This window comes from Osmerus mordax, chromosome 1 (genome assembly GCF_038355195.1).
Source record: "Osmerus mordax isolate fOsmMor3 chromosome 1, fOsmMor3.pri, whole genome shotgun sequence".
In the NCBI taxonomy this organism is placed as follows: Eukaryota; Metazoa; Chordata; class Actinopteri; order Osmeriformes; family Osmeridae; genus Osmerus; species Osmerus mordax.
Window position 1 is genome coordinate 12420154 of NC_090050.1, and position 140890 is coordinate 12561043.

Genomic DNA, 140890 nt, shown 5'->3' on the forward strand with positions numbered 1-140890 from the left:
TTTTCTTTGGTCTGCACATCTCTCTGCGGTGCTACAAGACTGTTTGTTTTAGACACACAACACTAGAAATACACTTCCCTGACATGTGAGTCAGCCGGGGAGCTCTGTCTGTCTCACGTACATGAGAACACTGCCCGACTCAGGCATGAGCCATTAAGTATCTCGGGTCCTCAATAATGTGCGGGACGTTTGTGTGAGTCTGCCTGGATGGACAGGTGGTCAGGGGTTCCATTTTGCTAGGCACAAGCAATCAAGCACAGATGAGTACTCTGAATCATTTCAAATGGTATTCTGTGCCAAGTCTGGTCTGAATAGGCAGACGTGAATCCCAAATCAGGTCAGCTACCAAGTTAGTTGAGTATTGATATCCATCCACATTATAGTACGATGATGGAAATATATCATTAACATGCTATTAGCATTCAGGAAGTGCATTCCAACATCCCACAGATATGGATCTCTCTCAGCTAAATCTGTTTTCCTCCCTCAAGCCAATTGGCTAGTTGATAGTTGAGTAGTTGAACAACAGCTATCCCTGTTGGTTGCAGACTGGACCGCAAAAATGTTCCAACATTACCATCTAGTGGTGTTGATGTATATACCGTGAGGCAATCTATCTTTAATAAATGGTCTGTTTGCCTGCTTATGCATCTATCAATCCAAAATGAACTTATATGAACATGAATATTGGTATAGTATAAAATCCATGATCCATCTACTAATGGATCTACTAATGCAGTGCTAGATAGCTACACTAACTGTCAACCTGCCTGTTTTATCTGACCGGATCTTTTGTATGGTGTAGAGCCCATCGATGATGATGACCCTAGAGTGAACTAGCTTTAATGATGACTAACTTGTATTTTTACATAACCATTCATGTTGATGAAAATCAGTAGAATAATCGCATTGATCTAACATGATTCTGACTCAAAAGTGCTCACAGTTAGTTTATAACACCCAGCCTTCCTCGGACCACACAAGCCAGGAATAAGAACACCACCCGGTAGTCTTTACAAACGTCTTTGTTTTTTATTATTCAATAGTGTCACAACCAACCAACCAAAAAAAGGGCTGCCATGCCGTTGCTTCCACAACCTTTACAAAAATATAAAATTATCCCCCACCCAGAGATGACCCAGAGGCTCCTAACAAGAGCTGGGGACAGTGATCCCCCGTTGTTTAGTTCAAATCAAAACAGGAAGTATGGTCATGACAGGACGAGCAGGGGTCATGACCTCTCGGCTTTAAACAGTCATCTGGGTGGTTCACTATAAGAAGAGGTCAAATCATATCCTGCTTCAACTTAAAACATACCAAATTATATGAGGAAAGAAGATTATATGTGTCAGAGTTGCAACAAAAACACTATCAAAAGACCAAGTCCCTGTTTGGATTCTCTAGACATGCAACCTCCCATCCTCACAGAAATCACTGACCATATGTGTAACAGATGGGTATAAGGGGTGTAGCGAGACACCATGCTTACGCCCATCGTATTGTGTTCCATCAGACATTAGCATAAGGAAGTGAGGAAGGCTGGATCTTTAGAGAATTGAAACAGGGCTGAACTCGTGTTGTTCCTCAGTGAGAGTGAAAGAGATGGTTGTAGTACAGGGAGTCCTAAGCCTGCAGCCGAGGGAGGAGCTAGCCAACCCTGAGGGGAGGAGCTAGCCAACCCTGAGGGGAGGAGCTAGCCAACCCTGAGGGGAGGAGCTAGCCAACCCTGAGGGGAGGAGCTAGCCAACCCTGAGGGGAGGAGCTACCAGGACAACACCATCTCCTCGGACAAACAGCATGGGGATGTTCCTCTTCGTGGACTGGGGAACAAAAACAAACAAACATCAACCACTCCCCTCTTTAAACTCTGTTGGCTGCCTTGTACTACTCTGTATGTGTTAGTGTGACTAAGTGTATACATGTACAGAGTTCTCTCAGTGTTCGTGTGAGTAAGAGTGTGTTTCCATGTGGAAGTGTGGGTGTGTTAGCCTGACATTGCTAGACCCATCTGCCAGAGCAACTAAACCATGAGCTCGCAGATTGGTCAGTCCCCAGGCTATGGGTGTGTGTTTGTGTTAAAATAAAGGGGTGCGCTCTGGTACCTTGTACAACTCCTCATACGTTTCTTCGTCTATCTCCACTGTGGTCACTGTCTCCTCTACGTCTCCGAGTATCATGTTTAAGTGCTGGTCGTAAGCCTAAACAACAGCAACAACGTTACACACAGTAAGTAGGAAAAAACACACCACTAACAACCTATCTGTAGCTTTGCTCTAATACAACCAGGGCTCCCACTGTGTTATGTTTAAGAAATGGGTTTGGTAAGTAGGTGGAGTTGGACCAATTTCAAAGGCTCTGGGGTTGAGGATACAGGTCGTGTGTCGGAGTCTTACGTGGAGTCTGCCCCGTAATTCTCTGTCGTTTCTCATCTTGACGTAGATTCTCTCGTCCAGACTCAGACGGATCAGGTCCAGCGGCTCTTCGACCGTGTTGCTGCTCTGTTGCTGTGAGTTCAAACATACGGCGATGGAGACAGTGGCAAAAGACATGATTACACCGAAAATGAGAATAGGAGTGGGGTTGCAGTAGTGGGGTCAACAGAATGACCGGCTCATGACAAACACCGAGACCTAGCTGACATGAAAAACTATTCTAATCATTGTCAAACGGCTTTAGTATTTCGCAGTGATCTAACTCATCCGGATACATTGTGCTAGCGACCTACGCTGGGTAACCCATCTCAAGTCTCACGTTCAATGAATGCACTGTGAACGCTTCAAGGCTGTTTGGGCTAGTGCTTGCTTCAATTAGCTAGCTACTCGAGAAAATGAAAGACGACAAAAAAGACATGCATCTTTTTTCCATTCAGACAAACATCTACAACTTTCTGTAACTCCTACAATATCTACACAAGCTGTCAGATCCGTTATTACCAACCTGCTCAACTTCGTCCGCCATTTTCATAAAACGACCCAGAATGCATTGCGTGGGAAAATGTTGCCACTGTTCATGTGTTCCGGGCGGGTAGCCTCCACCAGAGCCATAGAAAAAGATTTTTCTATGGCTCTGGCCTCCACCTCCTGCGTTTAGAAATTAATATGAAATGTTATCTTTTTCATGGAATATTTGGAAAAATAACAACAACGATTAATTTTGTAGAAATTAATATTAAATAAAATCATTTTAAGGTATATTTAGAAAAATAACGACCACGATTGATTTTGTTGAAATTCATATTAAATTGAAACATTTAGCCTTTATTCTGAAAATAACGATTTATTTGTTTAATTTAAAAATAATACAATGTTAAATGACATAATTCGTTTTAATTTTGTTTTAGGCTACAGGTTTCAAATCTCTCGCAATTTTTTTTTTATCTCACATGCATGGCCTATAGATTATATTTCATAGCTACACATTTAATTTTAACAGCATTTTTGGTTATCAAAGATAATCGAGGCCAACATCCACAAATCTAGGCTTAAATATAAACTTTCCCCGGAGAGGACTACCCAAAATCGGGTGGCCGATTAGCAAAGATCAGTGTTTCATGCTATGATTTAGGCTACGTCTAGGCTACTTTAGCAGAGACCCATTGGTTAATTGATCAGAATGTTGTGCTGCGCGCATTTGTGCGCTTGTTTGCACACGTGACTGGACCGATGGTGCGCGTTTTCTCTCCCTGCGCCCCCGCCACCATGCGCAAGATGAGAATTATCCGGCTGCAGCAGAGACAAGTAGAGCCACAGGACTCCTGCTGACCACAGATCTAATTCACCGATCTCAACTTGTCTTTTTAACTCTTAGTTTATTTTGCTGGTGTGGTGACCGAGGTGAATGTGTTCTCCGGTGGTAGTTCCTGCGGTGCTGACCGCCTGCCTCTGCGGTCTGCTTTTACCGGTGGCTTGCACTCCTCAGCTGAATTACCGACCAATAATCGGTAAGCAAACCTGAACCCAACAGAATGAATGAGTCAAAAGTACATTATGTAATATTGCAAGAAAATATATATATATTGGGCTCAATGCTTCATCATAGGCTATGTCTTGTTCTAGACTTTTCTGTGCGTGTGTGCGTGCATTTGTGTCCATGTACACTTGTGTGCGTGCGCCTGAAAGACATCAATGATGAATTTGAATATTTCTTGCGAGGCCTGTCCCCAGTGTTTCTCAAACCCAGATCCGTGCACTGGCAACGGTCCGTAAATGCATACCTGTCGATCCGGAGCAAATAATTGGCTATAACGGCCCATTCTACACAAATTAGTAGAAAGCAGTTTGTATGCTAGTATGAGCCGAAGAGGATAACCTATACAGTAGTTAGCCATGATCAGCACATAACCAACAAGAACCCAGCTATGTAGCTCAAAATCAAAGAGCCTTAATACATATTCCAATGAGTCCATATATTTTGTATACATTGAAGTTAGAGAAGCTGTTTTATGGTATATGCCATCTGTGTATATACCATACCAACCACCATTCACTCAGTCTTCAATTGGTTAAACTCACTCCTCGGTATACGTAGGGCTCCCCACGTCTGTCTGCACAGCCAGCTGACCTGTTTCTGGGATCACATTGAGGGGGGAAGCCACGCTGATCAGTGAAGCAATGACACCTGTGGCATGTATTAACCTGTCAGTGTTGTCCAGGTGTGCTGGCCCAGGAGAACATCGTGGAAGACATCCACGCCCTGGGCTCCTCCTACATCGCTGCCTCCTATGTGAAGTACCTGGAGGGGGCGGGGGCCCGCGTGGTGCCCATCAGGTGACCTGCGCACCCCAGCTCACTGGACACACACATACTGGAAACATGTGTCATGCAGCTAACTCTATGCTCTATGTGGTTCTAGAGTTTAAATGATCTGCACTGAACAGTGGTAAAGAAATGTACTTCTACAGACATCAAAACAGGAACTCTTCTAGACAGGTTCCTGTTTTGTCTGTAGACATTTCTTTACCTTGTTATTACTACATAATGGGCTCAGAGACACTCAATGCTGTGGTAAGCTGGTGATGAAGAAAGTGTTTGTCCGTCTCTTCATAAACGGAGTGACTAAGTTCAGTTGAGTTCTGGATTTTAATACGTATTTATCAATCTGCAGATTGGGAGAGAAGTCTCAGTCTTCTGACCATAAATGACAACACAACACCAACCTTAGGTCTCAACCAGGTCTCTCCCCGCTCCGAAAGCCGGAGGACCATCTTTTATAGGGCACAAGAATGTAAACATAGATTGTGACAGTCAGGCAGGAATGACGTTACAACAGTCTCAGAGAAAAAGATTCACTGCTCCCAACACATAACAACTCTCACACTAGAGAGTTCATAGTTGGAGCTCTCCTTGTAGTCATGACAAGGACCGTTTAGCCAGTACTTTCTCCTGACCCCGAACATCTGTTAACCTGACACATAGACACAATATACTGTTATTAATAGCAAGCTTACATGATAAACGTACTAACTAGTATCCAATGACTAGTTCTATTGATTAGTGATTAATGTAAGCACACAGGAAATCCCAATTTCTTCCACACTGGCGACAAGGATGGAATATGTATGTTACCTGATGCTACCATGCCACTTTCTGTGTGTACTGTGTGCTTACATTCTCCGAGAGGAGCTCCGAAACCTCCACGCTTCACCCTATGCTTTGTAACTTACTCTACAACCTCTGTTCACTAGCCTACACACCAAGGTCTCAACACTGATGGGGAGTGGGGACAGAAAAGCATATGCTATCATGACACCTGTCCTGACGCAACTTATCGGTGGGGAGGTTTCAGTAGTCTAACACCTAACAGTCTAACAGTAGCACCCTACTCTTTGCTTGCCTGAAGAACTGTTGTCTCTGTTCTTACAGAATTAATCAAACGGAAGCAGAATATGTGAAGATATTCAACTCCATTAATGGGTGAGTATCAAGGATTTTTGAGTATGAAGTTGTTTTTTTTTCGTTTTGTATTTATTGATCGGTTGTGTGTGTGTGTGTGTGTGTGTGTGCAGTGTGCTGTTGCCAGGAGGAGATGTGGACCTTCAGACTTCGCAGTTCAGCCGTGTGTCCAAGATCCTGTACGACCTGGCTATCAAGGTAACTGTTTGTAGCCAAGTCTCACATCAATGGATTCCTCATCTTCTGAAAAGGTATCTCTGTAGCTACTGTTTCTGAAGGAATTTCCACTAGACTGACACAACTAAAGGTGATTTGAAATGGCATTATTTAATAACAAAAATACAGAGGAATTCTGTATTTTACTCTATTCCTCTGATTTGTTTGTCGATGTTGTTGCGGATCATCAGGCCAACGATGCAGGAGACTACTTCCCTATCTGGGGAACCTGCCAGGGCTTTCAGCAGATGACAGTCTTGGCCAGCAACAAGAACCTCCTCACCCTCACCGACACCAAGGCTGTGGCCCTGCCCCTCACCCTCACACCAGGTACCCTCACCCTCTCATCCCCTCTCCTCACCCCCACAGACACCAAGGCTGTGGCCCTCACCCTCTCGCCAAGGACCCTCCTTTCTACACCTGTCCTCCACCCCCTCTGTCTATACCCACCCGTCTCACCCCTCCTGCCCTGTCTGTCTGCCCGCCTGCCTTGTCCCCAGGGGCCCAGAGCAGTCGTCTGTTCAGGACCTTCCCCAGAGAGCTGCTGCAGGCCCTGGCGTCTGAGAACATCACCTCCAACTTCCACAGCTGGAGCCTCTCCCTGCAGGTACACAGAGGCGCTGTCCACATTAACATGCACCGAGTGTTGAAGTTTAGAGAAAAGTTAAAAGTTTCTCCCACATACACAACCAGCCTCTGTCTATGGGAAGCACGCTGGTCTAATCGAATGTAGTCGAATTCAATCCACTCTAATCAGTCTAATGTGATCCTGCTCTAATGCAATCTGCAGAACTACAGCAGGAACGCCAAGTTGAAACGCTTCTACAGGATCCTGTCCACCAACAACGACGGCAAGAAGGATTTCATCTCCACCATGGAGGGTAGGAGGGAGGGGGACACAGAGGGGAAGGGGTATCTGCATGTGTGTGTGAGTAGGGTGTGTGGGTATGTGTGTGTGTGTGTGTGTGTTTGGCAGTGACACACTGTAAAACCGGTACCAGTTCTGCACTGCTCTTCCCATCTAAACTAGACTACTAGTTTGTAGTCCCATTTAAACTAGATTATTTACCCTAACTGAGGCGAGCCCACCTGCCCATCCCCTCCGACCCCCAGCCCACAGGTACCCGTTCTACGCGGTCCAGTGGCACCCAGAGAAGGCTCCGTTTGAGTGGATCCAGAAAGCTGGCATGGTCCACACATCCTCCGCAGTCTCGGCCTCCTTCTACACCGCCAGCTTTTTCGTGTCTGAGGGTGAGCACTGAGCAACCTGTGGGGTCAACCTGTGGGGTCAGCCACAGGTCAACCTGTCTGTCTGTGGCTTTGAACCAATAAACTTACCCTCCAATTCCTTATTGAATGTTTTTTTTTTTATCAATATTTTTCCTCTCATCCTGAACCTCTTCTTCTCCACCCTTCTCTGTTCTCCTCCTCTCCTCGCGGTCTCCAGCCATGAAGAGCCAGCACCAGTTCCTCAGCCTCATGGAGGAGGAGAGAGCTCTCATCTACAACTACTCTCCTGTCTTCAGAGGAGTCCAAAGTGTCTTCATGCAGAACTATTACTTTGACTAGACCCGACACACAGCTCATCACTAGGCGTAACGCTGTCACAGTCATCGTCCACCTTTAGTGAACCTTTAGAAATGAACTGATGAATGAAGAGGAAGTGTTGGGGATGGTTTCCCTAGGTCGTGTCTGGTCCTTCTGAAAGGACAATTCCATGAAGATTGTAGTGCTGAAATGATTTGTGTCTTTGGGAAACTGTCATTTGTTTATTGCAAGTTTTGCGATTTGTGTTTTTGAAAAAGATTGTAATGCTTGAATGTAGTTCCTATTTAGTTCTGTAGTCCTTTTAAATCTCTGTGTCTCAAGGATGTTTGTAATTGTCATAATGGAAGTGTTCTGGCATTGGTCACTGACGCAGTGTTTAATCCATGGTCATTCCACTTCGAAGCATCAGTATTTCTTTCATTCTGTGGTTTAGGCTGTCGGTGGGTGAGGGTCGGTTGTGTGTGTTAGCAGGTTGTCCCAGCTTTTATGTCTGAGACACAGATCACACGTTATGTTTTCCAAACAGAACAAATAGGATGTTAATCATTTGCTAAGTCATCTGACCAGTGTATTGGCAATAAAGTTAGCATCCATATCCACAGACTTGACCCTCTGTTGAACCTGGATTGTTGTCCTTTGTCTCTATGTCTATGTTTGGGCTCAGACAGTAGATATTTCCATAACTTCAACTGATTTAAGTCCTACTGCGCACTAGGGAAATGGTCAGGGAAACAGTAGCTTGTGAATGACACTAGATGGGGCTGTTGTGACATTCATCAGAGCAGCATGTTTCTTGTGTCATTAGGACTCTCCAACTAGGTTTTTTTGCTGCAACCCCAGTTGTAACTAACCTGATTCAACACATTAACTAGCTAAGTATTAGAATCAGGCATGCTATATTACTCGGAGTGAAAACCTTAACGTCTAGGAGCAAGGTTGGAGAGTGCGGATGTGAACACAAATCGATATTTCCTCAGATGTAACTCCAAACTTTATTTGCAATATCTCACGGTTACATAGAAAACAGTAAGGGCAGATGAATAGATAAAGAATACAAACATGAAAGGACAAACCTCATGTATAAATTGAAACATAAATTACAATAAAACATCCTATTTATAAGAAGATGTATGCAGAGGTTTTACAGCAAGACACATTAATTTCCCTGTGACAGAATGAGACAGTGACGCATTCCCAGATGGAAATCAGAACTGAAGGTTGGACAAGACTACAGATATCCTGTACTCTCCTTGGAGCCCAGTAAGATGCCCTCTAGCACAGGTCTGCATGTGAGACTGCAGTAAAAGCACGTTCAGAATGACTGCTTTGACGTCACCTCAGAACCCGGATCTGTCAAGCTTCAAAGTTGGAGTTTGTACAGAGGACACCCCTGTGACTATGGGCTTGTGAAGGTGTATCAGCATACAAGAACAGAAGATTACAATACCTCCGTATTTTTCCAGAAAACGATTCACGAGACGACTCCTTGAATAATGTTGATACCTCACACAGCATTATAACCTCAAAATAAAACTCATTTCAAACAGTAGTAACAATAGCCAAGCTTGGTCCAAGACACATAGCAGGCAATGGTGACAATAGCATGCTTGTTAATACTGCCCCCTTAGTGTTAGGAGTTGGGAAGGCGCCGCCCTGGGTCTGTGTACACACCGTTTCATAGCTTTATACTACATGATAACAGGAACGCCAGGCAAAGCATTTCTCATATTTTCTAAACTTAGATATGTTCACATAAACATCGTTACAGTGTTGTTTTATCCTCGGGCCCACAGACCCGTAGAAGCAGCATGACTACATTCATATATACAGGCCACGTGTGGGAACCAAGCTGTAAGCGTCACATGCTCTCACCCTGCAGCAGGGCGGGCTGACATGGTGGGACTGTCTCCACTCACAACCCGGCATCTAGGCCCATGGATGCTTGGAGACACAAGGGCTGTACGGCACATCTTAAAACAAATATTTGCCTTGTTGGCCAAAACACTTTAAAGTAACCATGAGCCATTTGGTTTCCCTTCTTTTTTTCTTATTTTTTTTTTTACAAAGGAGTTTGAGAAGCTTTGATTCAGCAAACCAATCAGAACTTGAACTCTGGTGTGTGACAAGCCAATCACAGAGACCCTTTTGGGGGTCTTAGCAGTATCGTATGACACTTGTCTCACCAAGCATAGAGCGAGGAGGCAGAGAATGTGTAAAGGTGTCTATAGTGTTGGAACAGCTGGGTCAAACTATCCTGACTAAGCCAAAAAGAAGAGCGTTATGAACACACAGCATTCAACTCTGCAGAGACCTGGCCGAGCCAAGAGTTAGAATGAGGGAGAGAGAGAGAGCGAGGTAGAGAAAAAGTGGGAGAGAGGAAGAGGGAGACAGAGGGAGAGAGAAAGAGGAAGAGAGAGAAAGGCAGCCTTGAAGCTGCTCTGATTTAGCACTTCATCAAGCCCCCCCTCTCTGCTCCTATAGGCTCACGTGCTTGTTGCTCCTGCGGCGGGGCGGCCATGCTGACTCAGACAGGCATGCGCCCTGCCGAGTCATGAAACATCTACGTGGCTGGACGCCACCCAGGATGCAACTGACGTAACATGAATGAGCTAACAGCCGACCGCCGACAGGTCGAGCCCACCACAATCCTGCGCCCTTGTCCCTCATTCTCTCTTCTTTTTCTCTCTGTTGGCAAAGTCTTCCCTCTCTCTCCTTTTTTCTCTCTCTCTCTTTTCTCCCGCTCTCTCTCTACCGTCCTCTGTTCTCCTCCCCTTCAGAGATGTGTATCTTCCTCCATGTCATCCTCTTCCCCTTCTTTCTCCGACTGGTTGACCAACACCTGCCAGCGGTTACTCTCCTCCCCGCCCCCCGCCCCTCCTCCTGCCATCCCATTGGTGCTGGGTTTCTTCTCTTGCATCTCTGGTTGGCTGTCGTTCATCACGTCCAGGGTGGGGTTGTCATGGCAGCCGTTCTCCACAAAGTGTAGCTCCTCCCCTCGGGACTTGGGTGCAGAAAACCAGGATGTAGGGTTAGATTAGGACTGGGATTATAACTGAAATTTAGACTGGGATCAGACCTGAAAGACTATTTATGTACAGGGTTGTGGCTACACGCGTGTGCGCAAAAATGAAATGTGTTCACAGTTCATAGGATATGACCTGTCTGTCTGTCTATTGACTGTCTGTCTGTATCTCTGCCTGTCTGTCTGTGTCTGTCTGACTCTCCTGGCCTGGTTTTGACCCACCATGGTCTTGGTCTTGGGCAGCTGCCTCTGCCAGCAGATGTAGATGAGTCCGGTGGTGATGATGACCATGCACACCGACCCGATGATGACCAGAACCACGAACAGCTTGCCGTAGTCCGACCGTGTCTGGCTGGGCCGGGAGTGGCACGTACTCGCAGCAGAGTAGTTCTGGATGCCAACCTAGAACATACACACACACGTGCACACCCGCACACACACACACACAAGCAGGAAAAGTCTCAGTATGACAAACAGACAGTCTTAGCATGTGCGAGCAGTAGCTCCTAGAAGCAGGGTGTCTCACCTCAAGCAGCCCTTTCCTGATCTCTCCCAGCATAGACAGCACATCCTTGGTGGCAATCACACCTGCACAGACATGAGCACTCAGCAGGCCACCGCCACAACTACAGAGAGTGGCGGATGTGTGTGGGTGCGTTAATGCATGCGTGTGCCTGTATGTGTTAATGCGCGCGTGTGTGTGTACCGTGTTCGGTGGCCAGGGTCATGAGCAGCTGGTGGTCGTGTCTGGGGGTCTTGCTGAGAGAGACCAGCCAGGAGCCCTGGGGGCTGTTCATCCTCCTGGAGAACACCGTCTCCACCAGCTCCAGCATCCTGGGTCCACTCTCCTCACGGAACTCATCCTGACACACACACACGCATGAGCACGCACATACGCAGATACACACGCACACACACAGCAACATGCAACAACACACACAACATGCACACACACATCAACACGCACACATAGCGACAAGCACAAAGACAAATACATACACCCACAGAGGAACAAACACAAAGAAAAACTCAGTCAATAAGCAGTTGTTGCTGTGACAACCAAAATAGTCAAATAGATTCGAATCGGGTTTTGTACTGTTGCCATAGTGACATAATTGGTAGGAGAAGAGAGGAGATGAGAAGAAATGAAAGGAGAAGCGAAGAGAGGAGAGTAGTGGGAAGGAGAAGAAATGAAAGGAGACGCGAGGAGAGACTCACACAGTCCAGGTTCTCAGTGGTGTTGAGGATAACGTAGCCCCGCCCAGCTAGCTCGCTCCAGTCCACACACACCACCTGGAGAGGTGGAGGAACACAGGGGGAAGAGAAGGAGCAGGAAGGTCAGGGAAAAGAGGTAGAGGAGGAGATGGAGATGGAGTAGCAAGATGGATGGTGTGAAAGAAAACAAACACTGTCATATCAAGATAGCCAGAAGCACATCCATCAGCCACAAGCTTGAGTGGGACGGAGCCTGTCTGGGACTAACACAGGAGATCCCGGTCTTGTTCTAATGTGCCAGCACATTCAGTCCTACTATTACAGAATTCTAGAATTACAGTATATTAGCAGTATTAATTGTCTTTTAGTGTTAGAGTATTCTAGAATTACAATGGTCTAGTGTTAGAGAGTGTTATAATGTCACAGTATTGTAGTGCTATAGGATTTTTGAATTACAGTGGTCTTAGGTTATACTGTTTAACAGTATTCTAGCGTGTATTTTTGTAGTGTCACAGTGTCGTATTTTGAAGATATGGCCACAGCTGAGTTCTAGAGTGACAGGACAGTCTCTGTCTCCTAGCTACCTGCTGCTCCTCCACTGTGTCTGTCAGCCCCGCCTCCGAGAGCAGCTCTGTGGCTCCGCCTCTGACCTCAGACCCTCCACCCCGAGGGGGCGTGGCTTCATCCAGCCTATCCCAGGACACCTGGTTGAAGCCCACGGTCGATGCCAGAGAGGGGGAGGGGACCGTGGTCAGGGGGGTGTGGCCTCCTGCCTTCTCCCAGTCACTCTGTCTCCTGTCAGCGTCCTCCTCCGACTCCTCCCCTTCCTCCTCTTCGCCAACAAATCCGTGTGTGCGAGTGTGGCCGGGCTGAAGAGGCTCTCTGCTGGGTGGGGCTCCAACCTCAGGCACAGTAGGATTCTGGGTAAGAACATGGTCCAGGTATATTAGATCCGGCCTCCTCTCCTCCTCCTTCTTCTCCTCCTCCTCCTCCTCAGCCTGCTCCTCCTCTTCCTCCTCATCTCGCCCCTGGAGCAGCCACAGGCCAGTGAGGTCAGAAGGGGTCGAACTCGGCAAGCCAGCTACTGCAGCAGAGGTGGTTGGAGGGGTGGTGGTGGAGAGGTCATCCCCAGGATGAGGCACCAGGGGCAGGCCACTGGCCTGGCCCTCCTCCCGCTCCCACAGCTCCCTCTCCAGGGCCTCCAGGCCAGCCTCCAGCCCGCCCTCCAGGCCAGGATCCAGCTCAGGAAGCAGGGAGGTGAGGTTGGGCTGTCTGGCCTCCTGGATGTCTGGTGTGGAGGTCTGGAGTAAGTGAGGGTGGTACTCTGCTTGACAAACACAAACCCTTATTAGTTTGAAGTTGACCGGCAGTGAGGAGAGAACTAAGAAGGAATAGTCATATAACATTGTGTGTTTGTGTCTCTGTGTGTGTGTTTTCCCTCTGAGTCATCTACCCACCAACCAGGGCCTCTGATCCTGGCCGTGTGTCGTTCCCCTCGCCTGTCTCCTCCCACAGTCTGGCTGATGACAGACGCTTGTCCTCACTGTCCTCCGTGAAGAAGCCCGAGGCCTCCTGGGAGCTGTCCATCCCGTCCAGGCCCTGCTCCATCTCTCTCTTCACCACGTACGAGTCCGGGTGACTGAGGAGAAACCTCGCCCTCTCCTCCTCCTTTTCTCTCTGCATCCTCCGCTTCTCCTCCTCCCTCCTCTCCTCCTCCTCCCTCCTCTCCTCCTCCTCCCTCCTCTCCTCCTCCTCCCTCCTCTCCTCCTCCCTCCTCTCCTCCTCCTCCCTCCTCTCCTCCTCCTCCCTCCTCTCCTCCTCCCTCCTCTCTTCTTCAACTCTGTGCTGCAACACATCCAGGGTCAGCTCCTGTTCCACAGAGGTGTGGACTATATCCTGGAACTGGGACAACTGTTTGCTGTCTATGTCCTGGACCAAAGGGGGATGGGTACCGTCTATGTCCTGGACCAAGAGGGGATGGGTAGCGTCTATGTCCTGGACCACGGGGGGATGGGTACCGTCTATGTCCTGGACCAAGGGAGGATGGGTACCATCTATGTCCTTGACGTGAGTGTCCTCGGCATTGTCTACGTTCTTGTCCAGGGAGGCCTGGGTATGATTCACATCTTGAACCCCAAGTGAAAGGTCTACATGTTGGGATGGTTGGGAACGGTCTGTGTCCTGAACAGTGGGTGACTCAGTGCTGTCTACATCCTGGGAAGAGGGTGGAGGGCTGGAGTGAGAGGTTGGACGAAGGCTGGAGAGAAAGAAGGGGGGAGGGCTGGAGGGGGAGGAGTGGGTGGATGGGGGATATGTGGAGGAGGGTGAGGGGGGAGGGCTGGAGGTGGTGGTCGTCATCAAAACCAGCCCGTCAGCCACGCCGAGCCCAGACGCCAGTAGCAGGACAACGGAACCTGGGGACAGACAGGCACACGCACACATGCACACAGACACAGGTAACACACACACACACACACATACATACAGACAGTGACAGAATCAGATATGTGTTTAATGTGGGGGTTTGTGTGTGTGTGTGTGTGTGTGACTGAGTGTGTGTGTGTGCGTGACTGAGTGTGTGTGTGTGAGAGAGAGAGAGACAGAGAGAGAGAGAGAGAGACAGAGAGAGAGAGAGAGAGAGAGAGAGAGAGAGAGAGAGAGAGAGAGAGAGAGAGAGAGAGAGAGAGGGCGGAGACAGATGGGCATGTGTCGGCTAAGCACATCAGAGACTGACAGCAGATCTCTTTGTTAAGGATCCTGCTTGCCTAGTGTGTCTCCGAACCTCTTCACAGATGGCTCCAACCAGCTTACCATCCTAGCACACCCTGTCACCTCACTCATAGTCTCCCCAGCCTGCCAAACCAGGCCAGCTAGCTCCCTAACACCACCGGGTCAAACACTACTTAACCATCAGACCCATCCACATGGCACAGAGAAGTGTCACAAATCTGCTCAGCTTTGCCACAGTGACCCAGACCAACACAGGCCAAATAGTACTCCCTCAAACCTGTTCTCAACCTATTAACGCCCAGCCAAGCTCAGCTCTCTCATCCTTCACTATTCAGCCTTACACAAACCCAGCTCTCTTAGCTTACCCCTTCCTCTCCTCCTCTCCTTCCTGAGTATAGTTTCATCTCTGGGGAGCAGCTATCTAGCAGGCTGACTGTGCAGTACTGGGCCAGCCTGGCCAGGCAAGCAGCCAGCCAATAAATGTGGGCACACAGACTTATATATCTCACCTGCAGTGCTACTTGATCACTGAAACCTGGGAGAGAGGAGAGAGCGGAAGAGGAGAGCAGGGAGGAGAGAGAGAGAGATGGAAAAAAGCAGGGAACAAGAGAGAGAGAGGATGAGGAGGACAGGAAAAAGGAGGAGAGAGGGGAAGAAAGCAGGAGGAGTAGGAGAGAGAGGAGGAGGAGAGTAGGAAGGAGGAGGATAGAGAGGTGGGAGAGAGCATAGAGGAGGGGAGAGAGAGCAAGGAGTAGGGTGAGAGAGGTGAAGTAGATAGGTGTAAAGCTTTATGAGGTGAAAGGGTTGGGAGAGAGAAGAGCAGTCAAGCTGGGAGAGAGACGATACGTAGAGGTAGAAGGAGGAAACGGAGGAAGACAGAGTGGACAGGACGGTGGAGAGGAACGAGAGGAGGAGGACAGGAATGAGGACTGGGGAAAGAGCGAGGATGGAGGACATGGAGGAGGACAAAAATGTGCCAAGGAGACTGAGAATAACAGAGGAATGGTGGACAGAATGGGGCAAGTATAGGTCAAATGGGGTAGTTGAGGATTCAAGTCACCTCTATTGTCTCACAGAATCAGCTTATACCCTCCCCCAAATCCCTGGCCTGCCCCCCTTACTAGCCCCATGGCTGTTTTAATTAGCTCCATGTGTGAAGTTGACCACCACAGATCCCTAGATGCTAAGATGCTAAGTAGCATCTCAGCTGTTAGACAACTAGGTAACCATGACATAAGGAGGATGTACAAATCATACACAACACTGGCTACTGTAGCTCACCAACACAAATCCAAGCTCTGGATGCTATAAGATTCCAATTATGCAAATATCATAATAAGCGGGATGTGATTGGCCATGATTAATAGGCCACAATGAAAGGTTATGGGCTTTGCATGGTTATGGTAATTACAAATAGCATTCCGATTTAGTTTGATGCATTGTTGGATTTAGACTTTACCCATTGAAGGCGTATTTTATCTATTAGTTTCCCGTCCCAAAATGCAATAAACATACTGTAAAATGCCCATTATGCTTGTTCCGCGTTGTTTTTTTAAGTAATACGAGTGATTTCGTCTATCTGAGCTGTTTGACTATTCTACCGCAGCCAACAATTTATGTTGACTACGTGATGTTCCCACTGATTTGGTTACCTTTGGTCCAACAACGTTTCAACATTCCGCTTTTGCGGGGCGGCCCATTAGAGGTGCGATGCGATACACGCTAATAATAATAAGAGATACGAATTATAATAACATCTCACCAATCAGCAGGCGGTAGAGGCCCGGCATAGCGGCAGCGAGCATCGTCTCAGTTCAAATGTGAATTGTCAGACTAAAACGTATCGCTGCTAAGTTGGGTAAGAAGAAGATTCATCGCATGTTGTCCGTTCGGTAAAGAGTGCAAGGTGTGATCAGCGTCTGAACTTGGATGCACCGGCTGATGATTATCTGCATCCCCGCGCGATGCTCCGTTGCATCGAGTTGCAGGGCAAACCCGTTGTCACCGACAGATGCTGGCGGCGGGTCCGTGACAAACCACTCTGACTGATAAGAGTAAGTCTGAGACTGTTTGCGTGGACCCCCGGAATAAATAGTCTTCAATGAGTTACCGTGCTAAGGCAATACTAATAGCCAGCCAAAGTATGCGTCACTAGGGGCCTCAGAACATTCTTGGTGCTGATCTTTAAAGTTGGACAGATGCCTGTGGATGCGCAGTAGAATACGCTGCAATGGACGGAAGAGTCAGGGTCCTAAACTCAGTCGTCTCATCTCCATTTTTTTGTTGTTTCGAGGTATCGGCGTCCATTACGTATTTGCATGTCTGTTTTTGTTTTATTGGTTGAAGATATAAATGACTACAAAATAAGATGTACGAGGTCTCCCTAGAGACTTGACTATGTGTAATATGTTTCTGTGCATTAGCTCTTTAGTCTCTATGTTTGATATGGTTCAGTGCCATAGAGGTAGCAGGTAAGAATAAAAGGACAAATAGATCAAGTTGAACAAATTCCTTAGCAGACAGGAGATTCACTTTTGATTGTATTTACGAAAACACAGTGTCAGAATCCAACATACTACAGGTCAAAGTTAACAAATTTTTTTCTTTGTTTTACATGGAAAACATACGTGAACTTCATGGGTCACAAACACCTGATTTCATCAAACGACACAAAGTCTGTCGGTGTGTAAGCAAATTCCAAGACATTTGAGCACAAAAGATGGAACAAGAAACATTCTTAGTCTAATGGAATGGAAACAATTAGTCCCCCAAACCTAGACAGGTTATTCCCTGTGACAGTCTATGATTCCACCAGAGGAACATACATATACAGGTATTTACAGAGGCTGGCCTGGACATCGACCCATCCCTGACCATAGGGATGCGACACAGCAGAACAAATGACGCTGATCACGTGACCTTCTCGAACACCGAACACACAACAACGTAGAACGCAGCGCTCACACTGCCCAGAGCGGGCCTGCGTGTTCCAGAAGCTGTGGTTCTGTGTGTGTGAGACGAGGACAGAGAGGTTAGAACTGCTGGACGATGAGTTTCTTCTTGGAGTCCAGAGAGAACTTGTTGGTTTGAAAGACCTCGCTGTCGTAGAAGGTCGACAGGGTGTGGATGTTGATCTGTCTGGCCTGGGGGAGGGAGAGGGAGAGGGAGGAGGGGGCACTGTTAGTTTAGGATGTCCATGCAGCCTGTGTCTGTACATCACTGTGTGTGTGTGTGTGAGCTACCTTGTCCACCAGGTCTTTCTCGGGGATCTCGATGGTGTCTTGCTGGGCGCCGTAGCGGTTCCTCTGATAGGTCACCTGCTCGGCCACCAGCTGCTTCAGGATGAAGAGCAGCAGCTCGTTGTTGTCACGGCGGAATGCCAGGTAGCGGGCGAACGTCTGGGAGAGGAGGAGTCAGGATGGATGAAAATATAGTCTAGACCTTGTCTCGTAACCGTCTCGGTAGCACCCCCCTAGTTCACCCCCCCACTCCCCCCCATGCCTCCCTCACCCCCCCCCCCCCCCCCCTACCTTTCTCATGCTCCTCATGACGCTGAACTTCTGCGTGTCTATGAAGCTCTCCAGCATCACCCTGATGGCCATGTTGACGTCGTCCTCCAGGACGTAGTCCCGCAGGTGCATCCTGGCGTGGGCCTCCGCCATGCGGATCATCGACTCGATGTGGCGCACCGTTATGGGGATGCTGCCCGTCGCCTGGATCACACAAACACACACACACACACACACTTAGCTACATAGCAAACAAATACCTGGGCACAGCAGGTGTTAGCGGCCCAGACATGTGGAGGTTGTAGAAGGGTCCTGGTTAGTGCTGAGGGTTTAGAGGAGGGGTCAGAGGTCATACTGTAGACTCGCAGATGAAGGGCAAGCGTAGGGTAAGGGGTCAGGGTTCAATACTATGTATTTCCAGAGAAGTCAAAGCCAACATGTCAGGGTAGCCTTAAGGTTTGAATCCTAGACTCCCTGGTAGTAGAACATTGAGGGGAGGGATACACCACCAGACGTTAAAAGGCCACACCATCGCCTCTCAACAGAGCTCAGAGTGAGAGGAACAGACCCTCCAGGCTCGTAGGCCGAGGCTCGTACCATGGACTCCTTGCGGAGGTCGGAGTATATGCGCGCCACCTTGTCCTGGTCCATCTGGTTGAGTTTGGGACGCACGCGTTCCTTGGAGTACATGATGTACTTCTTGAGCAGGTCCTGGGGGATTGGCGGCGCGTCAGACGTGTTGGGCAGCACCACCTCCTCCAGCCCCGCCATGCCCCCCTCCCTGTTGCCGGGGTGGTGCTTGATGTGGCTGCTCACCACGAAGCGAGCCAGCATCTCATCCTGATGGAGGGGGAATACAGAGAAATGTGATGTTTTACTGCAGTGTACTACTGTGTTGTAGTTGTATTATGCCTGGAAGCTCATATGTGGTTATTTGCTAAATGATTAGAATGTAAATGTAAACATTGAATGGTTGTGGAAATGGATTTCCAAGTGTATTTGTGAAAAGACATGCTGAGAAATGAAAGCAGGTTGAATATAACAGTAATGAAAGTAGATTGAATATCACAGAGAAAGGGAAGTCGTTTTCACCTGCACCGGGTCCACGGTATCCCTGACAATGCACAGGATGTCAAAACGAGACACGATGGGCTCGGTCAGGTCCACGTTCTCAGAGAAGGTCAGAGACGGGTCGTACCGACCACCTGGACACACACACACACACAGGTGAACATTGGCAGCAAATACACACATACATCAACCAAAAACTTCGGACTTTGTTTTTCCTCTTCTCCTCCACACCCCCCCCTCAGTCCCCCCTGCCCCTCCCCCGGGGGGTACCTATGGGGTTGGAGGCGGCGATGATGGTGCAGCGAGCCTGCAGGGAGGTGACGATGCCGGCCTTGGAGATGGAGATGCTCTGCTGCTCCATGGCCTCGTGGATGCTGGTCCTGTCCTGATCGTTCATCTGGAACACACACACAGTAGGGTTAGGCTACACAGAAATAAGTCCAACACACACAGTTGTCAGGGGACACAACCCCCCTCTCCATTAAAACAGCTCCCTTCCATCTCCTCCTTTCTTCTCCTCTCCCCTTCCTCTCTTCCTCTCGTTCCCCCACCCCTCCATCCACCTTGTCGAACTCGTCGATGAGGCAGACTCCCCGGTCGGCCAGCACCAGCGCCCCGGCCTCCAGGGTCCACTCCCGGCTGACCGGGTGTCTTTGGACGTAGGCTGTCAGGCCCACGGCCGAGGCCCCCTGTCCCGTGGTGAACACCGAGCGGCTCGCCACCTTCTCCACGTACTTCAGGAACTGGGACTTGGCCGTGCCGGGGTCGCCGCACAGCAGCACGTTGATGTCCCCACGCACCTTGTGCTTCCCACCTGGGGGGGGGGGGGGGAGAGGGAGGAGTGAGGTAGGGTAGACGAGGTCGAGAGACAGAGGTAGGAAAGAGAGAGGGTTAGAGGGAGGTCGGAAATAAATGTAGGAGGGAAGCGGCGGAGAGGGATGGGTAGGAAAGAGAGGTGGGATGGAGGTAGAGAACAGGGGTAGGAGAGAGAGGGGTGGAGGGAAGGTAAAAAAGAGGGGTCACAAAGAGGCAAAGAGAGGTATGGTGAGAGTGAATGGGGAAGTTTAGCGTCAGAGCTCCACCCAGTGTTCAGCCAGTGCTCCTACAGCAGAGAGTGTGTCCATGAGGGCTCTACCTGGGTTCTTGGGTTCTCCTCCAAACAGAGCCAACGCCAGACCTCTCTTGATGTCCTCGTGGCCGTAGATGGAGGGACCAATGCTGGCAAAGATCTGACAGAGAGAGACAGAGAGTGATTACAGCTCTAGAGTCTATGTATTTGCCTGTCTGTTTTTGCATGTGTGTGACAGTGTCCATGTCTGTTTGTATGTGTGTGTGTGTCAGTGTGTTTGTCTCACCCTCTCCCCTATGTGTGTGTGTGTGTGTGTGTCAGTGTGTTTGTCTCACCCTCTCCCCTATGTGTGTGTGTGTGTCAGTGTGTTTGTCTCACCCTCTCCCCTATGTGTGTGTGTGTCAGTGTGTGTGTCTCACCCTTTCCCCTATGTGTGTGTGTGTGTGTCAGTGTGTTTGTCTCACCCTCTCCCCTATGTGTGTGTGTGTGTGTCAGTGTGTTTGTCTCACCCTCTCCCCTATGTGTGTGTGTGTCAGTGTGTTTGTCTCACCCTCTCCCCTATGTGTGTGTGTGTCAGTGTGTGTGTCTCACCCTTTCCCCTATGTGTGTGTGTGTGTGTCAGTGTGTTTGTCTCACCCTCTCCCCTATGTGTGTGTGTGTGTGTCAGTGTGTTTGTCTCACCCTCTCCCCTATGTGTGTGTGTGTCAGTGTGTGTGTCTCACCCTTTCCCCTATGTGTGTGTGTGTGTGTCAGTGTGTTTGTCTCACCCTCTCCCCTATGTGTGTGTGTGTGTGTCAGTGTGTTTGTCTCACCCTCTCCCCTATGTGTGTGTGTGTGTGTCAGTGTGTGTGTCTCACCCTCTCCCCTATGTGTGTGTGTGTGTCAGTGTGTTTGTCTCACCCTCTCCCCTATGTGTGTGTGTGTCAGTGTGTGTGTCTCACCCTGTCCCCTATGTGTGTGTGTGTGTGTCAGTGTGTGTGTCTCACCCTCTCCCCTATGTGTGTGTGTGTGTGTCAGTGTGTGTGTCTCACCCTCTCCCCTATGTGTGTGTGTGTGTGTCAGTGTGTGTGTCTCACCCTCTCCCCTATGTGTGTGTGTGTGTGTCAGTGTGTGTGTCTCACCCTCTCCCCTATGCGCTCGTCCTTGCTGAGCGTCACAATGGCCTTGATGTCCTCGTCTGTCAGCTCGGCCACCGCCCCCCCGTCGTCCTTGCGCGTGATGTGATTGGCCATGATGACGGTGGCGAACACGGGAAAGCCGTTGGCCATGTTCAGAGAACCGTCATAGTTGTTGGTGTAGATGCCTGTCAGCTCCTGGAACACAGGAAGTACAGAGTTGAGTGACAGGAAATAGGGCTCTGACGCGTGCCATTCAAAAGGAAGCAGAATGAAGGAACTGTTTCTACAGTAAATTGACTGTTTTCAGCGTGGACTGAAGTGGTGAAGTCAGAGATGTTCCGCTCACAATCTCATCGCCAGGTCTGCAACAGTCAACCAGGTCGGCCAATAGGATGGCATCTTTGGAGCGTGGGAGGCGGCCAGCCGCCACTTTGCCGGGGCTCTCCTGGATGGTGATTCGCTGGTAGTTCTGGTACACCGTCTGGGGGCGCAGAAAAGGTCACATGGTTCATGCATCATCATTTCCTCCTGTGTGTGTTCCTCTGATGAGTCTCTGTTCTTATAGTGTGTGTTTTGTGATATTCATGTGTGTGCACGCCTGCATACATTGCTCCTATCTCTTGTTACTCTTGTCTCTGTGTGTGTGTGTGTGTGTGTGTCCCAACTGTGTGTGTTACTCTCGTCTCTGTGTGTGTGTCTGTCCCTCCTCTCACCTGCTCCATGTTGATCTCGAACGGCCCGAACGACTGGCACTCAGGGCAGGAGCCTGGCTTCACCTCCTGGTTCTGGGACTGGAAGAAGGGCCCCAGGACAAAGTTACACTTGTTACAGTTGTACTTGACCATGCCCAGCTGGGGGAGGACCCCCGTGCCACTGGTCACCACCCCGCTGGTCCTGATCAGCTGGTTCAGATGGAGCTGCCTAGAGGAGGAAGGAGAGGAGAGGAGAGGGAGAGAGATGAGAGAGGGAGGGAGGAGGACGGTTAGAAGAATGATAGAGGATGATACTGCCGGGGTTCGTTTAGTATGTTTGGTGTGCATTTTGTGTTTCTATTCATGTTTGTATATACGTGAATATATGTGTGTGTGTGTCTGTATCTATTTGTTATTTGTCTTTGTGTGTGTGTGTGTGTGTGTGTGTGTGTGTGTGTGTGTGTGTGTGTGTGTGTGTGTGTGTGTGTGTACCTGAGCGAGCGCAGCTCCTCCACCAGGGGCAGGTTGCAGATGCGGACGTGGATCTCGTGGGCGATGCGGTCGTATTTGGGGTACATGGCGAGCACCACCTCCTTGGCCGCCTCGTCGAAGATCTTCAGCATCTCGGTGGGCGCCTCGGGCAGGAAGTAGGCCAGGACGTGCTCTCTGGCGGCCAGGTCCTCGTAGTTCACCACCAGACTCTCCTTGTTCTCTGGAACAACACACCGCTGGGTTAGCAGGGCAGCTAGTCAGCTGGATGGAACGCATTTAGCAGGTTCATTAACAGAAGTTAGTTAGTGTAGTTAGTTAGTACTGGTGAGCTGGATACAAAACTGATTTGTGAGTGAGCCGGTTAGTTAAAATAAGTTCATGAGCTGGTGGTCGTTTATGTGGCTCTTATTCCAAGGCTAACAGACACACACAAATTGGTCTCCACTCACACATGTATTCTGTTCTCTCTCTTTCTCACACACACACACACACACACCTTTGCACATATCGCTGATCTTCTCCTTGAAGACGTTGTGGCCGTTCTCGTCCACGTACGTGCGCAGGAAGTTCTTGAAGCGGTGGTAGATCTCCAGGCGGGGCGCTGCCATGGAAACCCACTCCCTGACGGAGTGGCCCTTCATGTCCTCCAGGTTCTCGATGCTCTCGATCATCTCCTCGTCCTCCAGGCCCTCGCCCGTCCCCTCCGCCGCCCGCTCGGCGAAGCGGCGCCGCCTGGCCGCCGGGCGCTCGTCATCCTCATCCTCGCTGTCTGTCAACCGTAAACAACAACAAAGGAGAGGATAAACAACAAAAAACCTCACTTCCTATTCAGTAGGGATGTTGTAGCCTGTCAGTTGTTTTCCAGTGGTAGGTAAGTGAAATTTCAGCCATGTCAATAGCTTGACAGTGGTAGATAATACGGAATTGTCAGTAGTTCTCCGTCGGTAGCTAACTGGAGTTCCTCACCGTACAGCAGACCCCTCCTCAGACGGCCTCCCTGCTCGCGGTCACGCCTCCTCATAGCCTCCTCGGCCGCCGCTCGTGCTCCGGGGGAGAGCTCTGACAGGTCCTCGTCGAGGTCTAGCCCCTCCTGCTCGTACTGGTCCAGCTCCGGGATGTTCCGGTAGTCCCTGGAGAGAAAGGGATGAGAAAGGAGAGAAGGAAGGAGGGATACAAGAACAAAGATGTACAGAAAGGAGACAGGGGAGAAGGGATGAAGCAGAAAGGGAGAGTGATGCATGAGAAACCAAAACATGGCTCATCAATTACACACAGAGCTGAGGGTCCATACCTCACTTTTGGACTAACAGGTACTGCTGTTTAGAACACAGGGATGTGATAATTCAACAAAGGACACTTGTTGAAGCTTTGAACCAGTCTCCTCAACTTTATGTTATTGCACGCACTGCCACTTCATCCTCACCTCTCCATCCCGTCTCCGATCAGCTCCTCTCCGTCTCCGTCCTCCTCATCCGGCAGGGTGTCACCCAGGATACCCTCCGACTCGTCCTCGAAGGGCGGCAGATCTCTGCCCGGGCTGGACGTCATGTCTCCCCGCCGGGAGCCGCGGGTCGGGCTGGTGGCCATGTGGAACGACTCCGATGAATCCTGGAGACAGTAACCGTGGAAGCTTAGAAGCAAACCACGATAAGACGGAAAAGAGCACCATAGTATGCTACATAGGACACAACGTTCAAGCAGTTCTTCAAAAACATGTGGTCACAAAACATAAGCTAACCGGCTCAAAAGATAGTCATCATGCTGGCTAGCTACAGTAGCTGCAGCAGCTTGCAACCGAGCGCTTTTGTTTTGTCCGCGACGTCACCTTTCAACAACAGTATTTACAGTTGAGTTCATCGATCGGTTGACTATAAAACACAATGCTAATACAATATTCGTTGTGAAGAGTGTGACAAGTTAAACTGGAAATGTACACTTTTATACAAAATGTAAACTCTGTGGATATCATTGGGCTTTGTGTGGCTGCAGTCAGATGAGATCAACATAAGGTTTTAGCCTGGAACACACATGACTTTTTTGCTTTGCATGTTGAATGAATCCTGATCATTGCACCGATTTCCAGAGAAAGCGTTAATTAAAATATCTGTATTTGTATTATATTTAGTATTTTGACTCACCGCCATAGTGATGTGTCTGAATGCGTCCGCTGATTCCACGCGTCTGGCGTTTCCTGTCTGGACTAACTTTTTCGCGCGAAAAGATGCCAAAGCGCGCGAAACGTCATTAATATGTAATGTTAAAGCAAAGGCTTATGCATTGTGATTGGTGCTACTGCGAAGAGGGTGGATACTGGTGGAGAACGTACACATTGATTTGATTACTTGGCGGCCCGGCCCACTAGCCGGCTTGCGCATACAGTTAACGAACGGCAGACTCCTGTGATACTCCGGCAGGTCCAGTAAAGCGAATCATCTTCCTGATGTTATGCTGCTGTTTTTTTTTGTCTTTCACTCATCTAACATACGGCTGGAAAAACCTTCTTTAAACAAAACCACGCATGTAACCTATTCAAAGAAAACAAAACAGCGTTTCATGTTTACATTTATTAGATTTAATTTCACTTCAGTGCAATGTTTAATTTCCCTGAATGTAAACTATTAAGGGTAGGACTGACCATTTATCAGTTAAGGATATGAAATCATGATTCAAGAAGGACCCCAACCCGACCTGGTCTTAATCGTCACATTACCTTTTCAATCTAGTCTAGATCATCAACACATTTAATTAACTACCTCTGAAGATCACATACAGTACAGGGACCGTAAGGGCGAACGCTGTGCATGTGAGGACAGTGTTATACAGCGAGGTCCTGCTGATCTGGGCCTCCAGCCTTTTCTCCACCACACCCAGGCCCTGGATGACACTCTCCGTGTCGCAGACCAGCAGCTGGGAGTCGTGGGGCTGGATGACCGGCTTCTCCACCACCACCACAGGGGGGAGGCTCTCCACTAGAGTCCTGACCCCCTCCACCTCTGCCCCCACCCTGCAGACGCCCTGCTGGAGCTCCCCCAGCCGAGCTCCTAGCTGCTCCAGCAGAGTCTGGCTCCTCTGGCTGCCCTGGACCAGTGCCTTGAGGGCCAGCTCTGAGGCACTGGGGGAGGCTGGTGAGGCTGGGGCTGGTACTGGTACTGGTATTGGTACTGGTATTGGTACTGGTGCTGGTATTGGTGCTGGTACCGGGGCTGGAGCAGGGGCCGAGGTGTGCTTGGTGTCTATGTTCTGGGCGTCCCTCTGCCTGTCCTGGCTCAGCGTGGTCCTCAGGCTGTCGATCAGGCCTCTCAGCTCGCCCTGCTGGCTGCGGTGCATCCCAGCCTGCACCCTGAGGGCCTCCTGGAGGCTGACCGGCCCCTTCTGGGCCTCCAGCAGCAAACTCTTCAGCTCCTGCAGGCGGACCCGGTTCACGTACGTCGACCCCATCACGCCTATCAGAGCCCCCAGGACCGAGCCAATCACAGACCAGTTCTTGGTGCGCTCGGCGCGCGTCCGCTCCTTCTCGTGGCTCTCGCGCACGCCGGCGGAGAAGAGGCCAAACTTCTCCCGCTCCATGCTCTCTGCGTTCTCGTACGCCGTTCGCAGTCGACGCTCCTCCTGTCCGACGAAGAGAGAGGGGTCGTTACAGCCAACATACTCTGTATGTGATACATTAGGTGTAGGGACAGCAATAATACACATTTTCAATGTGAAATGGACCGAGGGTTTGAAGATAAAACATCTTCACATGTCCCCCTGCTTAAGGGTCTCTACGGTAGTGCTTCTTTAATGTTCTCCTTCAGACAAAAACATCATCTGATCCTCTTTCTATGGAATTAATTTAGCCCCACAGTAAGAGACTCACTGCTGGCCAAGAGTGTGGTTAATATAGTAACACAGCATTCATTAGTGGATAAACCCCTGCCAGTGGCTCACGTGCAAGGCAGGCTTAAGCTAAGGCTAGCATTAGTAAGGATCCATAATACTTGGCATTGTAATAAGCTGTTAGCTGCAGTACTTTCAGAAATTGTAGTTTCTTATTTGTATTTGTTTTAAAGAAGGACATATGCCAAATAACATAATGCACTGTTAGAGTATCTTCAATAAGCTCTTTAATACAGTTAAAAGCTCTGTAGTGTAGTGGCCAGATCCGTGTGGTTTACCTGCAGCAGCTTGTGTTCCATGGTGGCTAGCTCCAGATAGTGGGCCTCCTCCCTGGAGACTCTGTCCAGCCTGTCCCTCACCTCCTTCAGCCTGACCAGCAGGGTGTCCAGGCTGCCATGGGCCTCCCTCACCATCCCCCTGGCCACCATGAACTCCTTCTCCGCCTGGAGACACACACACACGTTAATATGAATGTGAACACACACACATATGCTAAACTAAATAAATATGCTAAAGCGCGCACACACATGCAAATACACAAAAGCACACACAAGCAAGAAGTAGGAAGCAGATAGACACTGGAGTGAAGTCACATCCTATCCATGAGAAACACTGTCACCACTAGTCTGCCAGTCATTGTGACCTACCTCCGTGACCTGAGTCTGAGCCTGTTTGACTTCATTCAGGCCAACAAAGTCCTCGTAGCGCCCCCACCAGTAGTTGGTGGTGGCGGAGGCCGTGGTGATGGTCTTCTGGCCCCACTCCTTCCCCAGGCTTGTTAGGTTCTGGAGCACAGCCATGGTCCGTTCACGCACCACCGCAGCCTTGCCCCCATGGTCCCGTGGAGCCGGGGGGGGCTGGGTGCAGTAGGTTCTCCGGACCCCACAGACCCTTGTGGGGCCGTGGACATGGTAGAGGCCCGGACCGTGGATCCAGGGGCGAACCGGGCCCCTTAACCTCATTGGGCAGGTGTGTTTACTGTACAGGTTTCAGCACAACACATCCGAACGGAAAGGCACCTGTTTGGCACATCGAGGGGTTGTGTTAGCTTGACCTATACCACAGAAGATAAAGATTATTTGTTTTTACGAGTTGACAACAGTGTGTTCCAATCAAGCTTACAGTAAGAGAATGAAGCTCAGGCTCACATTAATGAATGAATTCATTAACATTAATTCTACATCTGTATGGCAGCCTTCCAGTGCCTGAAAGGCTACACAAGTACACCTTAACACTTAAGAAAATGTGTACTTACTGTAGGTACATATTTACCTATTTAATTACTCGAGTAAACGTTTTAAAGGATCTGACGTAAAATTTACTTCAGAATCAAAAGTAAAAGTGCTTTATTAGCTACGGATTTGCTATGAACTAATCAACCCTGGCACTAGTAGTAGCTGTGTGGAAATTAGCTAGACAGCGAAGATTTATACAAATGAAATATGCTTTAGGTAATTCCAAAGACCGTTTGTGTTACTACAGCTCAGGTCTAAAATAACCTACTCATGACTCTAAAGAGATAACTGGCTAACAACTGGCATCCGAGGTGATCCAAGGTTAGCCGGTTTGGCTCGCTCATGATGCTGGAGCTCCGCACACTACGTATTAGCGAGCAAGCTATGTGTCATTCATTCCAGGTTTACTATACTTGCACTCCACACACGTAATCCATCAAACCAAACAGTTTGAAAAGTAAAATGACATACCGGTGGTGTTCAAATTTGTCAACTATGGGATTAACATAGCGATGATGACATGACTCCCGGTCTAACTCGAAACTAGTTTTTTTGATCAGGCATATAGCCCGCATGTGCTTCCGGGCTGTGGAATAGGGTCCTCAATGTATTTCTTAAATGTGAGTTCTCAATCGTCCAGGAGATGGTGCCATTGGACTACATTACACTGTGCTGTGCGTTTAAGGAATGGAAATTGAATTACTTATTGAGTAATAATTAATTTCCCTGACAAATACATGTTTCGATATTATAAAGAACCTGGAAAATTTACAAACCCACAATTGTACAAAATGTTATTTTAAACTGAAAATACTTTCTGGGATTATATGAAGTATAGTATATATATATTTATTTATACATTTAAACAACACTATATCATAGACCGTATCCCTCACATAATGGCACAAATTAAGATTTTGGATTAAGTTGAGTAAAAAGTTGCCAAAAGACAAGAAAATTATCATTTTCTCAGAACATCCCATGGACAGATGGGTCAGTGTTTGGCTTGATGTGCTCAGGGTTTCCCATCCTAACTCTCCCCCCCCCTCTCTTTTCCCCCAAACCCCCCAGCTTGGAACATGTTGATTTCACACTTCTGTTCTGTAGAACTGGTGTTTCTGTGTGTGTGACAAACACATGATTTTCTACAAGGTGGGGTCAAGAGCTTCGGCCCTTCATTTTCTCTGAAGGTTTAGGTTTGTTATTGGAGCTGATCTGTGGGCAACTGCAAAGCCCTTTCTGACATCAATTGTAAAAAGGGCCATACAGAAAAGTTTGATTTAATTAGTATTATATATATGCAGGACCACATTGCGATAATGAAGCAGATGAACTTTGACTTTGTTCACTCGTTAAATATACATTGATGCCAAAACATTATGACCCCTCACAGATAAAGAGAATAATGTGTCTCATCTTCAAACAAGGTCACATTGTCACGGTCTGGGTAAATGACATGGAAAGCAAACAATAAGTTCTCGTGATCAACGTGTTGGTTACAGGAGAAATGTGCAGGAGTGAAGACCTGGGCAACTTGAACAAGAGCCACATTGTTGTGTCCAGACGACTATTTCTAGCTTCTCTGAAACGACAAGGCTTGTGGGATGCTCCCAGTCAGCAGTGTGACCCTGACCTCCAAATCCCTCCTATCTCAGTCTGACTGAGCATCTTTTATATTTAACATCCTCATCAGTTTAAAACTGTAGTGTCGGTTTCTCAATTTCAAAAATAAGAGTTAACCAAAACGTTTTCTTAACACACAATCCTCTTTGATAATGTCGCAGCCCGGTTACATGTGATGCCTGGTTCAACACAGTCGCACAGAGATAACTACCGGGCCTCGGTCATGCAGGCCGATCACAACTCCAAACACCTAAAGCCTCATCCTCCACATCCTGACCCGTAACAGACAGAGACATAAAGAGGGGATATTCACAACACCAAGCGTCATCATCACGCTGACCAGTTTTCTGTGAAGAATCAGAAAATGAATAGATGCTTCACACAGTTAGAGAGCAAGCAGAATGCATCTTACATGGTGAATCTGCTCTGCCTGGGCATGTGAACACAGACGTTGATTCCAGTCGTGGTTGCGTCTCTCGTGAGGGCCCCATGCTCTCAGAGACAGCAGGAAGAGTTGTTCCTGCCCTAATCGCCTGTGACAGCTCATTTAGAGACGCTCAGATGACCTGAGAAAGTACCAATGCACTTCTTAGAAATGACGTACTTTTTTGAAATACATTCACACATTTCAAAGTGTCACAGTGAAATTTCACCTTTTAGCATCAAACTGTAAAGATATGACACCTTTTGGACTTAGAACAAGAAATACTTTGGGAAATGTATCATGTGTAGTACAGCAACTGTCAGATAAACAAACAAGATAACTACAATACCAACAAAAACAATGACAACAGCCCCAACAACAAACAACCACATAGCACCTAACAAAATCACAGACCTGAGACACATTAGGCTATAGTGTAAGAAGAGCTTTACTTCTTGTAAAGCTAAACTTCTTGTTTGTAAACACCCTCCACTGTCTGAGGTGTTTAGGTTGTAGTGTTGTGATGGCTGTGGACGTGGGTAGGCTACACTCAAGTAGCGAATTGGCTAAAATGTCATTAGTGGTGGTTAAAAAGTGGGTTTGCTGCATGCACTTGAAAAAGGAAGAGTGTGTACTCTGTGGCGAGAGACCACACAGCTTGCTAGCAGGCCATATGGGGTGAGTGTGTGAGGTGATATGATTCAGTATGCATGTCAGATGAATGATAGCCCAGGCTACTGCTTTTAATCACATGCTAGATTAAAAGACAGACAAAAACACTAAATGAATATGCAGACAAAACGCATGCTCTTCTTCTCCTGTTGCTGTAAAGTGACGCTCTGTCGCTACTTCCTGACCTCTTGAAGTATACACTATGATGAGGGGAAGTTGAATTTGATTTGACTTTTTGATTAAAAAATGCATTAATTAATACAAAAACATTCAGGATATATTTTGTATGAACATTCAAGGGGATTTAGACAAAATTATCAGATATCAACCAAGAGAGATTCATCAAATAGGTTTTTTATGATTCCCACTTAAATTAGTCACAGAAATACTGTTTGAAATATGCATGCTCACATGCTTTCCAAATGAAATCTCATGCTCGCTCTGATCTTTGCTTTATTATTTAGTATTAATAAAAGTTTTACAAAGTATCTGTTAATGCAGACTTTGAGTTATTAATTAATGGGCTCCTAAGTATAATCAACATAATCCAGTTATACACAACAAACCCAATCTGTCTGAAGGTCAAGATATCTGACACATGAGAGGTCCTCATCTCATTACACTAGGAGGAGACCCAGGAGAGCTCTTACCTCTAACCTCTCTTACTTTGGGGGCATGCTTCTGTCTCCTTCCCCCTGAACAGGAACTGGCATGACGACATTCACCTAAAAGTTTTCTTGATGTTTTCAAGAGTTTGTGACGGAAATCATCAAAAGCAGACAAATTGGGTTGGGAGTTAAACATCCTGGCTGCAATTCATGATGTTTGCGGTGATCTACGAAATACAATACAATATTGGGCAATCGCAAATGCACAAACAAATACATGCACAGGCACACTGGGGGGGGGGGTGTTTGAAGTGGAGTGTTCGTTTAATTCGCGGTGGCGTTTGACAGGAAGATAACATGAAAAGGGCAATATTGGGCCGTAGCAGCAGTTAACAGGAGAGGATAGGTGAGCCCTGCCGTGGGGCGATAAGAGCATGTAAATGCCTGTTTACACCTTTACGGTGTGTTTGGGGGAGAAGAAAGCTCTATTTATCTATGGTACATAAATCATTGGCAGGGCTTAAGCATCTATTCTTTCTACCACATTATTCTGCCCAGCTCCTGTTGAGATACATACAAAAACAAAACCTCCCATGTATGCCATCTTCAACAACAAAAAACTAGCGTACTGAGTGTTAGCATATTGCGTCCGGAGTGCTCGTTTGACAGTTGTTGTTTGTTTGTGCGTTGTGTCCTCAGACTGGATGAGTAACAGGCCTGTCCTCTCCTGGGCATCTGTGGCCTTCGTCTCTTGAGTCACTTCTCAGTCAGGGAAGCTGCTGTGATGGCACAGAGGGATTTATGAAATAATGAGGTGTGGCAAGATGGCAGCCATCCACCTTGCCATGGAAACCCCCCCCCCTGCCTCCACCCACCCACACACACACAAGCGCACACCTGCTCCCACCTGTGATCTGAGCTCCAGCTGGGACTGCCTGTTGAGCTGATATCACCCTCCTCCCCCACTCTCCCTCATCTTCTCCCAGAAGTTAACAATGCAGACCTAACGGTGAGAAAATGTTCCGATGTCAGGATCCTTCCAGAACGCTTGGAACTAACATTGTCTTGTTGAAGACTTCCCTTATTCACTTACATAACACCCTTAGAATGTGTCCTCTTCGTCTAATGGTAAATGTAGACGAACAGGTTCCATTCCTGCTGTTGACCCATGCTAACAGATTACATGACTATGGACCACCTGACTACCATCACTCTATCAGAGCCTGTGTGTGCCCCCTCTGGATCTCATCCTTTAGAAGATAGGTATCTCAGACCACCAGTAACTACTGATTAATGAAATCACAAAGTAAAGTAAGCAGCTCTGCTGCCGTCTTACAACACATTTCATACGCTCTCCCTCTCCCCACATCCTGATAAAATAATTCCCATGAGGAAGCAATAACACATTTAGATAATTCCAAGCAGATGTGAACATGCTTCAGCAAGTTAACAAGATTCTAGCAGCTGGGCTGGGCCCAGTCTGTCTGATTGTGTTGCATCCGGAGCTGCCGTTGTGGCTGGTTAGGGTTTGTGTTGTTGTGGTTGGTTAGGGTTTGTGTCGTTGTGGCTGGTTAGGGTTTGTGTTGTTGTGGCTGGTTAGGGTTTGTGTTGTTGTGGCTGGTTAGGGTTTGTGTTGTTGTGGCTGGTTAGGGTTTGTGTTGTTGTGGCTGGTTAGGGTTTGTGTTGTTGTGGCTGGTTAGGGTTTGTGTTGTTGTGGCTGGTTAGGGTTTGTGTTGTTGTGGCTGGTTAGCAGGATGAGGGAGTGAAAAGGGACAGTCCCCTGAGTCTGGCACAGGGACAACCTGGCACAGGGACACCGAGGCTCTGCCGAGCCCAGCTTGGAGCTACTATCGAAACCAGTCTGAGTCCCATATGTCTGGGAGAGATGGAGACATCTCTATCTCTCCCATCAGTCAACTCTCATAATCGATAAAGAGAAAGGGCCCCTTTTTAATTGACAGCATAAAGAGAGTTGGACCCCTGTATCATCTACACAATGTAGAGATATTTATCCTTTATCATTACACAATAGATACAGGGCTCCTCTTTTATATAGAGTATATAGACATAGGGCCCCCTCTATAAAATAATCTGTATCCCTACAGAGATGGAACCCGCATGTTATCTTTATAATAGAGGTGCCCGTGCTCTGACAAGCTTTTCAAGCCTACAAAGGTCGCTTGCTGGACTAATGATATACTTTGTGAGTGTTTAACAGACGCCATCCCTTCTGGGTTTCTTTAAATGGAAGATATTTTATATTTATTCATCACCAGACTTTGATGTTTTATAAAACAATGTAATCGCTATTTTTACTGTCTTTTTTCAGTTGCAAGAAAATTGACCATTATTAAAGAAGGCAACTCGTGGCAAAGATACAATGTCGATCTTTAAAGGTGTTTTATGTTTGTCTCTGAACGGCTATGGCTACATACTGTGTATCCAGTGATGTAGGCAGAGATAGATGAAGTTGCCCGGCAGAAAAACAGCACAACCAAATTCACCTACAAGCAATAAGAAACTTGAGTAATTGGCATGTCACAGAGAGGCTGTATAGCAACGTGTTTGAAGAGCAAAACCAGATCAAGATAAGATTGGAGACAATATCAGGACATGGGAAGTGTTCTGTCTTCTGAAGTTGAAAGGGAAGCGCCAGATAGATACAGAGAGAACCTCAGCTCACAGTTTGAACGCAGCTTTTTTCGTTGCTTGGAGGAACCATGTCAATCAGACTTCATACTGTCACAAAGATCTCAGTCTTTTTATATATAATATATATATAGTCTCGACAAGCTCGTCTATATTTTCGGTGAACATTACGCCTGTTCTGTAAAAGCATTCTTGCAACTATTAATGTTATTTTAACTAACAAGAGATTTTCAAGGTGAAGCAGTCGCCCACTAGTGGTCATTTGCGTAGACTACCGCTTACCACTACCAGACACACCCAACATTCCTCTCTAAAACATTCCCTAAGTATGATGTATGGCCTGAGTTAAAATGATTGAAAAGTCAAGGTTGTGGGATTGAACAGGCCTAAAATATGTTTTTATACTTGAATGTGTCACAGAGTCAATGTTTATAATAGGGAAATTAGATAAATGCTTCGTGTTAAACTCGCATGTCAAGCTTGAAATTAGGATATTTCATTGTCACCGGATCTGCAGTAATATTAGCCTAAATCATTAAACGCATTCTGGTATAGCCCCAAAACATCTCGAGATTAAATTGTGGTAAATCTTGCAAGGTTTTTTTGGTAGCAAATAGGCCTACTGTTACTTTAGTTTTTAAAAGTGACTTGTTGAATCTTATTGTTCCGTGAAGAATTCCAAACGTATAGGCCTACATCTACTTGTTAAAAATAGCTAATAAACTGTACATGTTTGATTCCTGAACAATATAAAAGTTTGACTAAAGCCTACCTGTAAGGGTTTTATGAACCAATTGCATTTGTGTTTTGATACACATAGCCTATTGCTATTAAAAAGCATGAATATTAGCGACACTCAGGTCATGATGAAGTGTCCCTGTGGTCTTTGAGCAGATCAATACTGAACTAACTGACTAAACCGCTCTGGATAAGAGCGTCTGCTAAATGACTAAATGTAATGTAAGACCTACTGTGTTGCTGTGTGACAATGTCCGTTTGACTTGAGTTCGCCTCCTACTCACATGTGTCTACATCATGCGTAGCTACGTTAAACAGATTAGGTATTTGGGGAATTTATGTTTATGGCCATCTAATAGGCCATATAACATTAATAGCCTAACAACAGCAACAATGATAATAATAATAATAATAATAATAATAGTAATAATATTTTTTTATATCTTCAATAATTAAAACGGTTAAATAACAACAACTCATCTATAGTACTATAGATCATTTCAATGATCTTGAATAGGATTTTTGTCAGGCGGTTTTCCGACCAAAAATAAAGTGTTTTTTATTGTTTTGTTTTTGGAATAGCCATTGCACCATAGTCTAAAAGGTCATGGCGAGGTTTCTATCAAGAAAACGTTTTCTGGAAAAACGCCTTTGTTGTGGGTTTTCGCGTGATTGATGCTTGACTTAATCCAGTGCTCGGTGAGCCTTCCCAGGAGGGTGAGGCTGGCTCTTTGTGCTTTTCTGTCCCATGTGAAGCTAACTAAAGCTGGAGAGTGAGGGTCAGAGCTATTGGGCTGGGTACCAGGTTCTCCCCACCGGCGCATCTACATGTGAAATCGCCATTTCACCCCTCCACACTCCCTAATTGTTACTAAAATTATTTGTGAAATTGCCTTCCACCAGGAGTGTTTTACACGGCAATTGTCACACAATTTACTATGCACGGCGGGCCCACCGAGTCGACACACGCACTTCTGCCATTCACGATGCATCCTCTGTTTGGGCTACTGAAGAGTGTGATAGTTATAATGTTATTTCATAACAATTACCTTTAAGCTACTGCTCTCTTCAAAAGATCAACCATAGACGGCAATGGTGTTCTATTGGACAACCTGTTGGCTTCATCACGGGTCGTTCGTTGTAATTCTTATAATTACCCTACAAGCTTGCACGTTTTATTGAAAATGATCGGACGTTATGGACACGCAATTTTACGCAATTAGAAATGTTAACATCCAAGAAACAGTTCTGACAGCATATATATTTCAGTGTATGCTATTAAATTCCACCGTACACAACAAAATGAACTCCGTGAGACAGAACTAAATCAGGTAGACTAAGCATTGTTGGGTGATAGTGTGTAGCCTAATAAATCAATGGAATTTCATGGATTAAATATTATGACATTTTAAAACATTTCATGGCACCTGTGAATTTGAACTGGTTTGAATGACTGTTGCCAAAGGCATATGAGGTTGTACAGAACAACTCGTTTTGTGGGTTTCTCTATTCAGGAAATAGCTAATAAATTAAGTGAACTCAAGTCATGACTATTTGTTTCTCATGTTTATACTTCGGTTATTTTTATTTTTTTTAGAAACTCTCCCCCTCCGACATTTTCGTCCAGTTTATAATGTTCCCTTTCTATGAATGAAACGCGAATGAAAGCAGCCCATTCGTGTGGTCCAGCTTCATAGCCCGCTGTGCCGGATTTCATCAAGCTTGGTGAGGAACCTTCATGGGTAAAAGTCCATTCTCGAGCGCTCAATGGTTATTCGTGCTCACATTCTGTTGGAATGTGGGCTACAGGCGCGCGTAAGTGGACGTTTTAACCGTTAAATCTGTTAAAAGTTAGCTTAATTAGGCTACAGCAGCTATTGCTTCTAAAAAGTGTTACATAGCGCTAGGCCAATTCAAAGTGCATTTTGATATAAATACTGTGTGTCTGTTTGTAGTATGTGTCTTTATAGCCTGGGCCACATCTCCAAATTACGCACACAAATGCAAACTTGGGCTGCCCTGTAAATATGGGTATTTCCATAGAAGCCAATATCTGATATGAAACAATTCATTTAGAAACGATTCATTTTCAATTCTCAGTTTACTTATAGACGGAAAGCCGAGACACATTGAATTAAAAGTGGAATGTGAAATTTGCATCCTGCTGTTACCTGATTGGACGACACGGTCCGTGGCTACGCCATCATGAATAAAAGAATGCCAGTAGAGCCTATCGCAGTGCTCCAGTGTCTCCTCCCACAACGTACGCCAAAGTTGGCCACTTAAACTACTTCCAACCAGCAGGCAGACGTTATCAAAACTATAGCTGACCACTAAGTATATCACGGCAAAGAACTGAGAAAACCTTTGCCCACTTATACATTTAAGTGCAAGGTGTATCCCCCTCCCCTTGCACATTTCCCCCACACACATACACACACACAAACCTTATCCGAAGCGCTCTGATTTTACGCCGACAAGTAGTGAAGAATATCAACACCTTTTCCCCCTGGAGGGGTTGAAAATTGACACATTTATCTGTCTGGGACTACGAGGTTGTAGTTTGTCATCTTTGTGCCTTTGAGGACATTTTGTATCAGAACTGCATCCGTGTATCTGGACTTTGTCAGAGTGAGAACTTGGTTTCACCAGACATAGCCCATTCGTCGTTTCTTGGGTAGCTAGAATGGCTACTTTACCAGGAACGGTTCCTCGGATGATGCGCCCCGCGCCAGGCCAGAATTATCCCCGCACTGGCTTTCCACTGGAAGGTAGGCAATGCGATCTTTATTTTCCCTGTAGATTTTACCTGCAAACAAGCGATCATCCCTTTGGGAATGGTTATTTTGTCTGTAGCAAACTGTACAATTTTTTTGTAAATAATTGTAAATATTTTTTTAGCTAAACAACATGCACCCAAACATCGTGGCTTTACTGTGTGGTTAGTTGCTGGAGATGGTTACAATTGTATTCATATATTTTTGACGAATTAACTGCATGTTTTTTTCTTAGTTAAAAAGAAGGAATCATTGTCCTCTCTCTTAATCCAAATTCAGAATCATGAAGCTGTGCTGATGATAAGTCTCCTAAGACAAACGTGTAAGCACATGCGCGGAAGAAAGATGCATTTGTATTTGCATGTGTTTATGGAAGCAGTTGCTGCTGGTTTTAGAAAGTTCGTGCTCAAGTGTTTTACACGAAAATGCACAAAACCACGTAGCTCGCAAATGACTCAAGCTCCAGGATTTGTTGAAGTGTCCTGGCGCTGCAAATGGAAATAATATACACAGCAAAGAGACGGCTCAAAGGATCACATCAATATTTGTACAACATGACTAGGAATAATCAAGTTCGAAAGTGCCACACACTTTAGATCCTCTTGAATACTAAATTGGACAGTTGAAGTGCTGTGTTCCTCCACAGACACATCCTGCCTTGACAGGCGGGCTGAATGAGTTTGGCATGATTTTCATCTGCAAATGGACGGCTTAATAGCAGGCCTGCAGGTCTGGGTATATTGTGTATGTGATTTTAAGCATGGCACATTATGCAAGAGTTGTGGAAGAAACTTTGTTTGTGTGATTCATCAGTGGTCATCGTTAATGTTGACCTGCTGTTATTTATGCTTTATCAATTATTATGAATGAGCCGGAGTTGTATGACAATCAGGGCTATGCAGTAGGCTATAGCACAGCATAAGCACATAAATACATGTTTGTATCATTATATAGGTTGTATATACCTTATCTGTACACATATATATCAGCATGGTATCGTTTTTGGCAACTCTGGTGGCCCTTCATTGAAGACAGCAAACAGCTAACAAGCATCCTCTTAACTCTCATAGGAAATGTATATGTGAAACTCAAATCAGTTATAGCTTACGGCCTGCAACACGTGTTCTATCGAACAATAAAAGTATTGTTGAGATGTTTATTGTTTGTCATGGAACAGTGTCAACCCCTCTGGGCCAAGGGCGCGTGAACCAGCTTGGTGGAGTGTTCATCAACGGGAGACCGCTTCCAAACCATATTCGACACAAGATCGTGGAGATGGCCCACCACGGCATCCGGCCCTGCGTTATCTCGAGACAGCTGCGGGTTTCTCACGGTTGTGTCTCAAAAATCCTCTGTCGGTACCAGGAGACTGGTTCGATTCGTCCCGGTGCTATAGGAGGCAGCAAGCCCAGGGTGAGTAGACAAGGAAGAATGTTTCACTGCAAACGCAGGCTGTAGCCTAATGCGGCCTATAGCCTAGATGTTTTTTAGGCCCACCATTGACTACATGCATACATCATAATCCTATATTGTGTCACTGGGTTGTGGTAAGAATGCGGTTTCTTGCATGGTTTAAGTTAACTTAACTTTATGAATAGGCCTGCTTTTTAATTTAAGTGTTAATTCCCAAGGAATATTATGAAAATGGACACTAACGAGCAATATAATAAAATTTGACTAATATCATGTCTTGTAGTAAATTACCATGCAAGGTGTTTTGAACTGCCTTTCTTTTTTGTATTCAATCTACAAAAAAAGCAAGTAGCAACACCCGACGTTGAGAAGCGGATTGAGGAGTACAAGCGAGAGAACCCGGGAATGTTTAGCTGGGAGATCCGGGACAAGTTACTGAAGGACGGCGTGTGCGACAGAAGCACGGTTCCTTCAGGTGAGGCTTCATCTGGTAAGCAACCTTTCCTTATTATAAGTGACTAACCCCTCTATTTAAAGAGACAACGTGCAACAAATAGATAATTATGTTACCAAGATGATTATTTGCAGGTAGCCTACACCATGACTCTACATGGACAGGCACTCTCCTAAATAGTTCTTCGACGCTTGCCCAAAAGTACAGGAAATAGACATACAAAGAATTTCCTCACGCACTTTGGATATTCGATAGACTAATTTGGAGTTCTGTTTTGTCATCATCAGTGAGCTCCATCAGCCGAGTGTTGAGGGCCCGATTTGGCAAGAAAGATGATGAAGATGATTGTGATAAGAAGGATGAGGATGGAGAGAAGAAAACCAAACACAGCATAGATGGCATCCTTGGTGACAAAGGTAGGTCAACAACATATAAACACGGCATTAGTATGTGATGTTGTTATTGTGAAATTTGCTCTAATATTATTGCAATGAGTAGGCTATTATCCTGCTTCTACAATGACAATTATTTTAATTTTAATCCTATAGCCTATGATGACATGATTTTATAGCCGATATATTTTTATATAGGCTATATTAGTCATTATTGTCATGTTGCTTTTTCTGTTTTAGCATATAGTTTATACTGTCACAAGGTAATAGGTCATGGTAAATATTTATAAACCACGGCTACTTATTTAATGATCATGTAGGCACACTAAGATGCTGGTTTTTATGGATCTTGTATAGCCTATCGTTTTCAATTAGGCATCAAACGTTTTAAATGTTTGCTTGTCCATCTCTTGGGAAATTCTCACACATGCACGGTAAATTTAAAGAGCCTTGGGTGCATTTATTCCTGCTTTAAAATGCAGCCAGTATTTACTCAATCACTCAATTATTTATGTGAGCCCTGACGGAAGGTATTTAGCTCCAGAAAATTAATTTGTGTAGCAAATTCCTCTCGCTCTCATTTAACGACCACTCTAAACGACAGCTGACAGTTGACCCGTTTGACAATCAATGTCAGTTAGACAAACCGCCCGACAGATTTAAAGGAGACCAGTGTCTGCGTGACGGGAAACTTTAGCCAGGATCGAGTGTTTTGACTAATAGACGTTTAATCTCAGTAGGCCTACTTGTTTAATTTAAACACAAAAAACAAGTTGTCTATGGTTCACTTTATGAAAGGGAATCTATGATATTATTATAGGCCTATATTAAAATGTGAACTGGAGTGCACATTATTCTGACATAGCCTGCTGCGCGTTTCTGGTTATTTTGCTATATGCAACTATAGGTTATTTTAGAATTAAGAGTAGGCTACGTTAGTTAATTTAACGTGTTCAATAAGATTAATTTGTGCCACTTTACCACAGCCGTCAAGTGCACTCTATATGTCGTTGACAACACGGTAAGAGAAAAAAAATCTAAGAGCTTTGACAAACCTTTCCTGAATGAGACAAAGGTTGTCCTTTAAGATGATCAAACATGTGTGAATAGGGTTTAGATAAGAGTTCACAAAAGCTTTTTTTCTGTAAAAGACACTGCCAGCCCCCTTCAAACTTGAAGATGAACTTCAGTCCCAAAACCTCTCTTCTCTATTGAAGCTTTTCTAAAGTGAAGATTCCGAGGTACAAAGGCAAGTCCTAGAAAGCACGGCAGCGAAAAGGAGAATATAGGCTTGTCCATTCTCATTCAAAATCCCGCAAAGAGAGAGAGAGAGAGAGAAAAAAAACTTTGTACAAAGGGCAAGGGAAGATATAAAAGGAAATGAATTATTCAGTACACCCCGCTGTTAGATAGTTTTGTACTATTATAGAACAGTCTGTTGGAGCAGAATGAGTATTTGATGGTGCAAAACGGTTCTTTCTTTTTTCTAAAAGGCTTGTGTCCATTTAGAGGTCGAATTGTGTTTCTTAGCTGCATGCAAACACCAAATAACAAATGGAAATGGCCCATAGTTTACGCAAACAAATACTCACAATCCCTTATTCGTCTTCAATTCCAGCAATAAGAAACATTATTACACAGTTGTTTTGTATTATATAGCGAACGGTGCAATTACTTTCCATTGGCTATCGTTAAGGGAGCCGCTTATGTTCTGTACCGCGGTTCGAGCTCTACAGACATTTTTCGGTTGGCTATACGTAGGCTATGGGCAATAAGCTTTCAATTTCTTGAAACAAGATTCGTTCCCTCCGCAGTTTACCAGGCGGCTGCTGGCATTTCTAATAATGTTAATACTTATTAGAGTGATGAAAACGGTGACTGCTGAATAGGCGTCTGTGTTCAGGGAGGGTGTAATAGCTTACGGGCATGGTAAGAAATGTATTTATCCCCAATCAAGCCCTCACTCTCTGAGTTTGAGGCACAAACGTTATGTATAAGAGCTTTAAAGAAGATTAAGTAGAGCCTTTTATTTCTGTTTCACTTTCATCTCAGTACGGAGCTCACAGTGGCTCGCTCCAGGCGCAAATTCATGAGATTTTTGGTTCGCTTATGGTGCTTTTCAGACTTCATGAGTATTTATCTATTTGTTTATTTTTGTATTTTTATGTAGGCTACTATTTTAGGTTACAGTAGCCTAAACATAGGCTACATCCTCGGTAATCTGACGTAATTAAACACATATAAAGAAATGTTTAACTATACGCCAGTATGCTAAATATATTTGCAATATTGAAACGTCAAGGCAATATTGTCACGTCTATGGATCCCAGTTTTGAGTTTTTCTCAGTATCCTTAGATGGCGTGGTATCCTTTTTGAAGCTCATGGGTAGCAACCGCAGAATATTCTGTAAGGTCAGGAATTCCATATACTCTTTTGCAATAAGGACGCAAAATTGTCGGGTCACTGCTGCTCTGCTCAATGCGCCCCCTGTGACATGGAAACGCAGAGATCGCTCTGCCAAGTTTAATTAGGCGACAAACGGGACACAAGGTTGTGCCATGACAAAAAGTCACACGTATGCGCAAACCTGGAGATGCTTTGTAAGACTGGCTAGAGACAGAGAGAAAGAGAGAGAGAGAGAGAGAGCAAGGGAGGGAGGGAGATCGTCTTTAGGGACCATCTGCGGTGCTAAACCAACAAACTGTCACCTGTGCGCAAGGAGAGATGGGATGCGACAGGCGATGGACACTTCAACAAATTGGCGGATTACCTAAGGTTCTCCATCTAATCAAACAGAAGCCTGATAGGATTTCTTGGCGTTGGAAGGGATAATGAGGGGACGATGAAGAGGTGCATAGGTGAGCCAGGCCATCCGAGGCTTGAGGCTTGGATACTATGTGCATATTCAATTAAATGACCATTGACACTGCTCAAGATTTAGGCTAAAGCCTGTTTCCAACATGAAGAAATATTACTCAAACGATAATGTATAGGCTACGAAACATTATAGCCTATATTGAATGACGCACTCAGTTTAAAACGCACTCAATTTTGGGATAAAAGGTTAGGTTGGCGTAGGTCTATATAAAATCGTAACAAATGTCACGAAGTTGATCAAGGAAGATAATTATTTGTAGCCTATGTTATTCCACCCCCCCGCCCCCACACACACACACCATCACACACGCGCGCACGCACACCTTTCCCCTTCATAAACAAACACGCGCACTCACGATTTCCAAGTGTATGGAAATACTGTATAATGTAGCTATATTCCGGGTCTAAGGCTGCGCTGAAAGAGAAGGACAGGGGAATGAAGCGAGAGACCACTTCAAACAAATCCATCTGGAATAGTGTGTGAGAGAGATTTAGTGAAAGTATGGGGAAGTTATTTAGCTATTAATAACGTTTTTTCCTGAGGCATTGAGAGCAACTCCATCTGCACTTTCTCACAGCTATTGGGCTGGGTTGAAATTGAGGAAGACCCAAATGTTGTGCAGAGATAACATACCCATCATAGCCCAGACCCTGCGCTGTGCTTCACTGCATTAAACTCGGATTAACCTCCACTTTCCCCGCATCCCGCTCCAGACTCTCCGGTATTAACATTTATGTATTTCTCAGAGAGCTGAAAAGACTAGCAACACATTATCAATAGTAATATAAGCAATATGTTTTATTATTATTACTAATAATGTTTACATTAATATTTAATATAACAACAATAATAATAGGTACTACTGCTAGCCTACTATTTAACAAATGAGGCTATTTTAGTGTTGTTGTTTTTTAAGTGCACTACAACAATTTAATGCTAAATGAATTCAAACCAAAATAAATTCAGAGTAAATCCTAAATGAATTGCATTAATGCAATAATGTAATAAAAAAGTAGGCAATATATAGCCTAGAAAGAATATTATATGATAAGGCTAATGCAACATGTGGAGAGATACTGGAGATGGACAGAGTCTATATCTTATTAACTGTCACCCCTCACAAGTGGTCATACATTTAAGAGTACAAAACCAGAGATTTACAAGCATAAAAACATACTCGATATTTTAACTCACTATTCATGAAATACACCGTGAAGGTTATGAATGCATTTTATTTTAAAATCGTTGGCACTGAAAACCTTTCAACATAGCCTAGTTTAAAAAAACGTGTCAAAGCCATTATGAAAACGTGTCTAACCTTTTACGAGTAGCCTACTAAATAGCCACGTCTGGTTTGTGACAAGTGGACAAGACTATTTACGCCTTCGCATATTTTCTTGTTGATGAAAACCCTTCGAATTTATTGCAGATTTACTATTTTGCATGTGTGTCATTCCCCAAGCAAGCAACGCCATTCCGGAAAGGCATCTGCCTCCCTGGTAGCCTGTACGATTTATGAACAACACATACGTCAAAGGAAAGCAGGCAAGGCTATGACATGTTAAAGAGATAAAAGGAAATTTACACGAGCAATCGAATGTCCCGATTCGTTCTCTCCTCGGTAGTGAGCAATTATACCAGCGATTGGCGACCTGTGAACTTTAGGGGGACCCTAAATTCGTCATGTGGGGGGATTTTGGTTTAGAGCACCGTAAAAATAGTAGACACAAAACCGAGAGTGGAGCCGTAATGTAGCCTATAGCTAGATGATAATAATTAAAATCCCCGAACCTTTTTCTAATGATACATGCACAAGATCATTTATAGGATATAATAATAATAATTATTATTATTATATAACTGAACGACATCAAGGATTTCGAGCCTGTCAATGATCTATATCGTGTGGAACAAGTCCAGGATAATGTTTTTTTCTTAGACATTGGAATTGCTATCAAATTTATAAAGACAGTTTGCACTCCATTAGGCCGAATAACTAAAAATGGTTCTTGTGATCATCTCGTTGAGCTATTTGATTGTTAATATTTTGACAGGCTTGCTTTATCACATTCCACAGCATGCACCCTGCAATTTACTGTATTTTGAGTATTTTTGAGTTATTATTGTAGAAATAGGCTACAATGACTCTAACCAGATAAGATACAGTCTGCCAGCAGGCAAGCACAGTGACCTGCACACGGTAGGCTACCAACGACCGGAGCTCAAAAACTCGAACGAGCGGGAACGATATCTTCATGCTTCATAACGTTTTGCTGGATAAGGGGGTCGAAGAATTTTGGGGAGATCAGAACCATACGAGACAAATTAAAGAGGAAGCAATGCCCTCAAGGCCTCCTCTCACTTAATGTGTTCGAGTGCAGGAAGTCGCCATCATTTCTGCCTGTGTACCATGGCGCCAATTTTCACAAGAACTTTTCGTGACCCTGAATAAAGCCAACAAGACTGTGTGTATTTTGTGTTAGTCTATAGCGTTGGCATGCCTTTTGTATTTCACATTCACGAAGTAGGCTGGACACACACACATGTTTCGTCAACATCAAGTCAACATATTAACAACAAGTGGTTCATAAAAATAAAAAAAAACGTAATTTTATTTAGGCACATCGATACATTGGCCTAGGCCTAGAAATGACAAGGAAACGCATTGGCCTCATTTAATTTGATAGAGAACAAACCCTATGCGTCTAGGCTGATTTATCATGTTCAGTTGAAGAAAGAAGATGAATAGGCTACATTTGGATTAAATATATAGGCTATGTGAAATTACTGTAGGCTATACAGTAGGCTAGAACGAATAATAACACTAACAGCAACCACACCAACAAATATGATGGAATTGATTATTGTTTTAATACCATGAAGAGTCCTTCGTGTTAGAGGCCTATATCTTATTATTATGGTTGTCGTTATTTTCGTTTTTTACATGAACCCTGTTTACAGTTCTTGATAAACGCTCAGTTAGGAATGAGAATAGGGGTCTGACAGGAGGGTCCCCTGTGACCATGACTCGGAAATCATAACTTCACCAGCTTTTCCTTTTCTGAAACTAACTCGTTGAACTTGTCAGATCTAATTACGGAGTTTAAACGCACCAAGTGCACCAGTGGGAAACAGTCGGCGGTCAGGTCGCAGTCCATGCGGCTTTACAGCCTTTGGGGAAGACGTGGGGGATGAGCAATTTGGTTTGACGTCGGGGTTGTTGAATTGGACCGCTCACGGATTTTTTTGTCCCCCCCTTCACACGGGCTTTTTTTTTTTACACAGTTAGCCGCATGTCAATTATGGCGCTCATTTCCAGCAGGCTAAACAAGGCGGCTTGCGCATATGGACTGCAGCACAGTGAGTTCTAATTAGGTATGAAATTAATTACAGCAGACATCTATTAAGGTCTTTAAAGTTTAGAATGTGTTTTACACAGTTGAAAGGTATAACAGTGGATTAATGGCTTAAAACCAATATAACATTTTTATTGCATTCGGTTAATTTGTTCTGCCTGACTAACAGGTGTCACCCTAAGAAAACCTAGAATCATAGAATCAATAAAAACAGGGTTTTTGACTTCACTGTCCTATTTTTCACGTGTATAATTTTTACAGATAATATATATTTAAATTATGTGTATGCATCATTTGATAATGTGAGGCTTCCCTTTAAAAGGCATTTGCATTGTGGTGCGTGTTTCATCCACTGTCTTGCTTTTTCTCTGTCTCTCTCTGTCAGGAGAAAAACTGAAATTTCGATTTTCTACAACAATCTCCTCCTTTTTAAGTGTATTCGTTTTAATTGAATACCTTTTTTGAATACCATGTATTGGGATTAGAAGCCCTCTGATGTCTGACAGCCAACTCTCTCCATTGTCCACCAAATGGCCCCTAGAGAAAGAGAAGAGAAAAGGGGAGGGGGGAGAAAAGAACCTTCTGTTATTTTGTGTCCTGAGACTCTCTGCCCGGGCTATTCAAGCAGGTTGATGAACTCCTCCAAAAGTTTATTAAGAGGCCGAAAACAATAAGCACTAAAGCCTGTGGGCGCCTGGGCAGACAGTTTATAAACTAGCTGCCATTGTGCCTCCGAGGCAGATGCATGAATACTTTTGAATGGGGCCTTCAAACTGACAGCATCAGACTGGACAGAAGCAGTTTCTAAGCATGAGAGGAGAGGAGGAGATTTGCAGAGGAAGGGGCAGACTGAGCTTGAATTGCTGTCATAGTCACAGCTACTTCTCTACACCGACTGTACACATACAGTATCCATTTAGTTGTGCAAGTATATGGGACTATGACAGTTGTGTGTGATGAAGTCATGATTTCTGAGAGCATAACAGTTGGTATATGACTTTTTGCATCGATTAAGGCAGTCTCACAATGTATGGGTTGCTGAAGTTAATTGTATGACCATGGAACTACTTGGTTTCAATTAGAAAATATCAAATATAACATTTAAGAAGTTAATAAATTGCAGAGGCTATTTAATCAAAATAACCCAAAAGGTTCATTACAAGATTTTCTGAATTTATATATTTTTGCAACAATATGCAGCCCCCTCTCTTTCTCTAGTCCCCCCACCCACTTCTTCTTTGGCTCTCTGCCTCCAGACATCAGAGGGAGTCCAGTGATTTGTGACCCCAGCGACCCATACTTAATCTGGCTAAAGACGCGGAGCATCAAGCTCTGAGCGCTGCAGTCCCCAAACAGACCAAGCCTGCTCTGGCAGGTGTCAACATTAGCAACACAATGTGGCCCAGTTCCACGGCCCACACCCCAGCGCCACACTCAACCTAGAGTATGTGAGGCTCTCTGAAAGAACGCATAAAGAGAATGGGCAGGGAGGGGAAGAGGGGGAGGACAAGAGGGAAGATTACACTCTCAGACAGCTATTAGCAGGGATGAGGCTTTTCTAAACAAACAAAAAGAGAAGACGATCAATACTGTGTTAGTTTACCAAGTGGAGTCTTCATGGCAGTGGACTGAGTATTTATTTTCTGCATTGTATTGTTTTTCTCGACTTACTCAAACGTCTCTGGGTTGTATTGGCAATCCAATTTAGTCTGGGAGCCTTGGGAGGACCATTTCTTTCTCTGGCCAGTCCTCTGTTAATCGTCTGTCTGCTCAGCCAATGTGGCCAGTTCATTCACTAATGTGAAGCTGTAATGAATTGTGGTTGGTGAGAATCAACTGCGATAGCGGACAATCACCGACCTGTCCGGAGGAAAGCAGCACTCACAGGTGACAGGGCCCCACAGCCCCCTGGGATGGTCCTCTCTCTCTCTCCCTTGCTTTGTCTCTGAAACTTTCCCTCTCTCGCTCACTCATTCTCCCTCTCTCTCTCCCCCTCCCTCTCTCATTAGGCCCAGGTGTCGCTCTAAAGAGGGGAGAGGAAATAGGCAGGGAATGAGTTGACATTTAGACTGCTCTCGAGTGGGTATCAGTCTTGACAAGAAAAGCAATGTTTTTTTAAAGGTCCATTTATTTCCCCCTCAGTGGTGATCCTCGACCATACCACCAGCAGAGACAAGGGTTCTCACTGGAGAAGATTAGTTTCAAAGGTGTCAGTGTAAACCAACCCAGGCTATAGTATTGAGTATTGAATGAGAAGAATATCATTTAATTGGTTGTTGCCCTCTTCCAGGCCCCTTGAAAACAAATAGAAAGCAAGTAGCCTTCTGCTATTTCTGAGTGTTTTCATTGCACCAAGAGCCTCTCGAAAGTTGAGCTGCCACCATTTCTCTCGCTATCAGGAATTGATCAAACTTTTGTTGATGTTGTGAGTGTAGAGGTGTAAGGGGTTGATGTGTGTTTAGAGGGTGCTGAATGGATTCCTGTAATCACGTATCAGCCAACAGATGAACAAATCAGTAAAAATGACATAAATAAAACCTCATGAAAGCATTCATGTTTGGTTGCGATAAACAAGCACACACTGACACACCCAGTCAACTGCTGAGCGAACAAGACTGGTTGACAACCAGTGCCCCTGTGCTCATGTGAGCCTGCAATAAAGCAGTCCTATATAAGTTCAAGTTCATTGGAAATGATGACAAGACAGTGGGGAGTAGTCCATAGGGAAGGTATTAAACCCATAGCCCCAAGCCAAGGGAAGAGGTAGAGGCCATGAGGGCAACTTTATATGGAGTGAATTTGCTTTCGAGTCATAGATAGTAGTAGCATAGCCACATGGTTCTAAACCACGTCCACAACTGAAACATGGCGCATGCAATTAATTACACAAATGACCTGTGAATCTGTGAGCGGTTATAATATGTTGATGTCTGTTTTAATGGCGTGTCCATGCCTCATAGATCGTGAGCCCGGGCTAAGCATGCATGCATGGCTTCTTAGATTCCAGATGAATGAAAGCGCGCAGCAGACGAAAGACTGTTTATGATCTAGTTAGACCGAGCACCTGTCTCCCGACTGTTGCTACCGGTCCACTTCACCGTCAACGCTGGGTGGACTGTGTTTTATATGGAAGCATGCGTTAGGAAGCGTTGCCAGGAAAATGAACAGCTCCCAACTTTTAAACCAGGATTTAGCAGTGTTAGAGCATTTTGTGTAAATCACGGCTTTTGAATGCTCATATTGTGTTCCTAAACGACATCTCAGACTATAATTCTATCCAGCTGGCTGTTTTTGCTTTGACAACCATTTGATTTCATTCAAGCTGTTGCCTTAGCCAATAGCCGACGTCTGAGGCCGTATGGAATACGTGCTCTTTAACGTTCTCTCTATTTCCTGTGATTATGGACTCTTGTTTTGACGTGGATGGTGTTTTTATAAAGATCCGTGGGGTCTGGTTGCAGTCTGTATATTTAGACATTTCTTTGCTGCGGAGAAAAATAGGCAATAGACTGTCATTTGATTTCCATGCCTTTCTCCCACAATCCTAACTAAATATGAAGACGGGCGGTGTAATAACTGGACATATTAGCATAAATAGATATGTTCTTGGTTATTAAGCCGTTGTTATTTTGACAAACAGTAAGACTGAGAGGTCACAAAACGTGAATACGAATAAACACGTAGCATACAGGCTATTTTACTTCATTCACTGAATGCCTACCCATGGTTGATTGTTTAATGATAGAGCAGGCCAGTTCTTCGCAATTTATTTTAAAAACTTTGTTGCTTTCGATTCGCCTTGCCTGCCAGGGTCGTCAAATAGTGACAGTTGGCACAGATCGGGACTGTGTGTCGCATTACGCGTGAACACTGGTTACCAAGGCGCTGCATTAGAAAAGACAACAAGCATTTCTGGCTAATTTTATTACAATACAGGAATAGCCCACATAATGTGCAACAGTAATTAGGTTTAGCACAGTATGCCCAGCTTTCTTACTGTGATGAATGAGAGACATCGACCATGGTTTGCTAGTTTAAAAATCACCATTAGCCTATGCTACTTAAGGCCAGAACATTTCGCATTTTATGCTCTTGATCTGCCTCGCCTCTGCAATCTTAATTTGTTTTAATTGTGTGTGTGTGTGTGTGTGTGTGTGCGTGCGTGGTGTGTTTGAGTTTTTTTACGTGCACAAAGACAATAAACATGTTCAGAGAGTGTTGCAAATCAGAAATGTGTTTTTTCTCTCCCACCAAGTCAAAAAGTGACGGTGGTAGTCACAACAGTGGGTGGAGCTCCCGTGCTGCCAAGCCAAATAACAACTTCAAATGGAATCCTCCATTTTCAACTAATGGGCTTATTTCTGCATCCTCTGTCATTCCATCCTTGGGGAATACATACTGTAATTTCAAAAAGCTTTGCCTCTCTGCTACATTGTAAAGCTTCCAATATGGAGTCAGGATCTCATATATTAGTCCCAAGTAGTCCTACTGTGACAACTCACTGATGCCCCCCCGCCCCAACACACACACGCACACACACACACAGACGCACACACACACACACACACACACAGACGCACACACACACACAGACACACACACACACAGACGCACACACACACACGCACACATAGGATATATTGAATGATTTGAAATGTCCTGAGGAGCTATTTGGGAAATAGAGTTGTCTTTTACGTTTAACCAACAAATGTAATCTAAACTTATAATTGTTTTTTTTTAAGATGACATGACAGTACATGTAATTATGTTGATCCAATGATGCGTCTTGAAGTTACAATAATAAGTTCTAATGATTTTAATAATAATCTTAATAATAACAAAAATCCTAAAAACTATGTTTAAAAAAGAAGCTTTGGAAACGTTAAGATTTGTCTTCATTTGTTTGTTGATTTGCAAACATATAATGAAATAATACTAGGTATCAGTAACTAAGATAGAAAATCCCCAAGGAGATAGGGTGTATTGTTTCATCTGCCTGGTTACCCCGTCTTAGGAGGCGCCAGTCCCTGGTCCCAGCAGGGCTGTAATCTAGGCATCATTAAGTCAGGGGTCAGGTCCTTTGGGCCTATCATGTTGTACAAGAGATCTGGGGCTGTGCAGTGTCAATGTACAGTATAAATCAAATGTCAAAAGAAGTAGTCAACTGACAAGTAAAAAATAGAGATAGTTGTTTTGTGTTCGGTCAGTTTTCTGTACATGAAGGGTTTCTGCAGTTATTGCTGGGTACGTTGTTATGAGATTTCGTTTTCTCATATGATGTTCACTCCAGTTTGTATTGAACAAAAATGAGACTCCACATCAGAGGACCTAACTATCCCCTCAGACATCCTCCTGAATCAGACAAACTTCACACAGCAATCCTCTTCCTTCACATTGTCCGGTAAAATTAGGAAGCTTCCCTGGGGCCGTTAGAATCGGTCTGCTGTGCATTCCTGCGCCGTGCTCCCTAATCTCCACTGGGCTTTGTGGAGGAGATGATGTGTTTTTCCGGGAGAACTCTGCTCATAGCCCTGAGACCCGACTGCTTGATTTCCTGCATAGGTTTTTGGGAGGACCCTTTGTTGAGGGGGGTAGGGGCTCTCTGCTGTGCCAGCACGGCAGAGAGCCCCTGGGCACCGTTTGAGGTCGCTCTCTTAATTTCATTACTTTTGGCTGTGACCTCAATTAGCAGAGAACCTATCCCTTGGAGGTGACACTGGGTTTGACGGAGAGGACCTGCTGGTTTAAAGCTTGCCTTAGGAGAGGAAAGTGGGAGGGATGCATCATCAGCTAGGGGGGGGGATGAGTGTGTTTGACGACTTGAAGTCGTCAGAAGTCCACAGTCCACAGAGTCCCTTTAAAGCCATTTTATGTTGTATAAAAAAGGATGTTTTTCTAGGCCTGTTGTCAGGTTTTCAAGCCTCAAATGTGCATCAAGGAGCTTAGAGAGACAGAAACTTTCTTAATAGCAGCTTAAAATGATACCGACACAGTGAAGAAATACACATCTTGTTAGTAAATAATCCCTTATTTTTTTAGGTGTATGGAAAAAGAATACCAAAAAGTACAATGTCTTGTTAAGCAAAAAAAAGAAAAGAAAAAGACCTTGTCTAGTATAACAATAACAACCACTGGTCCAACCAGCTGAAGAATATTGAAAAAACTGAACCCCGCTCTTCAAGCCCTAGACGCGGGTTCCCACTCAGAGCAGAGCAGAGGAGAGAGCAGACATGGGGAGTCAATATGTCAGCGTTTAAGGATGTCCCGCGGAGCTGCACAGGGCTGTCAGAGCTCCATTCAGGTTCTAATGGCCCCCCGAGGAGGGCTGTCTCTGGGGCTGAAAGGGGCCCGGAGGCCCCGTGGACGTCCCGTTGTTGAAGGTGAGCGTGCGCTCTCTCATGGACGCGCCGTGCCTTCATCCCAATGACAAGAGCCATAAAAGAGCATCGCCATCGCCTTTACCGTCGCTTCGCTCTCTCCCTCCACCCCCCCTTCACCCCGTCATTTTTCCCCGACCTCAAAGAAAGAAAAGAGGGCTAATTGTTTGTTGTGAGAGCCAAAGATTATGGAGCCTCCCGTCTTACTGCTTCGTCCTCCGCTACCTCTTTCTCCTTCATTCTCAGAGCACCTCTTCCTGTCCAAAGCGTTCATCCCAGAACGGACAAAAGAAAAAGTAATATTCAGGAATTTTCCTGTGGAATGTTGACAGATGGGTGAACCGACATGCACAGTGGCAATGTAACCGACCAGGAAACTGTTGAGGGTAAAGTAATTGAAAATGTAGAAGTAAAAATATTTGTAAGAGTCCAAATATTTATACAAACATGGTACAAGTGTATACACATAAACACCTTTGCTACTGTGTCAGTTTCTATAAATTAAACGGTTTTATACCACACGACTTACAGGTCTTTTTAGGACTCAAACCGACGATTCTAACAATAAAGTTTATGTTTTGGGCAGTATAAAAAGACTTCCACTTATCATTTCACTTCTAAGGGAAGCTAAATGACTTAAGCGACCTTCCCCCAGCCAGGAGATTAAACCCAAAAATTTCTGAGGACCCCAGTTCAGTTTAGGGAAGGTTTGGCATCACAAACATGCCGGGGATGTGCACATGTTAGCGCTGCTATGCTTGTGAAGGGATCGCTAACAGATTATTCTTAGCAAATGCAAAGCACTCATGTTATCTTACGTTATCATTGTATAACTATAACTATTTGGGGCTTGTATTCATTCAAAGAGCACTAAAAGACGCCGAAACACCTTCTTTCGAGCGTCGTCTGAATCATGTCTCATGTCAGCAAAACCCCTGTGGGATATACAGTACACACAAGGACAAAAAGGAGCATTCAGGAAAGGAAACATTCGCCTCAACCAGCAACCCAAAACACCAGCAGTCCTCTAAAAATGCAAATTCGCAAGTTGTCATCTTTTTGATGTTGCCACCCCTCCCAAACAAACCCTCCTCTGTGTTAGAGGTTCAACGGCACGCAGTCCCGAGGACAGGTACACAGGCGTGTTGATATGCAGGCCCGGAGCAGCAGAGACAGCACAGAGACAGATGGATGTCACAGATAACAGATCCACATCTCCTCCTGGTGCCTCTTATCATCGGGCCTGTTAGCATAATTAGAGGCTTTTGAGACATCCCCCCCCCTCCCCCTTCCACCCTCCTCCCCTCCCCTCTCCTTCCGACTGACAAAAAGTATAATTGCGACATTAACAGCGACAAAAGACATGTACAAAATAAACAAGTAAACATAAATAGACAGAAAAGACTGTGGGTTATTTTTGTCCTGTGGGTGAGAGGAGAGAGAGAGAGAGAGAGAGAGAGAGAGAAAGAGAGAGAGTAGAGAGGGGGGAGGGGAGGGTGAGACACAGTTTAACCAAATCTGCTGTCAGTCACAGTCAACTGGTGTGACTGGGTACTCTGAGGCTGGTCCTGTGAGCGGCTGAGAAACACAGAGCGTGAGGCCTGATTGTAATTATGCTGGAACTAATATGCTTTTCAAAATGAGCCATTATGAGCTAATGCTGCTACTGCCAAAAGCCTGGGCTGTGTTTTTGTCCCTCTGTCTTGGATAGTTTGCAAAGGTAAGGCTGATATCCAGGCCATTGGTTATGGTGTTAGAGACATCCTACAGAAGCTGTACTGTACGTTACAGCAGCCGTGTTGGTGCTGGTAGCTCGGCACTAATCTCTGACACGTGTAATCAAGCATCTTTGTGAATTAACCTGAAATATCTCATACCGTTTTCAAATGGGGCAGCTTTATGTTGATCCTATATGCACGGCTGATGGTTTTTGAGATAAGTTTCGACTTCTGTTCTAATCTAGCAGTTGTTTCCAAGACAGAAATCTCTACTAGTACTCCAACCTGGGTCCATCAGTGAAAAATAAGACAAGATAAAGCTTTATTAATCCTCAAGTGGGTAATTTTGCAACGCCTCATAGGTAAACACTGTGAGGTCTGGATGTGAACCATGACTACATTGACTACTTCAACCAAGGAGACAGGAGTCCAGTTAGGACACATTACCTCAGCCTCTCCCTCGCAGTGGCAGGAGACAAGGACTAATAAAGGAGAAGAGAGAGGGAGAGGAAGAGAGTGTCCATAGAGGGGTACGGCGGGGGGGGGGGGGGGGGGGGGGAGTGATGAGTGTTCCATCTGGAAGACCTGTAGTGTGAACAGAGGGAGGGGGTCAACAGAGAGAGAGAGAGAGAGAGAGAGAGAGAGAGAGAGAGAGAGAGAGAGAGAGAGAGAGAGGCAGTGTCGGGCCAACCTTTCATTAGGACAGGTCTACAGAGAGACTGTCCCCTCCCCCTGTTTCAGTCTGCAGAGGAGTCTAGTCCTTCTTGTGGTTGATCTAGGTATCGGTAGACAAATGCTCTCACTGTACATTCTCCTGAAACAGGCACAGCATAAATCATAGTTTAACTTTAAACTGTTGCCTTTAAAGAAAATAAACAGTCCCATCCATTACTGATGCGATTCAATTAGAGGTTGCCTGTTAAGTTATTTGTTATTTTTAGTTCAAATTCTGTTTATAGAAAGATTGCTTGGATGCTTAATATTTCAGCATCATATGAACGATCTGGGTTGTATTTGCATTGTAACTAGCATCATGTTTAAATCAATAAGAGACAGGCCTGCGAGGGGCCTGGAGGGGAATACTAGCAGTAATCATGGCAGTTGGATAATACGCCTCTAATTGACGGATGAATGCTGAGGAGATGTTGGAGCTCTTTATCAATATTCCCAGAACCTACAAATGGAATTAGAGCGAGCGACGGCTTTATATGAAGGTTTAATCACAATGTTACTCATTGTTTCAATGTGGTAGTGAGAGCTGTCTGAGAATTGACCTCAGGATCCCATAGGGGATAGTGGTTTGTTTCAAGGTAGTTAGCTTTCATCTCCTCCGGTGGTTCTGCCCTTTATCAACATTGCCAGCATGCTTAAAACCGTGCAGAGAGGCGGGCGCGTTATTCAAATTTCCGAAGCTCGCTTGGCTGTGAAACCAGTGTAAAGTGTTTCATTACTCTTGCTTCCTACCGACCAAACCACCATTGGGACTGATGGTGAATCCCAGGGTTGGCTACCCAGAGACATATTTCCAGAGCAGCTCCTTTACGTGAAGAGCATTATATTTTCAGTCGTGCAGTCACAATAAGTTACCCAGACGCCTGTACCGGCTGTACCTCGCGCCGACTCTGCCTCGCACCGGCACGGAGAGGAACCATGTGTTCGAACTGAATCCTGTTTCTGTCACAAGCCGTGTTAGCCAGGATGTACAACTTCCTGGTTTTCTCAATGAATCTTGGCACCCCTATCACAAGATGTTGTCTCGGAGATGAGTCCTACCCCCTGAACGCATTCCCTGTTCGTGCCGGTGTCTGCGATATTACCCACCAAGCCATGCTCATTGGCAAGGCAAGCTGTTGTTGACCTTCACTGCCGAATGGGCTAGAGGTTTGTGTGTTTGTTATAGAGGTGGTTTGTAGAAAAGCACAAAGACTGTGTCATAGACAAAGGGAAGGGACGAAAACCAGCAAAAACAACATGTAGAATTGTCTGTCTGGTTTAAAACCTCTTGAGCACCCGTCAGCTTCAACCCCCCTTCGCCCCCCTCATCCCCCGCCATCCCTCTGGAGGACACAGAGGTGACTTTGGAAAGTGATCTATAGACCACTGTGCCAGTCTCAAGTGCTGTCATGGTGAGTTAGGCGGGGGCAAAGCTCCGCGCGCATCCTCATGAAAACCAACAAAGGGCTATGTGGTCTATGTACATATTCAACCGTTGTATGTTCAAGGCCATCCTGTGGTAACCTCGCCGTAGCCGGTGTCGGCTGCCCGTGCCGTGGAATCCATCTTTATTAGAAGAGGAGGAGGAAGACGGACGAATAGATTTAATGAATGCGGCCTCATGTCCTGCGGTCACATGTAATCCGCAGAGAATCGCGGAGCGTGAGCTCAGGGGGGACGGAGAGATGGCGACAGAAGACTCATGGAGTGGCCTGTAATGATAGTCTCCATATAATCCCCTAATTCCTTGTTTAATTAAACTGCGGAGCTGGCCTTGAATCCCAGCCAGTACGCTTGCTCTTTTATTCCCACTGTTGTTATTTTGGGTGTGTGTCTGTGTGCAAGGGTGGGGCAGTTCTTTCTTTTGTCCATTTGGTGTGTTCCAGAAATTCTGGGGTTTTCCTTTTTTTATGTTGTTTTATTAAGTAGATTAACTGTGCACACATACGCAGTAGCAGGCCTATCGAACTGTCTTTAGCCTCCACAGACCTCCAGGAGATTGATGGTGGGTTGTTTCAGTGGAGTGGTGCTCCTGTTTGGAACCACAGGCTTATGCACACCCTCTCCTTCTATATCGGTCTCTCTGTTCTCTAGCCTTCTCTTTCTGGACTGCGCATGATGCAATCCATCCATGCCTGGAGCAACACTGGCATGTCTCACCGCCTTGTCAACATCTCAATGAGGAAAATTTGAAATTTTATGACATGGAATGAAAAGCACCATGTAGTTTGAATAAACATGCAGAGGAGGTGAAAATGATGCAATTTTCTAAATTCAGTTATGATGCTAATGTACTGCGGTAATTCGTATTCGCTGTCAGAAAATTCTCCTGTCGGCTTGGATTGTGTGTCTTTGTGTGGATATCTCTGTTCCTCAAGCGAAAATGCAGCTTATTTTAAATGCCCTAAAAAAGTAAGGCGAGATATGTTGTAATTCATTAAATGACAGCACACATAAACACATGGGACTGAATGGTTAGGTTGTGATATTCAGTGTTGGATGTTTCTGTTTGTGAGCTCTGTGCCCTGGGCCATTGTGGGAGAATGGAGAGGAGGGCAGCAGCAAGGTGGCCCGGTTAGATTAACCCCCCCCCCCCCCACTCCCCCTTCCCTCCCCCCTCCCGTCCTCCCCCCTCACAGCCACCCTCCAGCGGCCCTTTACTCTCTCCTCGGGCCCTCAGGGGCCCCACTCCAAGGCGGGATTGTGTATCAGGCCTCTTATGTACTGTCTAAATATCCACAGCATGAGATAATAGTTGCTCTGTTGTGCTTGGAGACAGAGTGGAGGAGCTGGCATCTGAATCCTCTTTGAATCTGAAACCCCCCCTTCATTAGACATGAAGCCCCCAGCCACAGCAGAGCGACTGAAGTGGGGGTTGTATCAAACATAGGTTTATCTCCAATCTGTACACGGTATACCTTTCCCTATAGACATAAATAACATGTAACACAGTGAACAAGGGTAAATACCGCCTTCTAGAGTTACATTTACCTGCAGTGTTGTACCACATAAAAAGAGCTACCAAAACAGATGGTATTTTCATTTCCTGTAATGACCTTTACCCGGCCTGCCTCTCTTCCCCTTCCTTCTCTTCTCTCCCCTCCTCTCCCCCTTCCTCTCCTCCACTGTGGCCCAGGTAATCGCACAGACGAAGGCTCGGATGTGGAGTCGGAGCCCGACCTGCCTCTGAAGAGGAAGCAGCGGCGCAGTCGCACCACGTTCACGGCTGAGCAGCTGGAGGAGCTGGAGAAGGCCTTCGAGAGGACGCACTACCCCGACATCTACACCAGGGAGGAGCTGGCCCAGAGGACCAAGCTCACCGAGGCCAGAGTACAGGTGAGGCGTGGAGGGAGACACGGCTTGTGACACACACACACTCTAAAGCAGAAAAGATATGACGCAAACATGTAAAGGGAGAAGCACATCTACACACAACACACACTAGCACACACTCGTACACACACACACTAAAGTAGATACTAACACATGGTATAGGTTCTTGGCCCCCCTAAATATATATTTATTTACCTTTATGATTCATCCACTTTGTTGCAGTATACAAAATAATTTGATTTAGGTCCGAAATGTTAGATTAATTTGGTTTAGAAAATTTGTGTTGAACAATATTATACCAAATCCAGATACAACATTTATTTTGAGATAGAACAGAAAGGGATCGAGGCATAGAAATGAAAGAGAAAATACCAGAGAAATTAACCCTCTCCCAGGAGCATGTCCCTGTGTCTGAGTCCACACCCCACAGTTGTGCAGTCCTCCTCTCACCTAGAAGGGGGCGGGGCAAGGACTCTGCACCTTATCACACCCAGAAGCTCTGGATCCATCAGACAACCAGAGCACCAGCTGGTTTAATGGAACACTGAAGGAAAACACAGCAGTTATAGTAGCAGCTGCTCTGGTGGAGTTTAGGAGAGGATGGTGGGGGCTGAAGGGGTCAGACGGGGGGGGGGGGGGGGGGGAAACGCAGAGAGAGAGAGGGAGAGAGAATGAGAGGAGAGAAAGAGGGAGAGAGATAGAGAGAGAGCAATGCATTCCTGATGGATTTCTCATTCCAGCGTTTGGCCAGATTCTCTTCCCATCACTTTCAAGCTTGCCGCCGCTTGTAAAAACCCTTCTGCGTATCACAGCAGGTCCCTCATCCTCTGCTTGGACCTCATGCCCCGACAACAACATTAATCAATCAGACACTAGCTGGAAAAAAGGGTTCAGGGCAGCCCTCTCTTCTAACCACAGTCTCTGTCTGTGGGCCTCCCGAAGGCTGGTCTGTGTGCTAACCCCTCCCCACACTGCTAACATGCACTCGGGCTAACTGATTCCACACATGTCCCAAAACGCTCACATATACGTCTAAATGGGCGGCGCTGCACCTAAGAGGAGACTCTGAGGGTTTCTTCTCATGCTTGTTTTATTGCAGTACATTAAGATTTTTTGAATGTCTCCGATTTGCTTTCGAGGCCAACTTGGACCGAAGACCGAGGACTGAGTCGTTCCATTTTCATTCAATGTCAGTTATTTTTATGACACAGTAATGGATAGTGTTTAAAAGTACATATTTGTACGACAATTTTGTAATAACTCATTTATTATTCTTACTTGTTATTTATTGAACAGAAATGTAGCATCCAAATCCATCTTGGAAAATAATGAGTAGTCTTGATTGATCATCAAGTTAGAATGACCCAATAAAATTCACAAGGATTGGCCAGTATTATCACACAGAAACCCCCTTTAGTTCCAGGCAATTAATAAGAGACATAGGACGTGTTGTAGGTCAATAGCTGTTGGATTTTCATGAAGGAATTTAACTCATTGTGTATATGGCCACGGATTTCACATTTTAAATGTCTCAGCGGGACAAAAATAAAATAAAATGAATCAGGTCTTAAAACTGAGAGGACAGTGTTTCCTCGTCAGGAGGTAATAGGCCTAAATTATGTCATGTGCAAACCTGAGGTATTTAAGTCATGGATATAATTGTTAATGCAGTTTTCCTCATAATCTAATTCAGAAACGCTTTGAAAGTCCCCAAAGGTCAACTCAAACTCAATTTCCTTAGAAGGTCACTCCAAGAAAAGGGAGACTGGGTAACCAAAGTAAATAATGGCCCGCAGTCTTCAGCGTTAGCTGGCCGGTTAGGCGAGAGAGTTGGGAGGAGGACTTGGGACACACTGAGGAGGCCATTGAGGAGCTCGTCCTTTCCTTTTTAAGGAGCCATGTGATGTGTAGTAGCGTCACCGTCTTCGTTAGATCCATGCCCAGCAGCGAAGGTGCACCAGCTACACCTCCTCCAGCATTCAGACACACAGATCCCCTTATCAACCCACCGACCCCTGGAGCTGGCACATCCAGTACGACAACAAACCTTCTTCGCCTGGATGTTGGCGTGTGGATGTGTGTGAACTGGAGGGCTACCTTCCGTGTGTTTGAAGATGTCAGCCAGCTGTGGTTTCCTCGGAGCGGTGGGTGCTCCGAGGGCCCCTGTCCAGCCAGCAGACAGGAGATCCCTGGGCCCCGGAGACAACCTCCACAGCTGCAGGGACGCATCATCCAGATGTCAGCCACTAGAGGCTGGGGGGGTGAGCTGGGAGGGAGGCAGAGAGGTTAGGAGGGAGGTTTAGAGGGTTAGGAGGGAGGTAGGACGGCAGAAAGGCAGAGTTTAGGATGAAGGTGAAGAGGGGGGTAAGAGAGGCTAGGAGGGAGGTTTAGAGGTTAGGAGGGAGGGGGGGAGGCTGGGAGGGAGGTTGAGAGGCTGGGAGGGGCGTTGGAGGTGAGGGAGGGCAGTGTTGAGGCAATGGAGTGCAGGGTTTCTGAGGCGCTAGCTTTTCTACCAGAGTTGTCGTGGTCACGGTTGGTTAGGAACCCGGGTGATAATGTGTTAGAGTTGAGGCGAGTTTTCACTGCTGCTCAAGTAGACCAAGCTGGTTGGCAGACTGCTGTCTCGCTGATATTTAATGTGTTTGACATGGCTTTGACTCATGGATCACACTGTCGGCTCATCTAGCCAGCTGCTAGTGTCTGTGACATGCTGACCCTCTGTCAGTCGGCAGTAGCAACACTGCCTCACACAGCCCCAGGCAAGCCTGTATGGACGATCTCCTCCTTAAATAACAAATTGTGGGAAATGATCCATACCGCTCAGATGTGCGTTTAGGGCCGTGTGTTTCTGTTTGTTGAGAACGTTTGTGTGTGTGTGTGTGTGCGTGCGTGTCTGTGTTTTTTTGTGGGCAGGTGTCGGTGTGTGTTTTTTGGTTTGTGTGTGTGTGTGTGTGTGTGTGTGTGTTTATAGCCCTCAAGACTACCTGGCTCCTTCAGTGGGCTGCCAGGCTGCATCCTGCTGCATCCACTGGCTCACTTCACCAGCTGTGGCTGTTCCACACGCCATTAGAACACACAGCATCTCTCCTGCCCGTCTCCTCAGAAGTTTGGACCAGGTGGAGCTCTGCTGTCGGCCAGACCAGAGAAGGCTCAGGGGGAGGGGGGTGGGGGTTGGGGGGTGGGTGAGGGAGGTAGGGCGCAGACCAGAGGTGGCGGCCCCTGCAGTAAATCAGCTCTTAGGCCCGCTCACACATGAAGTGAATTACATTCTTCTCTATTTAAGCTGGAGTTTTTCAGGAGGCCGACCGGCTCCTCCCCCTGCTCCTCCTCTTCATCCTTACCCCCCCCCTCCTCCCCCCCCCCCTCCTCCCCCCCCCCTCCTCCCCCCCCCCCCTCCCTCCTCCCCTCCCCCCCGTGCCGTGGACTTCCTCTGAGCTCTGCCGCACGGCTCACTTTGCCAATCAGCCTCATAGATCCCCTCTCACGGGCGACGAACGTGCCGCATGTAGCTATCGTAGTTAGTGGAATCTAATAAGGTATGAGCATGGGCTTTTTATGAGGCGTAAAAATCAATTTCGCAAGAAGTTTATCTCTCTTCTCTCTCTCTGTCTGTGGCTGAGCTCGAGGGTGGGTCCTGGGGAAGCAGACCAGAGAGGATTCTCCTCTCCGCTGTCTCCACCAGGCCACTGTAGACACCCAGATGCTCAGCAGCTCAGCAGGACCTCAGAACTCTTGTAAACCCTTCCATGTCCTGGGACGAACTCAACCCTTTCAGCGTTTTCTCTGCAGTGACTTTCCAACGGCATTAGGCACATATTAAAGATGTAGACCCTGTGGAGATTCGAATCAGTCGCTATTATTTGTATTAGTGTAGCTGAGCTGCAAACTGCTGCCAGACAATGCAGAGAGGGAGAATAGGTGTGGCTCACTAGGTAGAACATTGGACTATAGATCAATGGGTCGGGCTTGAATTGAGTCGCTTTGGGTGAAAGCATCTATTACATCAACACATTATCTGCTAAACAAACGAAGGATCTTCTAAAGAAACACTTTTTTCCTGCGTTATAAACACAATGTCGTACGTCAACCCATCCATAGAGGACCCTGAGACACATGCTGTACAGACACAGTGAGACACATGCTGTACAGACACAGTGAGACACATGCTGTACAGACACAGTGAGACACATGCTGTACAGACACAGTGAGACACATGCTGTACAGACACAGTGAGACACATGCTGTACAGACACAGTGAGACACATGCTGTACAGACACAGTGAGACACATGCTGTACAGACACAGTGAGACACATGCTGTACAGACACAGTGAGACACATGCTGTACAGACACAGTGAGACACATGCTGTACAGACACAGTGAGACACATGCTGTACAGACACAGTGAGACACATGCTGTACAGACACAGTGAGACACATGCTGTACAGACACAGTGAGACACATGCTGTACAGACACAGTGAGACACATGCTGTACAGACACAGTGAGACACATGCTGTACAGACACAGTGAGACACATGCTGTACAGACACAGTGAGACACATGCTGTACAGACACAGTGAGACACATGCTGTACAGACACAGTGAGACACATGCTGTACAGACACAGTGAGACACGTTGCGTTTGGTGCTTTCAGCATCACTCAGGTTCCTCTGGCAGGAGAGAACAGCTCAGTGGGTTTGGTTTGTGACAACCGCACCCAGCCCACCCAAACCAGTGGGCGCCTGTGTACCCTGCCACTCTGCCTGTATGGCTCATAAAAGAGGTAAATAGGATTTATGTAGATTGCAGAAGAGAAATTGTGTGTAGTGCACCAGGCAGGATGTTCTAACAGTTTTCTTATTATTAGAATTTAAATGACTTTCCTTCAGTGCCTCTGTATTCCTGATGCTTATCGAGCTAATCCCGCTCTCCTCTCAAATTCACACTCCAAGCTAGTTTAATTAGCATAGTGCAAGTCTGGAAGGCAGAAAGGCAAGCAGACAGGCAGACAGACAGACAGACAGACAGACAGGCAGGCAGGCAGGCAGGGAGGGAGGGAGGGAGGGAGGGAGGGAGGGAGGGAGGCAGGCAGGCAGGCAGGCAGGCAGGGAGGGAGGGAGGGAGGGAGGGAGGGAGGGAGGGAGGGAGGGAGGGAGGGAGGGAGGGAGGGAGGGAGGGAGGGAGAAATCAGAAAGAGAGGGGGGGCAGAGGTATAGTCTGATAGAAGAAGGAATGTTGTACCTTAATGTCTGCAATACTCCACTGTGTGGATGGAGAGATGATGTTTCTCCTTTTTTTGTTAAAATTCATGTTCTGGTTGTTTTAGGGCGCCTAGATAAAATGTGGACTGTTGGCTTCTGAATCTTTATCACTCCACGATACAATTACTCTCAATGCCATGCATGGCGGTGTTGTGGTAGGGTAATTGTTGATGGGTGATAAGACAATCGCAGCCTCTGATCTGCGGGCAGAGATACCATTGTTTTGTGTTTACTCTGAGTAAGACCCAGAGTCATGGGGAGCTAGATATGAAACTAGGGATGCACCGATATGGAATTTTTGGCCAATACAGATAACCGATAACTCTTTATATTTGGAAGCTGATAACCGTTACACGCAGATAAATTCAAAGCCTGAGTCTGATTACAAAATCAAAAGGCAAACAAATACAGTGGACAACTGCTTTTATTAAAACCTTAATCAGAATCAGAATGGGATTTATTCGCCATGAAAGTTTGCACAGACAAGGAATTTGCTTTGGCAGGAAGGTGCATACAATAAACATATAGGGACCTAAAATTTAAAATATGTGGACTATCTATACTAAGGGTACATAAACTAGCAGTACTAAGTGGAATTAGAATTAAATAAAATATACAATAAAATATAAATTGCCGTAATTTACAATATAAAAATACAAAAATACAAATATTACAAAATATACAAATGTACAAGTTATTATTTTGTAATGCAGTGCAAAAAGCAGAATTTTTTAAGCAGGAAGTCATTAGAGTCAGTGTGGTCCCTTGGCCTTGTTGAAGAGGCCAACAGCGGAAGGGAAGAAACTGCATAAAACATCTAGATCTTTCTTTTAACAAAATGATCAGATTTCTAAAATTTTACAAAAAATACGTGGTTCAATGGACGGAAATAATCCATAATTTATCGGCTTCAATTTTTCTCCAAAATATTCTTATTGAACAATAATATAACAATAACACAAAAAATAAGACCAATATGGCCGATACCGATTTGGCCGACGATATATCGTGCATCCCTATATGAAACAAGACTGCAGCCTCTCTCACCGGAGATAAGCGCTGCTTTATCAAGGCAGCTTGTAAACAGGCTTGGGGTCAATTGCATTTGATTTCCGTCAGTCTACTCTACTAAGTGATCTTACTGTAAAATGACTGTAAGAAATATAATGATTGTGTTGGATTGATGCACCCTCTCATGTTTACTGGGCTCTGTGATGCTTCACCTCCTCTCACTCCACTTCTCCTCCTCCCCTTCTCTTTTCTGTTTCTTCCTCCATTCAACGCCTCCTCTCCTCCACTCCCCTCACTTCTCCTTTCCGTTCGTCTTCTCTCCTCCACTGACTCCTCTCCCCCTCTCTTCCACTCCATTCCTCCACTCCTCCTAGCCTCCACCCCTCCCTCCAGTCCTTCATCATTCCATGTCTGTGTTCAGCTCAGCAGCTCAAAGCTCACTCTTTTGTCTCAGAGGCCCTGCTAAGCTAAGCTCTATTCCTCTGAGATGGGTTAGTGTTGCCCTAGCGCCACCCCCCCTCTCCACACACACACACACACCCACGCACCCACACACACACACACACACACACACACACACACACACACACACACACACACACACACACACACACACACACTCCCCCCCCCCCCCCTCAACACACACACTCCTACCCCCCTAGACACTTCATCTCCCAAGCTCCATCAGTATGGCTCAGTGACTACAGGCTGTTCCAAGTGCAGGAGAGGCTCAGCTCCTCCAGCTCGCCTCAGCAGACGAGAGCCGTGTGGCTGCCTGGCCAGAGCTGTCCTCTAGCTGGATAAAGACACGGAGGGACCCAGTCTCTCTGTGCTGCTCCGGGCCTAAACTGGATTGAGGAGGGGAGAGTCTCTGGTCCAAGGTGACTTTGTCATCAGGTTCCAGAGTGCAGCCTCAAATCCTCCCGCAGCTGCAGGCGCTGTTGCCGTGTGTGGAAATGAGTTTGTGTGTGCGACGTGCTTGTGTGTGTACACAGTACGTGTGTGTGGGTGTGATGTCGAGTGAGTGCGAGTGTGTATGTAGGTCAGTGTGTGTACGTTTACCGACGTACACACACTGACCTACATACACACTCTCGAGTCGGTGTGTGTGTGAGTGTGTGCTTGTGTGTTTATCTCTAACTCCACTTAGATCAATGGTGGCTGGAGTAACACATTTCGAGCCCAGTTAAGCAGTGACACACTCCTCCTCAATAACATAGCATTGACCAGGGCACACTTAACCTTATATCTGCCTGCTTTGTAATGCTACAGGCTCGAAAGCCTCTGGCATTTCAGTTTTCATGACTTTTCTGGCACCGCGGTGGGCTCGTTCAATTGCCCCAGAATGAATTCAGTTAGAGAGACAACTCCCCTATCGTTAAGGTGGAGGGCTGCCTGTGGCGGGTGCCTGGTGGCAGGAGGACTCCCAGACTGGGAGCCCCTCTCTGGGTGTCCATCGTCACAGCCTGGAGGAAGGCAGGTGGAGAGAGGACGACACCAAGCGCTGAGGAGAATCCGTCTGAACGATCAGACTAAATGTTTTGCCAACATCACAAAGGGCGGTCAGAGAGAGAGGGAATAAAGCTGTGTCTGGAAGAGGAGAGAGGAGGGAGAGGAAGCAGGGAGATGGGAGAGGAAGGAGAGGAAGCAGGGAGATGGGAGAGGAGAGAGGAGGGAGAGGAAGCAGGGAGATGGGAGAGGAGAGAGGAGGGAGGGGAAGCAGGGAGATGGGAGAGGAGGGAGAGGAAGCAGGGAGATGGCAGAGGAGGTAGGGGAAGCAGGGAGATGGGAGAGGAGGGAGAGGAAGCAGGGAGATGGGAGAGGAGGGAGAGGAAGCAGGGAGATGGGAGAGGAGAGAGGAGGGAGAGGAAGCAGGGAGATGGGAGAGGAGGGAGGGAAAGCGGGAGCTTAGTGTTGTGGTTCTTGGTATGCTGCCATGATGGAACACCTCCTCAGCCACAAAGAGAGCAGGAAGTAGAAAAGGGGATAAAAGGGGGAGGAGGGTGTTGTGGTTCAGAGGGTAAAGGTGAAGTGGCACCGCGGGGTGGAGTGACGGGGGTGTGTGGAAGGAAGGGGCGTGGTCCCTCCCCAACCCCCCCCCCCCCCCCCCCCTCCCGGGGGGAGGCAGCTGTTTGTCTGCTCCCAGCAGGAGCTTAGCCCTGGGTCCAGACCCAGGACTACGCTCCACTACATCCCAATAGCAGGCTTGTCACTGGGGCTACCGTGGCTAGCAGCTCCCCCTCCCCTTTCCTCCCTGGCTCGGCTGGAGCAGCTGACTGCAATGCTGGAACTCCAGAACAAACAAACGACGACGATAACCCGAGAAGGAGGAAGTGATAGCCATGCGGGATAGGCTCCCTGCTGGGCTGCAAATGCCGCAGTAAAGATGTTCCATTCTCAGCGGTGTTCAGAGCCCAGCGCTTCAGGGCGCTGGAGCCACTCGATATCACCCACATCGGAGTTCACAGGTTAAACAAGACTGTGAGCAAGGGGGAAAAAAACAAGCCGGTGGCTTTGTGGACTGGATGTGCCTTTGGTAACCTGTAAGGTATTAAACTGGGGTGCGCCGCGTGTGATTGAGATCTCTCCGCGCGTGAGTTCTTGTGAGTAGGTCTGTGGGCCTCCGGGCTGAACGAGCGGAGCCGGCAGCGGCGAGAGTGTCCGTGTCTTTTAGCCCCTCGACAAAAAAAGGGTTTGCTCTTTAAGAGCTGTTTAAAAAGGGACGCCCCCCCTCTTTGTGTCCAGTGTTCTCTGTGGCGTATGGAGGCGCTTTTGTCCCCCGCTTTCATCTGCTCTCACAATAGGCCGGCCCATTTCCAACACAACGGTAGATGAACTGTGCTGACAGTGTATTAAACTCTGATGAATTGCCTGTGCAAGGCATAGATCAGTGTTCTTCAACCTTTGGCACATACTGGTCCCAGGCCTTGTCTTGGTGAAATGAAACAGGTTGCTGGCTGTATGGGCTCTCTTTTCAAACGGGGACCGATTATATTAGCGTTTTTGTTGAGGCAGAAACCCCCTTTTTGGAAATGTGTAAATCACAGCGGTTTGAAAGTGAGGGTGTTTAGTCGCCTTCATTCAAGGAGTTGACATTGTGCATATGTGGTTTGAAGTTGTAGATGTTTGAAGCGTTTTGTGTCAACAGAACCACTTGGCTGTGCAGAAGAATAACTCAGATAAGATGAATGAAGGAGCGCTTTGCATTGTTCACTTTGTGGGAATGAGAATCATTTATTTGTATTTCTATTATCATAAAATAGAATCTTATGACATTAGATTAAAACTACCATCCTCAGTCTTGTTTATTTATATAACACAGACTGCATGTGTTTTTTTGACTAAATCCGATCATATCTTGTACACAATGACTCTGTGTTTGTCTGTGTGTGTGTGTGTGTGTGTATCTGTTCTAGCCAGTACTTATCCCCCATGGTGGCATTCCTCCCGGCCTCCTTTAAAGTGTCTAAATGGTTCACAAACATGCTCAAGATGTGTGGTGCTGAGGCCCAGGGAGCTACCTCTGACCCTGTCATGATTTCTCCCTTCTGAAGGGGGCTTAGGGCGGTCTGTTGACTCAGAGCACAGCCTCAGCCACTTAGGAAGAACAACAGGGACACAGATCTGGGCCTGCATGGGAGCTCCCATAGGCCCTGTTTCTCCACCGTGTAGGAACACACGCACACACACGTGAGCCGATGCATGCATTCATGCACGCAGACACACACACGCACATACATAGACGTACATTCACACACAGAAACACACACACACACACAGACACACACACACACACACACACAGAAACACACACACACACACAGACACACACACACACACACACACAGAAACCACACAGGTTTTAACAGCCCAGCTACTGATCCCTCACCCTTGGACGACGGCTGGCTCTCTCACGCAGACTCTCCTCCTCTCCTCCTCTGACCGTCTCCCCTCTCCTCAGGTGTGGTTCAGCAACAGGAGAGCCAGGTGGCGCAAGCAGGCCGGAGCCAACCAGCTGGCGGCCTTCAACCACCTGCTGCCTGGTGGCTTCCCGCCCACAGGGATGCCCACCTTGTCTTCGTACCAGCTCCAGGAGGCCAGCTACCCAGGTGACACTCTCTCACAGGGCGAGAGGCCCTCTCCCCTAGAAGAAGTACAGAATTAGACACGGCTAGACCCTAAAACGGGGCCTGTTTGAATGGGCAAGTTTGTTCTATGGAGTCTAGCTCTATCTGTAAAGTGATTATCCCCGTGCTGCGTCGCAGCTGTCTGTCCCCAGGTCTTTATGTGGACCGTACCACACAGACTTTTGCCTTAGGGTCAAACTAAACTTAATCTAATCTGGCTTGTTCTTGGGTTTGAAGTATTTGTGGTATGTCTGTGTCTGTTTAATGTGCATGTTAACAGTCTTTTATTTCCCATACACACCATGTGACACATATAGGATCCATACAGCATGTAGTTAAGCCTACAGTTAGTCCTTTGTTGTACAGTGATGGTGACGTTGATCCAGTTTGCTGGCATTTCCAGACTGTACATTCAGAATCAGAACTCCACAGTCCGTAGAAGTCCACATTCCATAGAACATGAACATCCCATGAACAGAACCCCTAGAGAGTAGACCAGAAAACATTCTAAAACAAAATCCACATGGAGTTTGGATAGGCAGCTGTTTCTGGTGTTGCCTTCTGTCTCACTCATGCTGTTGTTGTTGTGGCTGGTAGTTTTGTTGTTGTTGTTGTGGCTGGTAGTATCGTTGTTGTTGTGGCTGTTGGTATTGATGCTGTTGTTGTTGTTGTTGTCAGATGGCAGCAGTACGCTGCACCGCCCCCAGCCCCTCCCTCCGTCCTCCATGCACCAGGGTGGGCTAACAGACACTAGCTCCGCCTACGGCCTCTCATCCAATCGCCACGGCTTTGCCAGCTACTCAGACACCTTCATGAGCCAATCAGCATCCAGCAACCACATGAACCCGGTCAGCAACGGTCTCTCCCCACAGGTAGGTCTAATTCTAGAGGTTTTTTTTTGTTCGTTCATCCAACAATGGCTTGGTTTCTCTGACATGGATTAAGCTTGTGACCGAAAATCTAAGACAATCTTTAGTCCTCGCCCATGCTCAATATCTTCTCAGAAGTCTTCACCTACAGTAATATAAACTGTCATAATTTATTCATTTAGCAATATCTATCAAAACAGCGCAGTTTGAAATTGCAATTCACTAAGATACCATTTCACTTTGATAGAGAAACCAACTATGGCCCAGTAATATGTCTTAACGTAGTCTTTTCTGCTGCCTCCTAAAGCTCTGGGTTTCGATTGGCTCTTATAAATTGGAACAATTGTCAAACAATTGGCTTAACATCAACAAATTAAAATCCATCTTGATAGGGGCACATCTGTTCCAAACAGCAGTCTTCACTTTCCTGGGACACAGAAATCCCGCTCAGAACACTGAGAACACATGTGAAGGAAATAATTAGCTCAAGCTTATAAATGTAGGCCCTTAATCTGCTTCGAGTAATTGTTTGGAATTGGAAGACCCCTATTACTCTGTGTGAGTAATATTGCTCAGTGTTAGACTCGGGGTTGTGGCTCAGTGGGTGCAGAAGACTGTTGATTTTCCCTGCTGCCCTGGCACCCCCTCATTAAGTTGACCCCCCCTCCCCTCCTCGTCTGCTCTCCTCCCACCATGAAAATAGCACTGAGTATCACTCCAGGTAATGAAATGCCCTGCTGTCCTAATTGAGAAAGGAATCAATGGAGACATTTTGATTTGTCATCATCCGGGTGATTTTCTTCTGTTGAAAAAAAAGCTGAGGCAATTTCTATGCCCCACTGTGTGTGTGTGTGTGTTTTCTGTTAAGCTGGGGATTCAACTTGTTATCCTCTTTGGGCACCCCCCATTAACGAGTCTTTAAAATAAGACCCTCTGCTACTAAGGGTTGAGCCTTAAGTAGCACAGAATAGGAAAGATGATTTGTATTGATGCAAATCTTGTGTGAGAAGAGCATTATACACAATTATCCATCCATACTGGCCAGTCCTGGCCACCCTCACCAACAAGATGTGGTTAACAAGCAGAAAATAAGATTGAAATGGTGTGTAAAGAGTTGAAAATGAATTTCAATGCTGCATTTGTCCGCAATTACCCTCTCGTTCACACGTATTTCATTGGAAGCTTCTTTTTTTTCTTCTCTCTCCCTTCTTCTTCTTCTTCTTCAAATATTTCTGAAAGCAGATTGGAAACATTCTTGGTATTACCCTCTTTCTTCGCGGAAAGAAGCATTAAGGATTTTGTGACAAAAAGGAGATTTTCTCTGCTGCTGGAGAGACTCAGGGTAACATGGAGGCTCACAGCTTGTTTGATTGTTAATCGTGGCACAGGGGCTTTAAGTACTAATGCTCTCCTTGCAAACCTGCAGAAAACACCAGCTATACCAGCTGCTTTTTTCATTAACGGGTGTCCTTAACACTGGGAGGGGATATACTTAGCCACAGCACCACAGCAGCCTGCTACCTCTCTCTCTCTCTCTCTCTCTCTCTCTCTCTCTCTCTCTCTCTCTCTCTCTCTCTCTCTCTCTCTCTCTCTCTCTCTCTCTCTCTCTCTCTCTCTCTCTCTCTCTCTCTCTCTCTCTCTCTCTCTCTCTCTCTCTCTCTCTCTCTCTCTCTCTTCCTAGGCAGTCAAGAATGTGATTTAATGTATCTCTCTTTCTTCCTGTTTACTTCCAATGTGACGCCCCGAGAGGAGCTTGAGGAAGGTTGTGATATTAATGATGCAGTTGATGTGACGGACGTGAGGAGCCTGCATCAGTCCAGTGAGATAGGACAGGACAGTCTTGGGGAGTATCAGGTGTGGAGGGTGGACCGTCATGTGGCATTGCTATCAGCCTCTCAGTGAGATAGATCTCCTCTCTGACAGACGAATGAGAGTTCACACCCCGCAACAGCTCCCTGCGAGTTCCCTCCGCCGAACACACGCACGGGCGCACACACGCGCACACACGCGCACACACGCGCACACACTCACAAGTGCAGCCTGTCTGAAGCGATCTGTCTGCAGCTCAACAGATGTCGTCTCCACTTTTTCTCAGAGCACCTCCTCTTGAAAGTTGTTGACAGGATGTTATTTGACCTAGATGTGGACAGTGATTTTTGTGTTTATACACAGTACAGTTTCACTCCCTTCTCTTCCTGAATCTAATAGAACCACCCCCCCCCCCCCCCAATACAAATTGACTCTCCGTAGCAGAGATGGCGATCTGCAGTTGTATATAGTTGCCAGTCGACAGCAGCAGTGAGGAGCAGGTGTGTACTCGTGTGTTGGTGTGAGCGGGGCTGCTTTCTCTCTGTTCCCACCACCGTCCGTTACTAAGGTTGACAACATTCTATGATTCCCGGTAAATGGGATGCGCTGGCGATCTGCCAAACTGCTAATGGAATCCTGCTGTGCCTGGCATTCCCGACAGGTGCTCGCGTCCATCCCGATCCCGTAACCTTCCCCCGGCAGAGCCCTTTTCCCATTACAGCCAGGGGGAAACGGTATCCGCACGGCGCTGGGGCTGTTGTTCCTGGCGGGGTGTAAGTTGGACTGGTTGGAGAGAGGAGATGGATGTGTCAGAGGTGGTGGGATAAGCCACCTTGTGGACTCCAATGGGCTGGAGTGAGAGAGGAGGGAGGAGAGGGGGGGAGGTGAAGGGTAATATAGAGAAAGAGAGGGGGTGTTGGTCTTGTTTCATTTGTTGCCTCAGCAGGTGTTAGAATGAGGGGAAATAGGAAGAAGTTGGAGTTGAGGCTGCAGATGTGAAATGACGGTGGTGAAATGTTATTGCTTTTCTGCCAGAGAGGATATTTACTACCATCTAGACCTCTCCTGACTGAGGACGATTTCTCTGTTGTCAACAACAGCTATTTCAAGAACTTCTCATTTCTTTTGGATTCAGAGAGAAAAGACATTGTCATGGGCTGCTTTTTTAATGATTAGTTCTGTTACTTTGTTTAGCTAAGCAGAACATAATTCATTGTGTTATCTGGATGGAATGATAACCAGCAGCATAAGATATGTTTTCTGCAGCTGAGGAAGGCAAGCTGACGTTACAGTCCCAACATTCTGGGATGTGGCTCTGGAGGACAGTCAAATGGAAGCTAACAAAAAGCCGTTAATCAGCAAACTTTTACGTACCCTCGTACAGAACAATAAAATGAAGAGGATTATATATTTAGGGGACAAACATTGCCTCAAAAAGATTGTCTTCAATTCAAAAATAGAATTATGTTTTTTCTCCAAGACCTGATAAAGGACCCTCACATCAAGAGAACGGACACACTCAGGAGAACAGTTTGGGGTGTCTAGCCTTAAAAGGAAAGAAGCGGTCTGTAATGAAATAAAAACAATGGCAAGTTTTGACACCTGTTCTCTGGGATAATGAATCTGAAGATATATGAAGCCCACACACTGTGATGTTTGGTCTCACACTAGCAAGAAACAGAACAGACAGATAGGAGTCTGCGGTGACACTACAGGCTTTGAGTGCATTACCTTGCTGTTGTAAAGCCTCTACACACTAGATTTGTGTGAGGTTAGTGAGTGACTTCCTGGTTCAGCTTACAGTTTGGAATGGTTTTATTTTTTGGAATGAGAGAAACTGGATTTAGCATGTGTTTCAAGAGGGCACGTGGGATGTGTGGGTGTGGCCCGGGTCTTCACACACCCACCCACACACACACACCCACCCACACACACACATGCACACACACACACACGCAAGCATGCACGCACACACACACACACACACACACACACATACACACACACAGGATCAGAGGAAGAGCAGTTCTCACCCCTGCTTCCCTTTGATCCGTGTCCCCAGGCCTGCCTTTTCCGCGGCGCTCCGCATCACGCACGCTGACATCATGCTCGCTCGCGACTCCCCACAACTGTCTGACAGAGATAAGCCGGGGAAGACTCGCAACCACACAGCCTCACTTCCATTAGCCGGCACAGGCACTCCTTTCTGAAAACGGGATGAATTATATTTAAGAAGCCAACCTTGCTGTTCGTTCCTTGCCAAGAAAGAGAAGAAGGGGGAAAGAGAGAGGGAGAGAGAGTTATAGTGTGTTCGGGAGAGAGAGAGAGGAGAGAGAGAGGAGAGGGGGGAATATAGATACCAATTTAAGAGCTCCGGCTCTACTTCCGCCCCCCCCCCCTCCCCCGCCCCGCCCCCCTCTGACTTCTAACAAGACACTCTGCACCTGAATACTAATGAGAGAGGCGATCATGTAGTCCCACATTATTAAAACTTGGGCATTAAGCCTCTCACCGGGCACCATGTCAGCTGGCAAGCTCTGTTGACAACAAATCAAAGGGGATGAGCTCATAGCCGGCATTCACAGCTCAGGCCCTCGCTGAGCAAGAGGGGGAATACATACTGGTTCATTAGAACTCCCATTAAACAAATACTGTTTCAATTTGGCAAGTATAAAAAAAGATGTAAGAGGCTTTCGGAAAGAAGAAGAAGAAGGAGGGAAAAAAACTAGACCTGCTTTTTGCTGCTGCCAAGAAAAATCAAGGGACTGTAAATCATATCCAGTGGCTAAATGTGTGTGTGTTTTTAATGCATAGATTATCAGTGTTGTGCTGTAATTTAGCAACCCTTTTGAACTCTGAAGAGATATGTCTGGTTTGACACAAACACAACACACACCATGACTGGCATTCCTTTCCAGTCCAGAGCTATGAGCTAGGAACAAGGAGCTAGGAGTTAGGAACTAACTAGCTATTTATAACAAATCAACAACGAATAGCCAGTTGAAGCTGCCGTTTTCATCACACATCCCAGAGAAACAAACAGTGTATGTGCTGTACGGCATATCTGGCCAGAAGTGTCTGGTTCACATCACAAACATCCCATGGCAGCATAAAGTTATACAGAGCCTGACTGAAGAAGAGTAAAAGCTTCTTCCTGAGGTCATACAGTCTCTCCAACTAACTGCTAACTAATCTCTGGGCTGTGATGTTTAAATCTGCTAACTAGTCTCTGGGCTGTGATGTTTAACTCTGCTAACTAATCTCTGGGCTGTGATGTTTAACGCTGCTAACTAGTCTTTGGGCTGTGATGTTTAACTTTGCTAACTAGTCTCTGGGCTGTGATGTTTAACTCTGCTAACTAGTCTCTGGGCTGTGATGTTTAACTCTGCTAACTAGTCTCTGGGCTGTGATGTTTAACGCTGCTAACTAGTCTCTGGGCTGTGATGTTTAACTTTGCTAACTAGTCTCTGGGCTGTGATGTTTAACTCTGCTAACTAGTCTCTGGGCTGTGATGTTTAACGCTGCTAACTAGTCTTTGGGCTGTGATGTTTAACTTTGCTAACTAGTCTCTGGGCTGTGATGTTTAACTCTGCTAACTAGTCTCTGGGCTGTGATGTTTAACGCTGCTAACTAGTCTCTGGGCTGTGATGTTTAACGCTGCTAACTAGTCTCTGGGCTGTGATGTTTAACTCTGCTAACTAGTCTCTGGGCTGTGATGTTTAACGCTGCTAACTAGTCTTTGGGCTGTGATGTTTAACTTTGCTAACTAGTCTCTGGGCTGTTGTTCAGACCCGTCTCCATGTCTCTGCCTGCCCCTTCAGTAGCCAAGTTAAGCCAGTGGGCTCCTTTCCATATAAATGTGGATATGGTTTCTATTTATTTCCCATCTCGTATTTCACCTTCCAACCTTCTCTCTCCTCTGTTTCGGCGTGTCTTGCCAAGAGTGTGTCTGATTTGCTGTTGCTTCTCCCCCCCACCCCCCACACACACACACACTTTTTTTCTCTCTCTTGCTCTCTCTATCTCTCTCACTGCCCGCCTTTCTTTCTCTCTTTCTCTCTTTCTCTCTTTCTCTCTCTCTCTCTCTCTCTCTCTTTCTCTCTCTCTCTCTCTCTCTCTCTCTCTTTCTCGCTGTCCCTCCCTGTCTCTCTATCTCTTCCTCGCTCTCGTTCCTCCTCTCTAACTCCATCCAGCTCCTTCTCTCTCCCTCCATCTTTCTCCCCTGGAGAGCCAGCCCCTCTCACTGCGCCCAGATGAAAGGCTACGGCGGACAATAAAAATGTTATTTAAATGCAAGGGTGTTTGTGTGCGGGTGAGAGATATTTCCTGCAGAAACTGAGCTGCTGCATCCTGATAAATAGTAAATATAAGGGAATGCGATTTACATTTATCTTGCAGAGGCAGCCAATATGAATTTCTGTAAATCCTAGAAGATGGGGATTTAAGTAGGAAATGACTGAGACCAATTCTCACGCTGTGTGTCCCATGCAGAGAGAAGGCCCATAAGACGGAGAATGGTATTGCCTTTATTAAAGTATGAGCACTCACATTGATCCTATCTTGAATACCAATTACACAGAGGCGAACACTGTGAAACATGCTCAAGAAGTTTTTATTCCATAGATTTGTGGCATTATATTCTACATGAGATTTGAATGAACATTTGGAATGTTCTTGAGTTGAGTGTACTTCTGTCCATGTAACCTCCTATTATTATTTTCCTTGTTACTTTTATCATTATTAGTGGTAGTTGCTGTAGTGTAGTAACAGTGCATATTTCCCTAGTAATAGTACTAATGGAAAAGGTCATACTTGTAGTATTAGTAGAAGTGTTTTTTATTGTTACTGTTATTGTAGCCCAGACTGCAGAGAGGGCAGGTGAAGTGGCAGGCGAGGCATGCGCAGTGTGACCTCTCTCCCAGGGGTCGGGGGTCGTGGTGTCAGGGGTCACGGCAGGGCTGTGGGCTGGTGAACCTGTCTTGCTAGCCAGAGCTTCAGGATGTTGTCTGGCTGCATGTGGTTCCTGTTAGTTCCAGATGCTACTCTGACAGGTGCATGGACGTGATTGATACTCTCTCTGGCTGTCTCTGGCCATCTTTCTTTCTCTCGCTTTTTTCCCCCCTCTCTCTCTCTCTCTCTCTCTCTCTCTCTCTCTCTCTCTCTCTCTCTCTCTCTCTCTCTCTCTCTCTCTCTCTCTCTCTCTCTCTCTCACCCACCCTGTTGTTCTCTCTGTTTCTCACTGCGCCCCCACCCCCCTCTCTCTGCCCCCCCCTCCCCTCTCTCTCTGGTGGGGTCCCCAGCTGGTTGTCTCCGACTCCAGCTCGCTCCTCTCAGTCTCCAGCTGAGAGCTATTTCACTATTTATTTACATGTAATTATGGCTATGAGGTGCTGATATTAACACTGTCAAGAACAATTTGACCTGACATTTTTCACTGGGCCTGGCCCCTGCTGTTTGTAGCAAACAAACCCCTCCCCCATCAGATCCTCTTCCCCCCCCACCAACCCCCCCTTGCTTTTTCTCACAGAGCTGCTGCCTTTAAACACACATGCTCCAACACACACTCACACAGACAGACCCTAAATACACACTCTTAAACACACACTAACACACTCTAAACACACAAACTTAAACAATTCCTACCCCCCCCCCCACACACACACACACACAGATACATACACACAGAGTCTGGCAGTCTGAAACCGCTCTCCTGGAATCAGAAAATCTGCCGTTTAATTTGGCAGAGGCGCTGGTGCGAGGTGAGGAGTTTCAGCGTGTGTGAGTGAGTGTGTGTGTGTGTGTGTGAGTGTGTGTGTGTGTGTGTGTGTGTGAAAGGGGGTTGCTCTTGTTCCCTGTGGCTGAATCCATCCCATAGTAACTCAAGCATATCACTAGCAGAGAATAGGAGATTGCTCCCCACACGTTCTCCAATTGCAGCCCAATAGACGGCATATTAACCTCTGGTTAGCGAGAGGCCAGACTCACACTGTGGGCCGTTTAACAGCGAGGCTGGGGCCCTTCTGTGGCAGCATCAGGCAGCACAGTTCTCAGCAGCAAACAGGACTGGGAAGGAGAAGACAGGGGCTGTTTCTCTGAGAAATACTTCTAGAAATAACTGTTCCCCTTCAGTGGTGTTCTGTGGACCCCCCCCCTAAAAAGAAGGACTCATTGTAGGGAAATGTTTTCAAATAAAACAGCCTTGTTGACTGTGTGTTTGTGCTCTGTGGTGAAGGACAGGGGGACAGTGTGGCTGGATGGCTGGCTAACATGTTGTGAGAAGTGACAGCTTGTTCCAATGCCTGCTAATCGGCCTCATCTGTGCCTCCTTGTCAATGCCCAGATTCTGTCAGTGCCAATCAGGCTCTTAATTGAACACAATTAACGCCCCCTCCCTCCCTACAACCCACACGCTTCGAGCTTCAAAGGCGTATGTTTCTCTCTCCCTCTCGCTCTCGCTCTCTCTCTCTCTCTCTCTCTCTCTCTCTCTCTCTCTCTCTCTCTCTCTCTGTCTCTCTCTTTCTCTCTCTCCCTCCTCCTCCCATCTTCCATCTCTCTCCCGTCTCTCTCTACTCCCGCCGTAGCTTTGGCAGAAGACCCTTTTCAGTTTTGATTAACGTGCCACAGCCAATTACGGCAGTGACATGCAGGCCAGGGCCGTCATCTGCTGCCTGCCACCGAGAGGGCCCCCCCCCCCACCGCTCCGACCCCCTCCCCGCCCCTCTGGCCCCCTCCCCGCCCCTCTGGCCCCCTCCCCGCCCCTCCCGGCCCCTGGCCGCCCCTGGCCTCCCTGCCACCGCCACCTCCGCCGTGACCAAAACGCTCAAATTCGATTTATGCAATCGCTGTTATTTTTAAATAGCCATTTTGTCTGCTCAGATGAGGGGCCTCGCTGCCCGCTGGGCTGTCCGTCTCTTGTGTGAGAGAGAGGTGTGTGTTTGTGAGGGGGGGGGATGGGGGATGGGGGGTACAGGGTTGTAGGGTTGGGGGTGGTGTGGGAGGTTAAGGGGTTGGGGGTTGGGAGTTGTGTGGGGGAAGGTTTGGGAAGTTTGGAGAAGAGAGGTCTTTCGGTGCTGAACTCCCCCTGTCGCTTTCAAGCAGAAAATGATGCTGTCACTTTTAAATTTGATTTATCTGACTCTGTTAACAGCACAGCCTAAATGCAGTCTTTTATTTGACCAAAGAAAGGCCTGCAACGAAATAGAATTTAAAATCTCACACCATGTCATAAACTCTTTTTTCCTCACACGTAATATTTTACGGTCCATCAAAGCCGCTCACCATATTAGAAATTGTTATTTAACTTCCTGGAGTTCTTCAAAACAAGCCAGACAGATTACAGACACTGAATGTGCTTCAGTCCGAGGCCCTAGAATTAGACAACATTTAATCCCAGCCTCAGGCCTGGCCTTGAAAAACATGGACCTAAGTAGTGGTGTCATAATGGAGTGTCGTCGGTGTTCTCCAGCCAGGCCCTGTATCAGGCTGGCAGATCAGCCCAGGTGCAAGATGTTACTCTGCAGCCCTCAGATAGCTTCCAGACATTTCCACTGCTCATTTCAGCCTCCCTGGCCCACTGACCCCTGCCCAACTTGAAGGTACGTCTGGGGGGCATTCGATTTGGGCATAACGGGGAGCGATCGGTGACAGAGGAGCTAATCCAGTCTTGCGCAGATTAAGGGGGAGTGTTTGGGGAGAGGGATGTGTTGGCGTGGAGGCTGGCGCCCCTCTGCTATCAGCTCTGCAGCCAGGCTAGCCCTCAGGCCAGCACCGTCCTGCAGCCCCAGTCTTTGTACTCTCCCAAAGCCTCTCTCGCTCTCTCTCCACTCTCTCTCACTCCTCTCCCTCTCCTCGCTCTCTTTCTCTCTCTCTTCTTTCTCTCTCTGCATATGACTTCACCGTCTCTCCTCCTTATGTCCTCTCCCCGCCCCTTTCTCTACTACTCACTGTCTGTGAGTAGAGCTTTATGTCAAAAGCTGATCACAAAGTACATACACCTCTTTTTGAAAATATATCTTGAAATTGTTCTGTAAGGTATCGTTGTGAAACACATTTGTTTTGGCGTCACTTGTAATGGACAGGTGCATGGTCTGACTGGAAAAGTACCATACTATGTGGTTGATAATGTTGTTGGACATTGATTCCATGTAAGCCTACATTCAATATTTTTTTGCCTCCGTTAGATGGGAACATGAAAACAGTCTCTCAGATTGACATGGATTCAGGCATTAGTGTGTTGTCACAACAAAATCCTATTAAATTCCTTGTGTTGTTGCCTGAGAAACAAGATGCCTCAGCGACTGTCTTCCTCCCAGCCTGGCTCTCGAGATAGTTCACTTCAGAAGCAGGGAGTCCAACAATGAGCAAAGTCTCTTTGAACATTTACAAAAATAATAATAATTTGACTGTTAAAGAAATTAGCAGGGAAGGGAAGAACCTCTTTTTTGTCTCTGAAATGCTGTATTTATTTATCTGAAAGGATGCACATTGTATCAATTTGCAGCTCTCCATTCACTACGCCACAGGCTACAAGGCTCAGAAGTTGAGAGAGAATTAATTACTTTTTTTTATTATTATTTATAAAGTAATCTATCTGTCATAAGAGAGAGTGTGTGAGTGTGTGCGTGTGTGTTGGGGTGGGGGGGGGGGGTGGGGTGGGCAAGGCCCCGGGGCAGTGTCCTTTAAACTAGGTCCTGGCTCACATTATCTCCACTAGCAGCACTCACACACACTCAAACAACAAACGAAGACCGGGCCATAGAGGAAACTGCAGCGAGGGCAGGAGGAGAGGAGAGAGGGAGCGGAGAGAGGAGAGAGGGAGGGGAGAGAGGGATACGAGAAAGAGGCTGAAACAATAGAGCGGGGCGTCTGGAGTGGAGAGGGGAGTCGAGGAAAGAAGTGAGGGAGGTGTTAAGTGTGAGTGGAGTAGGACTGTCTGAGAGCTAGTGGGACCGCCGCAGGCTAGCCAGCAGTTACACACCCAGACAGGGGGACAGACAGACAGACTAGACCAACACACCGACAGACCGCCGGCGCTGTGGGCAGTGTGTTTTACACTCCAGCCTGACAGGTGACACTCCAGATTAGCCCTATCAGGCCTCACATCAGATAAGAAGGACGAACGGGGGGGTATCGGCGAAATGACATTGATTTAGATTTAGCTGTGTGAAAGCAGAGCAGCGCACTACTGGTAGAGCTCTCATGAAGCTGGGCCAGTGGAGCAGCTTACCTTCCCTCCCCTCCAGCCCAACTCCTCCAACACCATCACCTCCAGTGCTTCTGGAGAGGACAACTCAAGGGTACCCCCCCCCCAACAACACACACACAACAATATTCATGTTTTTGGTTTTCAGAAGGGCCGATGTTTAGGTACCGGGTCCGTAATCGTGGATGGTTAGAGGAGCATCAGTGATCAGTGTTCTAGAACAATGATGAGATGTAATCAAGCTTCAATTAGCTGACGATTTGATCTGTCTGGGGGCCTGCAGCTGCCTCCACACACACACGCGCGTGCGCACACACAATGCGTGCGCACACACATGCACAAATGCACACACATGTACACACGCACACACACACACAATCATAGCATTACATAAACATCAGGAGTCGGACCAGGACCTGTCTGTCTGTCTTTCTGTAAATGTAGGATGAGGGGGGCAGGGGTTTTTTCTCCCACTGATTGTATTAACATTAGGAAATGGCTAACCAGCCCTTTATGTCCCCTCAAGTGCTTCAAATTTCCTAAGAGACATTTTGTAGTATATGATTAATTTGTTGAATAAGATTCATTCTCCCTCTGTGCTGTGGTGGGTTCCTGGCCATGCATTTCTGAGCAGCAGTGTTGCTGGCTTGTGTGTGTATGTGTGTGTTTTTAGCAGTACAAAGGCTGCCTAAACACTGTGTGTGTGTGTGTGCGTGTAGACCTGTGTAACCACCTCCATGATGGTCTAATTGGTTTAGCAGCCAAGAGGTCAAAGGTGAGCTGAGCGTAGCGAGACACAACGTGAACCTGATGTCGGGAAGGATGCTTCCATGCTGCAGAGGAGAAGCATGTGTGGGACCGCTCCTACTTTCTCTCTCCCTCTCTTTCTCTCACACTCTCTCACACTCTCTCTCTCTCTCTCTCTCTCTCTCTCTCTCTCTCCCTCTCTCTCTCTCTCTCTCTCTCTCTCTCTCTCTCTCTTTCTCACTCTCTCTCTTTCTTTCTCTCTCTCTTTGTTCCTTTCTCTTTATTTTTCTTTGTCTCTCTCTGTCTCTCTCTCTTTTCCCCACAGTCCCCTATTTCCCTCCTTGCTCAAGTAAACACTTCCCATGTTCCCAGTCAGCCTAGCAAGCCTGGCTGCAACCCTCAAACCATGGGGGCTGTCGCCCCGGGCAACCAGGATGGAATCCCTTATGGGTGGTGTCACAGTTCTCGGCCTTTAACCCTACTCTGACACACAAATGTATTTAAACATAGAAATGGAACCAGACAGTGGCCTGCCTGGCATCAGACCTTTTTCACCAACCACACATAAGTCCCTGTGTCTGAGATGTACAAACTATCACTTAGAAGCAAGTCAATAATACCACCCAACACATGGTCAATTCTTGCTGTCATTGAATTTATATTATTACGGTTCTCATCTAGATTGGAGGGTTGAATGAAATGCTCTTTATGCAGTGTGAACATCGTACACAGTGTGGTAGCCAGCCAACCTGGAATAAGGCTGGCGAGGCTGGCGGCTGCAGCCTTCTCTGTGAAGGAGGATCTGAGAGGATCATTTACCAGTTCCAGACTCATTACTATTCATGAGATGGGAAGGCTAGGGGCGAAGGATTAGTTAGGGAGTCCCTGAGTGCTTGTTGTGCATGAGGCCCCAAGCTCTGGCCCCGGGTGTTAGACCCGAGGCCCCAGGACCCAGACGTCAGGCCCAGAATCAGGGTTCAGGACATGGGTTGTCTGGCACCAGGGCCGGGTCTAGTGTCAGCCTGGGAGCCTCTGTTCCCCCAGCACAGCTTTCCCTGGCAACACTGGCACCGTGGAGCTCGCTAAGGGCACTCTCTCTCTCTACCTCCTCTCTTTTACTGTTTCCTTCCATGCCTCTGCACCCACCCCCCCCTCTTTATTTCTCTATCTTCGCTCAGTTAACGTGAACAAGTCATCGGTGGGTGTCCGCACATTGTATTAGCGACTGCTGACTAACAGCCCTCCTTCTACCCCCCCCCCCCCCCCCAGGTGATGAGCATCCTGAGCAACCCCAGCGCCTCCCAGTCCCAGCACGACTTCTCCATCTCCCCCCTCCACGGGAGCCTGGACTCCAACCCCATCTCTGCCAGCTGCAGCCAGCGCTCAGACTCCATCAAGGGGGTGGACAGCCTGGCCTCGTCCCAGTCCTACTGCCCCCCCACCTACAGCGCCACCAGCTACAGCGTGGACCCCGTCACCGCCGGATACCAGTACAGCCAGTACGGACAGAGTGAGTACTGCGTCTGGAGTCAGAGGGAAGGTGTGTGTGTACAGAGTACATCTATATGTGTGTGTGTGGGTGTGTTATGTTGGATGTGCGTTGCGTCGGATGTGTCTTGTGTTGTGTGTTGTCTTGTGTTGGATGGAGGGATGGTCGGCCGTCCCTGTCCTCGGCTCTCGTGTCATCTTCCGCTGGCCACTAAAGGAAACAGTGTCAGTCGCACTCTCGTGCGAGGAAGTGCTGACCGTCACCCCGGCCGTGCTGCCCCCTGACCCCTGACCCCTCCCTAGTCTATGGAAACAGACACGTGCTCTTCATAAAGCTCCCTCCCCCAGAGGTAACTTAGTCACACCCCGCTCCACTTGGCTGGGAAAGAGGAGAGGGCCACTTCAAAGGCAACGACACACCCTTAGGGGCCACAGTGTCCTTTTGCCCACCTCTCTCCCTCACCGTCTCTCTCTTTTCTCTCTCTCTCTCTCACACACACACACACACAAACACACCTGAGGGCAGGAAAGACTTGGCTTTATTAGATTAGCATAATTATTGACTGATGCTGTCGCAAGCCTTTCATCGGGGGAGAAACTGAAGTGCACTTCCCCTTCTAGATGTGTGTGTGTGTGTGTGTGCGCGTGTGTGCATCTGGGTGGTTATGAACTTTGTACACGTGTGTTCATAATCACGCATGGATCTGTATCACTTGTGTGTGCTGTGCGCAATGAGAGTTGGAGAGAGAGAGAGAGAGAGAGAGAGAGAGAGAGAGAGAGAGAGAGAGAGATGAGAGAGAGAGAGAGAGAGAGAGAGAGAGAGAGAGAGAGAGAGCGTGAAAGTGAAGCGACAAATAGAGAGAGATACCCTGAGTGAGAGAGAGAGACTGAAAGAGAGAGAGAGAAAGAGAGAGAAAGAGAGAGAAAGAGAGAGAGAGAGAGAGAGAGAGAGAGAGAGAGAGAGGAGAGAGAGAGAGAGAAAGAGAGAGAAAGAGAGTGACAGTGGTGCGGATGTGATCTGATGTGAGGTTAATTAGCCTGGTGATTGAGCACAGTGGCGAGCTAATGAGAGGAGGAGAGGAGAGAGGGAGGCTGTCTTCCCTGGGAGACGAGCGGGCACGGGGACGCGGAGGGCATGAAATCCGAGATGCCAACTGTAATGAAGAATGGCATACCAACACACACAGGGGCCTGCCTGACTGACAGCACGGTGGCAGTGTGAGGTGGCACACGCTCTGGAGACAGGAGAGGGTTTCGGTGGTCCCCCCCCCCCCACACACACACCTCTAAATTTTTTCTATTTGCACACTGTGTCCTGCCACAGCTCATTTGAAACCCAGTCAGACAGAGAGAGAGAAATGAACCCAGACTGAGTAGCATATAAGGAGAATAGGAAAGGGATGGATTTCAGGAGCGGACCACCTGTCTGGTGGTGTGTGTTTGTGTTTGTGTCTGGTGGTGTGTGTTTGTGTTTGTGTTTTGTGGTGTGTGTTTGTGTCTTGTGGTGTGTGTTTGTGTCTTGTGGTGTGTGTTTGTGTCTTGTGGTGTGTGTTTGTGTCTGGTGGTGTGTGTTTGTGTCTTGTGGTGTGTGTTTGTGTCTTGTGGTGTGTGTTTGTGTCTGGTGGTGTGTCTTTGTGTTTGTGTTTGTGTCTGGCTACAAGGCGTGTTTGTGTTTGCGTGTTTCCGTCTTCCACTCGATGTTTGTGTGGGTGTGTTTGTTTGTTTGTCGACACCCTCTGTGTGCTTGTCTGTGTGTTTGTGTGTTTCATGTTCGTTTGTTTTTTGGTCTGATCTTCCAATCTAACATATTTCGGTATGTAATATATCCGTGCTGTATAGTTCTGTATATTTGACCTGGTCTAACATGTTTCCTGCCTGTGTGTGTGTGTTGCAGCTGCTGTGGACTACCTGGCTAAGAACGTGAGTCTCTCCACCCAGAGGAGGATGAAGCTCGGAGATCACTCTGCAGTCCTGGGTCTGCTCCAGGTGGAGACAGGACAGGCTTACTGAGCCCTCGGAGAGAACACACACACCTATACACACACCTCTACACACACACATACACCAAGACCCGCACCTCTACACAGACACACACACACACACTCAAACCATGCTCTGCCTGTGTTGAATCCCATCCACCCACACGGACCCACACACACATACGGCTGCTGTCTCTGCAGCTACACCGCTTAACAGACACACACGTCCTCCTGGCCCAGCCACAGTGTCAGCCAGTGTGTCTGTGTGTCTGTGTGTGTGTGTTTGTGAGTTAGAGAGAGTGTGTGTTCTGGGATCCTAACTGAGAGATGGGGATGATTTCCTATCAACATGTCCTCATCCCAGTGCCAGCCACCAGGAGGCCCTACCGTCTCCATTCCTGTGCTTCAATACTGACTCTGCTACACCACCCCTCACAAACACGCCTCTGATTGGCTCAGCCCCCCAGATGAGCAGGACACATGTGGATGAGGACGTCCCTCTCATGAACTCTGACCATACTGTTTATAGTAGCTCACAAAGCCAATATCATTCGAATGATCATCATTCCTTTGTTCATTTGTTTTAAATCTATATTGTTGATATGATTGTTGCTGTTCTCATTCGAAATAATGTGATTTCTGTTGTTCTTATGATTCCATTGTAAGCTCTTTTATCTCTAATAGCCCCTTGGCGTGAAAAGGAAACAGATGAATGTGGAGAAGGAGTGCGTGCGTGTGTGTCTCTGTGTGTGTGCGTGAGCCTGTGGTGTGTGGGTGGGTGTGCTTACCTCCCGTCCGCCCTTCAGACAGAGAGGCTCGTTGTTTTCCAGGCCGTCGCTCGTCCTCGCGTATCCCCGAGCAGCCATGTTCCTGAGCGCTTTGACCTTCCCGCTTTCATCGTCAACTTGACATTCCTGAAGAACTTGGCCACTCTGTGGGAAGTCTGGCTCGGTGGGTTCTTCTGGGAATTAGCGGTCGTTCGGCGTCCAAAGCCCCCCCCCCACCCTCCTCATCCCTGCTCCCCCCGCTGTCCTTCCTACCACCGCCCCAAGCCTCCATCCCAGCCTCAGCCCTGGTCCATGGGGCGTGGGGTGGCATTGTTTCCAAAAAACTGGATTGGGAAATGACTGTATTTTGTTCAGGAATTTGGACTTTGCCAAGGAGGACTAAATCCACCCTCCGTCTCTCTCATCCTTCCCCCCCTCCTCCTCCCCCTCCTCCCCTACCAAGACCGCCACATTCTAGTGACTCCCACAGTCTGTGGTTTTAACAGAGTCAAGTTGATTAAATCACCCCAACATAATATCAAGGCAAATTCACAATGACCCTTCCGGTTACCAGCCAGGTTGTCTATTTTCTGGAGTAATTAACATGTTTCTAAGGCTCATAATACTGTCTAAGCCTCCCTGTTCTCTGGACCAAGTAATGCATTCCTTCGGGACATTCCTCGGACGGGCACTGATGCCAAAGCATTCCTTCCCTGTCCGTGACGAGATTTAGAATACACAAGCTGTGCCATTCACGTGCACTTTGGCCAATCAAGTAAACCAGTCAGTTGTGAAAGGGCACAGGTAACACCTCCACAGGACCTCGCTCAGGGGTGCCCCCCACCCCCAGCCCCCCTAACCCCTAATCCACTGGACATTAAATTCTGGCCCTGACGCACTTCCTCTCACTCACATGTAGAAAATAAAATAATAAAAAAACACTTTTTTTTTTTTTCTCAAGAATAGTGAATATGAGGACATTGTGTAGCATCCATAGACGACTTCCTGACGTGTATGAAGAGCTGAGTCCTATCTCAGACATGTGTGTGTGTGTACAACTTCCTCTGGTCTCAGTGAGTGAGCTTAAGGTTCACACACACATTCAGTCCTCCGTCACCGAGAAATGGAAATTGGACAGGAGATGGAGCAGCGGACAGTGCATCGTTTGTTTATAAAGAGTATGTTTTATACTAAAACAGAAAACAATGTTGAGTGAAAGATTAAAGGAAAGGGATCTGCCGAAGTAAATGTGTTTTTTTCCCTTCTGTTTTATCAACTGGTTTCTTTTTCTTGTTTTTCTGTCGTATTCTACTGTTTGGGTTTCCTTTTTTCGTCAAAGGATCTGTGTTTTGCGCCCAATTATGTAGAAGAAATTGTATAAAATTAGTCAAATACATTTGATTCCATTAGAACTTGATGAACTGTATAAAAAAGTTTACTGAGACAAAATTGGACGGATGGATTCCGATGATAACCACTGGAATTTCTGTGAATAGTGCACTTGACTAAGTAAACTACCAATCAGACAGAGCTGTGGACCTGGCTCATTTGGACTCAACCAATCAGACCGAGCTATGGTCCGGTTCACCTGGACTTAACCAATCAGACAGAGCTGTGAACCTGGTTGTTCTGGATTCAACCAATCAGAGCTCATCTGGACTCTGCCCCTGATAGTGTTAACAGGAAGTGGTTCAGTACTAGATGCTAGGGAGAAGATGGCCAGAGACGTCTGGAGAGCCCCTGAAGATCAGCCTCCCTGAATGACCAGTATTGTGAAGAGTCAAGGCTGTAATTGTCAAGGCATTGTTTTGTTTTGTGTATATTTTTAAAAAGACTTTTTTTTTTTTAAAAGCCTCTAGTCTGCCAACTCAATTCTAACACCTGTGCCAATCAAACATTTGGATATTTAAAGCATACAATGACTCCTTCGCCCCCCCACCTCACCCCACCCTCACCCTATTCACACAGAACCTGCTCACTTTTAACTTGACTTGCTTTTTTGACATCTGTGGTTTTTTCCTCCCTCTTTGTTCCGCATGTGTGTATATTACCATGGTATAATTTATTTGGCTGTATGAAGTATTAGAGTAGTGGGAACTTGTATTGGTATTTACTACCTTCAGCCTGTTGTCTTTACTGTAACACTGGCGTAACTGTTATGAATTAAAATCTCTAAAACTGACGTGCTAATGGTCCTTTTTTACCTGACAGTGTGATGTCCTGTGTATGTACATAGCATAAGAAGTTTTTTACGTGCGTTTTGTGGTTACGTGCTTTTGGGGATGCAAAGGCGAGAAAGAAGAAGAGAAAAGGAGTGAGAGTGAGACAGAGGGGGTGTGAGAAAGAGAGAGAGAGAGAGAGAGGGGGGAGTGACAGAGAGGGAGACAGAGGGGGAGTGAGAGAGAGAGAGAGAGAGAGAGAGAGAGAGAGAGGGGGGGGGGAGTGTGAGTGTGTGAGAGAGAGAGAGAGAGAGAGAGAGAGAGAGAGAGAGAGAGAGAGAGTGTGACAGAGGGGGAGTGTGAGAGAGAGAGAGAGAGAGACAGAGGGGGAGTGAGAGAGAGAGAGAGAGAGAGGGGGGGGAGTGAGAGAGAGAGGAGAGAGAGAGAGAGAGAGAGAGAGAGAGAGAGAGAGAGAGATAGTTGGATCGCTGGCCAAGCATCTGGGACTGACCTGCTGCTGAGCACAGCTGTAGGAAGTCATTTATTCTGTCCTGTAGGATCTCCTCCAATCTGTCTGTCTGTCTGCAGTTGTATGGGATCATAGCTGGAGACAGGACAGTTTTAATGAATCTAGACCTGGATCTGGACCTGGCTTGGGGCCTGTGTGCTCTTGAATGATCCTGAATGCACACAGACAGAGCACATCTCTGTGGTGTGCTAGCAGTGGCTAGCAGCCAAAACGGAGCAGCAAATGGACTGTCAGCTGCATGGCCAATCACCAGCCAGAGAACCTTCTCTGTCCCTGCAGTAGTTTGTTGAAGATCGGTTGGCCCATTCACACCATGAACAACAGGCAGAGCATGCCTCACTTCTGCATGGTCTGGCTCTCATCGTTCAATCAATAAAGCGGTGTTGAGTAGATTAATAATAATAAACAAACATTTAGAATTTTTTGCTAATTATATGAACATTACTAATATATACGATATGCCTGCAATTATTCTGGCGATATATTTCCACGATAAGATCAAGCACAGGCAGTATTACATGAAGTGTTACATGTGAATTTCTGTGTACAACTTTCTAAATGTGACAGCAGTTTCACAGTGTTATGGTGGTCACTATAGCTGAAGTTGACTTAATCGCAAAATGGAATGTAAAATTCTATGGTTTAATCATGAAGGACACATAAAGGAAATTATGGAGTGAAGACTGCCCCATGATAAAATGCATTTAAAAAGTGTTTACCTTGAAATCACACAGAATGGATAAGTTTAGAGGTTCTGTTCCTCCATGTCTCACCATTTAGAATAACAGTACAATTACCCCTCCCCCAGCCAAGCAAATTCCTACTAAGTGTGTTCGCTGAGTGTCCAGATAAAACTGACACATTTGTTATGATTATACACAATGGGTTGTGGTTAGGAAGTCTGTGTGCCTGTCTGTGTTGCCTGCCTACTTGCCTGCCTACCTGTCAGTCTACCTGCCAGTCGGTCTGCCTGTCTGCCCACCTGCCTGTCTGTCTGTCTGTGTGCCTGCCACCCTGCCTATCTGCCTGTCTGTCTGTCTACCGGCTTGTCTGCCTGCTTTTCAATCTATCCTGACTGTCAGGACAAGGTGACAGCTCAGCCACGCAGGAAGGCAGCAGGACAGCATGTGTGTGTTTGTGCACGTGTGCACGTGTGCTCGTGTGTGTGTGTGTGTGTGTGCATGTGGATGCGCATGCCTAAATGTGTATGTGTGTGGGACGTGTGTGAACGTGTGTTTCTATGCGTGTGTGTGTGTTTGTGTGTTTGGGTGTCGCAGAAGAAGTTTTGTGACACTTCCCTCTTCTCCTCCTTTGATCCCTTAATTGATTGACTACAGGAGCGGGGGAAATCAACACAGTCCACAGGAGCCGATTCCTCTCGGCTCTCTGGAGAGTCTCTGATAAAGACCAGAGTGGCCCGTGTGCTGTGCAGCTCCCTCTGCTCCCCCTATGTGGACCTATGGCCATCCAAGGTGTCTAAGTACCACGCTGGCTTAGCTCCTGGGCCCTGCCGCAGTCTTCAGTCCCTGTGCCCGGGGCTCGGGGCTTGAGCCCTGCCCAGGCTGACGTCCACGTGGCTGCCTACCGGTAATGGGTTTGTTTAGATCACAGGAATGGAAATGACACTCCTGAGCTCCACTGGAGGGAGGGCCGTGCGAGAGGCCCCTCTCTCTCTGTCGCTATCTCTCTCTTGAGGAGGCTCTGCTCCTACTCCAGCTCGGGCCTCGGTTTCAGCCCGACCCCCGGACCCAGCCTTAGGTTCTTCTCAAGCCCCAGCCCCAGCCCCAGCCCTAGCCCCAGCCTCAGCCCTATAGCTACAGCTACAGCCTCGACTCCAGCCCCAGCCCCACTGATCCACACGCTGTCATGGTAGCCATGACAGCGTCAGAGGCAGAGGCAGAGATTTAGATTTGATTTAGGCTATGAAGATCAACCTGGCCATTCTGTAATCTAAACTCTTTCATTGAGGAGGCAGCAGACGGAGAGACGGAGACAAATTGTGCCGTAGGAGGAGAGTGGATGTGAAGGTGATGATGATGGAACGCCAGCCATTTTAAACACACTCTTCGGCAGCACCTCCACTCTGCAAAAGAAAACCTAGATATTTTAAGCCCCGAAAATAAATAATATATTTTCAAAGATTACAACATTTAAAAATAACGTCTTTTGAGGTTTGCTTTGAATGCATGTATCCTTTAAAAACATTTTTTTTTTTTTGAAAAGACAAAATATATACGATTAAAGGATGTGATAATAGTATTCTAATTTGGCTGGGGAGTCTCGGGGAGGGCTCAGAGTAGCGAGGAGGAGCATGCTGGGGAATGATTAAGAGATGCTTCGGGGGTCTTGGTTTTATTCTTCCAGCTTATGTGTCACAGGGCCTAAAAAGCTCCCAGCTGTCACCATGACAGCACTTACAGTATAATAATCCCCTCAAATCCTGTAATTATGCTGGAATACGCTGCGTACCTGAGCCCCAGCTTTGTACTTCTCACCTCCGGGATCCCACAGACACACACACACATACGCACAGATACACACATACGCACACAAGTGTGCAGACACACAAGTATATGCATGCATACAGAGACACACACAGGTATCGTATATGCATACATGTATAAGCACGCACACACACAAAGACGTGTATACACTCACGTACACACATGCACAAGGATGCGGACACACACGGATATGGACACACGGCTTGTCAACACATGAACACACAAGGATGCACAAAGACACACACACAGGTAGATGGAGAGACACAGAGGCCCTACACAACCTTGAAAACATATCTGTTCATCTTTCCTGCTTTTGTGACCAACAGTAGATATTGTTAGTATCGGAAACAGGTTTAGCTTGTGACTGAACAAAGAACAATGTTAAATACCAACACTGTTTGACACACACAACATCTCCAACAATGATACACAGTTAAAATCACATGTTTTTATCATCAGTCTTTGTCAGTTACAAAGTTTTCATCGTCAAGACACACACAGGCACATGAATCATAACAACTCACTCTAAACACACACACACTAAAACACACACACATACACACACAGCAATGCACACCTTCCCTTAAGGAGTTTGAAAAGGAGAAGAAGAAAAAAGAAAAAAACACCAAGTCAAGTTATGAATCTAAGAGATGTGAGTGAGATAAGCCTCCCTGTGAAGCCCAGCTAGATTTACATTTACAATCTGAGCGGCGCTCTCAAACTAATTAATATTAATGGCAAATATGTAAATGAGTGGAGAAACAGTGGCGGGCCTAAGTGAAGAACAAACTATGAGTCGGGAGGAGCAACATACATAAGCCCTTTCTCACGAGAAGTGGGCTTCTAACAGGCGTGAAGCCTGGGCATAGACCTCCAAACACAGAGACAATTTTTCTAGATAATAGCCTATCACGCAGGATACAATTTAAATTAAAAAATGCAATTTTCACCTTGAAATGAACAAATGATTACAATTTCTATACAAATTAAGGCATCCAGGCTGTGCCTCAGTACTGCGCCAGGGCCATGAAACCTGACATAATTACCATGAAATACATTTTCAAATATTTGTATTTTGTCCGTCGCTTTAAAACATGCCACTCTGCCTTCTGTGGGTTTGTGATCTCACCTTCTGGGGAAAATACATAAAAAAGAGAGAATATCATCTGAGATGAAAAGCTCTTCAACAGGAGAGATAAAAAAATGTGAAGGGGGGGGAAAAAAACACCCTCTCCCGTACACACAGTAAATCAGCGAAGCTCAGCACAGCGGCCCCTCGAGCTATCTCTAAAAGCCAAATTACTGCTGCTTATCGCCACAATCATATCTACCAGTTATCTGCTCCTCCGATAGGTTTCTCTCTCTCTCCCTCTCTCTCCCTCTCTCTCTCTCTCTCTCTCTCTCTCTCTCTTTCTCTCTTCCCTCTCTTTCTTTTTCTCTCATTCTTTCTCTTTCTTTCGCCTCAATCTTTCTCTTTTCCCTCCAGCTCTGGGCTCCTCGGCAAAAATGCTATTTATTTGTGACCATGGACACCCTCTGAATAAAACATGTTTGTATTTGAGATTCAAAGTTTTGGCAAATTCTGAACTCTTATAGATTTGTCGGAGGGTAGGGTATCTGAAAGCGGATCGCTTTATTTGGGCAGAGGTGCTGGAGGTGGTCTGAGGGGACGGGGGAGATAAGGAGGAGGGATGGAAGGATTGAGTATCAGAATGAGAGATGAGAGGGATGGAGGAAAGAAGGATGAACGTCCAGCCATTGGGAAATTGAAGACACCAGACTCTTCTTCTCACATTTACAGTACTATTTTAGATGCTTTCTTGGAGAGTACACACTGGGTTAAAGGGTCAACTGGACTTTAAATCAGTTCAATTCCGAAAAACATTCTCCAAAATCCATGCTTTTTGTTTTGAGAGAATAACCTACAATAACACATCCTCAGACTCTATGTTATTGTTGACAATACTCTGGGAGTGAAGTAGGTGAAGTAATACCCTGTAGAACACAACCAGTACCTACTACTGGTAAAGCAACAAAACCGTTAAATAAGTTTGTGTTCATATGGCGTATGCGGATGATTAAGCTGGCTCATAAAGGTAAGGAATTAATGGACTGTCATTGATAAGTGATGGTGCTGATGATCCAGGGCCATGGAGAAGACTGGCCACTGTCAGTAGTAAACACCAGCTCCATGACTGGCCTTCTGCAGGCTGGTCTCCTGAACACGTGTCCAGTCACACTCAGGGTACGGATGTCTCTGGAGGACTTCTAAAGCTCCCCACACCTCCCTCCATTCCCTCCACTTCTTTCCCCTTCCCTCCTTTCTCTCCACTCGTTTCTCCTTACCTCCAATCCCTCGACTCCTTCTTTTTTCCCTCCATCTGTTTGAGTCCCTCAGCCAGAGAGGCGCACATCAGATTTCAATAGTTGACCTCTTAATGCCAGGGTCAGCGTCGCACCGGCAGCGATTTCACACTCAAGATGAAAGGGAAATGAACAGACAGGACGCTGGGGGGGGGGGGGGGGGGGGGGGGGGGGGGGGGGGTGGGCGTGACATGGGGGCCCTGACCACAGTTCCCCCCCCCCCACCCCTCCCCGCCCCTGCCGACCCACTCTCACACCACATCACTGCACCAGGCTAGGCCAGGACAGACACTGAGAGACTGACAATCACACACACACACACACACACACACACACACGTAGTGTAGTTTAGGTGGTTCACGGCCATGTCTGACAGTTGTGTGGCTCAAATGGCCCCCTCAAACCAATAAAAGAGTCATCTTGGTCTGATGGTAGATGATTTGAGGTCATTGGAGTAGGAGACCAGGGTGTGCTGCCTGATTAATCACACTGAGTCAAGGAACTTGAACTGAGACCATCACATTACAGCCCACCAGCAGGAGGTCTTTAGCCTCTCGCCAAGCCATTATTATTAATACGTTCTTACCTAACTTGCCTGGTAAAATAATGGTTACCTAAATAAGTAAAAACATAATTTATTATCAGTGGGAAAAAATGAATGAACGTGTTGACAGTGAATGGACAGTTTAGACGCAGTGCTGCAGGGTTGAATCTCTGGAGTAACGCATTCCTAGCATGGCTGTCAGGGTTACAGAAGGGGAAGAAAACGTATGTGTAAATAGGGTGTCGGTCCATCACCCCAGGGAACAGAGGTGAGGAGTGTATGTACGCCCCTTAAAGTGTGTGTGCATGTGTGCATATTTGTGTGTGTGTGTGTGTGTGTAGCAATGACGAGTGTTTAACCTACGTGAATTATCCCCAGAGGCCAGTTTCCCTCTCCTCTCCATTCCTCTCTCTCCCCCTGTCCTCTCCTCTCCACCTCTCCTTTTTTTCTCCAGTCGTCTCTCTTTCCCTCCTTCTCTTACCCTCCCTTCCCCTACCTCTCTCCTTCCCCCCCTCTCTCACTCTCTCTCTCTCGCTCTCTCTCCTCTCTCTGCTCCTCACGGCTGGGCACAGCTGGAGAGCAGCTCCTTATTCATTCATGAGAGGAGCAGCGGATAAATAAAAAGGTTCATTACTGCGCTAAAGTGTTACTAATGACACGTACCTGCCACCGAGCACCTCCGAAATAGAATGTGACACACTAGAATGGAAAATCTATTCCGTAGCATATAGGGCCACCAGTGGTGCTGGCACGTACACCGCACACTTGCCCTCCATTTGTGTTTCTCTAAAACCAATATTTACAATCCCGGAGCCATCATGTCCTACCAGGCCCTCTGAGCTTGCTGCCACGACCTCCCCATTAGCTGAAAATTGGACTTTGGGAACTTAGCAGGGGAGAGGAGGCTGAGAGGAGAGATGAAAGGGAGATGGCACCGGGGGACACAGCATGGGGCTCTTTGGAAGAAGACCCCCACCCTCGACTAGCACTGCAATTCCTCCACCCCCCCTACCTCGGTCTCTCACACGTACACACTCACGTACACACACGCACACACCGTTCCCAAATCCCTGTTTGGATCTCCATACTAAAAGGGAGGGAAAAGGAAGGATCCCCCTTCAAGACCACCACCACCCTCCACCCCCCACCCCACCACCCTCATCTCCCATCACCAGAAAAGCCAATGTACCACAATCCATCATTCTATAATACAGCACAACATTTTACAGTTTCGTTCTGTATGTAACCTCTATGGATTCAAACAATACTCCCTCACATAATACTTTTCAGACAGTTTGCTAGTCACAGTGGGCTCATTTGTATAATTTAACCAGGATCTTTCCATTCAACCTACGCAGGTCTATATTTCAATCCCGGTTTAATTTCTTTTTTCCCACTCTCACTAAGCCAGGCCACTGAGTACCTGACCCTTTAGGTTTCATATCATTAACTTATGTAAAAATGTCTCCAAGCCCACTTTTTAACAGCAGACAGGATGTGTGCTATTGTAATGATCTCATTGAGATAGTTAACTGCATGCTTACATTTCAGTTACAAATGCGGGGGCTGCTTGGAGAGAGCTGTGTGGCTCCCATGGTAACAGGGCTTATGCGTCTTAGACTGGGCACTTGAGAGAAACAGCGCCTGGTCAGGACAGACTGTGGTCCTGTTAGCCTACCTCCTGTTCACCACTTGGCAACAACCACTGCTGCTTTGACCAATTTTGTAAACAATTTACGGATTAAAACGAATATTTACTCTTGTAGCCTATATAGGGCGTACGCTTGAGAATTATGTAGGCCTACCAGCCCAGCCCAGATTATTTCAGATTCAAGAATATGCTACCACGTAGGCTATGATAAACAATTAGTTTAAAATATTAAAAATCACGAAAATGACACAATTATTAGGATTTTATTCACGTTTGAATTTACCATAGCCTATTTGTTTCGTTTTATTTGTTTCAGCACAGCTTCGTCAATGTTTATTTGTTTAGGCTATATTTGTATAGAAAACAGTAGGCCTATGAATAATAGTAGGCTAATTAGCTCCTAATATTATTTAATTTCAAATGGTCAAGTAACTGCAGCTGCTGCTCCTGTCAGCGATCATGCCCGAGCTGAAAACGTTCTGGAACGTACAGCACAAGACGGTTTGCTTGTCAGTCTGCATTGGGCTCCCATGAACAGCCAGCTGCGGCGCATCCCCTCCCCAGCCTCAAAGACTTGTTGGTCGCGTCTCCAGGAGCTCTCTAATAGAATCACCATCCTCATCCAGATTCGATGGATGGACTCAACTGACTGTTTGCTCAACATGTCTGCCCGTTTTGACTGATTAAATCATAAGACGCCAAACTAAATGTTCTGCCCTGTTTGTCATATTACGTTCGCATGGCGCAGTCTCCTTCACGTCCCCACCTCCAAATTGAATGTTCTCTGGCTCCCACCATAAGGATGTCGGCGTGTTCAAATTGAGTTTCGGCTGAGGAGGATGCCAATCTGGGAGTAATTTAGCCTACTCACATAAGTCATAAGGCCACTTAGGGAGAAGTAGAAAGATTTCTGCAAACGGATTAGTTTAAGTATTCAATTAGAGAATTAAAACCTGCAAGGAAAGAACCATTAGAAAACATAAAAAGAGTGCAAAATAAAGGTTTGACCTAATAGACTGTGTTTAAACTGATTATTTATTGTAAACCTATTCTAATTGCATTACAGGCATGTTGAAAATACAAGCAATTCGTCCAAAGCGGTGGGATGACTGTGGAATCGTAGATGGATTCTCAATTGGTCATACAATTATCAACACACCCTGGTCTAACTCAAAACCACTTAGCCTCTCTGTGGCGTGAACAGGGCTGACACACCGCCCAGAGCCCGGGTCTTTCTGTCTGTCTGCGGGCGTCTCTTGTAGGTTGAGGCCAGACCACTCAGGTGCTCCCAGGACTGCAGGTAACACTCTCCTCGTTTTCACACTATCCGCCTTTAACGGATATTCCGTTGTTGAGTATAAATAAGAGCCGTCACAATCGAAGAAATAAGAAATATTGTGTAGCGCTTTATACAGAACGTTAAGTTAAAATGTACTTTGAGTAGACTGTTCACCAACCGCGTTGTTGCGAAACTTTTAGTTCAAACGGCCTGAAAGAATATTGAGCACGTTAAAGCAGAGAGTCTCCTAAACCTACTCAGCCTATAGCTACCCCTCCAGAGGATGGAACTATCCTGAAGATGCTTACATTCCTGACATTGCAGGCAGTGTGAAGTCTTTCTTTCTCCTTGCAACTGGTCTCCCTCTCTCTCACTCTCAGCACAGCTTCTCCGCCACCGATGTCGTGTCTTTTAGAGGTGTGCATGTGTGCCCACTCTATTGCAAATAGGTGTAGGCCTATGTGAGGTTGCAGGCTTGACTGCTGCACGTGTTTGCCTGGCTTGGTCAACAAGCACATCAAGGAGATCTGTTTCTGTCTCTCTCTCTCTCTCTCTCTCTCTCTCTCTCTCTCTCTCTCTCTCTCTCTCTCTCTCTCTCTCTCTCTCTCTCTCTCTCTCTCTCTCTCTCTGTCTCTCACTGTCTGTCTGTCTCTCTCTCTCTCTCTCTCTCTCTCTCTCACTGTGTGTTGCATATGTGTTGTCAAATGAACACAACAGTATGACAGACAGCCACCATAATCACCTTCCCCATGCTCCGTCCCTCCCTCCCCTCTAGGCAGAAGCTTCCCTAGGGTCCTATAAAGCACATTAGCCCCACTAGCCAGCCAGTTCATTTAGGCTTAGATGAAGGCATCTCCCTGATACACCTCTCTGCCAATCCTTGGTAGCAGATTCAGCCGTGGAGAGGATACTGATGGAGAAGGTAATGAACTAGTATATGAGTTGCTATTTCTATTTGACACAAGCTCTAGTGGATATGATAACTTCATAAACATGTTGCTTTAGAGCATTGTGTAATCTGTGGATTCTCGATATTTGAGTGTATTTTTAACCCTATTGTATTTATGGCAGGCAGTTAATAGATTGCTTATTGGGGCTTGGTCCGTGTGTGGAATGAAAACTGTAGCCTCGCTCTCCCCCCCTCTCTCCCTCTCTCTTTCGTCCCCCCCTCTCCATGGTCACTACCATTCTTTCTCTCCCTCTGACTCTCTCTCCCTCTCCCTCTACCCCTCTCTCCCCTCTCTCTTGGTCCATCCCTGTCCTTAAAGGTCATCCACACATCCTCGCCCACTCATGCTGATCTCCCCTCTGTATCCAGTGTAAGGAAGGGCCTTCCATGCCTAATCCTTTACCCTCAGCACCTAAAGCCAGTGGGCTCCTAAACCTGTTACTGTCAGGTTACTGTCAGCTTCTCACCTGGATCATAAGAGCTACTTCTCAGGCCCATGCAAACCAATCCCTTGCCTTTCTCTCGCGCGGCCGTCAGACAGCCAGGCTCTCCCGCTGACAGTCTGCAACAAAGCCAGGGCTCAGGTCCCCTTCCTCCTGGTCGGCTGATTGAGTTACCTGTGGCTAAGCTGTGAGCGAGCCCACACAATGGCGGGGAGTAATCACTGCGCCAGGGCCTAACCCCTCGTCCCTGGCTTTCCCGCCCCCCCCCCCCCCCTCCCCCCGCCTCATTTCCGCATGGCGGCTGCCATTTCACAGCTGTTAGCCACCGACTCTCTTTGTCCTGATTAGGGGACAAATTAATAGATGCCTCCTGGTAATCAGCTTTCATTAAGGCCTGTCAACCCGTCAGCAGAGCTCGCTAGCCGCTCCGGACATGGGATGATCACCCCCCCCACACACACACACACACACACACACACACACACACTGCTCACCACTTCCTCCCCCACCTCCATCCTCCTCCCCTTCTCCCAACCTCCACCCCCCTCCCCCCCCCACTCCCTTCCACTGCCCCCCTCCACCTCCACCACCCCCCACCTCCACCCTCCTCCACTGCCCCCCACTGCCCCCCACCACCCCCCACCCTCCTCAGCCTCGAGTGTGTGAGAGCAGTCACTGTGGACAGAGCCGTGTCTGTCAGGCAGAGCCCTGAACGGCGCGGCACTGCTTGTCTGTGCTGCTCTGTGTGGGAGGAGGGAGAAGAACCACTGGATTAGAGCGATCGTTCGTGGCACAGGTCATTGTCACTGTTCACATTACCGACTCAACAAGATGGAGGTCATCGTGGGAGTGACATAAAGACTGCTTTTTTTCCCTGCTGGGGAGTAATTGGCCTCAGCATGATGAAAATGGGCTGTGAAATGTAAAGGGGGGGGGGGGTGTCGAATAATTGATTTTCCTCTGAATGCAGAATGCAGGGCAGGGCTGTTTAGTGAATCGTTTACAGGAGCAGTAGCACTGAGACTGGAAGAGTGGCAGGGCTTTCGGGGGTGGGGGGTGGGGGGGTACCACACCTGAGACCCCTGAAGCACAGATCGACACACACTGCCCAACCTGCAAGGTGGGAAAGATTTATGTGAAACGCCCTCGGACATGTACACACTCAAGCAGTCTCCCGCTCTCTATCTCTTCCTCTTGCTCTCTCTTGCTCTTTCCCTCGCTCTCTCTATCTCTTGGGCTCTCTTTTTCTTTCTCTCTCTCCTTCGCCCTCTCTCTTACCCTCTCTTTCTCCTTCTTTCTTATTATTTCTTGCTTTCTCTCGCTTTCTCTTTCACTATATCTCTCTCACTTCATGGAACTCTTTTCTGAGACATTCACATTAAACTCTGTCTCGTGTGTGACATGTGCAGATGGGATTCCCCCAATGATTAGATCACAGGGCAGCCCATGACCACTCTACCTGGAGGACAGGCTGAAGGAGACAAGATTACAGCCTTATCTTAATACTAAATACTTTTAATTCCGCTTCATTAGGTTATTACTGATTTAGCAAGATGTCACTGGCGAATATGAATATTTTTACTTAAACAGTGCTTCGAAAAGAGTTGCTCCCTGTAAGAAAGTTGGAAGGAAGGAAGGAAGGAAAGAAGGAAAGAAGGAAGGAAGGATGGCAGAGAGTAAGGAAGACATGAAAGAAGAAAAGGAGGAAGGGAGGATTTTTTTCAGTATTCAAATTGTAAGACACGATAAGGTCTTGCTTTGTGACTCTCTATGGGAGCCCCAGGCCGCTCAGACACTGTCTATGCATCAGCTTGCATAATCTAATTGAGTTGACCGACGTTGCCACAAAACAGTGTTTTATTCACCACGTAAACATCAGGCTGAAAATACACTCAAAAAGCTCATTAAAAAAATCCCATTGCAAACCCATCTGCATGGAGCCAATCGGTTTCACCTACGATTTGAAGAATTACACATCGAGCACGAAAAAAAAAAAAATGGAGATCGTCCTTTCAAATGTACAACACTATAATTGGCCATTATATGACACAGAGTGATTTCCCGGCGTTGGGTGTTGCCCCAGGTGGTGTTGCCCTAGGTGACAGACCTCACACGGGCCTGTGTTGACTGGCTACCATAAGGTAGCACATTTATGCTTCACATTTCAAAAGTGCATTAATATTGTGCACTGTGCTCTTCAATTTAGTTGAGAATGTTGAGAAATTGCACCAAACTATTTTATGAGATCAATTTCACCATCGAAAACAATGGACCTGATTCCCATTTATTCAAAACCATATTGTGTTAGAGCTCCCTGTGTTTGCATGAAGGTAATTACAATGGGATTTGATGTTGCGGTGTGCCCAGAATTCCCCAGCTTTACAGCAGGGTCCGGGCGTTCTAGCCCACTAATACCGCATATGGGAAACCCAGCTGTGATCAGAATTGGAGGAGCGAGAGGGGAAATCGATTTCATTTGCAGGATTATTGGTGTAACCGAGATGCTGTTTGTATGAAACATAAAGTCTCATTTCAGTGGTTAGGGAGAAAAGTAGACAGAGGGGTATGAAGTGTTTGTTTTATTCAATGAAACATTAGTGAGATAGAGAAGTCAGCGTGCACACTCCTGTTCTGTACACAGCCACCCCCCGCACTGCACCACTGAAAACCCTCGCTGTGAATTTGAATGCTTTCGCATTTCCCACCTTGGCCCATTCCTCCATACTGTAGCACACAGCTGAAGAAAGCTCACAGAAATGCATCTGCAGATTCTTTTTCAATTCTCAGCCACTATTGTTATGGTATGAGATTGTACAGTATGCAATGATATGCTTTTGATCTGTTATTCTTCTCCTCGAAGGAAGCAAAAGATGTACGCCACTGTATATATATCTCTCCTTTCTTTTCTGTTCTTTTCCTTCTCTTCTCTTCTCTACTCTTCTTTTCTGATCTATTCTCCTCTCATCACAGCCTCTTGGCACAGAGAAGAGGGTCTTCATGCTTGGTTCTTCTCACCTGTTCCCGGAGGTTCAGGGAGCCATTGTGCCAGGCGGGAACAGGGGAGGTGCTTCCCTCTCTACATGAAATACTGGATCTCACTTTTTTTTCCCAGGGTTCTGATAAAACAACAGCTGGGATATTAAACTCTGCTCCCTTAATCATTCTCTCTCTTCCTCTTTCTTCATCCTCTCTCTCTCTCTCTCTCTCTCTCTCTCTCTCTCTCTCTCTCTCTCTCTCTCTCTCTCTCTCTCTCTCTCTCTCTCTCTCTCTCTCTCTCTCTCTCGCTCTCTCTCTCTCTCTCTCTCTCTCTCTCTCTCTCTCTCTCTCTCGTTCTGCCCTCTCCATCTCCGTGCCCAGTGCCAGCTCCTTGTGTTTCCCACATGCGTGAGAGGCGGCCCTGGGAGAGATGCCATGGCAGGTGGGCGAAAGCTTTGCTGTGAAATCCCAGCTAACAAAAACACATGGACGGTGTTTCTCAGCCATACCTACACATCGATCGGGATTGAACTTTACTGTCTGAATGACTCAAGACTGAGAAACCCGTAGGAATTCTGGTAGAGTTCCGTGATGTTTCCCAGTGGAGGGTGAGGTAATACTGGGAGTTTTCTGGTCCGCTTTAAGGAAGGTTCTTGGCTTGTCTTTCTCCTGTAATTCCCCTGGTTGCGGGCAGATGTCGTGTCCCAGCTTGGGTTGTGGGCAGTGTGCAAGTAGACAGGTGTTTCAGTGGGTAGTGTACATGTTCATGTCACCATCCTGGTAGGGCTGGAGGAGGAAGTGATGTCATCCAGGCCAGCTGGCTCTAATATACAGCCATGGGAGAAAGGGATGGGCTATAAACATTGGTCCCACTTTGTTGTTGCATGTCGGCTTCAACTGCCAAAAAAGGTTTGTTCACACGCATGCAGGCAGGAGTACATGGACAGACAGTTAGACAGACACTCACACACACACGCATACATGCGCACACACCTACACACAATGGTCTGACTGCTACTTCTCAATGTGCCAAGTTTGTTTTGAGTGATAATGATGAATGTTTTTAGCCATCAACCAACTAGCTTGTTGCAGATGAAGAAGGAAATTGCAGAATTCCAGCATGGAGGGTCTGTATTTAGAGAAGGGAGAAAGCTGAGCCCTGCAGAAACTGAGAATATGCAGTGCGTGTGTGAGAGGCCAGTGTTTAGATATGGGTCCACTGTGGGGCTGCTGGAGAGGGGGGGGGGGCTGAGGGGTAAAGAGTGGGGAGAAAGGGGGAAGGAGGGGGGAGAGAGAAGGGGGAGGGAGGGGGGAGAGAGGACCCCTGTCTGGGAGAATGGGCTGAAGGTCCGTTATGGGGCTTAGGCTTCCATCCATCCTAATAAAAAACACTTAAGCCAAACAGCCCCCCCTCTCCCCCCTCCCCTCCTTTGCTCTCTGCGTCTGGTCCTGGGAGCTACCTGCAGGCACTCCATGGAGCACATTTAATAATGGTCTCCTCTGCCTGGGGCTATGGGCAGCCAGGCAGGGGCAGGGAGCGGAAGTTGGGGAGAAGCTGGGAACAGGGGTTGGGCAGGAAGGCAGGAAGGAGCGGGATAGGCTCTGGGTAGACAGACGGGCAGGAACCAGGGGCTGGGGAGGAGCAGGGACCAGGGGCCTTACAGGAGGGTAAGGAGCAGGGACCAGGGGCCTTACAGGAGGGTAAGGAGCAGGAACCAGGTGCTTGGAACTAGGCGTGTGTGTATAGCCCTATTTACAAGCAATATCACAGGATGGCACATATGTGCCCATACAACTGCAGCTTAACCAGCCTAAAACTATCAAAGAGGACAAGGAAAAAAAAACAGGAATACTCAGAGACAAAATTAAACCGTGCGTGGAGCAATTTAGTGAGGGATCCCTTTCTCCGGAAATGGTCGGTGACACATAGAGGCGCAGACCATAGGCTGAACCCAATTATGCAGCAACAGTAGATGTCAAAATAAAAAGTGCGCAAACGGATAGGGAAACGTAGATATCATGGGCTCCGAATCAGTAGAGCATCCGCAGTGCTCTGTCAACCACAGGGCTGGGACGCACAGCACCACACCACGCCACAGGACTACCAGATACTGGTGATGACCGGACAGGAAAGGGCCGGTGCCTTTATGGTTGTGTCCAAATTTTGTCTTTTCTACCCTCTTTCTTTTCTGCTGCTCTCTGGTTACAACTCTGCTCTTTGATAATGTTTTTGAGAGAATAATGAGAGAAAAATGTGTTTCAGCTTTTATTCTGGAGCTTAATCCTTATTTGTGTAGTACAAACACCCCTGTACAAGAACATTGAAATAAAAGCAATGAAAGACTCCTTGTCGTTGCTTTATTCCCGCGTTACACCGAGGAATGAAAAGTAGCATTTGTTCTTTGTTTTTTGCTTCATGTTTCCTTCCTGGTAAGGCACACAATCAGAGGGGAGAGTTAAGTGCATTACGCTTCTCTGAAAGCAGCTACCATCACCTCCTCCTCTTCCTCCTCCCCCTCCTTTACCACACTCCTGGACCTCATCCTAACCCTCCTGCTCCTCCTGCTCCTCCTTCTGCTCCTGCCACGTCGGGTTATGTGAGGAGGAAAGTCCTTTAAGCATCCTGGAAGCGTGGAGCGCCTCTGCTCTGCTCTGCGCTCCTCCTTTGCATATGAAATAAACAGAAGTGTGATACGTGGAGCCAAACCAGGAGGCTATGTACACAGTGAAGGGCACGGATTTACTCGAGGGCTGTCAGGAAGGTTTGAAGGTTTTCCACATGAGGGTGTTGATAGTCCCCTCACCGCGCAGATAAGAACACAAACAGATCGACTGGAGGACAGTGGAGGAGGTGGTTTCTGTGTGCCTGGGCTAGAGGTGGAGGAGCTCTCCATGGAAGATGTTGAGGTAGCTCAGTGGCTGATCAGACACCCTGAACACATTCTAGACCGTTCATTTTTGTCCGGGCTCCTGCCATGTGTGTTTTCCCTTCAAAATGTCAGGAGACATAAATGTTTGAAATGTGTTGTCAAAGCGCTTTTATTTAGTTGGAAAGAATGGCGATTTTCAGGCTTAGATTCCATGTAGGGCATTCTCTTCTGTGTCCTCAATCCTGAAGGTGAAGACCCACACCTCTTATTTTCATTACAAAGCACCTCTGAGCCCAGCAAAGCCCAGCAAACAAACTGCTGTATGGATGTACCATTGATTTCACATTCACACATCCAGCATTTAAGAGACTATGGGATTGGCCTTGAATCCCTAATCTATGTGCAACTCACAGTCTGTCAAGTCGACATCCAGTCTGTTTTGTAAACTGGCGAGATTATTCACTCAACAGGATCGCGCCTTTCATCATGAGAGCTACAGGCCCATCCGTCTGCTGACAGCCCAGTGATAGCATACACATGGAAATGAAGGAGAGGAGTGCTGGGGAACGTGGAGCTGCTTGTCAAACATACTGAACCAGGGCTGGCTGAAGCTGCTGGAAAACTGGCTGGCTGGATGTCTGGATATCTAGCTGAATGACTGGATAGCTGGATGGCTGGCTGGCTGGCTGACTGGATGGCTGGCTGGATGACTGGATAGTTAGATGGCTGGCTGGCTGAATGACTGGATAGCTCGATAACTGTCTGACTGGGTAGCTAAATGGCTGAGATGGTTTCTGGCTGGTATGATGGATATCCATACAGATGGGCTGGCTGGCTGATTGGCTGTATGGCCTGCCTTGCATAGCTGGTAAAAGTGCCTATGGCACAGTAATTTGGAATCTTATATCAACTTTCTGTAATACGATGTCTCCGTTTTTCACTATCACATCAATGGCGTAGCAATAAATAAATGATTCCTGCCAAACCCTAAAGTCGTCTTCATTGGATGTGGTCATTGTATCCCTGCGGATTACTATTTACAGCCCATGGAGGGAGACCAATGTGGAGTTCCACATCCTAATGCAAATAAATAAGCACTGTGATTCAGCCACTCCTTCTATACATTTTCTCTCTCGCCTGCTTATCTGCCTGCTTCTTTCTCCCTTAAAAGGTGCAATGAAAGAAACGCTCTTTCTGGGGAACGGAGACAGAGGGAGGTGAGAGAGAGCGAGGCCTGGTCCGAGAGTGATTCATGTCCTACACACTGGTGCTGGGGATGTTATGCGTGGATAATTGATTGCGGGAGCAGCATGGCCACCGTTGGATCTTGATGGTGCTGCCGAAATGTCACCTTACTGATGTTACCGCAGCGCTCATATTAAAGGGCTGCTCTCAAAGGCTCCCGTATCCCGGCGTCCTCCTCTCCCACTGTGTCTGCGCGGACGCCGCTGTTTGACAGGGCTCCGTTTCAGACAGCCTCATCTCTCATGCCTGCTCTTATCTGTCCAGGACAGGGCCACCGGCTCCCAGAAGAGCATTGAACATTTTCAATCAGAAGACTATATCACCTTCCTCTTTATATAGAGGGAATCAAAGGTGTGGGAATTGTGTGTTGGAGAGGGGATGAGGGGAATGAATAAAATGAAGACATAATTGAGATGGCCGGTTTTGTGTTTGTTGGTAGTACGTGTATACCAAACACCGGAGGAGGGATACTCCATTCAGGAAGTATTGAAACGGCTCTCCTTTCATGGAAGGTTTTCATGGGGTTTTGGGAGGTTATTTGGAAGAGTTTCAGACATTAAGTCAGATAATTCAGTATGAATTTATATAAAAAGTAGGGGATTAAGTGTGCAGAATCCAGTTAATTTTAGAGGTAGACTAGGACAGGACACAAGACGATAGAATTGACAGGTAAACTATGTTAATCTATAAGGCTTAGGCTGGTAAAAAATATAATACAGCCGCCATGCTTCTATGCTTTTATGATACACTTGAAATACTTGAATTTTCCGATTTTCCGAAAAGGTAAAAAAAGGAAATTTAACAAGTAATTTCAACCCACGTCACCATTGATATAACCAGGTAGCTTGGCCAAATGACAGGAACTTTCATTGTCAGGTAGCCAACTCACAGGTTCTGGTTGTTACAAGTTTTCAAGACTCTTCCACTGAGACAGACTTACACACCAGCAGAGCACTGCGTCAGAACCCTGCCCTCTAAAGAACCAGATATGTTCTCCAAAGAAGCAAGGGATGGAGATGAAAACGATACTGACTTACGTTGAGAACTCCGTGTTTTGCTTGTCATCAACCCACCTATTAGTCATCTTCTTCCCTTCGGAAAACTGGAGTGAATTAGAAAGTCAAACTATGACACGTCTTTAGGGCCTTCCTCCCTCACCTCCAGACTGAATCCATTTAGAACCAAGCATTTCCCCCCATAATCAAGTGTGAATGAACATGTAAAGTTAGCCAAGTATTACAGTAACAGGGCCTGGCCTCCAGGCAGGCTGCTTCCTGCTGTCCTGTGAATCCTCACTGGCGTGACAGAGGTAGAGAGCAAACAGCTTGACTGGGGGAGAAGGCCCAGGGTGGGAAGGCAGGAACCTTCCAGAAAACTGGGAGGTTTGCTGCCGCAGAGGGGAGGACAGTGCTGACAGCCAGCACATGTGTGTGCAGACTGGGGGTCTCTACAGTAAATTACATTGCCCAATGCACCATACGAGCCAAGCAGGAGACGTGCGGAACATGGGCCGAGACAGCCGGCTACCGTGTGAAAAGAGGTCTGTTGTGTGTGAGACTCCCGGCCTCATCTGTCACGCTCCGGTTTTCAGGGAGTTACGGGCAGAAACGGCAAGGAACGGAGAGAACGGCAGAGCAGAAACATGGTTCACCCGTCTTCTCCCTAGACAGGCGTACCATCACCAGGCCTGTTCTCACCAGACAGCTGGGATGATGCTGATGACCAGCCCTACAACCACCACCGCACCTCACACATCACTGTTTTATCTAGTGTGACAAGGTTTACAAGACACACTCTTTTGCTTAACTTTAGAAGGAAATGGTTTCCAATTTGGGTTACTATGTTGGTATACTTCCAAATTAATGGGACAACTTTTATTGTATCTAAAAAAAAAAAAATGTTTTAAGACATATGTTTTGGGGTTCTAATGCATTTATTATCTTAGAGTAACAAAAGAGAGAGAGAGACAGGTAAGGCAGGGGAGTGAGAGCAGCTGAATACAGCAACGGGCCCAGGCCGGAATCCAACCCAGGCTGCTGCAGTAAGTCTCAGCCCATGTGATATGCACACTTACAGGGTGAGCCAGCGGGGCACTCCTGTAAAGTGATCTTTCTGACCTGGAGCCAGTAGGTTTTAAGTGTTGTTTACTGCATCAACAATGTACAGTATCATGGCTGACATGAACATACTTTTGGGGTTTTCCAAGCTAGTCAAAGACATACTAGTAGAATCTGACATCCCTCTACAGAGAAAGAGAGTGAAGAAGACCAAATGGAAGAAGAAGAAGATGTTCGGAGTATAAACCAAAATCAAATTATTTTCGCCCTTGGTTAAGGCTTTAATAAACTTACAGTATTTAAGCCTGGGATTATCTCCCTGCCTCCCTGTGCCTCTGTGGCATCAACATGAACGCACCCCCTCCATCCCAGTCTATCACAGAGACGCACAGCTCCATGGGAGGGAGCTGAGGAGAGACGAGCACTGGGGAACCGGAGCAGGGGAGACCTCGGCAGGGCCCGGCCCAGCCGAGCAGAGAGGAGCCGGGGCAGAGCGCGGTCTGCGCTGGGCCCGGGGGCACGTCCCTCTCAGTGGCACCACTTCGTTAGGCACACAACACTAATCCTCCTAGAGTCTTCATTACTCTCTCTGTGGAGGAGCGGGTGGGACGGGGGGGCTGGAGAAAGGAGGGACAGAGTGGGTGGAGCTGGAGGGGGGGGGGGGGGGGGCTGACTCTGTAGGGTTCAGTGTCATCAGTGTGCCTGTTTGAAGACAGACCACGCCGCATGGTGTTAGGGGACTGAGTAGTGAGAAAGAGGAGAGAAGGATGGAGAGAGGGCGAGAAGGGGGGGTAGAGGGTTAGAATCACACAAAAACACAGACCAAAGAAAGGAGTGCGATTAAAAAGACATCAGTATTAGAGGGGGGATGTGAAACCGACTGAGAGTGTCACTTGTCTAATAGCCCTCTGAGAGGCAAGGCCAGAAAGGCAGGGACCCAACTGTACACAGAAAAGGCTTCTGGGTAATTCTGGCTTTGAAGTGTAGGCCCTGTTGTGGTGCTCATACTTAATACTGCTACACTCATACTAGATATAGCCATACTTAACTCTCCGGCTCTACAAAAAGAAGAAAAAAAATCATATGGATGGGATTTAACTATCGCTTGAAAATATGAAAGCTAGCTCATGGATATGTTGTAAATGTTTAGTATAAACCTTTTGAATGTTTAAACAAGTCTTTATCAAAGGTCAAACATATTAATTTCAAGTCGTATTCAATAGATTCACTCTCTCCATCAATCATTGTGCAGTCTCTGACACCATTTTTGAACTGGGAAAGTTTTTTACTCAGTTAGCGCCACCTTGTGTCTGTTTTGAGCGTGTCATCTGCCAACACAGGTGCACAGCATTCAATGTCACATTTTCCATATCAGCGTAACACACACAAACACACACACACAGTCCCCCAGCTGTCACCTGAGTGCTTGGCAGCATAAGGTAATATCGTCGAGATGCAATCAAGATTATATGCTTGTCACTCACCGCATGCTCTCAGTGGCTCACAATGCGTGAAACAGACTCAGGATAAAGCCTGTGCACAGATGGGCTGATAAAATGTCCCCTAAATATTCATCCCTTATCAAAATCACGATACAAGCTCTGGAAACAAACTGCTTTCACATGACTAAGAGGAAGTATCAGTCAGGTGAGCTGGGGAGCCTCAGAGTTGTTGCTTGATCGCACAGCAGAGTCCAACACGGAACGTGTGGAGTAAAAAACCAATTCAACAAATTTGGAAAATATTCTGAAATGTTTTAATCTCTCCCTGTAGAACCCAATTTAGTGTGACCACTTCCAGTAATGTGGCACCTCTTTCCGGGGGAATCTGAAGAAGGGTTTGTAGCTCTATATCTCAACCCAACAGAGCCCTGTGCATGTATATTCAAACAGCAAGTTTATTTTCATGTTTACACCGTTTTATATTCAAGGCAATAGTAACAGGATTACTATGTAACAAACAGTAATTTGTGGAATTCCCTCATTTCTGTCTGTGGATTTTCCCGTTTCTCTCTCCCTCTCCCCCTCCTTTCTCGGAGCACGATGCCCTGGTGGTTTGGTTCCAGAAGCCCTTCAGGTCTGTGACAGGCCTCTGCGGAGGACCCGATAAAGCAGAGCACCACGAAGACACCAGGGACAGCTGCAGAATATAATACTAACAGAATCACGGATGAACAACTCCTTATCCTCCAAGACATACACACACACACACACACACAGACAGAGAGAACTTGTACACATAGTGGGCTACAGTTCATAGGCCACTGGAGGGGCGGAGAAGAGGGGGGAGAGTCTGCAAATGATTTGCAGTTGCCAGCTGTGGATCAAAAAGGTCTGCCACTTGTTCACATCCCTTGTTAGTATATTTTGCTAAGCAGATTTTTGGCATTACTTCTGTTGAAAGCTCTGTGGGATACTGACTTGGGGGGTGGGGGGGATGTCCAAGTGTGAGCGACTTTGCGCTCCCATTTGAAATTGGGGATGTATATCCTCATCACCTTCCTGAATCAAGACAGATGTGTGGCTATGGGAAGATGCTGTAGGGATGAAAGCCTGGAACAGATGGCCCTGCCGACCTGTCGTGTTTCAGACTCTAATCTGTGTGCTGAGCAGGTGACCTGGTCTTCGAGACCCTTTTACGAGACATTTCCATCATGCTGTGGTCACATACGGTACAGTCACCATTAGTGCCTACTGTGAGGAAATATGTAAACAGATAAATAAATCCATACAAGCTTTATGGAAATGAGACAGAGTGGCACCGTAGGTCTGGTTCATAAGATCCCAGCTGTAGTATATGTCGGTAATCACCGCTACCTCTCGGATTCGCTTACAGGCACGCAATAAACAAACCGCCGCCAGCACCCCCTACGCCTTTGTCTAATCTACTGTTTCACTGGGGCTCTGCTTCGTCCATAAATATGAAAGTGATTCTGTACTGAAGAATGCACAGTGGCACATTAAACTGGGACGACTGCCTGTGTGCCAAAGCTCCAGACATTAAGTCTGGGATTTACACTGAAAATATAATTCCCCAAGGTGCCTTTAAAGATGTCTTCCTCTGGCTGAGGTGGATTTGAAACTAGAAGTTCATCCCTCTCTCTTTAAAGGAGCTTCAAGAACTTGGTGACCCCACTGACCTGACATTTTTACGGAATTGAAAATTCAAAACGTAAAGTTATTAAGTGAATCAGTTTTTGCTATCCATATTAAATAACACAATGGCCCAATGCAGACCTGGATCATTCATTGTCTGGTAAATGCTCTTCGTGCATTCAGTGAACGGAATCTGTACACTGTGGTCAAGGAATTCATAAGAAGATCAGAGTGATTACTGATATGTATTCTTAGCAATTACAAATACCAAATAAAATATGATTAACACATTGGGATTCCTGTTTGAAGGAGACAAAAGGGCAAAATTAAGGTTTTCTACAACAACACAAGCCATAATTGCAAAATGTTTGTGCATCCAGCATTTACATGGATCGATGTCTTCCTCTAGTGGACACTTACTATATTACAAGCACACGAACAGAGTCATTTCAGAAACATGGACACTGGTTTCATAGATGTATATAAGTCTATGACTGGTTTAGTCAAAAAATGAACATGGATGTGCTCAATGAAAAACTACGATGAGCGGAAACACTAGGCCTACATGGTCATAGGGAAACACAGACAACATGCAGGACAGTGGGCCCCTGAGGGGCCCTGAGGACCAGGATTAAAGATGACGCCAAGAAAAAAGAAAATGAGGACAGTCAGGCTATAGGATATATTTGAAAGGTAAGAGGTGTTATAGATAATGACATGATTGGTAGTTTGAGTTTATCATTCTGAAAGGCAGTGTTTTCCAAGTGAACAGAAGACTGAAGCCAAATGTAAAAAAAAAAACTGTGTGAAGTGCTTTGCAAAAGATGTGTTTTAAAACTGCTAAATGAATGAAAGCAGGAAATGTTTCTTTTTGTACAGAATTGGTTTACGATAAGGTACATGGGTTTAAGGTTTAGGTCAATGTGTCTAAAGTTGTAGTTTTAGAGTATAAGAGTGTCTAGAGTGCATGGGGCATTGCAATAAGAGAAAACAGGAATTTGTTATGGTGCCATAGCAAAATCCCTAGTGATGTGTATGTCACTTAACACATACAAAGCATCCAACCGCTTAATCAACCGCTTTCATTCAACTTGGACTATTTATGATTCCGTAGCTGCGGCCATGTGTCCCATGTTCTGTCAAAACAAAAGTCACCTGCTAACGGGCACAGACTGCAAGTTAGCAAGCAAGCAACGAACCTCTTAACAATGGCAGGCAAACGAGCATTAGTAATACTATCTAAAGGTGCAGAGGAGATGGAAACGGTTATTCCCGTGGACGTCATGCGCAGAGCTGGGGTCTGTATTTGTTTAATTGGCAAACTAGTTAAATGTGATAGTAGCTAAATAGCTAGCTTCCCTGCTACGTGTAGAACGTTACAGAGCCATACTATATTTGCTTCGCTGTTTACATATCTCGACATTAAAAGAAGTCATACTGCAGCAATCGACATTGCATTTCCACCTAAAAATATTGCACATGGAAGCTAGCTATTCAGATCTGGTTTGTAATCTGAAAGCAGCAGAGCAATGAGCGTTTTCGGGCGCAACACAACTCAAATGTCTTCAAATCGGTGGGGGTTAGTTAAGTCCACAACTATTACATACTTGGCAATGCCCCCAGTAGTGATTGAATGGTGTCATGCTGTTAGGCAGCTAGGCTCACTGGATGTAAGGTGAGAGTAAAGGGCAATGTAATCATGTAAATGTCAAAGTTTACAGTAGCGTACCCCAGCTTTCAAAATAAAAGTTTTACTTTTACACGCTACTAGAAAATGTCATAACGTTAAATTTCGATTTACTATCAAACGTCAGTTACCCCAAATAATGCATGGATAATCATGTTTTAATTTGTTGTTTCCCCCAAAAAAATTATATGCTTTTGTTTTGCAGATAGCCGTGACGGTGGCAGGACTGACTGGCAAAGAGCCAGTGCAGTGTAGCCGAGACGTTCTCATCTGCCCTGATGCCAGCCTGGAGGAAGCCAGGAAGCAGGTCAGACACACCCTCCCAAGACCTGCCTCCAACCCTCATCTACTACATTCCACATCCCTGCCATCACCTCAACAACCAGTCAGGGTGGTAGACCTGTTCGCCACCTTGCACTGATCCTTTAGAGATCAGAGAATACCTCCAGGCTTGAGCTCAATGAGTTATCTTGTGTCTAGTTCTTTAAGAACGATCCAGGTTTTGGAAGCACCTCTCTCTCTCTATTTCTCTCTCTCTCTCTCTCTCTCTCTCTCTCTCTCTCTCTCTCTCTCTCTCTCTCTCTCTCTCTCCATGAATTTAATCCTGTGACCTCATTTAAATACAGAGGTAACCCACAGTGGAATATTGTGGCCACTCATGCCCACAACTGGCCACATCTAATAAACCCTACTTTAGCCGTCTACATCACCAACAAGCTAGCATAACTGTTACTCATTACCGTTTCCTCTTGTAATGCTTTGTGTTCCAGGGTACCTATGATGTTGTGCTCCTGCCAGGGGGGTTGCAGGGTGCCCAGAACCTGTCAGAGGTAACAGATTTGAGTTTGACCATGCTCTCTTTAGTCACAAAATACCCCAGGCCAAATGCTGTGTGCCAATAATTCATTATTTATGTCCATGTGCTAAAAACATTTTAGCATTTACTTTCTGTTTTCACTCAATTTTGAACTAAAGCACACGGTGGGAACTTTAAATATTGAAACACTTAGTTCTTGTACTGGGATAATCTTACTATCACTGCATTAGAGAAAAAAATGACTCATTATTCGTGACTCGTCCTCCATATTGTTTTTTCTGTAGTCTCCTGCTGTGAAGGAGGTGTTGAAGGATCAGGAGGCCAGGAAAGGCCTGATTGCTGCCATCTGTGCAGGTAAATGTCCCCTTCCTTCATACTTTATATGCCCCTAAAAGGAAAGCCCTGCTTTAACTGTTAGTAAAGTGAAGAAGTTTCTGGAAATGGGTGGAGAAATGCGGTTGTGTCTTCAAGATTTATCCAGTTTAGCAGCTTTGTGGTGAGATTGTTCAGATCTGCAAACACTGCCAATTAAAAAAAACAAATAAAAAGAATAACTCTTAATGGGATAAACCTGTTAGCAATATGGTTCAAGATTAAAATTGGTTGGCTTTTATATTCCATGTCGATTGATCATCAGACATTGAGATAATTGTCTCAATATACTATTTAAAAAACAAATAAAATGAATGGCACCATGTTCATAAAATAAAGACATTTAAGAAATGCTTTTAGTCGGTTTGCTCATAGCATTGAGAAACCCCTGTGCCACAGAGATATTTCCTTGGCCATATTCTTGCTGCTGATGAAGGGCGCTGGAAGGACATAATGAATGAGTACACAGGGCCGATGTGGCTCTGCAGAGTGAGTGGCGTCCTAGAAAACGTCTGACAACCCCAAAGGAATGTTTGATGAACCTGGCAACCGTGATGACTCTCATTGTCGCCTCGATTTAGCCATTCTTGACCAGCATACGTCAATGAAACTAGGCTCCTTGAAATTCATGCCTGCTGGATTAAATACAGGGCATTATGTTTTAATCCATTGTACATTATTGAGGAAATGAGGTGATGTTTTAGGTGAAGTCTCTATAGTTTAAAAGGAAACACAGGAAATGAAACATCAATCCCCAATGATTCAGATAGCATCCTGCTATCGTTTCCTCATTGAACAATATCAACATGTTGATATTGATCCTGTTTCTTATTTAGCTGAACTTCATACGTGTGTGTGTATAAATATATCTAAGTTTTGAAGGAAAGTGTATCGCCTCTACTTGTCATTCTCCACTGCTCCTCCTCACCTCCTCTAACTCCTTTCCCTCCCCTTCTCTACCCCCTCCTCGCCTCTACCCCTTCTCCTCTTTTTCCTCCATTTCCTCTTCCTCCCCTCCTCTTTTTCCTTGTTCTGTTCCCCCTTCCCCCCCCCTCCCTTAACTTTGATAGGGGCTTGAGGCAGTCTCTGGCTCCCCCCCCTCCCTTAACTTTGATAGGGGCTTGAGGCAGTCTCTGGCTCCCAAGAGGGCCTGACTGTCCCAGACTGGTGTCTTTAGGGCGGAGGCAGGGCTGTAACAAGAGCAGCGAGCTGGCTGCCCGCGGCTCTGCCCAATAAAAGCGTCATCTTCAGACCGCATGGAGAGGCAGCCAAGGAGCGCGATCAATAGCGATTCTATTTATTAAATGGGCAGTGGATGAGCTCACTGCAGTGTTAGGTCCCTGCCAATGTTAACGCAGCAGACACAAAGTCCATTATTTTTAGTCTGTCTATTTTCCTCTCTTCTCTATATGGCCTGGAGACGTGTGCTGAAACCATATACAGTGTGCGTTTAATTTTAGATTGTATTTTACGGTTGTCATGTCTAGCAGCCTAATGAGTCTCACTGTGCACATTGAACCATCAAACCAATCTTCTTTTTTTTCTTTTTACATCCAGATATTACAATGGTGTGTTTATACTCGTTATTTTCTGACCTGTCTCTCTGCACTGTGTACTTGTGCGTGTGGTTGTCATGGCAGTGCCATGCTCGCCTGGTGTGTTTGAATGTCACCTGAAGGTGATTGTGATGCTGCTGACTCCTCTGTGCCCCAGGACCCACTGCTCTCCTGGCTCATGGGATTGCATACGGCAGCACAGTAACCACCCACCCTGGGGCTAAAGATAAGATGATGGCAGGAGGCAAGTACTAACATTGAGTTTTATTTACTTATTTAATACTGTATCTTAAATACCCCTTTCCCTGAAGTCATTCTTGTCTTGGCTATGGGTGAATCCTGTGCAGTGTAGGTTCTGTTTGTATCCAGCAGAGGGTGGTATAGCTGTTTTTTTTGTTTTCCCTGAATTCTCATATCCACGGTTACACTTGAGTCACTCACAACTACAGTGGGTTTGGGACACCCCAACCCCATTCAGACCTTGTATAGAACCACACAGCCCACATAGCATGTAGAATGTTCATGGGAAGGTATTCTGACAAGTGGATTCAATTTCAAAGTTCTGTTAGGAAATGTACAATGTGTTCCTGTCTAGATTGTACAAGACCATGTCCGAATCCCAATTGGGGCTAGATAATCCCAGAAATAGGTCATCTGTCGTGAAGTAGTTAGATTTTTTTTTTTTTTTACAGCCTCTCTATTCTCTTTGCACCAAAGTGACTGTACAAAGCACGACACTACAATATCTACATATTATAAGCTAGTATATAAACACAGATAAGTTCATCCTATGTTATATTCCAAGACTGAATCTATTCGATTGCTGCTATTGTGCATATTCTACTGTGTGTGTGTGTGTGTGTGTGTGACCTCCATATTTAATTATTCTGCTACTGTGCACACTGAGTTACTGTATCTAAGTGCTTGAATTTTCCTTCAGGATTCATAAAGTGAATTCAATAACTGAAATGAACATCTGTGTATCACTCCTCACTCCAGCCCCCCAGTCAGTACATCAGTCTCTAACCCACGCTCCGGTTCCTCCTTCCAGACCACTACAAGTACTCCGAGGCCCGGGTTCAGAAGGACGGGCACCTGATCACCAGCCGCGGGCCAGGCACCAGCTTCGAGTTCGCCCTGGCCATCGTGGAGGAGCTCATGGGGGCAGAGGTCGCTGCTCAGGTCAAAGGACCGCTGGTTCTGAAAGACTGAGCCACGGACATTTGTTCTTCAGCCCCCACAGCGCCAACACTGCTTCCACTGCACCCCTGCACATCACTTAGACTCTCAGTCGGACATCACGGGAATAAAGAAGAATTGTTGGAAGGATTTAATTTAGCAATATGAATTGATCCTAATGTTTTCCCCCTTACTGGTGTTTCCCGTTTAGTTTAACTAACAGCATTGTTTGAGTTTTGATGATTGGAATTGTGTCGAGTCGACTATTAGATTAAATGTAAAATGTGACGTTCATTGTGTTGATATTTCCACTTGCAGCATTGCTGTTGCTTGATGGTATAATCTAGGACTAGGTGATGCTTTGCCTGTGCAACTAATGCTGATGATTTATAAACGTGAACTGCACTCTAGTTTCACAGGTTGTGACTTGTAACTGTCTAACACACTGTAGACCGATTTAAGACTCATTACAACCCAAATATCATGTCTGTAATTAGGCTATTTAACGTAATCGAGTCATATCTGTCCAGGTTCTTACCAAATCTTTTAAGAGCAGAGAGGAGTTGGGACTATGGTCATTAAAGAAGATAGGCCTACAACTCATTTAGTAAAATGAAACTGTTACTGCTGATGAAAACAGATATAGGCCTTCTGCGTGTGTTTGCAAAAGATATCCGAGATCACGCTGCTCTTTAGGAGTTTGGGCTCACAGCCTGCCGTGTACCGGACAGTAAAAACGATTGCGAAATCACGCGGAGCGGGAAACCGAATTCATACGGGCGGGGCGTCTTCTGCAGCGCGTGTTGGCGGTATCTAAGCGGTAAACACGAGCCTTTCGGCACATGTCAAACGAGACTTATACTGAAAAGGATTTTGCAAAAGGTAAGTAGTAGTTGCATAGTGGCTATATAGATCATGAACTCGCATGCGTCTGTGTTAGATGTATGTTAGGAATGGACAGAAAACTTACTTGTCTTGGCAGGCTAGATATTTTTATGTCAGGTCCTTGTTCGGTTTCAGACTGACTAGCGTCAACGTTACTGCTGTCAATATACATAGCTACAAGGCATCTATGGTCTCCTGGTCTGCACGAAACCTTGGAATCAAATTTTAAACTCAGGTATTGATTAGCTGTAATGATACATTAGAACATGGGCTAACGAGGTGCACTGCACTGTATTTAGCCGCATGTCATAATTTGTAGGCGGCTAATAATCGCTATCATTTGGACGGAGACAAGACGATGACGGCAGCTGCTGTCACTCGCTCCATCATGAGTCCTGCGCGCCAGTGTGACCAGACAAGCAGGCAGACTTTGTAGCCTTTATGTATTTGTAAACATATTGCAGTTTACAATTCCTGTTTTCTACAGGATGCTTTTTTGAGATCAGGCTTGTAGCTAGTTAGCTACTAGTCTACTTAATACATCTGCATAGAAAGAGACAGACTTGCAGCTATAGCTAGCTAGCGAGCTAGTATATCTTGCTATCTGTCTCCTAGAAGAAGTAGAGGGATAGATGGAAGGTGACATGACATGACAGACTTAGTGCATCTTAGGTATTTATTGCGAGTCTGACAATTCCAGAATCATAGGCCTTCAAAATATTTATTAGCTTTCAGATCACACAATAGTCAAAATGTGTCAACTTTTGGAGAAGGACAATATCCCCTGTAAAAATGTATATAGATGCAGAATATTTAACTAATACATTGTGTATTGTGGAATTGATATTGTCCCAGTATTCCACATGGCTAATTTTAGTTGGTAGATTTGCTGACTGAGTTTTTTCCATTGTCTAGAAACTCGTATGAAATGAAGAATGATGGGGAAAATCTTGACTTCCCCACCAAGTTATGAAAGTTTGTGGGTGATAGGCTACTGTCACATTCTTCTAACAGGAAGACAGCGAACTGAAGTTCCCTTCACACTGACACCGTAGCCAGTGGTTGCCTTGCATCTTACAAGTGCTGCATAGTTTTCTGGTTTTGCTCTGTAACCAGCTGCAGTGCAGCTGCAACGGCTTCTGCTTGTGAGACAGAACCTTTGTCATACCTCGCTCAGCACCCAGGGCCAGGGGGTCAGGGGTCACTGTAATCAAAGTACAACTGGAGTGTAGGCTATTTGCTCCTGCCGTGCTCACGACCACATTAGCAACTTCTCCTCTAGGCCCTCTAGGCACTATGTCTCAAAGACAGCACAAGGATAACCTGCTGCTGTTGTTGTTGAGACAGTATTACTCCAGTATCATAGGATGGAGGGTACTTGTTTTTTTGTTTTTGTTTTTTGGTGCACTGTGTGTTCCTTTACTTCCTTAACGATTTAATGTTGTTTCTGGCTTTGTCTCTTAGGCCTCTGTGTATTTGTCCGGTTTTGAAGAATACATGATTGATTCCACACAGTCATACTGCGACACATCGATCGTTAGAGAGAAACCGCCGTGATAGGAATTGTCCTCCATGTCGCCTCCTCCATACTGATGTGTCGAGACGTCCTCTGTTTAGATATTTCTGGAATGTTAACATTTTGCGCGGTTGAACATACATGCTAATATAATTCTGCTTGAGCAGACACGGCGTTGAGAGCTGGAGGCCTATGACTCCCTATTTCTGGACAGTGGGGGCAGCGCGCAAGCGAAGTAATCCAACTGAGTCATTGGGGCTAATGATGCAATTATGGAGCTTTTCTGTGAACCTGCTGATCTACACCCCCCCCCCCCCCCGCCCCCATCCTTTTGTAGTGAAGAGGGTTGCATGGGTTCTGCTATGGGATGCTGTAGTCATGTTTAAAATGTCGCATGGATAGAGAATGCAGAGGACACTGCAGCCCCAAGCACTGGGGAGCAATGATATTCAGGCCTTATTTTAAATTTGGGCTCGGGTCCACATTCCATGGCCACGTTATCTAATAGTTCTCTTTGCTGTAGCAAACATATACTTTCACTTTTTGATTGAAGAGTATGGTGAAAGGCATTGGCCTTTTATTCCACGTGATTTCAGACTGAAGTACCCCTCCCATCCCTCTAATGGATCTTGGTGGCATTTTCGCTGCGGGATGAGGAAGTTGGAGCTATTTTGGGACAGATGACAAGAAGGTAATTGCTAAGATTCATTCAGTTCACATCTAGAATGTTTTCCGAATGCACAGGGGTTAATGAGAAAAGTTGAACTCTGTCATCTGGCTGAGCTTTCATCACTGGATCAGTTATTCTGCCTGTGTGGCACGCTGCTCTGATCTCAGTGTTTCCATAAACAACATACATCAATGGCTATTTTAGACACACTCGTGGATCTTGAAATCACAACTCTACAGTTCTGTTGCCAGCTGATTATAAATTGTTAAACAGGACATTCCTGATGCACAGGTTTGCCCTCAGGAACAGGTTTGCCATCAGGAACATTCTCAATTCTCAATGAGCAGGTTCTATCAGATCATGATTTTCTTTTTCAATGAAAAGCAGCCTGTTTACAAGCTGGCCTTGCACAAGCCTACCTTCCCATCAACCTTCTGTTTAAGAGCATGATTGGTCGCAAAGAACAATAGATTTCACTTGAGATCAGTTGGAGCAGTTTTGTAGATTGAAGGTTGAGTTGGAGACAGTTAAATCCAAAATGAAGTTCTAGATCCATTTGCTGGTGGCTGAGTTTCAAAGTGTGTAAACTGAATTGTAAGAATTACGGACAGATTTAGGATAGGCTAGTTATTATGAAAACATTTTTTAAAGATGTAAAGGACCCTGTAATGTTCTTTTTCAGATGTTGCTGAGTAGCTTTGAAGTATTTTATGACTGCAAGCATTGAATTCAACCAAGGTCTCCCAAATCAGAGAATGCTAACTGAAAGAAAGCCTTGTTTCTTTGAGAACAGTACTATTTGATAGTGAAATCCAGCACTAGCCTCTCGGGACTTATGCAAGGTTATCTCAGACTCATTGTATGTAAGCCAAGGCTATCAAGACTCAGAGGAAGTCATTATTGAGTCTAAATAACCAGTGACTAGTTCTAACTCTAGAATTGAAAGATTGAGCCACCTTGACTGCGATAGTTTCTCTTTCACACCATGGTCTGATGCCATCGTGTGAGGCTGGTCACTGCTGCTGAAGCTCTGGTCTAAACAGTCAGGGACTGACACACTTGAATGTATTGGGTATTGGGACTGTATTGGGTTCTGTAGTATCAGACTGGTGGAACCTCTCAGCACAAGGTCGGAACAGCTCTCTGAACCAGCTGGTCTCTGTGTTCACACCAGTAGTGCACATAAATATCACATTACAGGCCAAGGTTATGTCACCTTTCACCCTGACTGTGTATTTGCTGCAATGAGTTTGTAGTCACCAGCTACGTTTGCCCGTAGACAGAGAAGTGAATGTTTTACCAAATGCCTGTAAGAGTATGCTTAGCATCTCATTTTGGTCTCATGGTAAAGTCGGCTGTGGGGTTTCATTGCTGGCTACGTACACCTGGCAGCACTGAGGGCTGCACTGTAACGGCCTGTTTAATAAGTGGCCAGCTGCTTGATGGGGGGGCAAACCCTTAGCCTGGACACCTGCCAGGAGGAGAGACTGGAGCAGGAGCAGGGAATAGAGGAAGAGCAGCAGGAGGAGAAGGAGGTGGAGTAGGAGAAGGAGGAGCAGGAGGGAGATGAACAGGAGAAGAAAGAGCAGGATAAGGAGAAGCAGGAGGTGGAGGTGGAGGAGGAGAAGGAGGAGCAGGATAAGGAGAAGCAGCAGGAGGAGGAGAAGAAGGAGCGGGATAAGAAGAAGAAGAAGAAGTAGCAGGATAAGGAGAAGCTGGAGGGAGATGAAGAGGAGAAGGAGGAGCAGCAGCAGCAGGAGTAGCAGGAGGAGCAGGAACGTAGCCATGCCTCCTCACATAGCTGTGTCTGGCTCAGCTCCAGAGAGAAACCTCATCTTTATCACACCTCACAGACTCCAGCCATGGGCTGTACTGTACTCTCAGCTGGACCCAAGAGGAGCCTCCAGGCATGGGCCTACACACAGGAGGGTTAGGGCTAGGAGGATTCCCTGATATTTCCCAGGTCCCCTCGTGTTTGTGGTGGAGGTGCAGATAAGTGCTTACTCAGCTCAGTCATTCTGGTTGCACGTTCAGCGGGCAACATTTACATTTAGTCATTTAGCAGACGCTCTTATCCAGAGCGACTTACAGTAAGTACAGGGACATTCCCCCGAGGCAAGTAGGGTGAAGTGCCTTGCCCAAGGACACAACGTCAGTTGGCATGACCGGGAATCGAACTGGCAACCTTCAGGTTACTAGCCCGACTCCCTCACCGCTCAGCCACCTGACTCCCAACGCGCTCAGCGGGCGACACATCCTTTCCGTGGAGAAGCTTAGACGTGGTCAGCAGTTTGATGAAAAGTAACACTGCCCATCCATCATCTCCTGATTGGTCAGACCAGTAGATAGATGAGTTTATAAAGTGGGCTTTTTGTCCTTCATAAATCATCTCAAATTGGATTGAGATGGAGAATTCAGTTGGAGTAGTCCGTTTCCTTGGTGTTTTAAGAGCCTTGTCCTGGTCAGGATCGGGGTGTGTCCAGGCCCTTCTCCAGGCATAGCCTACAGGGATGGAGTTAGGGAGTTGGGCTGATGGCTGTCTGGGAGACACCCCTATGTGGGAACGTTTGTGTGGGACTGTGTATGTCTGTGTGAGACTTGGTGTGTGTGTGTGTGTGTGTGTGTGTGTGTGTGGGGGGGGGGGGGGGGGGTGTGGACAGGCAGCTTGCTGACTCCGACTCTGGTGATGTCGTGACCAGGCCTGAGCACAGAGGGAGAGAGGCCAAGAACAGTGGTGCGCAACACTGAAGCTACAGCAACTCCCCTGGAGGCTGTGGGCTAACACACACACACACGCTCACACTCCCTCCCATACAAACACACACACACACTTCAGCGTACAATAACTAAATCAGAGGGGAAACTGAGCTGAACGCCACAGCCCTATAGAAATAGGCTAACTGACAAGATAAGAGTACACAACAGTGAACATGGTAACCATTACATTAGGCCCAATTGTTTAGGGGTTTCTAGGTCACATGTTTGTCATATCAGATTACGTTGTTGACCAACATTATATGAACGCTATCACGAACTAGCTTAAACTATTTGCTGATGGCTTTCGAATAATATTTGTCGAGCTGAGTGATTGCACATTTGTCCTGGAGGTGTGTCTAACTGATGAAATGGACCACCGGGGTTTTTGTCCTGCTTGTAACACCATCGTTTCTTGGCATATATGAAGCACGGTTTCGCATTTGCAACTCGATCTGCAACGGGATAGCTTTGATATTCAAACGGCCAGCGTTTTCATCAAGACTGCTTGTCACAACCTCTCAAGTCAGCTCACCTTGTATAGCACCTCCTGGTTTATTTAATGGGACCTTTGAAGTCTTGTTCATTGTGAGGCCGTTTGAAAGAAGTTGTTTGTGAGGACGTGTGTGTGAGGACGTGTGTGTGAGGACGTGAGACTAGCTCATTGGGTTATCCCCATCTCTCATGAGTCAAAAGGAAGGGAATAACGAGTATTGTTATACGTTTGGGGTTAAATCTGGATTAATGGTACAGCAGTACAGTGAAGTTACGCAGTCCTTCCCCACTGGTTGAGAAGGTATCACACATTGTCTGTCTGCGGTCCACTAATTACCTTAATATTGGACTATCGTGCTTCCCGCTTCTCTCTACAGTAAGCAGTCAGCTGTATGGAGGTGAATCCATGAGGCTAGTACTCCACACAATCTCTCTCTCTCTCTCTCTCTCTCTCTCTCTCTCTCTCTCTCTCTCTCTCTCTCTCTCTCTCTCTCTCTCTCTCTCTCTCTCTCTCTCTCTCCTTCTGCTTTCCCTGAATACATGCTTACTCTAGTGCTGACAGTGCCGTGGGAGCTGCACTGGTGTGTGTGTGTAACATTGAGAGAGATAGAGGGAGGGCGGGGCAGAAAGATAGGGGGAGAGTGAGGGAGAGAGAGAAGGAGGGAGGGGCATTGTCTTTAATGCATCTGTTCGCTCTTCTGTGGCTCTTACTGACTAAAGGGTCACTCGTCACACATCCATTCTCTCCCTCTCTCCGTCTCGTCTCTCTCCCTCTCTGTCTCTCTTTTCTGTCCGTCTATCTGCTCCGGCCCAGGCGCACACACGCGCTCACACACGCTCACACACACACGCTCACACGCGCTCACTCACTCACACACGCTCACTCCTCACCCAGCTTCTCCGTCAGGCAGTCCTGGACACAGGGAGTGTACCGTAGAGAGGAGGCTATTCACCAGTCCTGTCTGCCTTCCTCCTCCTCCTCTGTCCTCTCTGCCGGCCACCATCCCTTCTTCCTGTGGGGAACCTGGCTGCGCTCCACCATCGGCAGCTCTCCGTCCTCCGTCCAAGCCCAGCTGAGGAGCGCTGCGTCAGGGAGCAACAGCCGTCTGAGGTGGGTGTTACAGCATCATGCCTGGGCTACGGCATCCCTTTCTCCCCCCCCCCCCCCCCCCCCCCCCCCCCCTCTCTCTCTCGCTTTCTCTCTCTCTCTGTCTCTCTCTGTCTCTCTCTCTTTCCCTCCCAGTCCTCCCTTCTGTCATTGAGGGTTTGAAAGACTTGTGTGCCGATGTGTGTTCTGGTCGCTAGCAGAGCAGGTGCCTTACTGGGTTTTTCGTCGTCTTCTCGCTGGCTTGCGTTCTCTCTTTTCCTCTTTCCCTCCCTCCCGCTTCTCTCACTGTGCCTTGTCTGTTGGAAGGCTGGTTTGTGTTATAGTGATGGGTGGACTGCTGCTCTGTCTCTGTGTCTCTATCTCTGTGTCTCTATCTCTGTGTCTCTATCTCTGTGTCTCTGTCTCTGTGTCTCTGTCTCTGTGTCTCTATCTCTGTGTCTCTATCTCTGTGTCTCTGGCTCTGTGTCTCTAGCTCTGTGTCTCTATCTCTGTGTCTCTATCTCTGTGTCTCTGTCTCTGTGTCTCTATTTCTGTGTCTCTATCTCTGTGTCTCTATCTCTGTGTCTCTATCTCTGTGTCTCTAGCTCTGTGTCTCTATCTCTGTGTCTCTATCTCTGTGTCTCTAGCTCTGTGTCTCTAGCTCTGTGTCTCTATCTCTGTGTCTCTATCTCTGTGTCTCTGTCTCTGTGTCTCTATTTCTGTGTCTCTATCTCTGTGTCTCTATCTCTGTGTCTCTATCTCTGTGTCTCTAGCTCTGTGTCTCTATCTCTGTGTCTCTAGCTCTGTGTCTCTATCTCTGTGTCTCTATCTCTGTGTCTCTATCTCTGTGTCACTGTCGGCCTCTTGCTCTGTGTCTCTGTCTCTCTCCTTCTGTTTCTCTCTCTCTTTCTGTCTCTCTCTTGCTGTCTCTCTCTCTGTCATGTTTTATGAATGCCATGTCCTCTCAAATTCATTGCGGGTACTGGCCATGCCATAGGATTTATAAAGAACCTCCCTGAAATAGCCCTGCAGAATAGTTCACTGCACACACACACACACACACACTCACAATCTGCACTTTCAAGGTGAGCGAGTTCCTCTCACTGGCTCTTGCTCCTCGGTGCTGCAGTGAAAATATGTTGCAGACGGACGGTGTCTTCTTCATGCAACACCTCCCAGCTGTAGATCCCATCTAGCTGAACTGTTCCTCTAATGTTGTGAGATGTTGTGACAATGAGTCAGTGTGAGAACCAGGCTCAGGCCGGCTGTGTTGACGCCCCAGCGAGGGAGCCCATGCTGGGGCTTGAGCAGCAGGGTCTGTAGGCTAGCCAACCCTGGGTCCTGGTCCTGCCAGGGGAGGCTGGGGAGGCTGGCTGCAGAGGTCTGGTTTGGTGCAGTAAGTTGTTGGATAACCAGCAGTGGTGGAGGGCAGGGAGAGCAGGTCTCTGAGGTGCCGAGGTGACCTGAGGTACGTCCAGTGTGCCAGCACTGCAGTGTCACTGTGTCGGGTGAAAATACACACCGCTTCTGGGCAGGGCACTGAAACACTGTTGGAACTAACCCGATTGCACTATGTTGACCATTCACGCTGCTCATTCTATTCTTATTTTTATATATATTTTATTTTATATTTAAATTATTGTATTCTTAGATTTTTTAGTTCTTAGAAATAGTTAAACTTTTGTACTTTTACTTAATTTAAGATCTGTATATGTTTAGTGTTTTGCACCTCCCTGCCACAGTAAATTCCGTGTTTGTATAACATACATGGCGAATAAACCGGATTCTGATTCTGAACTGTGCACTGTCAATCTTCGATGATCTGCTGTGCTTTGTAGATGCGCTATTTGTCGTTTTGGATGAAAGTGTCAGCTAAAGGAACAAAATGTTTTGCCCCCGGTCCAAATGAACGTGTTTTGTGTCCTGAGGTTCTCTTGTTGAGAAGAATGGATGTGCACTTCTAACCCTTGATTATCTGCTTACTTTTTGCGTGTCGTTTTAATTCGTACATGTACACTGTGGAGGCTTTGTTCCATTAGTGACAAACCGAGATTCCCTTTATCCTTTGTCTAGCAACCTTTTTGTTTTAATAACACAATAACTCTGAAGGACACCTTGAGAGAAGGGATGTACAACGTTTGTGTTGGCATGGACCTCCACACCACCTGTGTGTGTGGCATCATGTGTTCTCTGCCAGCCGTGTGAGGAAGCTCTCTGCCTGAGAGAAGGCCGTGTGCACGTTCCCCCCGGGGCGAGCTCCTTAAACTGAGCTATGTAATCATAGTCTAGCTGGCATCTACAGCCTGTTTAGCTTCATTAATAACAGGGCCACATGTACCCACTCACACGAACACACTCGCGCGCCCACGCAAACACGCGCACACACACACACTCGCATACACACGCATACACACGCACGTAGAAAAACAAAATGGCAAACGCACACGACCACGCGCACGGGGGGGGGGGGGGGGGGGGGGCATAGACAGGCCACAGCTAGCCTGTTTGCTGATACTGTAGACTCCTAGGTCACAGTCTGGTTCCCCTGAGAACATCCCCAGATGTGATGGTGCGATTGTGCCTATCTTGTAGGATCTAAACATGGTGTTCAGTGCCCCGGCTATACAGCAGAGCCCTACTGTATGTTGACCAGGTTTCATGCGGTGAGTTACGGGTTTGTGAAAAGCCTCAAAAGACAGAAATGCACACGCAAGGTGTTTGCACACAGCTGTTACATAAACTTTTACATGAGCTGTTACATGAACTGTGACATGAACTGTTGCAGAACTGCAGTAAGATGCTGTCACCATGTCCTTCGTTCACGTGAGCTCTGTAGATCTGTCTGGTTCATCACACAGAGAGGCCTGTCGTTTCTGTCAGATCAGATGGCTTCATTACAAATGACCAGGAAGTGACCTTCTGTTTCCTGTGGCTAAGCTCAGGTCAGGAGGCAGCACACTGGTGTGAGCAGTGTTTGTGACCAGAGGCTGACAGATCTGATGTTTCGTTCATCCTGTCTGTGTGACGGTGACTGGTGTCTCTGATCCTTATCTAGTAGATGATCCTAACAGATAAAGAAGGCCTACCAGGAGAAGGTAGCTTTCTGATGTAGTCTTTCTTTTTACCTAGTCATTTAGCATTTAAGTGTCACACAGGGGGATTTGAACCTGTGACCTCACAATCTACTGTCAAATGCTCAGCCACTGAGCTGTACCCATCCCCAGTACAGTTGAGGAGAGCCTGTGGTTGTACTGGAGAAAGTAGCCTAATGTAGAGGGGAGGGTTAACTGGATTAGGGTAGAACCTTATTGTTGCCTGGGGGGGAGATGACACTGTTACAGGGGCATTAACTGGAACAATACAAAACACAGCTCTGGGGCTTTCTATATTCCAGTATGCCGGTCAGGTAATATGTCAGTCACATCACAATGTTAGACAGGAGAAGGAGGCCTGCAGTTGTAACATCACGATGTTAGACAGGAGAAGGAGGCCTGCAGTTGTAACATCACGATGTTAGACAGGAGAAGGTGGCCTGCAGTTGTAACATCACGATGTTAGACAGGAGAAGGAGGCCTGCAGTTGTAACATCACGATGTTAGACAGGAGAAGGAGGCCTGCAGTTGTAACATCACGATGTTAGACAGGAGAAGGTGGCCTGCAGTTGTAACATCACGATGTTAGACAGGAGAAGGAGGCCTGCAGTTGTAACATCACGATGTTAGACAGGAGAAGGTGGCCTGCAGTTGTAACATCACGATGTTAGACAGGAGAAGGAGGCCTGCAGTTGTAACATCACGATGTTAGACAGGAGAAGGTGGCCTGCAGTTGTAACATCACGATGTTAGACAGGAGAAGGAGGCCTGCAGTTGTAACATCACGATGTTAGACAGGAGAAGGAGGCCTGCAGTTGTAACATCACGATGTTAGACAGGAGAAGGTGGCCTGCAGTTGTAACATCACGATGTTAGACAGGAGAAGGAGGCCTGCAGTTGTAACATCACGATGTTAGACAGGAGAAGGAGGCCTGCAGTTGTAACATCACGATGTTAGACAGGAGAAGGTGGCCTGCAGTTGTAACATCACGATGTTTGACAGGAGAAGGAGGCCTGCAGTTGTAACATCACGATGTTAGACATGAGAAGGAGGCCTGCAGTTGTAACATCACGATGTTAGACAGGAGAAGGAGGCCTGCAGTTGTAACATCACGATGTTAGACAGGAGAAGGTGGCCTGCAGTTGTAACATCACGATGTTAGACAGGAGAAGGAGGCCTGCAGTTGTACAGAAGATATAAACTGAGAGTGTCCGTCTAGCATGTTCACTCTCAACAACGTTCTCTTTTGTTCTCTTTATCTCCCTCTCTCCCTCCCCCCTACACACACACACAAACACACACACACACACACACACACACACACACAGGCTACTAAATAACCCAGGTGGCGAGCGTCTCTCCGGATCTGTAATATTCTCCCATGAAGGCACTGCATGCCGTAGGCCTGGATGGGCTAATAAAAAGCTTGATAGATTCCCTGTGATAAAGTGTTAGTGAAGATGCAGGTGGAGGAGGGAGGAGGGGGGGGGGTGACTAGGCTCAGCTCAGTGTGTTTACCCATCATGGGACTGACTCGAAATACTATCAAAGGCACAGGCGAACAATACATCGGCCACATTGATTTCCATGATTGATCTGGAAGGTGCTGCGGTTGACCTGAAGCTGCAGTCCGCAACCTGGCGCCTCACGGTCGCTCTCACGAGGGGTTCTAAACCCTGTACACTGTTTGAACACAATCTCAAGTGAGAGACCAAGCCCGATGTTGTGCCAGCTTCCATGTGGGTTAGACGAGCTGGATTAGTCCTCAGTCAATCTAAGGTTTCCCCTGAGAACGAGGGCAAGCAAACAGTGACTGGACACAGTCTTCTGTTTGAGCATTAACCACATGTAGGAATGACCTTCCGTGTGCCGGATACTAACCTCGCTGCAGAGTTAGTGTGAGCTACGGTGTCTCGCTTCACGTGTGACAGGAAATAATGGCGACGTGTTTTGGTGTTACGAGAGAGTTGTGTGTGTGTGTGCGTCTGTGTGTGAATTATGTGACACAGTGCAGTTTATGATGCCAGAGTTATGAGGGGGGATCTTCTGTAGCCGACCTGGCAGCTTACGATTTGATTTGAAAGGCTTTAGTGTGGAGTAGCCCAGCTGGAGAGTGACTGGATTGCTGGCTGCTCTCTTACTTAAGGCGAGTTTATTCATTTGCAAAGAGCGAGGGGGAGAGAGAGAGGTAGAGAGGGAGAGAGAGATGGAATATGATTAAAAGAGGCAGCGAAGGAGACTACAAAACAAAAGACTACAAACACAAGACGTGTAATTAATAGTAGTTGACATCGTCTGATGAAGGTCTGTTCTCTTATATTCCTGACTGTTCTGGTCTGGCAGGTGACTGGACTGAGTCTGTGTGCTAGGCCACACATCCCTCCCCCTTGGCCCAGCGTTCTTTGTACCCTAGCTGGAGCAGCATAGCCAGACTTACTAATACTGCAAGCTGCTGCTCTGTCTACTCGCCTGTCTACTGCCCTGTCTGTTGCCCTGGCCTGTCCACTGCCCTGTCTGTTGCCCTGGCCTGTCCACTGCCATGTCTGTTGCCCTGGCCTGTCTACTGCCCTGTCTGTTGCCCTGCCCTGTCTACTGCCCTGTCTGTTGCCCTGCCCTGTCTGTTGCCCTGTCTGTTGCCCTGCCCTGTCTACTGCCCTGTCCACTGCCCTGCCCTGTCTGTTGCCCTGCCCTGTCCACTGCCCTGTCTGTTTCCCTGCCCTGTCTGTTGCCCTTCCCTGTCTACTGCCCTGTCTGTTGCCCTGCCCTGTCTACTGCCCTGTCTGTTGCCCTGCCCTGTCTACTGCCCTGTCTGTTGCCCTGCCCTGTCTGTTGCCCTGCCCTGTCTACTGCCCTGTCTGTTGCCCTGCCCTGTCTGTTGCCCTTCCCTGTCTACTGCCCTGCCTGCTGGGATACAGTACCACAAATAGTGTCTAGATTGGACACACAAGGTGAACAAAGACACAGTGGATTCTGTCTGTCTGAGGAAGAAAGGGGAAGGAAGAAAGAGGAGGAAGAAAACCCCCCCAAAAAACACTTAAAGATGTTGTGGAGAGAGAGAGAGAGACACACACACACACACACACAGTCAGAAGGCAAGCAGAGGAGATGAGAGGAGGGAGTAGGGAGGACAGGGAGTGAGGGGGCGGAGGAAGGGGGCGGTTGGTGGGTAGCCTGACTTTTCTTGCTGAGTAAAGCTGTAGCTAACTGCTCTGCAGCTAGTCCCCGACCAATCACGACAAAGCTGCGTGACCAAACTCACCAATAGGCTGGGCTTGCTTGCCTGATGCTGTCTGTGGAGGTGAAGCTGATGTGTGTGGAGCATAAGAGAAGGTATACTGTAAGTTGAATGCATGTGTGTAGAAGAGGGAAGGTGTTTGTGTGAGCCTGTAAGCCCACTCTTGAGCTCTGCTGACTCATGGCTTTGGGGGCTGCCTGCCACTGTCCTGTAAGGACTGGAAACTGAGAGACCGGGGCTGAGGCTGGGGGGGAGGGCTAGGGCTGGGGGCTGGGGAAGAGACTGAGGCTGGGGGCTGAGACTAGGGGATAAGGGCTGAGGCTGGGGTGGAGGGCTCGGGCTGGGGGCTGGGGAAGAGACTGAGGCTGGGGGCTGAGACTAGGGGATAAGGGCTGAGCCTGGGGGGGGAGGGCTAGGGCTGGGGGCTGGGGAAGAGACTGAGGCTGAGGGCTGGGAAGTAGGCTGAGGGCTGGGGAGGAGGCTGAGGCTGAGACCTGATGCTATGCAGAAGAGCTGGAGCTGAGGCAGCATGAGCCACATTAAACATGGAGACTGCAGCTGAGTGTCAGACAGCTGACATGGAGAACTGAGGAGAACATGGAGATCTGTGCCTGACAGCCCTGGAGACGGAACACGGATGCTCACACACTGACAGTCATGAATGCTGATGGGAAATTCACTCATCCACACTCTCTCTCTCTCTCTCACGCACACACAATTCAATCACGCAACTGCCTACTTTTGAATCCGGGTGCCTACGCTTGCCATAGACATGGACGCCACAAAAATTCCTTTGAAGGACGTGGGCCTTGACCTTTGGACTTAAACCACACAGACAGGTTTAGGTTTTCCTATTAGCATCTCACACAGTGTTATGATCCATAACATGTCGTGACAGGCCTGTATGTCCTGCCTACTCCACTTGTTCAGTGTGTGAGGCTTGATGCAGATGGCAGGCTGTTGGTCTACACCTTAACACAGTACATGACACACACCCACACACTTGTCAGTGATGCTAGAAAAACAGAAATAGCCTGGTAAACAAGTACTTGCCCCGCGCTCACACGTTGATTGTGTGTGACACAGGTTACGGGCATGCCTGGGGCGTGTTTGTGTGTGTGTGTTTGTGTCCTTGGAGTTAAAGAAGCAGAATGACATTAACCCTTTATGCCCGAAAGGCTGCAGCAGTCTGTAAGATGGGTTAGCCTGCGAACTGACTTATTAAAGTAGATCTATCTCTACCATGTAGATAGTCATATCAGTCCACCATAAATTCCACCCTATCTTAATATCAACAGGGACAGCCTGGGATTGGCAGCAATTGTGTGTCACACTGTACGATGAACAAGCCAGAAGCTGAGACAGCTGACAGCCATCACAGTCTGCAGAGTGTGTGTGTGAGTGTGTGTGCTGTGGAGCACCAACCATGCGGCACGATAACATCTTTAAACTCCCAACACTGACGGGAGCCTCCAAATGGTTCTTATTGGCCAAACTGACCAACGAGCCAAGAAGGCCGAACCGTGGCCTACGACCTTGTCCACCACAATGAACATTTGTCTTCGATGGTACATTGGTGATTGATTTCATGATGTCATAGGGTCTGCAGAGGTCATAAGGTGAACATCTCAGCTAAGGTCGTCGATTACAGCCCACAGCCCACACACAAAGCATGCACAAGGGTTTCTCTTGGGTTCTCTCTCTGTGTGTGTGTGTGTGTGTGCGGGTGTGCGTGCGCGCGCGCGCGCATACGTGTGTGTGACAGAGAGAAAGACAGGTAGCAGGGAGATAAAGAGAGAGAGAGTTCTGGTTTCTGTGTGTGTGTTTGACAGATGGAGAGAGAGGGACACCCATCTTCAACAGTCACTGAGCCAGTGACTATACCTGGTAGGATACTGAGCAGCTAGTTTGGTGCCCGTGTCCTAAGATCTGGCGATGGCTCCATGAGTGGAGGGTGACCCTGCCACAGCATCTGTGACTCACATGTGTGGACATGTGAGTCACAGTATGTAAGTAGACAGATGGCACCCAGTCTATTTACTTTATTCATGCCTTGGGGGATTTTATTCATAATGTGTGTCTGCGTGTGCCGCGTGTGCTGTGTGTCTCTACGTTACATTTACATTTAGCAGACGCTCTTATCCAGAGCGACTTACAGTAAGTACAGGGACATTCCCCCAAGGCAAGTAGGGTGAAGTGCCTTGCCCAAGGACACAACGTCAGTTGGCATGACCGGGAATCGAACTGGCAACCTTCGGATTACTAGCCCGTTTCCCTCACCGCTCAGCCACCTGACTCCCTATGTGTGATTTGTGTCTGTGTGTGTGTGTGTGTGTGTGTGCTTCCCTGGCCTGTGTGGCTAGCTGTGCTGAGAAGGATGCTGTAGCTAGGCTAGGCTAGGCTTCCACCGGGGGACTGTCACCGTGCCCTGGTCTCCCAGCTGATACCGAGAGGGCCCAGCCTTCCACTGCTGCCCCTCCGTGCCTCCTAGGTGACTCACAGGGCCCCTGGCAGACTGGAAGACTGGCACCGCGATGCCAGGCAATTCTTCAGGGTGTTGGTGCCAATATCAGAAGTACAGTATGCAGCAGGATAGGAATAGACGCACTGGTGTGGGTTTTCATGTGCGTAGATGTTCGACGATGTGTGTTTGTGCCTGGTGTTTGTTTGTGTTTGTGTGTGCATTTGTACAGTACTGTCCCTATGGCTTTGCCTAATTGGACTACCCTGTGCATCAGTCATGTTTATTCATCCCATTGCAACACACACATACGCCCTGCTGTAGCCTCCCTGCTTTCTCATCAGGATTCTGAACGGCCGTTGCCTACTCAGCTCTTTGTTTCCACAACTTCAGCTGCAGTTTCTCTTGCTCTCTCTGACTTATTTACACCCACCCCTCCCTGGGTGTGTGAATGTGTGTGTGTTGGTCCGTCTGTGTATGTATACAGTATGTGTCTTTGTGTGCGACTGTCTGTGTACCTGTGTGTATGTCGGGGAAGTCGGGCTATTAATCAGAAGTTGTTGGTTCGGTTCCCGGCTGTGCCAAATGAAGTTGTGTCCTTGGGCAAGGCACTTCACCCTACTGTCCTCGGGGGGAATGTCCCAGTACTTACTGTAAGTCGCTCTGGATAAGAGCGTCGGCTAAATGACTAAATGTGTGCTAAATGACTAAATGTATGTGTGTGTATCTCTCTGTGTGCGTTTGTCAGCCTGTCTTTGTGTGTGAACGTTGTCTAGTCACCGCAGGCAGTAGCTCGGGGGCGGTAAGAGACTGCTCATAGCAGTGGGAGCCCCGTACTGCGTTTGCGCCAGATTTCATTAGGAATTCTGGACCATTCTCTCTGTTTCCTCCTCAGCTTGCAACGGCATCCATCACAGCCGCGTGGTAGCAACCTGAGGGAGATTCTCTTCCTTATCGCTGGCGCAGAGCTGGCTAGCAACGGCTTGCGTAGAGGCCAACAGGACGAGGCAGGGGAGGGAGAGAGAGAGGGAGGAAGAGAGAGAGAGAGTAAGTGAGAAAAGAAAAAAACCTACATTGTGCTGTGAATTATTGAGGAGGGCCGTGTTTAAGAGACGGCTGTGTAATTGTATAAATAGAAATGCAGCAGTAGAAGGCGTGGAGTCTATCAGAAGTATCTGCCGCAGTGGCTCTCTGCCTCCCTTCCTGCTGCCTCCCTTCCTGCCTCTCTGCCTCACTTCCTGCATCTCTGTCTCCCTCGCTCCCTGCTTCTCTGCCTCTTCCCTCCCTCTCTCCTTGCCTGCCTGCCTGCCTCTTTACAACTTTAAAGAGGAACGATGCCCATTATGTCCGATCGCCCCTGATATTTATTGGTGCATTTGTGCAGCAAAGAGTAGGGAACATATTCTTCAATGATAGGGGGCTAGGCCGTCTATAGTAACCTCTCCTCTCCTTCTCTATCTTCCTGTGAAAGTCAAGTTGGTTTGAGATGTCATATATGCGAGAGTCTTATGTAACAGGGTCAGAGCCTTTGTAATAACAAGTGTAGCAAGTTCACAAGTTCTGTATCCAGGTCCCTCAGGAGTATAGCCCTGCCAAAGCCAGGTCCAAGCCTTAACTGCAGCCCCCGCCCCAGCCCTAGCCCCAACTTCAGCCTCAGCTCTTCCTCTCTCTCGGATGGCCAGATTTAGATTTATTGATCCCTCTAGCCTGTCCCGTATCAGTGTGCCAAAGATATTTATATATCACCTCTGGGCCTTCTGCAAACCCTGCAGAATCTAATCTCCCCAGTCTCCCATGTCCCCTCTCCCTGCGCCCCTCCCTCCCTGCGCCCCTCCTTCCCTTTACTTTCTCTTTTACTTTCTGTCTCACCATCTCAGTCCACTTCCCTCCCCCCTCCATCACCCCTTTTTCACTTGCTCTCTAACTTCATCTGTTGCTTTTGCTGCAGTGCGTGCAGGGCAGTGTGCTGCAGGAGCGGGGAAGTTGACAGTGTGTCCCAGTCTCTATCCCCGGAGGCAGCTGAAACTGGGTCCACGAGTATCAGCACCACACTGTAGACCAAGACACTGTGTTAGTGTGTGGCTAAAGTGGTTAGCGTGGTTAGCGTGGCTAGCGTGGTTCGAAGGTCTCTCTAAAGGTTTATGGCACAGATCGTGTTTTGACATCTGTCAACAGCTGGAAGGTTCTTCCTTACGCCTGTCAAAATAAAATAAAGACAAACCCATAACAAACAAACAAAACAAAACTTCAAAAACAGAAAATTGTATTCAACACAGAACTGCATTATGGCTACCTTTTCATCGTGGCTATTAGATAAGCGTTAGGATCCAAGCTTTGTTGCTATGGTGAGTGTGTTTACATCTACAGACTGTGTTGAGCAGACACGGTTTAGGCGTGCTCCGGGCTGCATTGCCCTCAGCCTTGTACCACCACAACCCTCCCAGATTACTTTTCGGCAGACAGGCAGACAGACAGGCAGACAGGCAGACAGGCAGACAGACAGACAGGCAGACAGACAGACAGACAGACAGACAGACAGACAGACAGGCAGACAGACAGGCAGACAGGCAGACAGGCAGACAGGCACAGGGTGTAAGTGTGAAGCTGCCGACATGAAAACACTATTTCTAACATCACACCTGCCTTTCTTTCCTCTTTCTCTCTATTTGTCTCTTTTTCTCTCTCTACTGTATGTCTTTCCTCCTCAGTGGCTGGAGTGGGTGGTTGGGGGGTGGGGGTGTAGAAACAAAGATCAAGTGGTAGAGAGGAGTTTCCTGTAGTTGCTGCAGTGAGTTGTGTGTCCTGCTCTGCAGTACAGCGCGTTTCCTCCCTGCAGTGCTGCTGGCACAGGCTTCCTTCAGACTGCGGTCACTGCCTGAGGTTAGCTAGCCTAGCCTAGCCTAGCCACGCTGTACCATGGCACTGGATTGAGGTTAATTATAGCCTAGTTAGCTGCCATGGCAGTGCACTTAGCCCACAAAACCCTCCTGAGATGTTGAATGAGAAGTGACAATGTAGCCTAACTTGAATGCAACTCGACTTTTAACTTTTAGAAAAGGGACATTTATGGGATTTTTTTCAATGAATGTTATTCATTCAGTTGACCCAAACACTGTTGCAGTACATTAAGCATGGACCTGCATAGCTGTATAGTCTCAGTAAGAGGTCCTAGCTAACCTGAATGCTGCTTTGATAGAACTGTTGATCCCATTCTTTGTGTGTCGTCTATAGAAGTTATTGTGTGGGTGCTTGTTAGTATTGCTTGCCCTGTGTGCGCGAGGGAGCATGTTACACGTTTGACCTGAGCGATTTCCTCTAAGTCGATAGGAAAACAACCAAGGTGCTGAGTCATATATCTTCTAACGGCAGGTTCATCTTTAACCTGCCAATGATGCAGGCAACCTGCTGGCACTGTTTGACACACACACAAACGTGCACAGGCACAGTTCGAACACCCCATGGTGATGATTCATGACCTGCCTAAGACACATGACACAGTGTGTCCCCGCCTCCCTGGCTTTAGCTTTACAGGTTAACACATGTGCCAGGCTACATTTACCAGATCTAAAGGATTTGCTCTTCATGACTATTAGCATCTGTAGTGATTTTGTGTTTCTAGATTGTTCTGTCTGACAGTGGAGCTCATAGCTGTTTGTGCTGCAAATTGGGAACAAAGGACGAGTGTCACCAGTACGGTGGTATAAATAGGCTACTTATGCTAATTGATTTGATGGGTCTTTTTTTCCTCTCCTGGCAACGGATGACCTGCGCTGGTGCTGTAATCAAGGGCTCTCCAGGACCCATCAAAGAGGAGGCCGTTCTAACACACGTGCACGCACACACACACACACTCACACACTCTGACGTGCACGTGCACACACGCATACTCATGCTCTTTCACACAGACACGCGCACACACACACACACACACTCAAGTTGACCTTTAAGAGGCTCTGGTGCACTGGTGAGGATACTACCATCTTAATGATTAACCATGCAGAACCAGCCGTCTTGACGACAGTCATTGATGAAGCAGGCTTCCTAAGCTGCACCTACAGCTAAGCCCTCCTCCTGACCTCTCCTGGTCCTCGGCTGACCTTCAGGACTTCCTGTCCAACACGCTCGGCTGAGTCGACGACAGGAAGCCTGATTAAACGTTTGACCTTCACTCTCTTGGGTCAACCGCAGTTCTAATGGTCAACATCTCAAGGAGATGAGGACCGTAGATCCTCCTTGTCTCGTCTCCTTCATTTTCAGGGATGTGAGAAAATAGACAGCTTGGTTGAGAGCAAAACTACCAGAAGATTTGATGTATTTTCTCATTTCAAGGACCTGTGTTCTGCTTGTTTCAGATTCAGTATCAGTACTGGGCCCTGAGCCTGGCTTGTGTACTCTACGACACTGTTCCGTGACATACTCTACCCTGGTTTACTCTGATATGCTTTGCTGTTCTGCGCTCTACTAGGATGCTCTGACTCTGCTCTGTTCTGCTGTTCTCTGCTGCGCTGTGCTGTTTCCTGCTCCAGTCGTGCCTGCCACTCCCCCTCCCTGCTCCCGTGCCTCCCTCTCTGCCTCCATTTCTGCCTCCCTCTCTTTTCCTCCCTCCCTCTCTGCCTTCTTCTGTCCATCTTTGCCTCCCTACCTCCCTCCCTCCCTGCCTCCCTGCCTGCTCACATAAGCCTTGTCTCAAGAGTCATGGACAAGGACATGGAAGTATGAGAAGCCCCCTTTAGTGACTCAGTTTAGCTTTTTGTTGGACAGAGATACTGGGAGGTTGGACTATGGTATGTAGGTATCATTCTCACCAAGAAGTGCAATTTTTGTTTTATTTTACAGCCTCTCACATCAAGCATACCGCCTCCCCTACACATGAGGAACATAACACATATACTCTCTTAAATACATCCACACAAACTCCCGTACGCACACTGTCAGGCTACACTTCTGTCAGGTTGCTTCTGGGTCAGGTGGAGGAGAGGGTTTAGGACAGGGTGATTCTGATCTGATTAGGATCCTGTCCTTCTCTCTCTCCTTCCTCCCCCCTCTCTCTTTCTCTCTTTCTCTGAGGTCTGTGTTTCTCTCTCTCGCTCTCTCTCTATCTCCTCTCTCTCGATCTCTCTCTTAATATGTCTCCCCATTTCCTATTTTGTTCTCCGTCACTCACCCATCTCTCTTCCCCCTCCCCATCCCCCTTTCCCCCTCCCCCCCCCGCCCCTCTCTCTCTCTCTCTCTCTCTCTCTGCCTCTCTCTCTCTCTCTCTGCCTCTGCAGTTTTAATCTGTAGAGTGCATCCTGGCATATTACAGTAGTAAATCTGAGCGCTACTCTTTACCTCCAGCAGGGCAGTCAGGAGCTACCGCATCGATGCAGTCAGCAGCACCCAGAACAGCAGCACTACAGAGGAAAACACAACACAGCACAACAGAGAACACAGCAGAACAGAGAACAGAACAGAGAACACAGCACAACAGAGAACACAGCACAACAGAGAACACAGCAGAACAGAGAACAGAACAGAGAACACAGCACAACAGAGAACACAGCACAACACAGCACAACAGAGAACACAGCACAACAGAACAGAGAACACAGCACAACAGAACAGAGAACACAGCACAACAGAGAACACAACAGAACAGAGAACACAGCACAACAGAGAACACAGCACAACAGAGAACACAGCACAACAGAGAACACAGCACAACAGAGAACACAGCAGAACACACAGCACAGAAGACGAGTACAGATCAGAACCGAGGAAAACAAAGTACAACAGAGCAGAGGAGAACACTGCAGTAGAACACACTACTGCAGCACAACAGAACACCTCATGTGAGTGTGTGAGAACACAGCATGGCAGTGCATAGCAGAACAGAACAGACCAGAATAGTACAGAACAGAGTAGAATAATACAGAAGAGTAGAATATTACAGAACAGTGCGGAACAGAACAGAGCAGAAAGAACAGAGGAAAAATATAGCAGAGCTCATCAAAGCTCAACACAGCTGAACACAGCAGTTAGCCTCACTGAAGCCCAGCTTTCAAAAAGTAGCTAGCGTGAACACAAACAGATCTGCCCTCCCAGCCACATTAACACTTCCAAGGGGGAAGCAAAGGAATGTGTCCTGAGCATGAAAATGATTTGTATCCGGCTTCATCCTGTGTGGATGTCGAGTTCACCCTCACAGTTATACAGTTCCATTTGATTCATTTAGCCGATGCTGTTATCCAAAACAACATAAAAATAGCTGAACACACCTGCTCAGCTACCGTGAGTCTGCCATGGATACACTAATGGCAGGGACTGGTGCCAAGGCACTGTGATTTGAAAAACAAAGGTTCTTCAACACTTGAAGCTTAGATTCAGCAAACCAGTCGCACGGTGCCTCATTCCTGACCCAACGACCTTCCAAACATCAGTGACAACCACAGCTTCAACGTCATTTGGGGATGGGCTTTGCTCGGTTCTAGAGATCCCAGGTTCAAATCCCCCTGTGTGTTGTTTCTGTGGATGAAAGCATATCAAGATATTATTATTCATTCAAAGAACCCGTCGCTGATCGACTCAACCTTGTTTCGAGGCGTGCCGTACAAGCGCTTGTCTCAATAAACGTGGATGGACACCGTCATCGTCCTCCTCCTCGTCATCATTACCAGGAGATGGGCTTTCCTGTGGCGTGAGGTGATTGAGATTCCAGGGTGCGTAAATCGAGTCCTCGGTGCGTGGCGTGTCTTTGATGCCTCGTTCCAGCATGGCTGATTGATGTCGGGAGAAAGTCACCTTCACGTCCGTCGTTACGCCGTCCATTACTGGCCGTCGGCAGCGCTCCTCACGTGCGCTCGGCTCGGCGACATATGAAAGAGGGGCGGCCAGAGAGATGCCGGCCTGCCAGCGAAGGACCCCATTCGTCTTGCTCACCTACACACACTGAGGGTCAGCAGTGCTGTTTGCTCTCCCACTCCCACACGCTGGGATGTAGAGCGGAACTGTGCGGCGTTGCTAGTGTGGGTGTTAGGCAACTACTCGGAGAGTAGAAAAAACCCATCTCCCTATCACCTTTCCTTCCTCCTTCCCTGCCTCCATGCCGTCCCTATGATACTGCCCTCCATCCCTCCATCCCTCCGTCCCTCCCTTACCCCATCCCTCCCTCCACTCCCACAGCCCTCCTCCCACCCGTGCCACTGTCCGTTTCTTCTCCTCTTTTCGGCCCCCTAATCCTCTTCAGCAATGCCCTGCTTTTTGGGCAAAAAACGTTTGAATTATTCATAGAAAGAAGTTGCTCCGAGCAAAACACACACATTTTGTCCAGACAAAGTACGTGTGTGCACACTGCATGGAAAGGATAGCAAGGTGTGAGGACTGTGTGTGTGTGTGTGTGTGTGTGAATATCTGCACGCGTTTGTCTGCGTCTGTGTGAGTGCGTGCGTGCGTGTGTGCGCATTTGAGTGTTCCCCGCAAAACGTGTGTAAGTAGGCCACGGCATTGCGGTCTGTGATTATTCCAGAGATAGTAGCTCTGTCGGACGTGGGATCTGGCCGTGCGAGAGTTAACCTCCTCCAGCAACCTGCCTGAGACCGTGGTTTGATCAGTGGTAGGTTCTCGTGAAGTCTGCTGTCCTGTACGCGGAGAGATGCTGCCACCTGGTGGACTGTTTCCACGGCGTCGGCGTGGTGCGGCGTCTTGAAAAAGGACCTTGCGTTCTAAAGCGAAATGACAGTGCACTGTTGTTGTTCTTCTCAGTGAGGTGTCGTTGAGCTCCCCTCACAGCGAATTATGTCCTGTAAGTGTATGTCAGACGCTGGATTATTTGTTTGTTGGTTTGAGATGAACATTGGTCTTGTAGAATGTTCAGCAGCCTATGGTCTGTGTGTCGGCATCACCGTGCATGCGACGTCTCTGGAGGAGAAGGTCTCGGCATGAACCGCTCGTCCCCGGGTCTCTCTGAGAGAATGCCGTCTTTCCTTGTCTACAAAACAATTTGTTTATATGTATTATATACAATTGTACTTGAATTGATTTGAGATTCCAGCCCTGACGTCCCCCCACCCTCTCTCTGCCCCCTCCAGAGCTGCTGACTGCTGAGAGCTGCCCCCGTTGTCCCGGTGACAGAGACCCCCCCCCCCCGTCAGGCTGGCCCCTGACCCCCGACTCCTTCCTCATGTATCCTGAATCGACCACAGACTCTCCTGCCCGCCTCTCCCTCCGCCAGACCGGCTCACCTGGCATGATCTACAGGTGAGGCCACAAGCAGAGCTGTGCTCTCTCTCTCTCTCTCTCTCTCTCTCTCTCTCTCTCTCTCACTCTCACTCTCACTCTCTCTCTCACTCTCACTCTCACTCTCACTCTCACTCTCACTCTCACTCTCACTCTCACTCTCACTCTCACTCTCACTCTCACTCTCACTCTCACTCTCACTCTCACTCTCACTCTCACTCTCACTCTCACTCTCACTCTCACTCTCACTCTCACTCTCACTCTCACTCTCACTCTCACTCTCACTCTCACTCTCACTCTCACTCTCACTCTCACTCTCACTCTCACTCCCACTCCCCCATCCTCCCCCCTCTCCTGGGGACAGGGTGCATGTATCAGCAGCAGTGGAAACACCCGTCTCAGTCACAGTGCATCCTGCATTGCTACATGTGGCCAACAGGTGGCGCCAGCCATCCTTCTCTGCTCCAATCTCTGGTGTCTGTAGCAGCGCCACAGTGAGCTCTCCATGGATCGCTACATCACTGTGAGGCCTTTGGTCTGAGTTGAACACAGAGGCTACAGCTCTCACAAAGTGGATTTCGTTTTTTCAGATACGTCTCCAATTCTCAAAATCCCCCCCCCCCCCCAACTATAAAATCATCTTACAGTCTTAGTTTCGTGAATCAAGACAGAACAGTGAATTTGTGGAAAGTGAATGAGTGGTTGAACTACTGTAGACATGGGTGTTTAATGGCCAGTCAAGCTTGGATCTGTTTGGGTTCTGGTCTGCTGAGTGTTGGCGGTACATGCCTGAGGACCAAGACCAGGCTCACCAGGAGCCCCCGTGTGTGAGGACAGAGCCCAGGCACTGTTCACCCCAGACTGGCCCTGCTCTCTGGCCCTGGCCCTGCTCTCTGGCCCTGGCCCTGCTCTCTGGCCCTGGCCCTGCTCTCTGGCCCTGGCCCTGCTCTCTGGCCCTGGCCCTGCTCTCTGGCCCTGGCCCTGCTCTCTGGCCCTGGCCCTGCTCTCTGGCCCTGGCCCTGCTCTCTGGCCCTGGCCCTGCTCTCTGGCCCTGGCCCTGCTCTCTGGCCCTGGCCCTGCTCTCTGGCCCTGGCCCTGCTCTCTGGCCCTGGCCCTGCTCTCTGGCCCT

General features: G+C 47.1%; 8 protein-coding genes across 13 annotated transcripts in view; 4 read left to right on the forward strand and 4 right to left on the reverse strand.

The window, feature by feature from the left end:
* Nucleotides 1-1007: 1007 nt before the first annotated feature.
* Nucleotides 1008-2970, reverse strand: lsm3 (LSM3 homolog, U6 small nuclear RNA and mRNA degradation associated). 2 transcript variants are annotated; one of them, XM_067241127.1, is made up of 5 exons: nt 2938-2970; nt 2394-2504; nt 2103-2198; nt 1773-1820; nt 1008-1680 (listed from the first exon to the last, which is right to left on the reverse strand). In XM_067241127.1, exons 1-5 carry the CDS (start codon nt 2962-2964, stop codon nt 1648-1650), a joined length of 315 nt encoding a protein of 104 aa, XP_067097228.1. In that variant the 5' UTR covers nt 2965-2970; the 3' UTR covers nt 1008-1647. The 2 variants fall into 2 exon arrangements, with proteins under 2 accessions (XP_067097228.1, XP_067097220.1); XM_067241119.1 differs by having other exon boundaries at nt 1008-1820.
* Nucleotides 2971-3748: 778 nt separating this feature from the next.
* zgc:171566 lies at nt 3749-8248 on the forward strand. The gene is made up of 9 exons (XM_067240579.1): nt 3749-3940; nt 4652-4766; nt 5862-5912; nt 6005-6089; nt 6299-6437; nt 6608-6714; nt 6898-6988; nt 7221-7358; nt 7555-8248. Exons 1-9 carry the CDS (start codon nt 3838-3840, stop codon nt 7674-7676), a joined length of 951 nt encoding a protein of 316 aa, XP_067096680.1. The 5' UTR covers nt 3749-3837; the 3' UTR covers nt 7677-8248.
* Nucleotides 8249-8635: 387 nt separating this feature from the next.
* On the reverse strand, nt 8636-13586 carry podxl2 (podocalyxin-like 2). Its single transcript, XM_067239995.1, has 7 exons — nt 13350-13586; nt 12477-13216; nt 11896-11970; nt 11384-11540; nt 11204-11265; nt 10900-11079; nt 8636-10656 (listed from the first exon to the last, which is right to left on the reverse strand). The coding sequence occupies exons 1-7, from the start codon at nt 13573-13575 to the stop codon at nt 10429-10431; spliced, it is 1668 nt and encodes a 555-aa protein (XP_067096096.1). The 5' UTR covers nt 13576-13586; the 3' UTR covers nt 8636-10428.
* A 3563-nt stretch (nt 13587-17149) lies between these two features.
* On the reverse strand, nt 17150-24753 carry mcm2 (minichromosome maintenance complex component 2). Its single transcript, XM_067237994.1, has 16 exons — nt 24712-24753; nt 23997-24181; nt 23540-23703; nt 23070-23342; nt 22574-22793; nt 22103-22310; nt 21736-21870; nt 21393-21584; nt 20338-20431; nt 19766-20016; nt 19473-19599; nt 19224-19336; nt 18729-18971; nt 18153-18335; nt 17865-18020; nt 17150-17765 (listed from the first exon to the last, which is right to left on the reverse strand). Exons 1-16 carry the CDS (start codon nt 24715-24717, stop codon nt 17655-17657), a joined length of 2661 nt encoding a protein of 886 aa, XP_067094095.1. The 5' UTR covers nt 24718-24753; the 3' UTR covers nt 17150-17654.
* A 407-nt stretch (nt 24754-25160) lies between these two features.
* Nucleotides 25161-28216, reverse strand: ccdc51 (coiled-coil domain containing 51). 2 transcript variants are annotated; one of them, XM_067241678.1, is made up of 4 exons: nt 28156-28216; nt 27097-27468; nt 26728-26892; nt 25161-26182 (listed from the first exon to the last, which is right to left on the reverse strand). In XM_067241678.1, exons 2-4 carry the CDS (start codon nt 27409-27411, stop codon nt 25319-25321), a joined length of 1344 nt encoding a protein of 447 aa, XP_067097779.1. In that variant the 5' UTR covers nt 27412-27468; nt 28156-28216; the 3' UTR covers nt 25161-25318. The 2 variants fall into 2 exon arrangements, with proteins under 2 accessions (XP_067097779.1, XP_067097788.1); XM_067241687.1 differs by having other exon boundaries at nt 27097-27503; nt 28156-28215.
* An 8868-nt stretch (nt 28217-37084) lies between these two features.
* Nucleotides 37085-84339, forward strand: pax7a (paired box 7a). Of its 3 annotated transcripts, none has more exons than XM_067239946.1 (9): nt 37085-37169; nt 38353-38588; nt 38934-39078; nt 39330-39458; nt 57615-57814; nt 68049-68214; nt 68893-69086; nt 82111-82351; nt 84224-84339. In XM_067239946.1, the coding sequence occupies exons 1-9, from the start codon at nt 37085-37087 to the stop codon at nt 84337-84339; spliced, it is 1512 nt and encodes a 503-aa protein (XP_067096047.1). The 3 variants fall into 3 exon arrangements, with proteins under 3 accessions (XP_067096047.1, XP_067096133.1, XP_067096214.1); XM_067240032.1 differs by having other exon boundaries at nt 38934-39063; XM_067240113.1 differs by having other exon boundaries at nt 38934-39063; nt 57627-57814.
* Nucleotides 84340-110894: 26555 nt separating this feature from the next.
* On the forward strand, nt 110895-115761 carry park7 (parkinson protein 7). The gene is made up of 6 exons (XM_067238772.1): nt 110895-111038; nt 111633-111734; nt 112198-112257; nt 112529-112598; nt 114330-114416; nt 115224-115761. The coding sequence occupies exons 1-6, from the start codon at nt 110949-110951 to the stop codon at nt 115382-115384; spliced, it is 570 nt and encodes a 189-aa protein (XP_067094873.1). The 5' UTR covers nt 110895-110948; the 3' UTR covers nt 115385-115761.
* A 397-nt stretch (nt 115762-116158) lies between these two features.
* Nucleotides 116159-140890, forward strand: part of kcnab2a (potassium voltage-gated channel subfamily A regulatory beta subunit 2a) — a 71277-nt gene continuing 46545 nt past the window's right edge. For both annotated transcript variants that reach the window (XM_067239736.1, XM_067239822.1), the window contains exons 1-3: nt 116159-116233; nt 122720-122782; nt 139614-139782. In XM_067239736.1, the coding sequence (XP_067095837.1) occupies nt 139706-139782 (77 nt within the window). In that variant the 5' untranslated portion in view covers nt 116159-116233; nt 122720-122782; nt 139614-139705. The remainder of the gene's footprint in view (nt 116234-122719; nt 122783-139613; nt 139783-140890) is intronic.

Bases quoted from the DNA above. Each gene is read 5' to 3' on its own strand.
- lsm3 (XM_067241127.1), bottom strand. From the start codon at position 2,964: ATGAAAATGGCGGACGAAGTTGAGCAG. The intron at 2,505-2,937 runs GTTGGTAATAAC...TTGAACTCACAG, and splicing joins TGGCGGACGAAGTTGAGCAG to CAACAGAGCAGCAACACGGT. The intron at 2,199-2,393 runs GTAAGACTCCGA...GCTGTTGTTTAG, and splicing joins AATTACGGGGCAGACTCCAC to GCTTACGACCAGCACTTAAA.
- zgc:171566 (XM_067240579.1), top strand. From the start codon at position 3,838: ATGTGTTCTCCGGTGGTAGTTCCTGCGGTGCTGACCGCCTGCCTCTGC. The intron at 4,767-5,861 runs GTGACCTGCGCA...CTGTTCTTACAG, and splicing joins GCCCGCGTGGTGCCCATCAG to AATTAATCAAACGGAAGCAG. The intron at 5,913-6,004 runs GTGAGTATCAAG...GTGTGTGTGCAG, and splicing joins ATATTCAACTCCATTAATGG to TGTGCTGTTGCCAGGAGGAG.
- podxl2 (XM_067239995.1), bottom strand. From the start codon at position 13,575: ATGCAGAGAGAAAAGGAGGAGGAGAGGGCGAGGTTTCTCCTCAGTCAC. The intron at 11,266-11,383 runs GTACACACACAC...ATGTCTGTGCAG, and splicing joins GACCCTGGCCACCGAACACG to GTGTGATTGCCACCAAGGAT. The intron at 10,657-10,899 runs GTGGGTCAAAAC...TCTGCACCCAAG, and splicing joins TGCCCAAGACCAAGACCATG to TCCCGAGGGGAGGAGCTACA.
- mcm2 (XM_067237994.1), bottom strand. The intron at 22,311-22,573 runs GTACACACACAC...TTCCTCCTCTAG, and splicing joins GAGGAGCTGCGCTCGCTCAG to GCAGCTCCATCTGAACCAGC. The intron at 21,585-21,735 runs GTGAGCGGAACA...CCTGTGTTCCAG, and splicing joins GCAGACCTGGCGATGAGATT to GAGCTGACAGGCATCTACAC.
- ccdc51 (XM_067241678.1), bottom strand. From the start codon at position 27,411: ATGAGGTTAAGGGGCCCGGTTCGCCCCTGGATCCACGGTCCGGGCCTC. The intron at 26,893-27,096 runs GTAGGTCACAAT...GTGTGTCTCCAG, and splicing joins CTCAGACTCAGGTCACGGAG to GCGGAGAAGGAGTTCATGGT. The intron at 26,183-26,727 runs GTAAACCACACG...TTCGTCGGACAG, and splicing joins TGGAACACAAGCTGCTGCAG to GAGGAGCGTCGACTGCGAAC.
- pax7a (XM_067239946.1), top strand. From the start codon at position 37,085: ATGGCTACTTTACCAGGAACGGTTCCTCGGATGATGCGCCCCGCGCCA. The intron at 38,589-38,933 runs GTGAGTAGACAA...CTACAAAAAAAG, and splicing joins TAGGAGGCAGCAAGCCCAGG to CAAGTAGCAACACCCGACGT. The intron at 39,459-57,614 runs GTAGGTCAACAA...ACTGTGGCCCAG, and splicing joins TGGCATCCTTGGTGACAAAG to GTAATCGCACAGACGAAGGC.
- park7 (XM_067238772.1), top strand. From the start codon at position 110,949: ATGGCAGGCAAACGAGCATTAGTAATACTATCTAAAGGTGCAGAGGAG. The intron at 111,735-112,197 runs GTCAGACACACC...TTTGTGTTCCAG, and splicing joins TGGAGGAAGCCAGGAAGCAG to GGTACCTATGATGTTGTGCT. The intron at 114,417-115,223 runs GCAAGTACTAAC...TCCTCCTTCCAG, and splicing joins AGATAAGATGATGGCAGGAG to ACCACTACAAGTACTCCGAG.